The 144,179-nt window shown below is 37.8% G+C and overlaps 2 protein-coding genes across 2 annotated transcripts; one reads left to right on the top strand and one right to left on the bottom strand.

Moving 5' to 3' along the window:
• Window positions 1-24,884: 24,884 nt before the first annotated feature.
• Window positions 24,885-111,023, bottom strand: LOC130637047 (uncharacterized). The gene is made up of 2 exons (XM_057446900.1): window positions 110,894-111,023; window positions 24,885-26,165 (listed from the first exon to the last, which is right to left on the bottom strand). Exon 2 carries the CDS (start codon window positions 25,692-25,694, stop codon window positions 24,885-24,887), a length of 810 nt encoding a protein of 269 aa, XP_057302883.1. The 5' UTR covers window positions 25,695-26,165; window positions 110,894-111,023.
• LOC130637048 (uncharacterized) lies at window positions 110,710-111,579 on the top strand. The gene is made up of 2 exons (XM_057446901.1): window positions 110,710-111,169; window positions 111,464-111,579. Exons 1-2 carry the CDS (start codon window positions 110,710-110,712, stop codon window positions 111,577-111,579), a joined length of 576 nt encoding a protein of 191 aa, XP_057302884.1.
• The last annotated feature ends 32,600 nt before the right edge of the window (window positions 111,580-144,179 follow it).

Consider the following 144,179-nt stretch of genomic DNA (forward strand, 5'->3'; position numbering starts at 1 on the left):
ACAGTCCAGAATCAGTTCAAATAAGTCCCACAGTCAATCGTTTCACTTTTAAAAGCGATACAACTTAGTAATATCGGAAAAAAATCACTAAATACATGTTGGTACGAATATGTGACGACACCGTTGTAACTCAAACGGATTGACACCGTTAGAAAGTCAATGAAATGTAGTTTTTGAAACTGTCTCTATTTCTTCAGCGCGCGCTAACGGCTAGGACTGGTCCCACAGTAAAAAATGACTGATTTATCTTAATTTTTAAATAAAGCGCTACCACAGCGCCCAGTGTAATCGCTGAGTTCCAACAATCATGTCAAATTAAGAAGAATATTATTTCTTGTAGTCAAAATTGCTCATTTATCTTATTATAAGATCAAAATCCAAAATCAGTTCAATTAAGTCCCACAGTCAATCGTTTCACTGTTGAAAGCGATACAACTTAGTAATACCGGAAGAAAATCAATAAATACATGTTGGTGCGAATATGTGACGACACCGTTGCAACTCAAACGGATTAAAACTGTTAGAAAGTCAATGAAATGTAGTTTTTGAAACTGTCTCTATTTCTTCAGCGCGAACTAACGACTAGGATTCGTCCCCCAGTAAAAAATGACTTATTTATCTTAATTTTTAAATAAAGCGCAACCACAGCGCCCAGTGTAATCGCTGAGTTCCAGCAATCATGTAAAATTAAGAAGAATGTCATTTCTTAGAGTCCAATTTTCTCACTTATCACATTTATAAGGTCACAGGCCAAAGCTAGCTCAATTAAGCTCCACAGTCAATCATTTCATTGTTAAAAGCGATATAACTTAGTAATGTCGGAAAAAAATCACTAAATACATGTTGGTACGAATGTGTGACGCAACCGTTGTAACTCAAACGGATTGACACCGTTAGAAAGTCAATGAAATGGAGTTTTCGAAACTGTCTCTATATCTTTAGCGCGCGCTAACGGCTATTATTGGTCCCACAGTAAAATTGACTTATTTATCTAAATATTTAAATGAATCACTACCACAGGGTCCAGTGTAATCGCTGAGTTCCTACAATCATGTCAACCTAAGAAGAATGTCATTTTTTGGAGAACAATTAGCTCATTCATCACATTTATAAGGTCACAGTCCAGAATCAGTTGAAATAAGTCCCACAGTCAATCGATTCACTTTTAAAAGCGATACAACTTAGTAATATCGGAAAAAAATCACTAAATACATGTTGGTACGAATATGTGACGACACCGTTGTAACTCAAACGGATTGACACCGTTAGAAAGTCAATGAAATGTAGTTTTTGAAACTGTCTCTATTTCTTCAGCGCGCGCTAACGGCTAGGACTGGTCCCACAGTAAAAAATGACTGATTTATCTTAATTTTTAAATAAAGCGCTACCACAGCGCCCAGTGTAATCGCTGAGTTCCAACAATCATGTCAAAATAAGAAGAATGTTTTTTCTTGCAGTCCAGTTGGCTCACTTATCACATTTATAAGGTCACAGGCCAAAGCTAGCTCAATTAAGCTCCACAGTCAATCATTTCATTGTTAAAAGCGATATAACTTAGTAATGTCGGAAAAAAATCACTAAATACATGTTGGTGCGAATGTGTGACGCAACCGTTGTAACTCAAACGGATTGACACCGTTGGAAAGTCAATGAAATGGAGTTTTCGAAACTGTCTCTATATCTTTAGCGCGCGCTAACGGCTATTATTGGTCCCACAGTAAAATTGACTTATTTATCTAAATATTTAAATGAATCACTACCACAGGGTCCAGTGTAATCGCTGAGTTCCTACAATCATGTCAAATTAAGAAGAATGTCATTTCTTGGAGAACAATTAGCTCATTCATCACATTTATAAGGTCACAGTCCAGAATCAGTTCAAATAAGTCCCACAGTCAATCGTTTCACTGTTGAAAGCGATACAACTTAGTAATACCGGAAGAAAATCAATAAATACATGTTGGTACGAATATGTGACGACACCGTTGTAACTCAAACGGATTGACACCGTTAGAAAGTCAATGAAATGTAGTTTTTGAAACTGTCTCTATTTCTTCAGCGCGCGCTAACGGCTAGGACTGGTCCCACAGTAAAAAATGACTGATTTATCTTAATTTTTAAATAAAGCGCTACCACAGCGCCCAGTGTAATCGCTGAGTTCCAACAATCATGTCAAATTAAGAAGAATATTATTTCTTGTAGTCAAAATTGCTCATTTATCTTATTATAAGATCAAAATCCAAAATCAGTTCAATTAAGTCCCACAGTCAATCGTTTCACTGTTGAAAGCGATACAACTTAGTAATACCGGAAGAAAATCAATAAATACATGTTGGTGCGAATATGTGACGACACCGTTGCAACTCAAACGGATTAAAACTGTTAGAAAGTCAATGAAATGTAGTTTTTGAAACTGTCTCTATTTCTTCAGCGCGAACTAACGACTAGGATTCGTCCCCCAGTAAAAAATGACTTATTTATCTTAATTTTTAAATAAAGCGCAACCACAGCGCCCAGTGTAATCGCTGAGTTCCAGCAATCATGTAAAATTAAGAAGAATGTCATTTCTTAGAGTCCAATTTTCTCACTTATCACATTTATAAGGTCACAGGCCAAAGCTAGCTCAATTAAGCTCCACAGTCAATCATTTCATTGTTAAAAGCGATATAACTTAGTAATGTCGGAAAAAAATCACTAAATACATGTTGGTGCGAATGTGTGACGCAACCGTTGTAACTCAAACGGATTGACACCGTTGGAAAGTCAATGAAATGGAGTTTTCGAAACTGTCTCTATATCTTTAGCGCGCGCTAACGGCTATTATTGGTCCCACAGTAAAATTGACTTATTTATCTAAATATTTAAATGAATCACTACCACAGGGTCCAGTGTAATCGCTGAGTTCCTACAATCATGTCAAATTAAGAAGAATGTCATTTCTTGGAGAACAATTAGCTCATTCATCACATTTATAAGGTCACAGTCCAGAATCAGTTCAAATAGGTCCCACAGTCAATCGTTTCACTTTTAAAAGCGATACAACTTAGTAATATCGGAAAAAAATCACTAAATACATGTTGGTACGAATATGTGACGACACCGTTGTAACTCAAACGGATTGACACCGTTAGAAAGTCAATGAAATGTAGTTTTTGAAACTGTCTCTATTTCTTCAGCGCGCGCTAACGGCTAGGACTGGTCCCACAGTAAAAAATGACTGATTTATCTTAATTTTTAAATAAAGCGCTACCACAGCGCCCAGTGTAATCGCTGAGTTCCAACAATCATGTCAAATTAAGAAGAATATTATTTCTTGTAGTCAAAATTGCTCATTTATCTTATTATAAGATCAAAATCCAAAATCAGTTCAATTAAGTCCCACAGTCAATCGTTTCACTGTTGAAAGCGATACAACTTAGTAATACCGGAAGAAAATCAATAAATACATGTTGGTGCGAATATGTGACGACACCGTTGCAACTCAAACGGATTAAAACTGTTAGAAAGTCAATGAAATGTAGTTTTTGAAACTGTCTCTATTTCTTCAGCGCGAACTAACGACTAGGATTCGTCCCCCAGTAAAAAATGACTTATTTATCTTAATTTTTAAATAAAGCGCAACCACAGCGCCCAGTGTAATCGCTGAGTTCCAGCAATCATGTAAAATTAAGAAGAATGTCATTTCTTAGAGTCCAATTTTCTCACTTATCACATTTATAAGGTCACAGGCCAAAGCTAGCTCAATTAAGCTCCACAGTCAATCATTTCATTGTTAAAAGCGATATAACTTAGTAATGTCGGAAAAAAATCACTAAATACATGTTGGTACGAATGTGTGACGCAACCGTTGTAACTCAAACGGATTGACACCGTTAGAAAGTCAATGAAATGGAGTTTTCGAAACTGTCTCTATATCTTTAGCGCGCGCTAACGGCTATTATTGGTCCCACAGTAAAATTGACTTATTTATCTAAATATTTAAATGAATCACTACCACAGGGTCCAGTGTAATCGCTGAGTTCCTACAATCATGTCAACCTAAGAAGAATGTCATTTTTTGGAGAACAATTAGCTCATTCATCACATTTATAAGGTCACAGTCCAGAATCAGTTGAAATAAGTCCCACAGTCAATCGATTCACTTTTAAAAGCGATACAACTTAGTAATATCGGAAAAAAATCACTAAATACATGTTGGTACGAATATGTGACGACACCGTTGTAACTCAAACGGATTGACACCGTTAGAAAGTCAATGAAATGTAGTTTTTGAAACTGTCTCTATTTCTTCAGCGCGCGCTAACGGCTAGGACTGGTCCCACAGTAAAAAATGACTGATTTATCTTAATTTTTAAATAAAGCGCTACCACAGCGCCCAGTGTAATCGCTGAGTTCCAACAATCATGTCAAATTAAGAAGAATATTATTTCTTGTAGTCAAAAATGCTCATTTATCTTATTATAAGGTCAAAATCCAAAATCAGTTCAATTAAGTCCCACAGTCAATCGTTTCACTGTTGAAAGCGATACAACTTAGTAATACCGGAAGAAAATCAATAAATACATGTTGGTGCGAATATGTGACGACACCGTTGCAACTCAAACGGATTAAAACTGTTAGAAAGTCAATGAAATGTAGTTTTTGAAACTGTCTCTATTTCTTCAGCGCGAACTAACGACTGGGATTCGTCCCCCAGTAAAAAATGACTTATTTATCTTAATTTTTAAATAAAGCGCAACCACAGCGCCCAGTGTAATCGCTGAGTTCCAGCAATCATGTAAAATTAAGAAGAATGTCATTTCTTAGAGTCCAATTTTCTCACTTATAACATTTATAAGGTCACAGTCCAAAATCAGTTCAATTAAGTCCCACAGTCAATCCTTTCACTGTTAAAAGCGATGCTAACTAGTAATATGAGAAAAATCTCGCTAAATACATGTTGGTACAAGTATGTGTCCCAACCGTTGTAACTCAAACGGACTGACACCGTTAGAACGTCATTGAAATGTAGTCTTTGAAACTGTCGCTATTTTTTCAGCGCGCGACAACGGCTACGATTGGTCCCACAGTAAAGAATGACTTATTTATCTAAATTTTTAAATGAAGCGCTACCACAGCGCCCAATGTGATCGCTAAGTTCCGGCATTCACGTCAAATTAAGAAGAATGTGATTTCTTGGAGTCCAATTGTCTCATTTATCACATTTATCAGGTCATAGTTCAAAGTTAGTTGAATTAATTCCCACAGTCAATCGTTTCACTGTTAAAACCAATACAACTTAGTAATATCGGAAGAAAATCACTAGATACATGTTGGTACGAATATGTGACGCAACCGTTGTAACTCAAACGGACTGATACAGTTAGAACGTCATTGAAATGTAGTTTTTGAAACTGTCGCAATTTTTCAGCGCGCGATAACGGCTAGGATTGGTCCCACAGTAAAAAGTGACTTATTTATCTAAGTTTTTAAATGAAGCGCTTCCACTGCGCCAAGTGTAATCGCTGAGTTCCAACAATCATGTCAAAATAAGAAGAATGTTATTTCTTGGAGTCCAGTTGGCTCACTTATCACATTTATAAGGTCACAGGCCAAAGCTAGCTCAATTAAGCTCCACAGTCAATCATTTCATTGTTAAAAGCGATATAACTTAGTAACATCGGAAAAAAATCACTAAATACATGTTGGTACGAATGTGTGACGAAACCGTTGTAACTCAAACGGATTGACACCGTTAGAAAATCAATGAAATTAAGTTTTTGAAACTGTCTCTATATCTTTAGCGCGCGCTAACGGCTATTATTGGTCCCACAGTAAAATTGACTTATTTATCTAAATTTTTAAATCAATCACTACCACAGGGTCCAGTGTAATCGCTGAGTTCCTACAATCATGTCAAATTAAGAAGAATGTCATTTCTTGTAGTCAAAATGACTCATTTATCACATTTATAAGGTCAAAGTCCAAAATCAGTTCAATTAAGTCCCACAGTCAATCGTTTCACTGTTGAAAGCGATACAACTTAGTAATATCGGAAAAAAATCACTAAATACATGTTGGTACAAGTATGTGACCCAACCGTTCTAACTCAAACGGACTGACACCGTTAGCACGTCATTGAAATGTAGGTTTTGAAACTGTCGCTAATTTTTCAGCGCGCGACAACGGCTAGGATTGGTCCCACAGTAAAGAATGACTTATTTATCTAAATTTTTAAATGAAGCGCTACCACAACGCCCAATGTAATCGCTAAGTTCCGGCATTCACGTCAAATTAAGAAGAATGTTATTTCTTGGAGTCCAATTGTCTCATTTATCACATTTATCAAGTCACAGTCCAAAGTTAGTTGAATTAATTCCCACAGTCAATCGTTTCACTGTTAAAACCAATACAACTTAGTAATATCGGAAGAAAATCACTAGATACATGTTGGTACGAATATGTGACGCAACCGTTGTAACTCAAACGGACTGATACAGTTAGAACGTCATTGAAATGTAGTTTTTGAAACTGTCACAATTTTTCAGCGCGCGATAACGGCTAGGATTGGTCGCACAGTAAAAAATGACTTATTTATCTAAGTTTTTAAATGAAGCGCTTCCACTGCGCCAAGTGTAATCACTGAGTTCCAACAATCATGTCAAAATAAGAAGAATGTTATTTTTCGGGGTCCAGTTGGCCCACTTATCACATTTATAAGGTCACAGGCCAAAGCTAGCTCAATTAAGCTCCACAGTCAATCATTTCATTGTTAAAAGCGATATAACTTAGTAATATCGGAGAAATGTCACTAAATACATGTTGTACGAATATGTGACGCAACCGTTGTAACTCAAACGGATTAATACCGCCAAAAAACCAATTAAATGTAGTTTTTGAGAATGCCTCTATTTCTTCAGCGCGCGCTAACGGCTAGGATTGGTCCCACAGTAAAAAATGACTTATTTATCTGAATTTTTAAATAAAGCGCTACCACAGCGCCCAGTGTAATCGCTGAGTTCCAGCAATCATGTCAAATTAAGAAGAATGTTATTTCTTGTAGTCAAAATTGCTCATTTATCACATTTATAAGGTCAAAGTCCAAAATCAGTTCAATTAAGTCCCACAGTCAATCATTTCACTGTTGAAAGCGATACAACTTAGTAATACCGGAAGAAAATCACTAAATACTTGTTGGTACGGATATGTGACGCAACCGTTGTAACTCAAACGGAATGATACTGTTAGAACGTCATTGAATTGTAGTTTGTGAAACAGTCGCTATTTTTTCAGCGCGCGACAACGGCTACGATTGGTCTCACAGTAAAGAATGACTTATTTATCTAAATTTTTAAATGAAGCGCTACCACAGCGCCCAATGTAATCGCTAAGTTCCGGCATTCACGTCAAATTAGGAAGAATGTTATTTCTTGGAGTCCAATTGTCTTATTTATCACATTTATCAAGTCACAGTCCAAAGTTAGTTGAATTAATTCCCACAGTCAATCGTTTCACTGTTAAAACCGATATAACTTAGTAATATCGGAGAAATGTCACTAAATACATGTTGTACGAATATGTGACGCAACCGTTGTAACTCAAACGGATTAATACCGCCAAAAAACCAAATAAATGTAGTTTTTGAGAATGCCTCTATTTCTTCAGCGCGCGCTAACGGCTAGGATTGGTCCCACAGTAAAAAATGACTTATTTATCTGAATTTTTAAATAAAGCGCTACCACAGCGCCCAGTGTAATCGCTGAGTTCCAGCAATCATGTCAAATTAAGAAGAATGTTATTTCTTGTAGTCAAAATTGCTCATTTATCACATTTATAAGGTCAAAGTCTAAAATCAGTTCAATTAAGTCCCACAGTCAATCGTTTCACTGTTGAAAGCGATACAACTTAGTAATACCGGAAGAAAATCACTAAATACATGTTGGTGCGAATATGTGACGCAACCGTTGCAACTCAAACGGATTAAAACTGTTAGAAGGTCAATGAAATGTAGTTTTTGAAACTGTCTCTATTTCTTCAGCGCGAACTAACGACTAGGATTCGTCCCACAGTAAAAAATGACTTATTTATCTTAATTTTTAAATAAAGCGCAACCACAGCGCCCAGTGTAACCGCTGAGTTCCAGCAATCATGTAAAATTAAGAAGAATGTCATTTCTTAGAGTCCAATTTTCTCACTTATAACATTTATAAGGTCACAATCCAAAATCAGTTCAATTAAGTCCCACAGTCAATCGTTTCACTGTTAAAAGCGATGCTAACTAGTAATATGAGAAAAATATCGCTAAATACATGTTGGTACAAATATGTGTCCCAACCGTTGTAACTCAAACGGACTGACACCGTTAGAACGTCATTGAAATGTAGTTTTTGAAACTGTCGCTATTTTTTCAGCGCGCGACAACGGCTACGATTGGTCCCACAGTAAAGAATGACTTATTTATCTAAATTTTTAAATGAAGCGCTACCACAGCGCCCAGGGTAATCGCTGAGTTCCAGCAATTATTTCAAATTAAAAAGAATGTTATTTCTTGTATTTAAAATTGCTCATTCATCACATTTATGATGTCAAAGTCCAAAATCAGTTCATATAAGTCCCACAGTCAATCATTTCACTGTTGAAAGCGATACAACTTAGTAATATCGGAAAAAAATCACTAAATACATGTTGGTACGAATATGTGACGACACCGTTGTAACTCAAACGGATTGACACCGTTAGAAAGTCAATGAAATGTAGTTTTTGAAACTGTCTCTATTTCTTCAGCGCGCGCTAACGGCTAGGACTGGTCCCACAGTAAAAAATGACTGATTTATCTTAATTTTTAAATAAAGCGCTACCACAGCGCCCAGTGTAATCGCTGAGTTCCAACAATCATGTCAAATTAAGAAGAATATTATTTCTTGTAGTCAAAATTGCTCATTTATCTTATTATAAGATCAAAATCCAAAATCAGTTCAATTAAGTCCCACAGTCAATCGTTTCACTGTTGAAAGCGATACAACTTAGTAATACCGGAAGAAAATCAATAAATACATGTTGGTGCGAATATGTGACGACACCGTTGCAACTCAAACGGATTAAAACTGTTAGAAAGTCAATGAAATGTAGTTTTTGAAACTGTCTCTATTTCTTCAGCGCGAACTAACGACTAGGATTCGTCCCCCAGTAAAAAATGACTTATTTATCTTAATTTTTAAATAAAGCGCAACCACAGCGCCCAGTGTAATCGCTGAGTTCCAGCAATCATGTAAAATTAAGAAGAATGTCATTTCTTAGAGTCCAATTTTCTCACTTATCACATTTATAAGGTCACAGGCCAAAGCTAGCTCAATTAAGCTCCACAGTCAATCATTTCATTGTTAAAAGCGATATAACTTAGTAATGTCGGAAAAAAATCACTAAATACATGTTGGTACGAATGTGTGACGCAACCGTTGTAACTCAAACGGATTGACACCGTTAGAAAGTCAATGAAATGGAGTTTTCGAAACTGTCTCTATATCTTTAGCGCGCGCTAACGGCTATTATTGGTCCCACAGTAAAATTGACTTATTTATCTAAATATTTAAATGAATAACTACCACAGGGTCCAGTGTAATCGCTGAGTTCCTACAATCATGTCAAATTAAGAAGAATGTCATTTCTTGGAGAACAATTAGCTCATTCATCACATTTATAAGGTCACAGTCCAGAATCAGTTCAAATAAGTCCCACAGTCAATCGATTCACTTTTAAAAGCGATACAACTTAGTAATATCGGAAAAAAATCACTAAATACATGTTGGTACGAATATGTGACGACACCGTTGTAACTCAAACGGATTGACACCGTTAGAAAGTCAATGAAATGTAGTTTTTGAAACTGTCTCTATTTCTTCAGCGCGCGCTAACGGCTAGGACTGGTCCCACAGTAAAAAATGACTGATTTATCTTAATTTTTAAATAAAGCGCTACCACAGCGCCCAGTGTAATCGCTGAGTTCCAACAATCATGTCAAATTAAGAAGAATATTATTTCTTGTAGTCAAAAATGCTCATTTATCTTATTATAAGGTCAAAATCCAAAATCAGTTCAATTAAGTCCCACAGTCAATCGTTTCACTGTTGAAAGCGATACAACTTAGTAATACCGGAAGAAAATCAATAAATACATGTTGGTGCGAATATGTGACGACACCGTTGCAACTCAAACGGATTAAAACTGTTAGAAAGTCAATGAAATGTAGTTTTTGAAACTGTCTCTATTTCTTCAGCGCGAACTAACGACTGGGATTCGTCCCCCAGTAAAAAATGACTTATTTATCTTAATTTTTAAATAAAGCGCAACCACAGCGCCCAGTGTAATCGCTGAGTTCCAGCAATCATGTAAAATTAAGAAGAATGTCATTTCTTAGAGTCCAATTTTCTCACTTATAACATTTATAAGGTCACAGTCCAAAATCAGTTCAATTAAGTCCCACAGTCAATCCTTTCACTGTTAAAAGCGATGCTAACTATTAATATGAGAAAAATCTCGCTAAATACATGTTGGTACAAATATGTGTCCCAACCGTTGTAACTCAAACGGACTGACACCGTTAGAACGTCATTGAAATGTAGTCTTTGAAACTGTCGCTATTTTTTCAGCGCGCAACAACGGCTACGATTGGTCCCACAGTAAAGAATGACTTATTTATCTAAATTTTTAAATGAAGCGCTACCACAGCGCCCAATGTGATCGCTAAGTTCCGGCATTCACGTCAAATTAAGAAGAATGTGATTTCTTGGACTCCAATTGTCTCATTTATCACATTTATCAGGTCATAGTTCAAAGTTAGTTGAATTAATTCCCACAGTCAATCGTTTCACTGTTAAAACCAATACAACTTAGTAATATCGGAAGAAAATCACTAGATACATGTTGGTACGAATATGTGACGCAACCGTTGTAACTCAAACGGACTGATACAGTTAGAACGTCATTGAAATGTAGTTTTTGAAACTGTCGCAATTTTTCAGCGCGCGATAACGGCTAGGATTGGTCCCACAGTAAAAAGTGACTTATTTATCTAAGTTTTTAAATGAAGCGCTTCCACTGCGCCAAGTGTAATCGCTGAGTTCCAACAATCATGTCAAAATAAGAAGAATGTTATTTCTTGGAGTCCAGTTGGCTCACTTATCACATTTATAAGGTCACAGGCCAAAGCTAGCTCAATTAAGCTCCACAGTCAATCATTTCATTGTTAAAAGCGATATAACTTAGTAACATCGGAAAAAAATCACTAAATACATGTTGGTACGAATGTGTGACGAAACCGTTGTAACTCAAACGGATTGACACCGTTAGAAAATCAATGAAATTAAGTTTTTGAAACTGTCTCTATATCTTTAGCGCGCGCTAACGGCTATTATTGGTCCCACAGTAAAATTGACTTATTTATCTAAATTTTTAAATGAATCACTACCACAGGGTCCAGTGTAATCGCTGAGTTCCTACAATCATGTCAAATTAAGAAGAATGTCATTTCTTGTAGTCAAAATGACTCATTTATCACATTTATAAGGTCAAAGTCCAAAATCAGTTCAATTAAGTCCCACAGTCAATCGTTTCACTGTTGAAAGCGATACAACTTAGTAATATCGGAAAAAAATCACTAAATACATGTTGGTACAAGTATGTGACCCAACCGTTCTAACTCAAACGGACTGACACCGTTAGAACGTCATTGAAATGTAGGTTTTGAAACTGTCGCTATTTTTTCAGCGCGCGACAACGGCTAGGATTGGTCCCACAGTAAAGAATGACTTATTTATCTAAATTTTTAAATGAAGCGCTACCACAGCGCCCAATGTAATCGCTAAGTTCCGGCATTCACGTCAAATTAAGAAGAATGTTATTTCTTGGAGTCCAATTGTCTCATTTATCACATTTATCAGGTCATAGTTCAAAGTTAGTTGAATTAATTCCCACAGTCAATCGTTTCACTGTTAAAACCAATACAACTTAGTAATATCGGAAGAAAATCACTAGATACATGTTGGTACGAATATGTGACGCAACCGTTGTAACTCAAACGGACTGATACAGTTAGAACGTCATTGAAATGTAGTTTTTGAAACTGTCGCAATTTTTCAGCGCGCGATAACGGCTAGGATTGGTCCCACAGTAAAAAGTGACTTATTTATCTAAGTTTTTAAATGAAGCGCTTCCACTGCGCCAAGTGTAATCGCTGAGTTCCAACAATCATGTCAAAATAAGAAGAATGTTATTTCTTGGAGTCCAGTTGGCTCACTTATCACATTTATAAGGTCACAGGCCAAAGCTAGCTCAATTAAGCTCCACAGTCAATCATTTCATTGTTAAAAGCGATATAACTTAGTAACATCGGAAAAAAATCACTAAATACATGTTGGTACGAATGTGTGACGAAACCGTTGTAACTCAAACGGATTGACACCGTTAGAAAATCAATGAAATTAAGTTTTTGAAACTGTCTCTATATCTTTAGCGCGCGCTAACGGCTATTATTGGTCCCACAGTAAAATTGACTTATTTATCTAAATTTTTAAATGAATCACTACCACAGGGTCCAGTGTAATCGCTGAGTTCCTACAATCATGTCAAATTAAGAAGAATGTCATTTCTTGTAGTCAAAATGACTCATTTATCACATTTATAAGGTCAAAGTCCAAAATCAGTTCAATTAAGTCCCACAGTCAATCGTTTCACTGTTGAAAGCGATACAACTTAGTAATATCGGAAAAAAATCACTAAATACATGTTGGTACAAGTATGTGACCCAACCGTTCTAACTCAAACGGACTGACACCGTTAGAACGTCATTGAAATGTAGGTTTTGAAACTGTCGCTATTTTTTCAGCGCGCGACAACGGCTAGGATTGGTCCCACAGTAAAGAATGACTTATTTATCTAAATTTTTAAATGAAGCGCTACCACAGCGCCCAATGTAATCGCTAAGTTCCGGCATTCACGTCAAATTAAGAAGAATGTTATTTCTTGGAGTCCAATTGTCTCATTTATCACATTTATCAAGTCACAATCCAAAGTTAGTTGAATTAATTCCCACAGTCAATCGTTTCACTGTTAAAACCAATACAACTTAGTAATATCGGAAGAAAATCACTAGATACATGTTGGTACGAATATGTGACGCAACCGTTGTAACTCAAACGGACTGATACAGTTAGAACGTCATTGAAATGTAGTTTTTGAAACTGTCACAATTTTTCAGCGCGCGATAACGGCTAGGATTGGTCGCACAGTAAAAAATGACTTATTTATCTAAGTTTTTAAATGAAGCGCTTCCACTGCGCCAAGTGTAATCGCTGAGTTCCAACAATCATGTCAAAATAAGAAGAATGTTATTTTTTGGGGTCCAGTTGGCCCACTTATCACATTTATAAGGTCACAGGCCAAAGCTAGCTCAATTAAGCTCCACAGTCAATCATTTCATTGTTAAAAGCGATATAACTTAGTAATATCGGAGAAATGTCACTAAATACATGTTGTACGAATATGTGACGCAACCGTTGTAACTCAAACGGATTAATACCGCCAAAAAACCAATTAAATGTAGTTTTTGAGAATGCCTCTATTTCTTCAGCGCGCGCTAACAGCTAGGATTGGTCCCACAGTAAAAAATGACTTATTTATCTGAATTTTTAAATAAAGCGCTACCACAGCGCCCAGTGTAATCGCTGAGTTCCAGCAATCATGTCAAATTAAGAAGAATGTTATTTCTTGTAGTCAAAATTGCTCATTTATCACATTTATAAGGTCAAAGTCCAAAATCAGTTCAATTAAGTCCCACAGTCAATCATTTCACTGTTGAAAGCGATACAACTTAGTAATACCGGAAGAAAATCACTAAATACTTGTTGGTACGGATATGTGACGCAACCGTTGTAACTCAAACGGAATGATACTGTTAGAACGTCATTGAATTGTAGTTTGTGAAACAGTCGCTATTTTTTCAGCGCGCGACAACGGCTACGATTGGTCTCACAGTAAAGAATGACTTATTTATCTAAATTTTTAAATGAAGCGCTACCACAGCGCCCAATGTAATCGCTAAGTTCCGGCATTCACGTCAAATTAGGAAGAATGTTATTTCTTGGAGTCCAATTGTCTTATTTATCGCATTTATCAAGTCACAGTCCAAAGTTAGTTGAATTAATTCCCACAGTCAATCGTTTCACTGTTAAAACCAATATAACTTAGTAATATCGGAGAAATGTCACTAAATACATGTTGTACGAATATGTGACGCAACCGTTGTAACTCAAACGGATTAATACCGCCAAAAAACCAAATAAATGTAGTTTTTGAGAATGCCTCTATTTCTTCAGCGCGCGCTAACGGCTAGGATTGGTCCCACAGTAAAAAATGACTTATTTATCTGAATTTTTAAATAAAGCGCTACCACAGCGCCCAGTGTAATCGCTGAGTTCCAGCAATCATGTCAAATTAAGAAGAATGTTATTTCTTGTAGTCAAAATTGCTCATTTATCACATTTATAAGGTCAAAGTCTAAAATCAGTTCTATTAAGTCCCACAGTCAATCGTTTCACTGTTGAAAGCGATACAACTTAGTAATACCGGAAGAAAATCACTAAATACATGTTGGTGCGAATATGTGACGCAACCGTTGCAACTCAAACTGATTAAAACTGTTAGAAGGTCAATGAAATGTAGTTTTTGAAACTGTCTCTATTTCTTCAGCGCGAACTAACGACTAGGATTCGTCCCACAGTAAAAAATGACTTATTTATCTTAATTTTTAAATAAAGCGCAACCACAGCGCCCAGTGTAACCGCTGAGTTCCAGCAATCATGTAAAATTAAGAAGAATGTCATTTCTTAGAGTCCAATTTTCTCACTTATAACATTTATAAGGTCACAATCCAAAATCAGTTCAATTAAGTCCCACAGTCAATCATTTCACTGTTGAAAGCGATACAACTTAGTAATACCGGAAGAAAATCACTAAATACTTGTTGGTACGGATATGTGACGCAACCGTTGTAACTCAAACGGACTGATACTGTTAGAACGTCATTGAATTGTAGTTTGTGAAACAGTCGCTATTTTTTCAGCGCGCGACAACGGCTACGATTGGTCTCACAGTAAAGAATGACTTATTTATCTAAATTTTTAAATGAAGCGCTACCACAGCGCCCAATGTAATCGCTAAGTTCCGGCATTCACGTCAAATTAAGAAGAATGTTATTTCTTGGAGTCCAATTGTCTCATTTATCACATTTATCAAGTCACAGTCCAAAGTTAGTTGAATTAATTCCCACAGTCAATCGCTTCACTGTTAAAACCAATACAACTTAGTAATATCGGAAGAAAATCACTAGATACATGTTGGTACGAATATGTGACGCGACCGTTGTAACTCAAACGGACTGATACAGTTAGAACGTCATTGAAATGTAGTTTTTGAAACTGTCACAATTTTTCAGCGCGCGATAACGGCTAGGATTGGTCGAGAGATAGGAAAATGCCGATGTTAGGACAGACCCCGTTGGCACTTTACCATTTCACGTCAAATTATAGGCCATCCCCGTCAAATAAACGATAGAAGAGTCCATAAAATCCGTTAGCACCTACGAATGTCCGGATCCGCCCCAACCCCCACCGTGTCCCCTCCCTCCCCTCCCCATGGGTCCCTCCCCACCCTCATCTGTCGTGTCCCACAATTATAGTGTTATGTGTGTCTATCTTTACCAGAAACAAGTAAAGATGATTGCAACATTGCAAGGTTTAGCGCCACATAATGTCATAACTGAAGAATTGATTTTGATGATTATTTTGAGATTGTTTGAGACCATTTGATCTGACAAAGGCATCACCCTTGAAACTATAATCCTTCAATTCATCACAAAGTTTTGCAGGCAACCATGTCTTATATTTATTTCCCATTCTATCTTGAACCTCCGCATACATAGATTTTTCAGAAAGAGCACCAGGTCTTGATATTTCCATCTCTTTCACATATTTAACAAGGTAAATATCGTTTTTAGGCAGCTCTCTCCACTTTATGATTGGAGCAACTTGTTCTATGTTTTGTTCAAATTCTTCAACTGTTGGAAAAGCCATTGTGTTTATATTCACGATTACATCTCTTTATACCACTTTATAAATAACAACACGCAAGCAGTTTTTGTTATCTACCATCTGTCAATCAAACGCTTATAACAATAGGATTTTACATATTTTACATACCAGAAAGTTGTTTACATAAGAAAAAAGTCAAAACGAAAGTAGCCGTTGCTAAGGATATTTGGTATGTAAGGAATGCATTGTTTCTCTATTGTTATTCTGGCTTGATTGACATTTAATTGACGTCATTCTTTATCTAAACAAATACCATATGAAATAACCTGTTGTCATAACAATCACAAGAGCGATCTTCTCATCTTCGTGTGTAGGAGGAGTATCTTTGTGGTAAGGTGCAGTAATGTGTTTATCTGTAGTATCCACGTGGTGTACGGTAATGTGTTTATCAGGATGGATATCAGGATGATCGGGTGTTACTGGCTTCTTTTTAGTTATCTTATGTGATTCGGTAACATTGACCTTTCGATTGATACCAATGGTAAGATCCTCACCCGATATCAAAATCTTGTTGTTGTAACCCACCACACCGGTCTTAATTCTGAGATTCATGTCACTAGGTAACATATAAATACCTTGTCCAACCGAATAATCAACCTTACTTGAAGCGTAGTTTAACGTATCCTGATAACGTTTAATGTCCTCCTGAATATCGACCCTACGGTTAACAATGTCCTCAAGGTTATTCATAAAAACTTTTTGGGCGGTCAGAGCACTTGAATCATTACCGAGGATGGAGGATCGCGCTGAGGCTAGAGAACTAAGAACAAGATAGGCATAGGCCCTGACACTGCTCGAGATCTTCACAAGGCCCGTTTTTGTAAATCCATCGGATTTTTCCACAATCCACCGCGTCATGGAGTCGTTTGTGAAATAACTTAACCCCGGAGTCGGATATTCTTTACGTCTTTTTTGATATGAGCTGAAAAAGTTCTGACCCCTGTATTTCATGGAGTTGGGATCAACTCCATAATCGCCGCAGATTTTTAAAAACTCCTCATTTGAATAGGGATTGTCGTATCGATTGAAGCTATCCTCAAAGGGTAGAGGTGTCTGTAGGCGCTTAATGATTCGCCTAATGTGATAATACACATGAAAACGATATATTGACCTGACCATAGATCTACCATCCTTCAGGTGTTCTGAACTTACCCCACAGGCACTTGAAGCGCACCAAGTGGCGAAATTTAGCTGGGTTTGCCATAATCTAAAAGGTTGCTCATTCCAAATTCTCATACGTTGCGCGTTATGACTAAGTTCATAATTGGTAAAAATATTAGGAAAGGAAGCGGGGAAAGAGCCACTTTCAGACACAATAATGGCCTGTTTGTACAGATCCCTAGCGCCCAATATTTGAAGATCCAGCCCCCCATTTGGCTTATATGCCGCATTCGGGTTATATCTGAAAATGTCATCCATTCTTTGATTTAAATATATTCACAATCTCTAATATAATAATGTATATCACAATAAAGGACGTAAATAGCGAGAAGAAAATCTATTTGTATCAACCGATAGACAACTCACATGGTACAAAGGAGGTTGCGATCGTGGAGACGTTTTCAGATAATGTCACATATGTAGCTACAGCTCCAATAGATATACCCTTGGCCGATGGAGTTACCACGGTTAGGTTACAACAGGGTCAGCACTACACGGGTAGGGAGTTGAATTCAATCGTGAGAGGTGATGTAAAATCAACACAACTAGCTAGAAACTCTAAGTTGAGTAAAATATTTAATATGGAGGGTGTAACGGAACTACATTTTAATCTTAATGAATTGGATGACCTGATGACATATCATATATCCGAGTATGGTGGTGATTTTACATATATTGAACCGAAAAATCCGCAATATAAGAAACTAAAGAAAGGTTTACTTCAATCACTTACCATGAGAGTCACAGGTCAGGATGGTAAGGTGTTATGGGGTGGTATGAAGACAGCAGTTACACTACACATAAGAGATACGGCGGACAGATGATACCGTAGCATTAACCGAATTAAAGTAAAATAAAATAAAAGTAATATGGAATAGAATGGAATACGGGAAAAAGTTAAACCCAGAGCGTTCACTTAGGATCGCACATGGCGTAAAAGGAACGCATCAAAAAGTAATTGTCACTCACAACCCAAGTGAGATTGATCAGAACCAGTTACTCCTGATTAGGTTCCCTAATTTAGGTAACGATGATGTCATTGTTCCTGGTACTTCGAAAATAAGTTTCGACGTTGAACTCGAGTCAAAAGTCGACACGAAGAGAACATTGGTCTCTAACATAGGGAGGGCAATTGTTAAAAAGCTAGCTATCAAGTTCGAGGGTACCGAGATTCTGAGCATTGATGACTTTGATCTTTTCGGGTGCTACAGAGATTTATGGCTAACCAAGTCCGAGAAAAGAAATGCAATAAGACAAGGTATCATCTTTGATGAAGGGTGTACAGAAAACTGTATGAAACTGAGAGTTGGAGCCGCGGATAAAGACGCATCAGAGGTAGCGGACAAAGCTATTTATGATGCATACAAAAACAAGTTCACCATACCACTAGATTTTGAAATGTTAGATAGCACGATCCCATATTATCAGGCTGGATTAGGTAATAGGCTGCGTTATGAGATAACATTCAACAATTATGACAGGGTAGTATTATCAACACCAACCAAACCTTCCGGTGCCACATCGGCACCCGCGCCGGATGCTAAATACAAAATCTCCAACATATCTCTCGAATATGAGATTGTGACACAACCCACACTCGCCAGATTCATTTCAAATGAATACCAAAACATGGCCGTACTATATGACAGATTTCTGAGACATAGACAAATTAGGGTGGATAAGTCGGACACAACGTGGAATTGGTCATTCAATACACCGTGCAAGTCCCTGAAGGGTATATTGGTTCTGTTTGAGGAAGAGAAAGCTTACAAACGAGATACCGGTAGGTTCTACAATCCTAAGATCAAAAAGGTATCCGCCATAGTTGAGGGTAAGCCTAACCAACTTTTCGCTCAGGGGATGCAACCGTTTGAGCATTATGGTGAAATATGCAAGTATTTCGCAGAGGGCAAGCAAAAGGACAGCAACGCCGGTGAAATACAGAAACATCTGCAACTACATGATGTGAAGGTCGCGGACTACCTAACCACGAAATATGCTCTATGGCTGGATTTTAGAACCATAGATGAAAACTCACTGCGCGGGACCGGCCGACGGATTGAAAATGCGAGCGAGGGGATCACACTACAAGTTGAAAAGACGGCCGAAACCGCGGGATCCTTAAACGCCTACATATATCTAATCATGGATGCTCAATTAAATATTCAAAACGGTGAAATTATGGATGTACTATATTAAGATGGACTACATGAAAGATCCTCACACGGCACTATTCGTCGGTCCAACTGGCTGCGGAAAATCCAAACGCGTAGTAACACTGCTGGAGAGTGAATACTTTGATCACTTCGATTTCATTGTGATTATATGTCCAACATTAAGATGGAACAAGACATATATGGGGAGTAACTGGTTCTGGAGGGATAGATATGTGATTCTAATTGAGCCCAGAGGTATGTTATATGAATGGATTCAAAAGATGACGGATTTCTGTGCCGGGTACAAAACATTATTCCTGATCGACGACATCATCGCAGATGAGAAACTGGACAAAAAGAGGCAACCGCTTCTGGAGCTGGCCATCAGCGGTCGGCATCGAAACCACACCATGTGGCTACTCACACAATCATACACCGCGATACCGAAGAACTTACGAAGGCAGGCAAAAATGTTATATGTGTGGTATCCGAAGGACAGACATGATCTCGCAACCATCCACGAAGAGAATGATGTCATTGAATCGTCGGAGATCCAGAAGGTTAAGGAAAGGCTGAAAGATGGCAAATATACACATTTAGTCATGAGGATGGAACATCCAAGAACTCACGTGATTTGCTAGAATGGACATTTTTTTGTTACAAGAGTCTTGTAACAAATCTATAGGAAAACTACAGTACTATCCTATAATGATAGAATATATAAATTTCATATTACTGGTGATAGCTGTAGTGCTATTGCTGGTATTGGTTAGTTTCTGTCTTTTTTGTATTAAAAAATACCTATGGCTATTGAAAATGGCCGAAACGGTAATTGACAACCTAATTTTTATCGATGAACGGGATGATGGGAAGAGACAGAAATTGCTCGAGTGCGTGCTGACTGGGAATAGTAAGTTATATCTTGGTAAGATGTATACGGAGGCGGAGATCCAGAAGCTCAAGAATGATGAGGTGGATAAACTGTTCACCATATACGAGGCTAAACTATCCGGTCAAATGGTAAAGTCTTTGGGACAGTCAATAATCCACATGTACTCCATGGGCGCCTGTACAGCTCTCGGTATAAAAAATCAAAAAGCTCTGAGTGATGACCTGGAGAATGATCCATTCCTAAACTCGGCACTCCAAAGGTTCACATGTGATCTATATTATAAGTTTGGATCACTACTATCACCAATCAGTGTGGGTCTAATTACAGGTAGGCATTATATCGCTGGAAGAAATTTAAACGCAAATAATAATAATATAGATATAGATAATAAAGATGTCAGAGGAACAGACTCCTATTCAGGTGACAACGAAGAACCCTAAAAAGGTTGAGGCTGGTAAGAGGGTGGCCGAATTCAACCGCAAACAGAGGGAAGACTATAAAAGACTGCTCATGGCGCAGGCAGAGACGCAGGCGAAGACGGAATCGACACCAACGCGGTCGACACCTCAGACACTGTTGGAGGATCCTAAGGATATTGTAATTGAGGATTCCGTGACAGATGTTCCCAAGGGTGGGGTTAACAACTACGCAATAATGGGCGGCGGTGTGATTGTGATGCTAATAATCGGAGCGTTTGTGGTGATGAGGAACAACACCTCACAGAGTAAGGTGAAGGATCCCCCACCGAGAGCTCCATCGGACACTAGAAAAACCAGGAGTAAACTTGAAATGGAATAAAGGGATAATATCGCGATATTATAATCTAGAAGTAAATATAAGACATGGATAAGAAAAGTATAGTAAACGATATTTATAAGGCATCAGTCGTATGCGTTTTCGCCGTAGGCTATTCAATGCTCGGGAAAAAGGTATTAAAAATGACACCACCCTCAATTCAGAAATTTGACCTGGAAGATACCGGAAAGCTTGTAGCCATAGTCGCCGCAAGTGAAATGACAAGAGAATATCTAGTTAAGCAAAAAATTATACCTGAAACTATAAATATATAATGTTGCGAATACTGGAATGGTTGGTCTGGGTTTTATGCCAGCGCAAGAAAGTTGAGAGGATTTTACCCAAGGTGGAATACATCGATACCGAGGTCATAGACGACTCTGATGTCATAGACTCCGAGGCTATCGTATTAAAATAACGCCACTATATTATACCGGATTATATAAACATGGCTTCAATTGCAATGATGTTGGGAGGTGCCTTTGCGAACGCTTTGGCCTTCACCGGATCAAGCTACCTCTTTTCAAGTTTATCAAAGGATAGGATAGATAAGGAACGGAAGCGGCATGATCTGGCCATAGAGCAGCTGCAAAAGGCTCAGGTTATATGGCAACGTAAAAGACAGGAGAGGGTTGACTTTATCAATAAGCAGCTCAGACTTGAGAAGAAGGCCGAGGGTAAATTTACGGAGCTGGATGACGCGATGCGGGAATATAAAAAAGTATTTGGAGGTTCACCTCTCACAGATATTCCGCGCAAGCCCGTATTGAGCGACTTTTATAAACCCAGCAATGGCCAGCATGAGAGGGAATTGGCATTTATCGCGCTAAGCATGATCTGTGTCGGTGGTGCCGTGTGGTATTTCGAAAAATAGTACCATGCCGCGGGTATTATGTTACATGTGTCATGTAACATAGTAGTAGTAGTATCACTAACGCTTTGTTACCATGTAGGTGTATATCAGACCTCCGATTCCGACTATCAAAGCCCACAGGTTTTGACTCAACCAACCGACGACCTCCTTTGCTCTATTTAGGATCCATGATACGATGGATCCAATTATACCGGGCAGTGATGCGGCTGCGGCACCGGCTAATCTACCCAGGAGAGATCCCAGCGCGTTCAGCTTGTTCTTTATCCATTCCCTCGCACCACCTTCGGTTTTTTCATGATTTTTTGTATTACCGGTGGATGACCCCCCACCCCCTGGTGTCAAAGTTTCAACTAGAAGGCCGATAACCATACCAAATGCCGTTAGTACACTGACGATGGTGATACCCTGCTCACGGAATAGTGTTCGTATCTTTTCACCCAATGTAGTTTCTTTGTCAAGTACTTTGGTAATCGTCTCCCTGATGCTTTTTATTTGACTGTTAAGTTTACCTTTGAGAATATCGATAATCTCTTGCCGGCCTTTCAACTCATTTTGCAAACCTTTCAACCTTTCTTTCGCTTCATTTTGTTGTCCCTCGGTCATATTTGGTGTGTTTTCCATCTCTTCCAACTTGTTTTTTTCTCTGTCAATATGCTGTTCGAGCTGAACCTTTTTTGCAACTTCATCCTGAAGACTTCCTCTTATGTTTCTCAATGATCTATCCAATCCTAGCAATTCACGCATAGGATATTCAAATAGATCACCGGTCTGGGTTGCTTCATGGTCTACAGATTGTTGTTTGACCAATGAAATTAAATCTTCCGCACTGTTCACAACACCTCCAGACATGGTTTCTAATTCTATATCCGTCGCATTCTCTATTTTATCCGGTGATGGTAGTCTCTCTTCTATTTTGTTTAGCATAGCGGCCTGTCGGGGGGTAATACTACCTTTCGGTATATCAAACCCCAAACTGCGCAGCCTTTTCTTGCCCAGTATATCCGCAATGGTGCCGACGGTCCTTAGAGATCCACCATTTGTCAGAGGTCTGTTATCACCCTTGTAGTATAATTCACGACCACGAGACTCAAACAGATCGGTATGTATCACGCTCGGGTTCTCGTTTGGATATATAGTTAGTAGCTTCTCATAGAGCGATTTAACCAGCTCACTGGTAACTCTGGAGCGCAGAGAGGTTTCTCCACCGAATGATGTCTCCTCATCGGTAGTATGTATCTGTACTCGTGTGCGTTCCCTCGGTACCAGAGGTGTGGAGTCATCGGTACCCTCGTCGGGTTGGTCGTGGTCACCAAACGGATCAATATCAATGTCCGCCATTATTTTATTTAAAGGATAGTTTTTTTCCTAATATAATAGAAATGGCAGAGAGTTCTAGTACCAGAGAAGAAACTTTTAAAACGGATATATCCAATTCCCAACTTGAGGAGCTGGTGAAATTACGAGGCAAGTTACAAGACAGGACACACGAACACGGAGGATCTCTGATCATATGGTCGATTCTGGAGGGATTATCCGGAACCGCAGCAATTACCGGCTCGATAGCGACCGCGGTGACCATTATTAGAAATTTGGGCGGTACCCATGGAAATTACATGTGGAATTCGGGTATGTGTCTATTGGGCTCGGCTTCCTATGCGGTTACCGCCCAATATGTTAGGACATATCGGGAGAAACTTATCAAATTAAGAGCCGCATATCGCGTTGTACAAAATGCCATCGATGTTTTCGATAAAACGCTACTCTGGCACACTCGGATCTGTAGAGCCGATTTTGAGAATTTGTGTGATACGTATCATAGAACTCTCAAGGATCTGGATAAACTGGATATAGGTTATTTAGAGTAAAGTTTTTTTCTTTGTAGTAACCAAATGGCAGAGATTTATCCGAAGCTACCAACGGCTCCTGAGTATTCGAGCGAGCAGGACAAGTTTAATACTAATACTGTGAACTCTCAACTTGGGGAGCTTAGAAAATTACGTGATAAGTTCAATACAAAATATGAGAAATATAACAAGACGCTGCACAGACTGGTGCTTTTAAATGCCAGCACCACGGCCATAACCGCCGCTTCGGGCATAGGTTCGGTGGTGACCGGTGCCACGCTCATCGGAATCCCCGCTTCGGTAGGATTGGGAGCCGTGGCACTGTCGGGAACCATTTTCACGGGCTCCGTCATGGCTCTGATTAAAAGATATCGAAGCAAGCTCGACAAGGTCATGAAATTATATGATGTTGCGACATCCGCCATCGCCGTGTTTGAAAACTCCGTCTCGCGGGCTCTGAATAATGATGACATTAGTCACATCGAATTTCAAACCCTGAGCGGTATATACTACGAAGCTCTGAAAAAGATGATGAAAACCGACAGAAAGATGGAGAGCGAAACTCGCAACCAGTTTGAAAAAAGTCTAATGGACGAGGTTCAAAGCCTCAGAAGGACCGTAAATCAAGGTTAGTGATGTGCGCATGTACACCGCTCGCATATTTCGTGTGGTACGATAAAAGTGCTTAAAGTTTTTAGCCGTACATGTATATGCCATAATATGTCGGACATGAATACCGCACCGGACTACAAATTAATGAAACTGCGAGAGTTGCGAGAGATTGCCAAAGCTCGTGGGGTGAAGTATATTTGCGCGATGAAAAAGATCAGGCTGATTGATGTGATTGAGAAGAATGATCTGGATCCGACATACACCATCGATCCGGATACCAAACGACAACGGTACGGATACTATTCAAGGTGGAGGACGAAAAACAGGGAGGCATATCTAAAAGCTCAAAAACGTTATAACGACAAAAGATCCAAGTGATTGTGCGCATTTTTGTTACTCGGACGGGTAACAAATATCGGGAATTCATGTTTAATATTGTCTAATGACAAAATCTATTGGTGCCCGACATATGGGACATTTATCCCTCCTATTCTCCAATATAGATGCGCACGATAAACAGCAGCAGCAATGTCCCATTCTACCATGAACAAAGGTTGCGCTCTTTCTTTTAGAAAGACAAATTATGCATTTGTCCTCGTCCTCTAGGTCATCATCGTCATCACTAAAAAAATCACGATCAATCAGCGCTCTTGTCCTCGTCGTCCTCTTCTCATCGTCGTCCTCATCTTCATCAATGTCAAGCTGTGCTGGTACCGATCCAGGTGCCGGTATCTGTTGAAATGGAGGTGGTCTGGTGGGTCCGGGCTCATTATAATGAGTATGATCTATTGATAATAATAATTGGATAAGCTCGTCCCTTCTTAGATGCGAGTATCTAGATGCGCCGAGGAAACCCGCTCGGTTTCGTAAATCACGGACCGTGAAAAGACTAAAGTCATCAATATATTCTCTACTGTAGGTGGGTGGTGTCGGTCTAGGTGTCGGAACACTCTCGATTGCTATCCGGCGGGAATAATGCGATAGATCTATTGATAATAATAATCTGATAAGCTCAGCCCTTCTGAGCCGCGAGTATCCATGTAGGCCAAGGTACCTCGCTCTGGCTCTTAAATCAGGGAGTGTGAAAAGACTAAAGTCATCAATATATTCTCTGCTGTAGGTGAGGGAGCGTACGATCGGTGAAGACATGGTTGGATATGATATGATATGATATACGATATAGGAATCTTTAATCCAATTTTTATAGATCGTATTTGAGGTTGGCGATTCGCACGCCATGGATATCTCCGCGAATTCCTGGCCTTTGTTACTCGGACGGGTAACAAAAAATCCCGTGGTGTCGATGGATACTCACCCACGGTGGATCGGCACTCTGTGTGTTTTAGCGTGTTTTACTACAATTTTAGCACGGTGTGGCAACCACAAACTAGGACACTCATGACCCTCCAACACGGTTTACGATTTTTTAAAAAAAGGGTTAAAGATTCTGTATTGGTATATCATACGCAAGCATGACTTCGAGAAATACCTTTTCTGAATTAAGAAAACTCGCTAAGGAACGCGGTCTACATGGCTACGCAAAGCTCAGAAAGGCCGAGATTATCGAATTATTGGGACCAACTACCGTTTCAGCACCGGTTAGACCGGTACCCATGCCGAGACCCTCGAGACCCGTACCGGTGTCGAGACCTAGACCGAGACCGAGACCGAGACCGGCACCTAGACCGGTGTCGAGACCGATACCGGCACCTAGATACACCGGACCGCCTAGACTCTACAGCCCTTTACCAACATCTAGACCCACCATACATGTACCACCTACATCAATCAAATCTCTGGGGAGTTTTCTAGGATCCGATGGATCTGTACCCATACCAACACCGAGACCGAGACCTAGACCATTTGGATCTGGCTCTGACATGGATATTTTTGAGCAGGAAGAAATGGCTAAAACCAGACCTATAGTGAAAAGCAAGTTGATTGAATGGAGAGACTGGTTGACGAAACATGTACCTAAGGCTATTAAGGATAAAACAACAAAAGCTTTCAAAACCATGAAGGATAAGATCATGGGTTTGTATAAAAAGGGCAGTGGAGAGGAAGAGGTGGAAGAGGTGAAAGAGGTGGAAGAGGTGAAAGAGGAAAACCCCTTTACCCCCATTGAGGAGGCGTTTGACCGTTCATACAAACGTTTCAAGATAAACTCGGATGGTAAGAAGAGGAATGTCAAGGTTCTTTCTCAAACAGCTTAAGCCTATCGTTAAGAGGTTGATGAAGGAAGTGCTCAGGCAGAAGAAGTCGCTGAAGACTCAGGCTACACTGTGGGTGAAATGGGTAAAGGAGGACACCGGCTCGACCGATGCCCCACGTGTATATGTTGACAAAGCGTTCAATAGCTATATTGAGGTATTACATTCCAACGATGACATTTCTAATGTTTTTGATCGGATCCGTAATAAGATAATCGAGCAGATTGACAACCCTGCTCTACCCGCCAGTGGGTTCACAATCGATAAAATCTTGCATATGCATGTGGACTTTCATAAGCTAAAATTAACGAGAGGTAGTTCTTACTTACCGCTACCCAAGAATTTCAGTGGAAAGCGATCTGTGATTAACCCACATAACGAGGATGAAGAATGCTTCAAATGGGCCGTTATCGCTGCTCTCAATCATGATAAGATTGATAATCATCCTGAACGAATCTCAAACCTTAAGAAGTTTGAAGACAAGTGCAATTGGGGTGGCCTAACTTTCCCAATGGCTCTAAACAAGATAGATTTATTTGAGAGAAGGAACCCTGATATCGCCGTGCATGTTTTGACAAAAGATGACATAGAGGGTGTCTATATGTGTCGAAAGTCGAAGCATCTTGACCGGGATGAGACGGTTGTTTTGTTTTTACTGTGTGAAGGGGATAAGAGGCATTATATCGCTGTTAAGAACCTGAGCGGTGTCCTGAGCAAGGCCAACTCAAAGCATGAACATAAAGAGCATTATTGCTTGAATTGTCTCTCTGGTTTTCCAAGCGAACGGAAAAGGGATGAGCACTTTGAGTATTGTAAGAATAACGATGCCGTTAATATTCAACTCCCTAAGGAGGGTAGCACCTTAACCTTCACCCACGGTCAGTACCAGCTCAAAGCCCCATTCATCATGTATGCTGATTTTGAAGCTTTTACAAAACCTGAAGAGATAGAGTGTGGATCGTCCACCGAGAAAGTTGGTAAACATATCCCCACCGGATTCTGTTGTTATAGTAAATATGCTCATGGTGAAGTTTTGGACCCTCTGAAGCTTTACCGTGGTGATGACTGTGTTCCGCGCTTTGTGGATCATGTGGTTTCCGAGGCGAAAAGGTTATACAACATGTTTCCACAACTTGGTATGCAAGATCTAACCGATGAAGAACTTGATGGATATGAAAATTCCATCAAGTGCCACATCTGTATGAGAGAATTTGGTGATGATGACATCAAGGTCAGGGATCACTGTCATTTTACCGGAAAGTTTCGTGGATCGGCACACATGGAATGTAATCTCCGTTACAAGGTGCCTAATTATATTCCGGTTGTCTTCCATAATCTGAGCGGATATGATGCGCATCTATTTATCAAAGAGCTTGCGAAGAAGTATGGAGAAGGTGGTATGAGTGTAATCGCTGAAAATAAAGAGAAATATATCTCTTTCTCGACCGATGTTAAGGTTGGTGAATACACCAACAAAAATGGTGAGACCAAAGACAAAAAGATAAAGCTGAGATTCATCGATTCATTTAGATTTATGTCAAGAGGATTAGGTTCCTTGGTTGACAATCTATCCGATGATCAGTGTAAAAACCTTAGAAAATTCTTCAATGATGAGCAATTCAACATAATGAGAAGGAAGGGTGTATACCCATATGAGTATGTTGATTTATTCGATAGGTTTAATGAAACCAGGCTTCCTTCGAAAGATGACTTTTATAGCAAGTTGAACATGAATGGTATCAGCGATGCTGATTATGCGCATGCCCAGAAGGTGTGGAAGGACATGAAAGTTGAAAATATGGGCGTTTATCATGATATCTATCTCAAGACGGATGTTCTGCTTATGAGTGATGTGTTTGAGACATTCAGAGAGACATGTTTGAAAAACTATAAACTAGATCCCGCTCATTTTTACACGGCCCCCGGATTAGCTTGGCAGGCATGCCTGAAAAAGACAGATGTTAAGCTGGATTTGTTGTCAGATATGGATATGTTACTGTTTGTGGAGATGGGTATTAGGGGCGGTCTCTGTCAGGCCGTTCACAGACACGCGAAGGCAAATAATCCATATATGGGTGAAATGTATAATACTTCGGAAGATACAACCTATCTACAGTATCTTGATGCTAACAATCTGTATGGATGGGCTATGATACAGAAGATGCCCACCGGGGGGTTTGAGTGGGATGGTTCCGGTAAATTTACACCCGAACTCATTTCAGAGTTGGCTGTGGAAAACGGTGAAAAGGGGTACATGCTTGAGGTTGATGTTAGATATCCACATAATCTTCATGACACACATAACGATCTTCCTTTCATGCCTGAGAGGAAGGTTATCAATGGTGTCGAGAAGCTGACACCATGTCTTTCAGACAAGAGGAACTATGTGATTCATATCCGTGCGCTTGCTCAAGCTTTGAATCACGGTCTTGTTCTGGATAAGGTTCATAGGGTACTGAGGTTTGATCAGAGCGCATGGTTGAAACCTTACATCGACTTCAATACACAGCTGCGCACGGAGTCAAAGAATGACTTTGAAAAGGATTTCTTCAAGCTGATGAACAATTCCGTCTTTGGTAAGACAATGGAGAATCAGCGAAGACAGAAGGATATACGTTTGGCCACCAACCAAAAAAATTATGAGAAAATGGTGATGAAGCCAAACTTCAGGGGTGCAATCCGTTTCTCGGAAACACTGATGGGGATAGAGATGTCCAAGATCAAGATCAAAATGAACAAACCGATCTACCTCGGCCCCACAATCCTCCATCTATCCAAGATGATTATGTATGAGTTCCACCATGATTACATGAGACCGAAATATGGTGATGATGTGAAGCTTTGCTACATGGATACGGATTCATTCGTTTACCATATAAAAACAGACGACTTCTACAAAGATATCGCGAACGATGTGCCTGCGAGATTTGACACTTCTGGGTATGATAGTAAAGATGACAGACCTCTACCATTAGGTTTGAATAAAAAGATCATTGGGCTGATGAAGGACGAGTTGGGTGGTAAGGTGATGACTGAGTTTGTAGCCCTAAGAGCTAAGACCTACGCATACAAACAGCTATGTGGTAGGGAGGGTAAGAGATGTAAGGGGGTGAAGAAATGCGTGGTGAGGGAGACCATAGGTTTCGATGACTATAAGAGATGCCTGTTTGAGGGTGAGAACATTTACAGAACCCAAATGACCTTTCAATCGATTAAGCATGATGTTCACACGGTGAAAACAAACAAACTGGCGCTCAATGCCGATGATGATAAACGCATAATTTTGGAAGATGGTATTACCACACTGGCAAGAGGACATTATAGACACACATAACACTATAATTGTGGGACACGACAGATGAGGGTGGGGAGGGACCCATGGGGAGGGGAGGGAGGGGACACGGTGGGGGTTGGGGCGGATCCGGACATTCGTAGGTGCTAACGGATTTTATGGACTCTTCTATCGTTGATTTGACGGGGATGGCCTATAATTTGACGTGGAATGGTAAAGTGCCAACGGGGTCTGTCCTAACATCGGTATTTTCCTATCTCTGGTCGCACAGTAAAAAATGACTTATTTATCTAAGTTTTTAAATGAAGCTCTTCCACTGCGCCAAGTGTAATCGCTGAGTTCCAACAATCATGTCAAAATAAGAAGAATGTTATTTTTTGGGGTCCAGTTGGCCCACTTATCACATTTATAAGGTCACAGGCCAAAGCTACCTCAATTAAGCTCCACAGTCAATAATTTCATTGTTAAAAGCGATATAACTTAGTAATATCGGAGAAATGTCACTAAATACATGTTGTACGAATATGTGACGCAACCGTTGTAACTCAAACGGATTAATACCGCCAAAAAACCAATTAAATGTAGTTTTTGAGAATGCCTCTTTTTCTTCAGCGCGCGCTAACGGCTAGGATTGGTCCCACAGTAAAAAATGACTTATTTATCTGAATTTTTAAATAAAGCGCTACCACAGCGCCCAGTGTAATCGCTGAGTTCCAGCAATCATGTCAAATTAAGAAGAATGTTATTTCTTGTAGTCAAAATTGCTCATTTATCACATTTATAAGGTCAAAGTCTAAAATCAGTTCAATTAAGTCCCACAGTCAATCGTTTCACTGTTGAAAGCGATACAATTTAGTAATACCGGAAGAAAATCACTAAATACATGTTGGTACAAATATGTGTCCCAACCGTTGTAACTCAAACGGACTGACACCGTTAGAACGTCATTCAAATGTAGTTTTTGAAACTGTCGCTATTTTTTCAGCGCGCGACAACGGCTACGATTGGTCCCACAGTAAAAAATGACTTATTTATCTAAATTTTTAAATGAAGCGCTACCACAGCGCCCAGTGTAATCGCTGAGTTCCGGCAATCATGTCAAATTAAGAAGAATGTTAGTTCTTGTAGTCAAACTGGCTCATTTATCACATTTATAAGGTCAAAGTCCAAAATCAGTTCAATTAAGTCCCACAGTCAATCATTTCACTGTTGAAAGCGATACAACTTAGTAATACCGGAAGAAAATCACTAAATACTTGTTGGTACGGATATGTGACGCAACTGTTGTAACTCAAACGGACTGATACCGTTAGAAAGTCATTCAAATGTAGTTTTTGAAACTGTCTCTATTTCTTCAGCGCGCGCTAACGGCTAGGATTGGTCCCACAGTAAAAAATGACTTATTAATCTTAATTCTTAAATAAAGCGCTACCACAGCACCCAGTGTAATCGCTGAGTTCCAGCAATCATGTCAAATTAAGAACACTGTTATTTCTTGTAGTCCAGTTGGCTCACTTTTCACATTTATAACGTTACAGTCCAGAATGAGATCAATTAAGTCCCACAGTCAATCGTTTCACTGTTAAAAGCGATACAACTTAGTAATATCGTTAAAAAATGTCTAAACACATATTGGTACGAATATGTGACGCAACCATTGTAACTCAAACGGATTGACACCGTTAGAAAGTTAATGAAATGTAGTTATGGAAACTATCTCTACTTCTTCAGCGCAAACTAACAGCTAGGATTGGTCACACAGTAAAAAGTGACTTATTTATCTTAATTTTTAAATAAATCGCTACAACAGCGCCCAGTGTAATCGCTGAGTTCCAGCACTCATGTCAAGTTAAAGACAACGTTATTTCTTGTAGTCAAACTGGCATACTTATCACATTTATAAGGTCAAAGTCCACAATCAGTTCAATAAAGTCCCACAGTCAATTGTTTCACTGTTAAAAGCGATGCAACCGAGTAATATGAGAAAAATATGGCTAAATACAAGTTGGTACGAATATGTCAGGCAACCGTTGTAACTGAAGCGGATTGATACCGTTAGAAAATCAATGAAATGTGGTTTTTGAAACTGTCGCTATTTCTTCAGCGCGAACTAACGGCTAGGACTGGTCCCACATTAGAAAATGACTTATTTATCTTGATTTTTAAATAAAGCGCTACCACAGCACCCAGTGTAATCGCTGAGTTCCAGCAATCATGTCAACTTAAGAACACTGTTATTTCTTGTAGTCCAGTTGGCTCACTTTTCAGACTTATAAGGTCACAGTCCAGAATGAGATCAATTAAGTCCCACAGTCAATCGTTTCACTGTTAAAAGCGATACAGTCTAGTAATATCTGAACACTATCGCTAAATACATGTTGGTACGAATATGTGACGCAGCCGTAGTAACTCAAACGGATTTATACCGCTAGAAAGTCAATGAAATGTAGTCTTTGAAACTGTTCCTATTCATTCAGCGCGCGCGAACGGCCAGGATTGGTCCCACAGTAAAAAAAGACTTTTTCATCTAAATTTTTAAATAAAGCGCTACCACAGAGCTTAATGTAATCGCGGTATTCCAGCAATCATGTCAAATTAAAAAGAATGTTATTCCTTTGAGACCATTTGGCTCATTTATCACATTTATAAGGTCACAGTCCAGAATCAGTTCAGTTAAGTCCCACAGTCAATCGTTTCACTGTTAAAAGCGATAGAACTTAGTAATATTGGAAAAAAATCACTAACTACATGTTGGTACGCATATGTGCCGAAACTGTTGTAACTCAAACGGACTGATACCGTTAGAAAGTCATTGAAATTTGGTTTTTGAAACTGTCGCTATTTCTTCAGCGCGCGATAACGGCTAGGACTCGTCCCACAGTAAAAAATGACTGATTTATTTAAATTTTATAATGAAGTGCTACCACAGGGCCCAGTGTAATCGCTGAGTTCCGGCAATTATGTCAAATTAAGAAGAATGTTATTTCTTGGATCCAGTTGACTCACTTATCACATTTATAAGGTCACAGGCCAAACTTATTTCAATTAAGTTCCACAGGCAATCGTTTCACTGTTAAAAGCGAAGCAACCTAGTAATATGAGAAAAATATGGCAAAATACAAGTTGGTACGAATATGTCACGCAATCGTTGTAACTGAAGCGGATTGATACCGTTAGAAAATCAATAAAATGTGTTTTTTGAAACTGTCGCTATTTCTTCACCGCGAACTAACGGTTAGGACTGGTCCCACATTAGAAAATGACTTATTTATCTAAATTTTTAAAGAAGGCGCTACCAGAGATCCTAGTGTAATCGCTGAATTCCAGCAATCAAGTTGAATTAAGAAGAATGTTAATCCTTGGAGTCCAATTGGCTCATTTATCACATTTACAAGGTCGCAGTCCAAAGTTACTTCAATTAAGTCCCAGAGTCAATCGTTTCACTGTTAAAAGCGATATAACTTAGTAATATCCGAAAAAAATCACTAAATACATGTTGGTACGACTATGTGACACAACTGTTGTAACTCAAACGGATTGATATCACCAAGAAGTCAATGAAATGTAGTCTTTTAGAATGTCTCCACTTCATCAGCGCGAACTAACGGCTAGGAATGGTCCCACATTAGAAAATGACTTATTTATCTTAATTTTTTAATAAAGCGCTACTACAGCACCCAGTGTAATTGCTGAGTTCCAGCAATTATGTCAAATTAAGAACACTGTTATTTCTTGTAGTCAAACTGGCTCATTTATCACATTTATAAGGTCAAAGTCCAAAATCAGTTCAATTAAGTCCCAGAGTCAATCGTTTCACTGTTAAAAGCAATGTAACCTAGTAATATCAGAAAAATATCCCTAAATACATGTGGGGACGAATATGTCACGCAACCGTTGTAACTGAAGCGGATTGATACCGTTAGAAAATCAATAAAATGTGGTTTTTGAAACTGTCGCTATTTTTTCACCGCGAACTAACGGTTAGGACTGGTCCCACATTAGAAAATGACTTATTTATCTAAATTTTTAAAGAAGGCGCTACCAGAGATCCTAGTGTAATTCCTGAAATCCAGCAATCATGTCGAATTAAGAAGAATGTTATTCCTTGGAGTCCAATTGGCTCATCTATCACATTTATAAGTTCACAGTCCAGAATCAGTTCAATTAAGTCCCAGAGTCAATCGTTTCACTGTTAAAAGCGATATAACTTAGTAACATCCGAAAAATATCACTAAATACATGTTGGTACGAATATGTGACGCAACCGTTGTAACTCAAACGGATTGATACCAGCAAGAACTCAATGAAATGTAGTTTTTGAGAAACTCTCTATTTCTTCAGCGAGTGCTAACGGCCAGAATTGGTCCCACAGTAAAAAAAGACTTATTTATCTAAATTTTTAAATAAAGCGCTACCACAGAGCCTAGTGTAATTCCTGAAATCCAGCAATCATGTCGAATTAAGAAGAATGTTATTCCTTGGAGTCCAATTGGCTCATCTATCACATTTATAAGGTCACAGTCCAGAATCAGTTCAATTAAGTCGCACAGTCAATCGTTTCACTGTTTAAAGCGATACAACTTAGTAATATCGGAAAAAAGTCACTAAATACAGGTTGGTACGAATATGTGACGCATCCGTTGTAACTCAAACGGATTGACAACGTTAGAAAGTCCATGAAATGTAGTTTTTGAAACTGTCTCTATTTCTTCAGCGCGAACTAACCGCTAGGATTAGTCCCACAGTAAAAAATGATTTACTTATCTTAATTTTTTAATAAAGCGCTACCACAGCACCCAGTGTAATTGCTGAGTTCCAGCAATTATGTCAAATTAAGAACACTGTTATTTCTTGTAGTCAAACTGGCTCATTTATCACATTTATAAGGTCAAAGTCCAAAATCAGTTCAATTAAGTCCCAGAGTCAATCGCTTCACTGTTAAAAGCAATGTAACCTAATAATAGCGAAAAAATATCGCTAAATACATGTTGGTACAAGTATGTGACCCAACAGTTGTAACTCAAACGGATTGATACCGCCAAGAAGTAAATGAAATGTAGTCTTTTAGAATGTCTCTATTTTTTCAGCGCTTGCTGACGGCCAGGCTTGGTCCCACAGTAAAAAAAGACTTATTTATCTAAATTTTTAAAGAAAGCGCTACCACAGATCCTAATGTAATCGCTGAATTCCAGCAATCATGTCGAATTAAGAAGAATGTTATGCCTTGGAGTCCAATTGGCTCATTTATCACATTTATAAGGTCGCAGTCCAAAGTTACTTCAATGAAGTCCCAGAGTCAATTGTTTCACTGTTAAAAGCGATATAACTTAGTAATATCGGAAAAAAGTCACTAAATACATGTTGGTACGAATATGTGACGCAACCATTGTAACTCAAACGGATTGACAACGTTATAAAGTCCATGAAATGTAGTTTTTGAAACTGTCTCTATTTCTTCAGCGCGGACTAACAGCTAGGATTGGTCCCACAGTAAAAAATGACTTATTTATCTTAATTTTTAAATAATGCGCTACCACAGCGCCCAGTGTAATCTCTGAGTTCCAGCAATCATGTCAAATTAAGAACACTGTTATTTCTTGTAGTCAAACTGGGTCATTTATAATGTCAAAGTCCAAAATCCGTTCAATTAGGTCCCACAGTGAAACGTTTCACTGTTAAAATCGATGCAGCCTAGTAATATCCGAACACTATCGCTAAATACATGTTGGTACGAATATGTGACGCAACCGTAGTAACTCAAACGGATTTATACCGCTAGAAAGTCAATGAAATGTAGTCTTTGAAACTGTTCCTATTCATTCAGCGCGTGCTAACGGCCAGGATTGGTCCCACAGTAAAAAAAGACTTTTTCATCTAAATTTTTAAATAAAGCGCTACCACAGAGCTTAATGTAATCGCAGAATTCCAGCAATCATGTCAAATTAAAAGAATGTTATTCCTTGGAGACAAATTGGCTCATTTATCACATTTATAAGGTCACAGTCCAGAATCGGTTCAATTAAGTCCCACAGTCAATCGTTTCACTGTTAAAAGCGATACAACTTAGTAATATCGGATAAAAATCACTAAATACATGTGGGGACGGATATGTGACCCAACCGTTGTAACTCAAACGGGCTGATACCGTAAGAATTTTAGTTTTTGAAACTGTCGCTATTTCTTCAGCGCGCGATAACGGCTGGGATTCGTCCCACAGTAAAAAATGACTTATTTACCTAAATATTTAAATGAACCGCCACCACAGCGCCCAGTGTAATCGCTGAGTTCCAACAATCACGTCAAATTAAGAATGTTATTTCTTGGGGCCCAATTGTCTCACTTATCACATTCTTAAGGTCACAGTCTAGAATCAGTTCAACTAAGTCCCACAGGCAATCGTTTCACTGTTAAAAGTGATACAACCTAGTAATATCAGAAAAATATCCCTAAATACATGTGGGGAAGAATATGTGACGCAACCGTTGTAACTCAAACGGACTGATACTGTTAGAAATTCATTGAAATGTAGTTCTGGAAACTGTCTCAATTTCTTCAGCGCGCGATAACAGCTACGATTGGTCCTACAGTAAAAAATGACTGATTTATGTAAATTTTATAATGAAGTGCTACCACAGCGCCCAGTGTAATCGCTGAGTTCCGGCAATCATGTCGAATTTAGAAGAATGTTATTCCTTGGAGTCCAATTGGCTCATCTATCACATTTATAAGTTCACAGTCCAGAATCAGTTCAATTAAGTCCCAGAGTCAATCGTTTCACTGTTAAAAGCGATATAACTTAGTAACATCCGAAAAATATCACTAAATACATGTTGGTACGAATATGTGACGCAACCGTTCTAACTCAAACGGATTGATACCAGCAAGAAGTCAATGAAATGTAGTTTTTGAGAATCTCTCTATTTCTTCAGCGCGTGCTAACGGCCAGGATTGGTCCCACAGTAAAAAAAGACTTATTTATCTAAATTTTTAAATAAAGCGCTACCACAGCGCCCAGTGTAATCTCTGAGTTCCAGCAATCATGTCAAATTAAGAACACTGTTATTTCTTGTAGTCAAACTGGGTCATTTATAATGTCAAAGTCCAAAATCCGTTCAATTAGATCCCACAGTGAAACATTTCACTGTTAAAAGCGATGCAGCCTAGTAATATCCGAACACTATCGCTAAATACATGTTGGTACGAATATGTGACGCAACCGTAGTAACTCAAACGGATTTATACCTCTAGAAAGTCAATGAAATGTAGTCTTTGAAACTGTTCCTATTCATTCAGCGCGTGCTAATGGCCAGGATTGGTCCCACAGTAAAAAAAGACTTTTTCATCTAAATTTTTAAATAAAGCGCTACCACAGAGCTTAATGTAATCGCAGAATTCCAGCAATCATGTCAAATTAAAAGAATGTTATTCCTTGGAGACAAATTGGCTCATTTATCACATTTATAAGGTCACAATCCAGAATCGGTTCAATTAAGTCCCACAGTCAATCGTTTCACTGTTAAAAGCGATACAACTTAGTAATATCGGATAAAAATCACTAAATACATGTGGGGACGGATATGTGACCCAACCGTTGTAACTCAAACGGGCTGATACCGTAAGAAATTTAATTTTTGAAACTGTCGCTATTTCTTCAGCGCGCGATAACGGCTGGGATTCGTCCCACAGTAAAAAATGACTTATTTACCTAAATATTTAAATGAACCGCCACCACAGCGCCCAGTGTAATCGCTGAGTTCCGGCAATCACGTCAAATTAAGAATGTTATTTCTTGGGGTCCAATTGTCTCACTTATCACATTCTTAAGGTCACAGTCTAGAATCAGTTAAACTAAGTCCCACAGGCAATCGTTTCACTGTTAAAAGTGATACAACCTAGTAATATCAGAAAAATATCCCTAAATACATGTGGGGAAGAATATGTGACGCAACCGTTGTTACTCAAACGGACTGATACTGTTAGAAATTCATTGAAATGTAGTTCTGGAAACTGTCTCAATTTCTTCAGCGCGCGATAACAGCTACAATTGGTCCTACAGTAAAAAAATGACTGATTTATGTAAATTTTATAATGAAGTGCTACCACAGCGCCCAGTGTAATCGCTGAGTTCCGGCAATCATGTCAAATTAAGAAGAATGTTATTTCTTGGATCCAGTTGACTTACATATCACATTTATAACGTCACAGGCCAAACTTATTTCAATCAAGTTCCACAGGCAATCGTTTCACTGTTAAAAGTGATATAACTTAGTAATATCAGAAAAATAACACTAAATACACTTTGGTACGACTATGTGACACAACCGTTGTAACTCAAACGGATTGATACCGCCAAGAAGTCAATGAAATGTAGTCTTTTAGAATGTCTCTATTTCTTCAGCGCGTGCTAACGGCCAGGATTGGTCCCACAGTAAAAAAGACTTATTTATCTAAATTTTTAAATAAAGCGCTACCACAGAGCCTAGTGTAATTCCTGAAATCCAGCAATCATGTCGAATTTAGAAGAATGTTATTCCTTGGAGTCCAATTGGCTCATCTATCACATTTATAAGTTCACAGTCCAGAATCAGTTCAATTAAGTCCCAGAGTCAATCGTTTCACTGTTAAAAGCGATATAACTTAGTAACATCCGAAAAATATCACTAAATACATGTTGGTACGAATATGTGACGCAACCGTTGTAACTCAAACGGATTGATACCAGCAAGAAGTCAATGAAATGTAGTTTTTGAGAATCTCTCTATTTCTTCAGCGCGTGCTAACGGCCAGGATTGGTCCCACAGTAAAAAAGACTTATTTATCTAAATTTTTAAATAAAGCGCTACCACAGAGCCTAGTGTAATTCCTGAAATCCAACAATCATGTCGAATTAAGAAGAATGTTATTCCTTGGAATCCAATTGGCTCATTTATCATATTTATAAGGTCGCTAACCAAAGTTACTTCATATTAAGACCCAGAGTCAATCGTTTCACAGTTAAAAGCGATATAACTTAGTAATATCCAAAAAATATCACTAAATACATGTTGGTACGAATATGTGACACAATTGTTGTAACTCAAACGGATTAACACCGTTAGGAAGTCAATGAAACGTAGTTTTTGAAACTGTCGCTATTTCTTCAGCGCGAACTAACGGCTAGGACTGGTCCCACATTAGAAAAGGGCTTATTAATCTTAATTCTTAAATAAAGCGCTACCACAGCACCCAGTGTAATCGCTGAGTTCCAGCAATCATGTCAAATTAAGAACACTGTTATTTCTTGTGGTCAAACTGGCTCATTTATCACATTTATAAGGTCAAATTCCAAAATCAGTTCAATTAAGTCCCACAGTGAAACGTTTCACTGTTTAAAGCGTTGCAGCCTAGTAATATCCGAACACTATCGCTAAATACATGTTGGTACGAATATGTGACGCAACTGTTGTAACTCAAACGAACTGATACCGTTAGAAAGTCATTGAAATGTAGTTTTTGAAACTGCCGCTATTTCTTCAGCGCGCGATAACGGCTGGGATTCGTCCCACAGTAAAAAATGACTTATTTACCTAAATATTTAAATGAACCGCCACCACAGCGCCCAGTGTAATCGCTGAGTTCCGGCAATCACGTCAAATTAAGAATGTTATTTCTTGGGGTCCAATTGTCTCACTTATCACATTCTTAAGGTCACAGTCTAGAATCAGTTCAACTAAGTCCCACAGGCAATCGTTTCACTGTTAAAAGTGATACAACCTAGTAATATCAGAAAAATATCCCTAAATACATGTGGGGAAGAATATGTGACGCAACCGTTGTAACTCAAACGGACTGATACTGTTAGAAATTCATTGAAATGTAGTTCTGGAAACTGTCTCAATTTCTTCAGCGCGCGATAACAGCTACGATTGGTCCTACAGTAAAAAATGACTGATTTATGTAAATTTTATAATGAAGTGCTACCACAGCGCCCAGTGTAATCGCTGAGTTCCGGCAATCATGTCAAATTAAGAAGAATGTTATTTCTTGGATCCAGTTGACTTACTTATCACATTTATAACGTCACAGGCCAAACTTATTTCAATCAAGTTCCACAGGCAATCGTTTCACTGTTAAAAGTGATATAACTTAGTAATATCAGAAAAATAACACTAAATACATGTTGGTACGACTATGTGACACAACCGTTGTAACTCAAACGGATTGATACCGCCAAGGAGTCAATGAAATGTAGTCTTTTAGAATGTCTCTATTTCTTCAGCGCGTGCTAACGGCCAGGATTGGTCCCACAGTAAAAAAAGACTTATTTATCTAAATTTTTAAATAAAGTGCTACCGCAGAGCCTAGTGTAATTCCTGAAATCCAGCAATCATGTCGAATTTAGAAGAATGTTATTCCTTGGAGTCCAATTGGCTCATCTATCACATTTATAAGTTCACAGTCTAGAATCAGTTCAATTAAGTCCCAGAGTCAATCGTTTCACTGTTAAAGGCGATATAACTTAGTAACATCCGAAAAATATCACTAAATACATGTTGGTACGAATATGTGACGCAACCGTTGTAACTCAAACGGATTGATACCAGCAAGAAGTCAATGAAATGTAGTTTTTGAGAATCTCTCTATTTCTTCAGCGCGTGCTAACGGCCAGGATTGGTCCCACAGTAAAAAAAGACTTATTTATCTAAATTTTTAAATAAAGCGCTACCACAGAGCCTAGTGTAATTCCTGAAATCCAGCAATCATGTCGAATTAAGAAGAGTGTTATTCCTTGGAGTCCAATTGGCTCATTTATCACATTTATAAGGTCACGGTCCAGAATCAGTTCAATTAAGTCGCACAGTCAATGGTTTCACTGTTTAAAGCGATACAACTTAGTAATATCGGAAAAAAGTCACTAAATACATGTTGGTACGAATATGTGACGCAACCGTTGTAACTCAAACGGATTGACAACGTTAGAAAGTCCATGAAATGTAGTTTTTGAAACTGTCTCTATTTCTTCAGCGCGAACTAACCGCTAGGATTAGTCCCACAGTAAAAAATGACTTACTTATCTTAATTTTTAAATAAAGCGTTACCACAGCGACCAGTGTAATCTCTGAATTCCAGCAATCATGTCAAATTAAGAACACTGTTATTTCTTGTGGTCAAACTGGCTCATTTATCACATTTATAAGGTCAAATTCCAAAATCAGTTTAATTAAGTCCCACAGTGAAACGTTTCACTGTTAAAAGCGATGCAGCCTAGTAATATCCGAACACTATCGCTAAATACATGTTGCTACGAATATGTGACGCAACCGTTGTAACTCAAACGGATTTATACCGCTAGAAAGTCCATGAAATGTAGTTTTTGAAACTGTCTCTATTTCTTCAGCGCGAACTAACCGCTAGGATTGGTCCCACAGTAAAAAAAGACTTAATTATCTAAATCTTTAAAGAAAGCGCTACCACAGATCCTAGTGTAATCGCTGAATTCCAGCAATCATGTCGAATTAAGAAGAATGTTATTCCTTGGAATCCAATTGGCTCATTTATCATATTTATAAGGTCGCTAACCAAAGTTACTTCATATTAAGACCCAGAGTCAATCGTTTCACAGTTAAAAGCGATATAACTTAGTAATATCCAAAAAATATCACTAAATACATGTTGGTACGAATATGTGATGCAACCGTTGTAACTCAAACGGATTAACAGCGTTAGGAAGTCAATGAAACGTAGTTTTTGAAACTGTCGCTATTTCTTCAGCGCGAAGTAACGGCTAGGACTGGTCCCACATTAGAAAAGGACTTATTAATCTTAATTCTTAAATAAAGCGCTACCACAGCACCCAATGTAATCGCTGAGTTCCAGCAATCATGTCAAATTAAGAACACTGTTATTTCTTGGATCCAGTTGACTCACTTATCACATTTATAAGGTCACAGGCGAAACTTATTTCAATTAAGTCCCACAGTCAATCGTTTCACTGTTAAAAGCGATACAACTTAGTAATATCGAAAAAAAATCACTAAATACATGTTGGTACGAATATGTGATGCAACCGTTGTAGCTCAAACGGATTGACAACGTTAGAAAGTCAATGAAATGTAATTTTTGAAACTGTCTCTATTTCATCAGCGCGAAGTAGTGGCTAGGAATGGTCCCACATTAGAAAATGACTTATTTATCTTAATTTTTTAATAAAGCGCTACCACAGCACCCAGTGTAATTGCTGAGTTCCAGCAATTATGTCAAATTAAGAACACTGTTATTTCTTGTAGTCAAACTGGCTCATTTATCACATTTATAAGGTCAAAGTCCAAAATCAGTTCAATTAAGTCCCACAGTGAAACATTTCACTGTTAAAAGCGATGAAGCCTAGTAATATCCGAACACTAACCCTAAATACATGTTGGTACGAATATGAGACGCAATCGTAGTAACTCAAACGGATTTATACCGCTAGAAAGTCAATGAAATGTAGTCTTTGAAACTGCTCCTATTCATTCAGCGCGTGCTAACGGCCAGGATTGGTCCCACAGTAAAAAAAGACTTTTTCATCTACATTTTATAATGAAGTGCTACCACAGCGCCCAGTGTAATCGCTGAGTTCCGGCAATTATGTCAAATTAAGAAGAATGTTATTTCTTGGATCCAGTTGACTCACTTATCACATTTATAAGGTCACAGGCCAAACTTATTTCAATTAAGTTCCACAGGCAATCGTTTCACTGTTAAAAGTGATATAACTTAGCAATATCAGAAAAATAACACTAAGTACATGTTGGTACGACTATGTGACACAACTGTTGTAACTCAAACGGATTGATACCGCCAAGAAGTCAATGAAATGTAGTCTTTTAGAATGTCTCTATTTCTTCTGCGCGTGCTAACGGCCAGGATTGGTCCCACAGTAAAAAAAGACTTATTTATCTAAATTTTTAAAGAAGGCGCTACCAGAGATCCTAGTGTAATCGCTGAATTCCAGCAATCATGTCGAATTAAGAAGAATGTTATTCCTTGGAGTCCAATTGGCTCATTTGTCACATTTACAAGGTCGCAGTCCGGAATCAGTTCAATGAAGTCCCACAGTCAATCGTTTCACTGTTAAAAGCGATACAACTTAGTAATATCGAAAAAAAATCACTAAATACATGTTGGTACGAATATGTGATGCAACCGTTGTAACTCAAACGGATTGACAACTTGAGAAAGTCAATGAAATGTAATTTTTGAAACTGTCTCTATTTCATCAGCGCGAACTAGCGGCTAGGAATGGTCCCACATTAGAAAATGACTTATTTATATTAATTTTTTAATAAAGCGCTACCACAGCGCCCAGTGTAATCGCTGAGTTCCGGCAATTATGTCAAATTAAGAAGAATGTTATTTCTTGGATCCAGTTGACTCACTTATCACATTTATAAGGTCACAGGCCAAACTTATTTCAATTAAGTTCCACAGGCAATCGTTTCACTGTTAAAAGTGATATAACTTAGCAATATCAGAAAAATAACACTAAGTACATGTTGGTACGACTATGTGACACAACTGTTGTAACTCAAACGGATTGATACCGCCAAGAAGTCAATGAAATGTAGTCTTTTAGAATGTCTCTATTTCTTCTGCGCGTGCTAACGGCCAGGATTGGTCCCACAGTAAAAAAAGACTTATTTATCTAAATTTTTAAAGAAGGCGCTACCAGAGATCCTAGTGTAATCGCTGAATTCCAGCAATCATGTCGAATTAAGAAGAATGTTATTCCTTGGAGTCCAATTGGCTCATTTGTCACATTTACAAGGTCGCAGTCCGGAATCAGTTCAATGAAGTCCCACAGTCAATCGTTTCACTGTTAAAAGCGATACAACTTAGTAATATCGAAAAAAAATCACAAAATACATGTTGGTACGAATATGTGATGCAACCGTTGTAACTCAAACGGATTGACAACTTGAGAAAGTCAATGAAATGTAATTTTTGAAACTGTCTCTATTTCATCAGCGCGAACTAGCGGCTAGGAATGGTCCCACATTAGAAAATGACTTATTTATATTAATTTTTTAATAAAGCGCTACCACAGCACCCAGTGTAATTGCTGAGTTCCAGCAATTATGTCACATTAAGAACACTGTTATTTCTTGTAGTCAAACTGGCTCATTTATCACATTTATAAGGTCAAAGTCCAAAATCAGTTCAATTAAGTCCCACAGTGAAACATTTCACTGTTAAAAGCGATGCAGCCTAGTAATATCCGAACACTAACCCTAAATACATGTTGGTACGAATATGTGACGCAACCGTAGTAACTCAAACGGATTTATACCGCTAGAAAGTCAATGAAATGTAGTCTTTGAAACTGCTCCTATTCATTCAGCGCGTGCTAACGGCCAGGATTGGTCCCACAGTAAAAAAAGACTTTTTCATCTACATTTTATAATGAAGTGCTACCACAGCGCCCAGTGTAATCGCTGAGTTCCGGCAATTATGTCAAATTAAGAAGAATGTTATTTCTTGGATCCAGTTGACTCACTTATCACATTTATAAGGTCACAGGCCAAACTTATTTCAATTAAGTTCCACAGGCAATCGTTTCACTGTTAAAAGTGATATAACTTAGCAATATCAGAAAAATAACACTAAGTACATGTTGGTACGACTATGTGACACAACTGTTGTAACTCAAACGGATTGATACCGCCAAGAAGTCAATGAAATGTAGTCTTTTAGAATGTCTCTATTTCTTCTGCGCGTGCTAACGGCCAGGATTGGTCCCACAGTACAAAAACACATAATTATCTAAATTTTTAAATAAAATGCTACCACAGAGCCTAGTGTAATTCCTGAAATCCAGCAAACATGTCGAATTAAGAAGAATTTTATTCCTTGGAGTCCAATTGGCTCATCTATCACATTTATAAGGTCACAGTCCGGAATCAGTTCAATTAAGTCCCACAGTCAATCGTTTCACTGTTAAAAGCGATACAACTTAGTAATATCGAAAAAAAATCACTAAATACATGTTGGTACGAATATATGATGCAACCGTTGTAACTCAAACGGATTGACACCGTTAGAAAGTCAATGAAATGTAATTTTTGAAACTGTCTCTACTTCATCAGCGCGAACTAACGGCTAGGAATGGTCCCACATTAGAAAATGACTTATTTATCTTAATTTTTTAATAAAGCGCTACCACAGCACCCAGTGTAATTGCAGAGTTCCAGCAATTATGTCAAATTAAGAAGACTGTTATTTCTTGTAGTCAAACTGGCTCATTTATCACATTTATAAGGTCAAATTCCAAAATCAGTTCAATTAAGTCCCACAGTGAAACGTTTCACTGTTAAAAGCGATGCAGCCTAGTAATATCCGAACACCATCCCTAAATACATACCATGTGTTTTGACTTATCTTAAGTGTAGGATTTTACAGTATTTTATTAATTGTATTATATGTATAAATTTATCATAACTTACTTGTAAATAACTTTTAACCTTTTCTCTTTTTTTTTTTTTTATGTAGAAGAACCATTTGTAAATAATGGAACCAAATACATGATGATGATGAAATACATGTTGGTACGAATATGTGACGCAACCGTAGTAACTCAAACGGATTTATACCGCTAGAAAGTCAATGAAATGTAGTTTTTGAAACTGTTCCTATTCATTCAGCGCGTGCTAACGGCCAGGGTTGGTCCCACAGTAAAAAAAGACTTTTTCATCTAAATTTTTAAATAAAGCGCTACCACAGAGCAGAGTAATCGCGGAATTCCAGCAATCATGTCAAATTAAAAAGAATGTTATTCCTTGGAGACCAATTGGCTCATTTATCACATTTATAAGGTAACAGTCCAGAATCAGTTCAATTAAGTCCCACACTCAATCGTTTCACTGCTAAAAGCGATACAACTTAGTAATATCGGATAAAAATCACTAAATACATGTGGGGACGAATATGTGACCCAACCGTTGTAACTCAAACGGACTGATACCGTTATAAAGTCATTGAAATATAGTTTTTGAAACTGTCGCTATTTCTTCAGCGCGCGATAATGGCTAGGATTGGTCCCAGAGTAAGAAATTACTTATTTATCTAAATATTTAAATGAAGCGCTACTACAGCGCCCAGTGTAATCGCTGAGTTCCGGCAATCACGTCAAACTAAGAAGAATGTTATTTCTTGGGGTCCAATTGGCTCACTTATCACATTCTTAAGGTCACAGTCTAGAATCAGTTCAATTAAGTCCCACAGTCAATCGTTGCACTGTTTAAAGCGATACAACTTAGTAATATCGGAAAAAAGTCACTAAATACATGTTGGTACGAATATGTGACGCAACCGTTATATCTCAAACGGATTGACACCGTTAGAAAGTCAATGAAATTTTGTTTTGGAAACTGTCTCTACTTCTTCAGCGCAGACTAACGGCTAGGATTGGTCCCACAGTAAAAAGTGACTTATTTATCTTAATTTTTAAATAAATCGCTACAACAGCGCCCAGTGTAATCGCTGAGTTCCAGCAATCATGTCAAGTTAAGCACAACGTTATTTCTTGTAGTCAAACTGGCATACTTATCACATTTATAAGGTCAAAGTCCACAATCAGTTCAATAAAGTCCCACAGTCAAACGTTTCACTGTTAAAAGCGATGCAACCTAGTAATATGAGAAAAATATGGCTAAATACATGTTAGTACGAATATGTGACCCAACCGTTATAACTCAAACGGACTGATACCGTTAGAAAATCAATGAAATGTGGTTTTTGAAACTGTCGCTATTTCTTCAGCGCGCGATAACGGCTAGGATTCGTCCCACTGTAAAGAATGACTTATTTATCTAAATTTTTAAATGAAGCGCTGCCACAGCGCCCAGTGCAATCACTGAGTTCCGGCAAACACGTCAAATTATGAAGAATGTTATTTCTTGGGGTCCAATTGTCTCATTTATCACATTTATCAGGTCACAGTCCAAAGTTAGTTCATTACGTCCCACAGCCAATCGTTTCACTGTTAAAAGCGATGCAACCTAGTAATATCAGAAAAATATCGCTAAATACATGTTGGTACGAATATGTGACGCAACCGTTGTAACTCAATTGGATTGATACCGCTAGAAATTCAATAAAATGTAGTTTTTGAAACAGTCTCTATTTCTTCAGCGCAAACTAACGGCTAGGATTGGTCCCACAGTAAAAAATAACGTATTTATCTTAATTTTTAAATAAAGCACTACCACAGAGCCCAGTGTAATCGCTGAGTTCCGGCAATCACGTCAAACTAAGAAGAATGTTATTTCTTGGGGTCCAATTGGCTAACTTATCACATTCTTAAGTTCACAGTCTAGAATCAGTTCAATTAAGTCCCACAGTCAATCGTTGCACTGTTTAAAGCGATACAACTTAGTAATATCGGAAAAAGGTCACTAAATTCATGTTGGTACGAATATGTGACGCAACCGTTGTATCTCAAACGGATTGACAACGTTAGAAATTCCATGAAATGTAGTTTTTGAAACTGTCTCTATTTCTTCAGCGCGAACTAACCGCTAGGATTGGTCCCACAGTAAAAAATGACTTATTTATCTAAATTTTTAAAGAAAGCGCTACCAGAGATCCTAGTGTAATCGCTGAGTTCCGGCAATCATGTCAAATTAAGAAGAATATTATTTCTTGGATGAAGTTGACTCACTTATCACATTTATAAGGTCACAGGCCAAACTTATTTCAATTAAGTTCCACAGGCAATCGTTTCACTGTTAAAAGCGATTTAACTTAGTATTATCCGAAAAATATCACTAAATACATGTTGGTACGAATATGTGACGCAACCGTTGTAACTCAAACGGATTGATACCGGCAAGAAGTCAATGAAATGTAGTTTTTGAGAATCTCTCTATTTCTTTAGCGCGTGCTAACGGCCAGAATTGGTCCCACAGTATAAAAAGACTTATATATCTAAATTTTTAAATAAAGTGCTACCATAGAGCCTAGTGTAATTCCTGAAATCCATCAATCATGTCGAATTAAGAAGAATGGTATTCCTTGGGGTCCAGTTGGCTTACTTATCACATTGATAAGGTCACAGTCCAGAATGAGTTCAATTAAGTCCCACAGTCAATCGTTTCACTGTTAAAAGCGATACAAATTAGTAATATCGGATAAAAATCATTAAATACCTGTGGGGACGAATATGTGACCCAACCATTGTAACTCAAACGGACTGACACCGTTAGGAAGTCAATGAAACGTAGTTTTTGAAACTGTCGCTATTTCTTCAGCGCGCGATAACGGCTAGGATCGGTCCCACAGTAGAGAATGACTTATCTATCTAAATGTTTTTAATGAAGCACTTTCACAACGCCCAGTGTAATCGCTGAGTTCCAGCAATCATGTCAAATTAAGAACAATGTTATTTCTTGGGGTCCAGTTGACTCATTTATCACATTTATAAGGTCACAGTCCAGAATGAGTTCAATTAAGTCCCACAGTCAATCGTTTCACTGTTAAAAGCGATACAACTTAGTAATATCGGAAAAAAATACCTAAAAACATATTGGTACGAATATGTGACGCAACCGTTGTAACTCAATCGGATTGATACCGCTAGAAATTCAATGAAATGTAGTTTTTGAAACAGTCTCTATTTCTTCCGCGCAAACTAACGGCTAGGATTGGTCCCACAGTAAAAAATAACGTATTTATCTTAATTTTTAAATAAAGCGCTACCACAGCGCTCAGTGTAATCGCTGAGTTCCAGCAATCATGTCAAATTAAGAACAACGTTATTTCTTGTAGTCAAACTGGCTTATTTATCACATTTATAAGGTCAAAGTCCACAATCAGTTCAATTAAGTCCCACAGTCAAACGTTTCACTGTTAAAAGCGATGCAACCTAGTAATATCAAAACACTATCGCTAAATACATGTTGGTACGAATATGTGACGCAACAGTTGTAACTCAAACGGATTTATACCGCTAGAAAGTCAATAAAATGTAGTTTTGGAAACTGTTCCTATTTATTCGGCGCGTGTTAACGGCCAGGATTCTTCCCACAGTAAAAAATGACTTATTTATCTCAATTTTTAAATAAAGCGCTACCACAGCGCTCAGTGTAATCGCTGAGTTCCAGCAATCATGTCAAATTAAGAACAATGTTATTTCTTGGGGTCCAGTTGGCTCACTTATCACATTTATAAGGTCACAGTCCAGAATGAGTTCAATTAAGTCCCACAGTCAATCGTTTCATTGTTAAAAGCGATACAACTTAGTAATATCGGAAAAAAATATCTAAACACATGTTGGCACGAATATGTGACGCAACCGCTGTAACTTAAACGGATTGACACCGTTAGAAAATCAATGAAATGTGGTTTTTGAAACTGTCGCTATTTCTTCAGCGCGCGATAACGGCTAGGATTCGTCCCACTGTAAAGAATGACTTATTTATATAAATTTTTAAATGAAGCGCTACCACAGCGCCCAGTGCAATCACTGAGTTCCGGCAAACACGTCAAATTATGAAGAATGTTATTTCTCGGGGTCCAACTGTCTTATTTATCACATTTATCACGTCACAGTCCAAAGTTAGTTCATTACGTCCCACAGCCAATCGTTTCACTGTTAAAAGCGATGCAACCTAGTAATATCATAAAAATATCGCTAAATACATGTTGGTACGAATATGTGACGCAATCGTTGTAACTCAATTGGATTGATACCGCTAGAAATTCAATGAAATGTAGTTTTTGAAACAGTCTCTATTTCTTCAGCGCGAACTAACGGCTAGGATTGGTCCCACAGTAAAAAATAACGTATTTATCTTAATTTTTAAATAAAGCGCTACCACAGAGCCCAGTGTAATCGCTGAGTTCCAGCAATCATGTCAAATTAAAAAGAATGTTCTTTCTTGGGGTCCAATTGGCTAACTTATTACATTCTTAAGTTCACAGTCTAGAATCAGTTCAATTAAGTCCCACAGTCAATCGTTGCACTGTTTAAAGCGATACAACTTAGTAATATCGGAAAAAAGTCACTAAATACATGTTGGTACGAATATGTGACGCAACCGTTGTATCTCAAACCGATTGACAACGTTAGAAATTCCATGAAATGTAGTTTTTGAAACTGTCTCTATTTCTTCAGCGCGAACTAACCGCTAGGATTGGTCCCACAGTAAAAAATGACTTATTTATCTTAATTTTTAAATAAAGCGCTACCACAGCGCCCAGTGTAATCGCTGAGTTCCAGCAATCATGTCAAATTAAAAAGAATGTTATTTCTTGGGGTCCAGTTGACTCACTTATCACATTTATAAGGTCACAGTCCAGAAACAATTCAATTAAGTCCCACAGTCAATCGTTTCACTGTTAAAAGCGATACAACTTAGTAATATCGGAAAAAAGTCACTAAATACATGTTGGTACGAATATGTGACGCAACCGTTGTAACTCAAACGGACTGATACCGTTAGAAAGTCAATGAAATGTAGTCTTTTAGAATGTCTCTATTTCTTCAGTGCGTGCTAACGGCCAGGATTGGTGCCACAGTAAAAAAAGACTCATTTATCTAAATTTTTAAAGAAAGCGCTACCAGAGATCCTAGTGTAATCGCTGAGTTCCGGCAATCATGTCAAATTAAGAAGAATATTATTTCTTGGATCCAGTTGACTCACTTATCACATTTATAAGGTCACAGGCCAAACTTATTTCAATTAAGTTCCACAGGCAATCGTTTCACTGTTAAAAGCGATTTAACTTAGTATTATCCGAAAAATATCACTAAATATATGTTGGTACGAATATGTGACGCAACCGTTGTAACTCAAACGGATTGATACCTGCAAGAAGTCAATGAAATGTAGTTTTTGAGAATCTCTCTATTTCTTTAGCGCGTGCCAACGTCCAGAATTGGTCCCACAGTATAAAAAGACTTATATATCTAAATTTTTAAATAAAGTGCTACCATAGAGCCTAGTGTAATTCCTGAAATCCATCAATCATGTCGAATTAAGAAGAATGTTATTTGTTGGGGTCAAATTGGCATACTTATCACATTTATAAGGTCAAAGTCCACAATCAGTTCAATAAAGTCCCACAGTCAAACGTTTCACTGTTAAAAGCGATGCAACCTAGTAATATCAGAAAAATATCGCTAAATACATGTTGGTACGAATATGTGACGCAACCGTTGTAACTCAATTGGATTGATACCGTTAGAAAGTCAATGAAATTTTGTTTTGGAAACTGTCTCTACTTCTTCAGCGCAAACTAACGGCTAGGATTGGTCCCACAGTAAAAAGTGACTTATTTATCTTAATTTTTAAATAAATCGCTACAACAGCGCCCAGTGTAATCGCTGAGTTCCAGCAATCATGTCAAACTAAGAAGAATGTTATTTGTTGGGGTCAAACTGGCATACTTATCACATTTATAAGGTCAAAGTCCACAATCAGTTCAATAAAGTCCCACAGTCAAACGTTTCACTGTTAAAAGCGATGCAACCTAGTAATATCAGAAAAATATCGCTAAATACATGTTGGTACGAATATGTGACGCAACCGTTGTAACTCAATTGGATTGATACCGCTAGAAATTCAATGAAATGTAGTTTTTGAAACAGTCTCTATTTCTTCAGCGCGAACTAACGGCTAGGATTGGTCCCACAGTAAAAAATAACGTATTTATCTTAATTTTTAAATAAAGCGCTACCACAGAGCCAAGTGTAATCGCTGAGTTCCGGCAATCACGTCAAACTAAGAAGAATGTTATTTCTTGGGGTCCAATTGGCTAACTTATCACATTCTTAAGTTCACAGTCTGGAATCAGTTCAATTAAGTCCCACAGTCAATCGTTGCACTGTTTAAAGCGATACAACTTAGTAATATCGGAAAAATATCGCTAAATACATGTTGGTACGAATATGTGACGCAACCGTTGTAACTCAATTGGATTGATACCGCTAGAAATTCAATGAAATGTAGTTTTTGAAACAGTCTCTATTTCTTCAGCGCGAACTAACGGCTAGGATTGGTCCCACAGTAAAAAATAACGTATTTATCTTAATTTTTAAATAAAGCGCTACCACAGAGCCCAGTGTAATCGCTGAGTTCCGGCAATCACGTCAAACTAAAAAGAATGTTATTTCTTGGGGTCCAATTGGCTAACTTATCACATTCTTAAGTTCACAGTCTAGAATCAGTTCAATTAAGTCCCACAGTCAATCGCTGTTTAAAGCGATACAACTTAGTAATATCGGAAAAAAGTCACTAAATACATGTTGGTACGAATATGTGACGCAACCGTTGTATCTCAAACGGATTGACAACGTTAGAAATTCCATGAAATGTAGTTTTTGAAACTGTCTCTATTTCTTCAGCGCGAACAAACCGCTAGGATTGGTCCCACAGTAAAAAATGACTTATTTATCTTAATTTTTAAATAAAGCGCTACCACAGCGCCCAGTGTAATAGCTGAGTTCCAGCAATCATGTCAAATTAAAAAGAATGTTATTTCTTGGGGTCCAGTTGACTCACTTATCACATTTATAAAAATATCGGATAAAAATCATTAAATACGTGTGGGGACGAATATGTGACGCAACTGTTGTAACTCAAACGGACTGATACCGTTAGAAAGTCAATGAAATGTAGTCTTTTAGAATGTCTCTATTTCTTCAGTGCGTGCTAACGGCCAGGATTGGTGCCACAGTAAAAAAAGACTCATTTATCTAAATTTTTAAAGAAAGCGCTACCAGAGATCCTAGTGTAATCGCTGAGTTCCGGCAATCATGTCAAATTAAGAAGAATATTATTTCTTGGATCCAGTTGACTCACTTATCACATTTATAAGGTCACAGGCCAAACTTATTTCAATTAAGTTCCACAGGCAATCGTTTCACTGTTAAAAGCGATTTAACTTAGTATTATCCGAAAAATATCACTAAATACATGTTGGTACGAATATGTGACGCAACCGTTGTAACTCAAACGGATTGATACCTGCAAGAAGTCAATGAAATGTAGTTTTTGAGAATCTCTCTATTTCTTTAGCGCGTGCCAACGTCCAGAATTGGTCCCACAGTATAAAAAGACTTATATATCTAAATTTTTAAATAAAGTGCTACCATAGAGCCTAGTGTAATTCCTGAAATCCATCAATCATGTCGAATTAAGAAGAATGTTATTCCTTGGGGTCCAGTTGGCTCACTTATCACATTGATAAGGTCACAGTCCAGAATGAGTTCAATTAAGTCCCACAGTCAATCGTTTCACTGTTAAAATCCATACAACTTAGTAATATCGGAAAAAAATACATAAACACATATTGGTACGAATATGTGACGCAACCGTTGTAACTCAAACGGATTGACACCGTTAGAAAGTCAATGAAATTTTGTTTTGGAAACTGTCTCTACTTCTTCAGCGCAAACTAACGGCTAGGATTGGTCCCACAGTAAAAAGTGACTTATTTATCTTAATTTTTAAATAAATCGCTACCACAGCGCCCAGTGTAATCGCTGAGTTCCAGCAATCATGTCAAACTAAGAAGAATGTTATTTCTTGGGGTCAAACTGGCATACTTATCACATTTATAAGGTCAAAGTCCACAATCAGTTCAATAAAGTCCCACAGTCAAACGTTTCACTGTTAAAAGCGATGCAACCTAGTAATATCAGAAAAATATCGCTAAATACATGTTGGTACGAATATGTGACGCAACCGTTGTAACTCAATTGGATTGATACCGCTAGAAATTCAATGAAATGTAGTTTTTGAAACAGTCTCTATTTCTTCAGCGCGAACTAACGGCTAGGATTGGTCCCACAGTAAAAAATAACGTATTTATCTTAATTTTTAAATAAAGCGCTACCACAGAGCCAAGTGTAATTGCTAAGTTCCGGCAATCACGTCAAACTAAGAAGAATGTTATTTCTTGGGGTCCAATTGGCTAACTTATCACATTCTTAGGTTCACAGTCTGGAATCAGTTCAATTAAGTCCCACAGTCAATCGTTGCACTGTTTAAAGCGATAAAACTTAGTAATATCGGAAAAAAGTCACTAAATACATGTTGGTACGAAAATGTGACGCAACCGTTGTATCTCAAACGGATTGACAACGTTAGAAATTCCATAAAATGTAGTTTTTGAAACTGTCTCTATTTCTTCAGCGGGAACTAACCGCTAGGATTGGTCCCACAGTAAAAAATGACTTATTTATCTTAATTTTTAAATAAAGCGCTACCACAGCGCCCAGTGTAATCGCTGAGTTCCAGCAATCATGTCAAATTAAAAAGAATGTTATTTCTTGGGGTCCAGTTGACTCACTTATCACATTGATAAGGTCACAGTCCAGAAACAATTCAATTAAGTCCCACAGTCAATCGTTTCACTGTTAAAAGCGATACAACTTAGTAATATCGGATAAAAATCATTAAATACCTGTGGGGACGAATATGTGACCCAACCATTGTAACTCAAACGGACTGACACCGTTAGGAAGTCAATGAAACGTAGTTTTTGAAACTGTCGCTATTTCTTCAGCGCGCGATAACGGCTAGGATCGGTCCCACAGTAGAGAATGACTTATCTATCTAAATGTTTTTAATGAAGCACTTTCACAACGCCCAATGTAATCGCTGAGTTCCAGCAATCATGTCAAATTATGAACAATGTTATTTCTTGGGGTCCAGTTGACTCATTTATCACATTGATAAGGTCACAGTCCAGAATGAGTTCAATTAAGTCCCACAGTCAATCGTTTCACTGTTAAAAGCGATACAACTTAGTAATATCGGAAAGAAATACCTAAACACATATTGGTACGAATATGTGACGCAACCGTTGTAACTCAATCGGATTGATACCGCTAGAAATTCAATGAAATGTAGTTTTTGAAACACTCTCTATTTCTTCCGCGCGAACTAACGGCTAGGATTGGTCCCACAGTAAAAAATAACGTATTTATCTTAATTTTTAAATAAAGCGCTACCACAGCGCTCAGTGTAATCGCTGAGTTCCAGCAATCATGTCAAATTAAGAACAACGTTATTTCTTGTAGTCAAACTGGCTTATTTATCACATTTATAAGGTCAAATTCCACAATCAGTTCAATTAAGTCCCACAGTCAAACGTTTCACTGTTAAAAGCGATTCAACCTAGTAATATCAAAACACTATCGCTAAATACATGTTGGTACGAATATGTGACGCAACAGTTGTAACTCAAACGGATTTATACCGCTAGGAAGTCAATAAAATGTAGTTTTGGAAACTGTTCCTATTTATTCGGCGCGTGTTAACGGCCAGGATTGTTCCCACAGTAAAAAATGACTTATTTATCTCAATTTTTAAATAAAGCGCTACCACAGCGCTCAGTGTAATCGCTGAGTTCCAGCAATCATGTCAAATTAAGAACAATGTTATTTCTTGGGGTCCAGTTGGCTCACTTATCACATTTATAAGGTCACAGTCCAGAATGAGTTCAATTAAGTCCCACAGTCAATCGTTTCATTGTTAAAAGCGATACAACTTAGTAATATCGGAAAAAAATATCTAAACACATGTTGGCACGAATATGTGACGCAACCGCTGTAACTTAAACGGATTGACACCGTTAGAAAATCAATGAAATGTGGTTTTTGAAACTGTCGCTATTTCTTCAGCGCGCGATAACGGCTAGGATTCGTCCCACTGTAAAGAATGACTTATTCATATAAATTTTAAATGAAGCGCTAACACAGCGCCCAGTGCAATCACTGAGTTCCGGCAAACACGTCAAATTATGAAGAATGTTATTTCTTGGGGTCCAATTGTCTTATTTATCACATTTATCAGGTCACAGTCCAAAGTTAGTTCATTACGTCCCACAGCCAATCGTTTCACTGTTAAAAGCGATGCAACCTAGTAATATCAGAAAAATATCGCTAAATACATGTTGGTACGAATATGTGACGCAACCGTTGTAACTCAATTGGATTGATACCGTTAGAAATTCAATGAAATGTAGTTTTTGAAACAGTCTCTATTTCTTCAGCGCGAACTAACGGCTAGGATTGGTCCCACAGTAAAAAATAACGTATTTATCTTAATTTTTAAATAAAGCGCTACCACAGAGCCCAGTGTAATCGCTGAGTTCCGGCAATCACGTCAAACTAAGAAGAATGTTATTTCTTGGGGTCCAATTGGCTAACTTATCACATTCTTAGGTTCACAGTCTGGAATCAGTTCAATTAAGTCCTACAGTCAATCGTTGCACTGTTTAAAGCGATACAACTTAGTAATATCGGAAAAAAGTCACTAAATACATGTTGGTACGAAAATGTGACGCAACCGTTGTATCTCAAACGGATTGACAACGTTAGAAATTCCATAAAATGTAGTTTTTGAAACTGTCTCTATTTCTTCAGCGGGAACTAACCGCTAGGATTGGTCCCACAGTAAAAAATGACTTATTTATCTTAATTTTTAAATAAAGCGCTACCACAGCGCCCAGTGTAATCGCTGAGTTCCAGCAATCATGTCAAATTAAAAAGAATGTTATTTCTTGGGGTCCAGTTGACTCACTTATCACATTTATAAGGTCACAGTCCAGAAACAATTCAATTAAGTCCCACAGTCAATCGTTTCACTGTTAAAAGCGATACAACTTAGTAATATCGGATAAAAATCATTAAATACCTGTGGGGACGAATATGTGACCCAACCATTGTAACTCAAACGGACTGACACCGTTAGGAAGTCAATGAAACGTAGTTTTTGAAACTGTCGCTATTTCTTCAGCGCGCGATAACGGCTAGGATCGGTCCCACAGTAGAGAATGACTTATCTATCTAAATTTTTTTAATGAAGCACTTTCACAACGCCCAGTGTAATCGCTGAGTTCCAGCAATCATGTCAAATTAAAAACAATGTTATTTCTTGGGGTCCAGTTGACTCACTTATCACATTGATAAGGTCACAGTCCAGAAACAATTCAATTAAATCCCACAGTCAATCGTTTCACTGTTAAAAGCGATACAACTTAGTAATATCGGAAAGAAATACCTAAACACATATTGGTACGAATATGTGACGCAACCGTTGTAACTCAATCGGATTGATACCGCTAGAAATTCAATGAAATGTAGTTTTTGAAACACTCTCTATTTCTTCCGCGCGAACTAACGGCTAGGATTGCTCCCACAGTAAAAAATAACGTATTTATCTTCATTTTTAAATAAAGCGCTACCACAGCGCTCAGTGTAATCGCTGAGTTCCAGCAATCATGTCAAATTAAGAACAACGTTATTTCTTGTAGTCAAACTGGCTTATTTATCACATTTATAAGGTCAAATTCCACAATCAGTTCAATTAAGTCCCACAGTCAAACGTTTCACTGTTAAAAGCGATTCAACCTAGTAATATCAAAACACTATCGCTAAATACATGTTGGTACGAATATGTGACGCAACAGTTGTAACTCAAACGGATTTATACCGCTAAGAAGTCAATAAAATGTAGTTTTGGAAACTGTTCCTATTTATTCGGCGCGTGTTAACGGCCAGGATTGTTCCCACAGTAAAAAATAACGTATTTATCTTCATTTTTAAATAAAGCGCTACCACAGCGCTCAGTGTAATCGCTGAGTTCCAGCAATCATGTCAAATTAAGAACAATGTTATTTCTTGGGGTCCAGTTGGCTCACTTATCACATTTATAAGGTCACAGTCCAGAATGAGTTCAATTAAGTCCCACAGTCAATCGTTTCATTGTTAAAAGCGATACAACTTAGTAATATCGGAAAAAAATATCTAAACACATGTTGGCACGAATATGTGACGCAACCGCTGTAACTTAAACGGATTGACACCGTTAGAAAATCAATGAAATGTGGTTTTTGAAACTGTCGCTATTTCTTCAGCGCGCGATAACGGCTAGGATTCGTCCCACTGTAAAGAATGACTTATTCATATAAATTTTAAATGAAGCGCTAACACAGCGCCCAGTGCAATCACTGAGTTCCGGCAAACACGTCAAATTATGAAGAATGTTATTTCTTGGGGTCCAATTGTCTTATTTATCACATTTATCAGGTCACAGTCCAAAGTTAGTTCATTACGTCCCACAGCCAATCGTTTCACTGTTAAAAGCGATGCAACCTAGTAATATCAGAAAAATATCGCTAAATACATGTTGGTACGAATATGTGACGCAACCGTTGTAACTCAATTGGATTGATACCGTTAGAAATTCAATGAAATGTAGTTTTTGAAACAGTCTCTATTTCTTCAGCGCGAACTAACGGCTAGGATTGGTCCCACAGTAAAAAATAACGTATTTATCTTAATTTTTAAATAAAGCGCTACCACAGAGCCCAGTGTAATCGCTGAGTTCCGGCAATCACGTCAAACTAAGAAGAATGTTATTTCTTGGGGTCCAATTGACTAACTTATCACATTCTTAGGTTCACAGTCTGGAATCAGTTCAATTAAGTCCTACAGTCAATCGTTGCACTGTTTAAAGCGATACAACTTAGTAATATCGGAAAAAAGTCACTAAATACATGTTGGTACGAAAATGTGACGCAACCGTTGTATCTCAAACGGATTGACAACGTTAGAAATTCCATAAAATGTAGTTTTTGAAACTGTCTCTATTTCTTCAGCGGGAACTAACCGCTAGGATTGGTCCCACAGTAAAAAATGACTTATTTATCTTAATTTTTAAATAAAGCGCTACCACAGCGCCCAGTGTAATCGCTGAGTTCCAGCAATCATGTCAAATTAAAAAGAATGTTATTTCTTGGGGTCCAGTTGACTCACTTATCACATTTATAAGGTCACAGTCCAGAAACAATTCAATTAAGTCCCACAGTCAATCGTTTCACTGTTAAAAGCGATACAACTTAGTAATATCGGATAAAAATCATTAAATACCTGTGGGGACGAATATGTGACCCAACCATTGTAACTCAAACGGACTGACACCGTTAGGAAGTCAATGAAACGTAGTTTTTGAAACTGTCGCTATTTCTTCAGCGCGCGATAACGGCTAGGATCGGTCCCACAGTAGAGAATGACTTATCTATCTAAATTTTTTTAATGAAGCACTTTCACAACGCCCAGTGTAATCGCTGAGTTCCAGCAATCATGTCAAATTAAAAACAATGTTATTTCTTGGGGTCCAGTTGACTCACTTATCACATTGATAAGGTCACAGTCCAGAAACAATTCAATTAAATCCCACAGTCAATCGTTTCACTGTTAAAAGCGATACAACTTAGTAATATCGGAAAGAAATACCTAAACACATATTGGTACGAATATGTGACGCAACCGTTGTAACTCAATCGGATTGATACCGCTAGAAATTCAATGAAATGTAGTTTTTGAAACACTCTCTATTTCTTCCGCGCGAACTAACGGCTAGGATTGGTCCCACAGTAAAAAATAACGTATTTATCTTCATTTTTAAATAAAGCGCTACCACAGCGCTCAGTGTAATCGCTGAGTTCCAGCAATCATGTCAAATTAAGAACAACGTTATTTCTTGTAGTCAAACTGGCTTATTTATCACATTTATAAGGTCAAATTCCACAATCAGTTCAATTAAGTCCCACAGTCAAACGTTTCACTGTTAAAAGCGATTCAACCTAGTAATATCAAAACACTATCGCTAAATACATGTTGGTACGAATATGTGACGCAACAGTTGTAACTCAAACGGATTTATACCGCTAAGAAGTCAATAAAATGTAGTTTTGGAAACTGTTCCTATTTATTCGGCGCGTGTTAACGGCCAGGATTGTTCCCACAGTAAAAAATGACTTATCTATCTAAATTTTTTTAATGAAGCACTTTCACAACGCCCAGTGTAATCGCTGAGTTCCAGCAATCATGTCAAATTAAAAACAATGTTATTTCTTGGGGTCCAGTTGACTCACTTATCACATTGATAAGGTCACAGTCCAGAAACAATTCAATTAAATCCCACAGTCAATCGTTTCACTGTTAAAAGCGATACAACTTAGTAATATCGGAAAGAAATACCTAAACACATATTGGTACGAATATGTGACGCAACCGTTGTAACTCAATCGGATTGATACCGCTAGAAATTCAATGATATGTAGTTTTTGAAACACTCTCTATTTCTTCCGCGCGAACTAACGGCTAGGATTGGTCCCACAGTAAAAAATAACGTATTTATCTTCATTTTTAAATAAAGCGCTACCACAGCGCTCAGTGTAATCGCTGAGTTCCAGCAATCATGTCAAATTAAGAACAACGTTATTTCTTGTAGTCAAACTGGCTTATTTATCACATTTATAAGGTCAAATTCCACAATCAGTTCAATTAAGTCCCACAGTCAAACGTTTCACTGTTAAAAGCGATTCAACCTAGTAATATCAAAACACTATCGCTAAATACATGTTGGTACGAATATGTGACGCAACAGTTGTAACTCAAACGGATTTATACCGCTAGGAAGTCAATAAAATGTAGTTTTGGAAACTGTTCCTATTTATTCGGCGCGTGTTAACGGCCAGGATTGTTCCCACAGTAAAAAATGACTTATTTATCTCAATTTTTAAATAAAGCGCTACCACAGCGCTCAGTGTAATCGCTGAGTTCCAGCAATCATGTCAAATTAAGAACAATGTTATTTCTTGGGGTCCAGTTGGCTTACTTATCACATTTATAAGGTCACAGTCCAGAATGAGTTCAATTAAGTCCCACAGTCAATCGTTTCATTGTTAAAAGCGATACAACTTAGTAATATCGGAAAAAAATATCTAAACACATGTTGGCACGAATATGTGACGCAACCGCTGTAACTTAAACGGATTGACACCGTTAGAAAATCAATGAAATGTGGCTTTTGAAACTGTCGCTATTTCTTCAGCGCGCGATAACGGCTAGGATTCGTCCCACTGTAAAGAATGACTTATTTATATAAAATTTAAATGAAGCGCTAACACAGCGCCCACTGCAATCACTGAGTTCCGGCAAACACGTCAAATTATGAAGAATGTTATTTCTTGGGGTCCAATTGTCTTATTTATCACATTTATCAGGTCACAGTCCAAAGTTAGTTCATTACGTCCCACAGCCAATCGTTTCACTGTTAAAAGCGATTCAACCTAGTAATATCAAAACACTATCGCTAAATACATGTTGGTACGAATATGTGACGCAACAGTTGTAACTCAAACGGATTTATACCGCTAGGAAGTCAATAAAATGTAGTTTTGGAAACTGTTCCTATTTATTCGGCGCGTGTTAACGGCCAGGATTGTTCCCACAGTAAAAAATGACTTATTTATCTCAATTTTTAAATAAAGCGCTACCACAGCGCTCAGTGTAATCGCTGAGTTCCAGCAATCATGTCAAATTAAGAACAACGTTATTTCTTGTAGTCAAACTGGCTTATTTATCACATTTATAAGGTCAAATTCCACAATCAGTTCAATTAAGTCCCACAGTCAAACGTTTCACTGTTAAAAGCGATTCAACCTAGTAATATCAAAACACTATCGCTAAATACATGTTGGTACGAATATGTGACGCAACAGTTGTAACTCAAACGGATTTATACCGCTAAGAAGTCAATAAAATGTAGTTTTGGAAACTGTTCCTATTTATTCGGCGCGTGTTAACGGCCAGGATTGTTCCCACAGTAAAAAATGACTTATCTATCTAAATTTTTTTAATGAAGCACTTTCACAACGCCCAGTGTAATCGCTGAGTTCCAGCAATCATGTCAAATTAAAAACAATGTTATTTCTTGGGGTCCAGTTGACTCACTTATCACATTGATAAGGTCACAGTCCAGAAACAATTCAATTAAATCCCACAGTCAATCGTTTCACTGTTAAAAGCGATACAACTTAGTAATATCGGAAAGAAATACCTAAACACATATTGGTACGAATATGTGACGCAACCGTTGTAACTCAATCGGATTGATACCGCTAGAAATTCAATGATATGTAGTTTTTGAAACACTCTCTATTTCTTCCGCGCGAACTAACGGCTAGGATTGGTCCCACAGTAAAAAATAACGTATTTATCTTCATTTTTAAATAAAGCGCTACCACAGCGCTCAGTGTAATCGCTGAGTTCCAGCAATCATGTCAAATTAAGAACAACGTTATTTCTTGTAGTCAAACTGGCTTATTTATCACATTTATAAGGTCAAATTCCACAATCAGTTCAATTAAGTCCCACAGTCAAACGTTTCACTGTTAAAAGCGATTCAACCTAGTAATATCAAAACACTATCGCTAAATACATGTTGGTACGAATATGTGACGCAACAGTTGTAACTCAAACGGATTTATACCGCTAGGAAGTCAATAAAATGTAGTTTTGGAAACTGTTCCTATTTATTCGGCGCGTGTTAACGGCCAGGATTGTTCCCACAGTAAAAAATGACTTATTTATCTCAATTTTTAAATAAAGCGCTACCACAGCGCTCAGTGTAATCGCTGAGTTCCAGCAATCATGTCAAATTAAGAACAATGTTATTTCTTGGGGTCCAGTTGGCTTACTTATCACATTTATAAGGTCACAGTCCAGAATGAGTTCAATTAAGTCCCACAGTCAATCGTTTCATTGTTAAAAGCGATACAACTTAGTAATATCGGAAAAAAATATCTAAACACATGTTGGCACGAATATGTGACGCAACCGCTGTAACTTAAACGGATTGACACCGTTAGAAAATCAATGAAATGTGGCTTTTGAAACTGTCGCTATTTCTTCAGCGCGCGATAACGGCTAGGATTCGTCCCACTGTAAAGAATGACTTATTTATATAAAATTTAAATGAAGCGCTAACACAGCGCCCACTGCAATCACTGAGTTCCGGCAAACACGTCAAATTATGAAGAATGTTATTTCTTGGGGTCCAATTGTCTTATTTATCACATTTATCAGGTCACAGTCCAAAGTTAGTTCATTACGTCCCACAGCCAATCGTTTCACTGTTAAAAGCGATGCAACCTAGTAATATTAGAAAAATATCGCTAAATACATGTTGGTACGAATATGTGACGCAACCGTTGTAACTCAATTGGATTGATACCGTTAGAAATTCAATGAAATGTAGTTTTTGAAACAGTCTCTATTTCTTCAGCGCGAACTAACGGCTAGGATTGGTCCCACAGTAAAAAATAACGTATTTATCTTAATTTTTAAATAAAGCGCTACCACAGAGCCCAGTGTAATCGCTGAGTTCCGGCAATCACGTCAAACTAAAAAGAATGTTATTTCTTGGGGTCCAATTGGCTAACTTATCACATTCTTAAGTTCACAGTCTAGAATCAGTTCAATTAAGTCCCACAGTCAATCGTTGCACTGTTTAAAGCGATACAACTTAGTAATATCGGAAAAAAGTCACTAAATGCATGTGGGTACGAATATGTGACGCAACCGTTGTATCTCAAACGAATTGACAACGTTAGAAATTCCATGAAATGTAGTTTTTGAAACTGTCTCTATTTCTTCAGCGCGAACTAACCGCTAGGATTGGTCCCACAGTAAAAAATGACTTATTTATCTTAATTTTTAAATAAAGCGCTACCAAAGCGCCCAGTGCAATCGCTGAGTTCCAGCAATCATGTCAAATTAAAAAGAATGTTATTTCTTGGGGTCCAGTTGACTCACTTATCACATTTATAAGGTCACAGTCCAGAAACAATTCAATTAAGTCCCACAGTCAATCGTTTCACTGTTAAAAGCGATACAACTTAGTAATATCGGATAAAAATCATTAAATACCTGTGGGGACGAATATGTGACGCAACTGTTGTAACTCAAACGGACAGATACCGTTAGAAAGTCAATGAAATGTAGTCTTTTAGAATGTCTCTATTTCTTCAGTGCATGCTAACGGCCAGGATTGGTGCCACAGTAAAAAAAGACACATTTATCTAAATTTTTAAAGAAAGCGCTACCAGAAATCCTAGTGTAATCGCTGAGTTCCGGCAATCATGTTAAATTAAGAAGAATATTATTTCTTGGATCCAGTTGACTCACTTATCACATTTATAAGGTCACAGGCCAAACTTATTTCAATTAAGTTCCACAGGTAATCGTTTCACTGTTAAAAGCGATTTAACTTAGCATTATCCGAAAAATATCACTAAATACATGTTGGTACGAATATGTGACGCAACCGTTGTAACTCAAACGGATTGATACCTGCAAGAAGTCAATGAAATGTAGTTTTTGAGAATCTCTCTATTTCTTTAGCGCATGCCAACGGCCAGAATTGGTCCCACAGTATAAAAAGACTTATATATCTAAATTTTTAAATAAAGTGCTACCATAGAGCCTAGTGTAATTCCTGAAATCCATCAATCATGTCGAATTAAGAAGAATGTTATTCCTTGGGGTCCAGTTGGCTCACTTATCACATTGATAAGGTCACAGTCCAGAATCAGTTCAATTTAGTCCCACAGTCAATCGTTTCACTGTAAAAAGCGATACAACTTAGTAATATCGGAAAAAAATACCTAAACACATATTGGTACGAATATGTGATGCAACCGTTGTAACTCAAACGGATTGACACCGTTAGAAAGTCAATGAAATTTTGTTTTGGAAACTGTCTCTACTTCTTCAGCGCAAACTAACGGCTAGGATTGGTCCCACAGTAAAAAGTGACTTATTTATCTTAATTTTTAAATAAATCGCTACAACAGCGCCCAGTATAATCGCTGAGTTCCAGCAATCATGTCAAACTAAGAAGAATATTATTTCTTGGGGTCAAACTGGCATACTTATCACATTTATAAGGTCAAAATCCCCAATCAGTTCAATAAAGTCCCACAGTCAAACGTTTCACTGTTAAAAGCGATGCAACCTAGTAATATCAGAAAAATATCGCTAAATACATGTTGGTACGAATATGTGACGCAACCGTTGTAACTCAATTGGATTGATACCGCTAGAAATTCAATGAAATGTAGTTTTTGAAACAGTCTCTATTTCGTCAGTGCGAACTAACGGCTAGGATTGGTCCCACAGTAAAAAATAACGTATTTATCTTAATTTTTAAATAAAGCGCTACCACAGAGCCAAGTGTAATCGCTGAGTTCCGGCAATCACGTCAAACTAAGAAGAATGTTATTTCTTGGGGTCCAATTGGCTAACTTATCACATTCTTAAGTTCACAGTCTGGAATCAGTTCAATTAAGTCCCACAGTCAATGGTTGCACTGTTTAAAGCGATACAACTTAGTAATATCGGAAAAAAGTCACTAAATACATGTTGGTACGAATATGTGACGCAACCGTTGTATCTCAAACGGATTGACAACGTTAGAAATCCCATAAAATGTAGTTTTTGAAACTGTCTCTATTTCTTCAGCGCGAACTAACCGCTAGGATTGGTCCCACAGTAAAAAACGACTTATTTATCTTAATTTTTAAATAAAGCGCTACCACAGCGCCCAGTGTAATCGCTGAGTTCCAGAAATCATGTCAAATTAAGAACAATGTTATTTCTTGGGGTCCAGTTGACTCACTTATCACATTGATAAGGTCACAGTCCAGAATGAGTTCAATTAAGTCCCACAGTCAATCGTTTCACTGTTAAAAGCGATAGAACTTAGTAATATCGGAAAAAAATACCTAAACACATATTGGTACGAATATGTGACGCAACCGTTGTAACTCAATCGGATTGATACCGCTAGAAATTCAATGAAATGTAGTTTTTGAAACAGTCTCTATTTCTTCAGCGCGAACTAACGGCTAGGATTGGTCCCACAGTAAAAAATAACGTATTTATCTTAATTTTTAAATAAAGCGCTACCACAGCGCTCAGTGTAATCGCTGAGTTCCAGCAATCATGTCAAATTAAGAACAACGTTATTTCTTGTAGTCAAACTGGCTTATTTATCACATTTATAAGGTCAAATTCCACAATCAGTTCAATTAAGTCCCACAGTCAAACGTTTCACTGTTAAAAGCGATGCAACCTAGTAATATCAAAACACTATCGCTAAATACATGTTGGTACGAATATGTGACGCAACAGTTGTAACTCAAACGGATTTATACCGCTAGGAAGTCAATAAAATGTAGTTTTGGAAACTGTTCCTATTTATTCGGCGCGTGTTAACGGCCAGGATTGTTCCCACAGTAAAAAATGACTTATTTATCTCAATTTTTAAATAAAGCGCTACCACAGCGCTCAGTGTAATCGCTGAGTTCCAGCAATCATGTCAAATTAAGAACAATGTTATTTCTTGGGGTCCAGTTGGCTCACTTATCACATTTATAAGGTCACAGTCCAGAATGGGTTCAATTAAGTCCCACAGTCAATCGTTTCATTGTTAAAAGCGATACAACTTAGTAATATCGGAAAAAAATATCTAAACACATGTTGGCACGAATATGTGACGCAACCGCTGTAACTTAAACGGATTGACACCGTTAGAAAATCAATGAAATGTGGTTTTTGAAACTGTCGCTATTTCTTCAGCGCGCGATAACGGCTAGGATTCGTCCCACTGTAAAGAATGACTTATTTATATAAATTTTAAATGAAGCGCTAACACAGCGCCCAGTGCAATCACTGAGTTCCGTCAAACACGTCAAATTATGAAGAATGTTATTTCTTGGGGTCCAATTGTCTTATTTATCACATTTATCAGGTCACAGTCCAAAGTTAGTTCATTACGTCCCACAGCCAATCGTTTCACTGTTAAAAGCGATGCAACCTAGTAATATCAGAAAAATATCGCTAAATACATGTTGGTACGAATATGTGACGCAACCGTTGTAACTCAATTGGATTGATACCGTTAGAAATTCAATGAAATGTAGTTTTTGAAACAGTCTCTATTTCTTCAGCGCGAACTAACGGCTAGGATTGGTCCCACAGTAAAAAATAACGTATTTATCTTAATTTTTAAATAAAGCGCTACCACAGAGCCCAGTGTAATCGCTGAGTTCCGGCAATCACGTCAAACTAAAAAGAATGTTATTTCTTGGGGTCCAATTGGCTAACTTATCACATTCTTAAGTTCACAGTCTAGAATCAGTTCAATTAAGTCCCACAGTCAATCGTTGCACTGTTTAAAGCGATACAACTTAGTAATATCGGAAAAAAGTCACTAAATACATGTGGGTACGAATATGTGACGCAACCGTTGTATCTCAAACGAATTGACAACGTTAGAAATTCCATGAAATGTAGTTTTTGAAACTGTCTCTATTTCTTCAGCGCGAACTAACCGCTAGGATTGGTCCCACAGTAAAAAATAACGTATTTATCTTAATTTTTAAATAAAGCGCTACCACAGCGCTCAGTGTAATCGCTGAGTTCCAGCAATCATGTCAAATTAAGAACAACGTTATTTCTTGTAGTCAAACTGGCTTATTTATCACATTTATAAGGTCAAATTCCACAATCAGTTCAATTAAGTCCCACAGTCAAACGTTTCACATTTAAAAGCGATTCAACCTAGTAATATCAAAACACTATCGCTAAATACATGTTGGTACGAATATGTGACGCAACAGTTGTAACTCAGACGGATTTATACCGCTAGGAAGTCAATAAAATGTAGTTTTGGAAACTGTTCCTATTTATTCGGCGCGTGTTAACGGCCAGGATTGTTCCCACAGTAAAAAATGACTTATTTATCTCAATTTTTAAATAAAGCGCTACCACAGCGCTCAGTGTAATCGCTGAGTTCCAGCAATCATGTCAAATTAAGAACAATGTTATTTCTTGGGGTCCAGTTGGCTCACTTATCACATTTATAAGGTCACAGTCAAGAATGAGTTCAATTAAGTCCCACAGTCAATCGTTTCATTGTTAAAAGCGATACAACTTAGTAATATCGGAAAAAAATATCTAAACACATGTTGGCACGAATATGTGACGCAACCGCTGTAACTTAAACGGATTGACACCGTTAGAAAATCAATGAAATGTGGTTTTTGAAACTGTCGCTATTTCTTCAGCGCGCGATAACGGCTAGGATTCGTCCCACTGTAAAGAATGACTTATTTATATAAATTTTAAATGAAGCGCTAACACAGCGCCCAGTGCAATCACTGAGTTCCGGCAAACACGTCAAATTATGAAGAATGTTATTTCTTGGGGTCCAATTGTCTTATTTATCACATTTATCAGGTCACAGTCCAAAGTTAGTTCATTACGTCCCACAGCCAATCGTTTCACTGTTAAAAGCGATGCAACCTAGTAATATCAGAAAAATATCGCTAAATACATGTTGGTACGAATATGTGACGCAACCGTTGTAACTCAATTGGATTGATACCGTTAGAAATTCAATGAAATGTAGTTTTTGAAACAGTCTCTATTTCTTCAGCGCGAACTAACGGCTAGGATTGGTCCCACAGTAAAAAATAACGTATTTATCTTAATTTTTAAATAAAGCGCTACCACAGAGCCCAGTGTAATCGCTGAGTTCCGGCAATCACGTCAAACTAAAAAGAATGTTATTTCTTGGGGTCCAATTGGCTAACTTATCACATTCTTAAGTTCACAGTCTAGAATCAGTTCAATTAAGTCCCACAGTCAATCGTTGCACTGTTTAAAGCGATACAACTTAGTAATATCGGAAAAAAGTCACTAAATACATGTGGGTACGAATATGTGACGCAACCGTTGTATCTCAAACGAATTGACAACGTTAGAAATTCCATGAAATGTAGTTTTTGAAACTGTCTCTATTTCTTCAGCGCGAACTAACCGCTAGGATTGGTCCCACAGTAAAAAATGACTTATTTATCTTAATTTTCAAATAAAGCGCTACCAAAGCGCCCAGTGCAATCGCTGAGTTCCAGCAATCATGTCAAATTAAAAAGAATGTTATTTCTTGGGGTCCAGTTGACTCACTTGTCACATTTATAAGGTCACAGTCCAGAAACAATTCAATTAAGTTCCACAGTCAATCGTTTCACTGTTAAAAGCGATACAACTTAGTAATATCGGATAAAAATCATTAAATACCTGTGGGGACGAATATGTGACGCAACTGTTGTAACTCAAACGGACAGATACCGTTAGAAAGTCAATGAAATGTAGTCTTTTAGAATGTCTCTATTTCTTCAGTGCATGCTAACGGCCAGGATTGGTGCCACAGTAAAAAAAGACACATTTATCTAAATTTTTAAAGAAAGCGCTACCAGAGATCCTAGTGTAATCGCTGAGTTCCGGCAATCATGTTAAATTAAGAAGAATATTATTTCTTGGATCCAGTTGACTCACTTATCACATTTATAAGGTCACAGGCCAAACTTATTTCAATTAAGTTCCACAGGCAATCGTTTCACTGTTAAAAGCGATTTAACTTAGTATTATCCGAAAAATATCACTAAATACATGTTGGTACGAATATGTGACGCAACCGTTGTAACTCAAACGGATTGATACCTGCAAGAAGTCAATGAAATGTAGTTTTTGAGAATCTCTCTATTTCTTTAGCGCGTGCCAACGGCCAGAATTGGTCCCACAGTATAAAAAGACTTATATATCTAAATTTTTAAATAAAATGCTACCATAGAGCCTAGTGTAATTCCTGAAATCCATCAATCATGTCGAATTAAGAAGAATGTTATTCCTTGGGGTCCAGTTGGCTCACTTTTCACATTGATAAGGTCACAGTCCAGAATGAGTTCAATTTAGTCCCACAGTCAATCGTTTCACTGTAAGAAGCGATACAACTTAGTAATATCGGAAAAAAATACCTAAACACATATTGGTACGAATATGTGATGCAACCGTTGTAACTCAAACGGATTGACACCGTTAGAAAGTCAATGAAATTTTGTTTTGGAAACTGTCTCTACTTCTTCAGCGCAAACTAACGGCTAGGATTGGTCCCACAGTAAAAAGTGACTTATTTATCTTAATTTTTAAATAAATCGCTACAACAGCGCCCAGTGTAATCGCTGAGTTCCAGCAATCATGTCAAACTAAGAAGAATGTTATTTCTTGGGGTCAAACTGGCATACTTATCACATTTATAAGGTCAAAATCCACAATCAGTTCAATAAAGTCCCACAGTCAAACGTTTCACTGTTAAAAGCGATGCAACCTAGTAATATCAGAAAAATATCGCTAAATACATGTTGGTACGAATATATGACGCAACCGTTGTAACTCAATTGGATTGATACCGCTAGAAATTCAATGAAATGTAGTTTTTGAAACAGTCTCTATTTCTTCAGCGCGAACTAAAGGCTAGGATTGGTCCCACAGTAAAAAATAACGTATTTATCTTAATTTTTAAATAAAGCGCTACCACAGAGCCAAGTGTAATCGCTGAGTTCCGGCAATCACGTCAAACTAAGAAGAATGTTATTTCTTGGGGTCCAATTGGCTAACTTATCACATTCTTAAGTTCACAGTCTGGAATCAGTTCAATTAAGTCCCACAGTCAATGGTTGCACTGTTTAAAGCGATACAACTTAGTAATATCGGAAAAAAGTCACTAAATACATGTTGGTACGAATATGTGACGCAACCGTTGTATCTCAAACGGATTGACAACGTTAGAAATTCCATAAAATGTAGTTTTTGAAACTGTCTCTATTTCTTCAGCGCGAACTAACCGCTAGGATTGGTCCCACAGTAAAAAACGACTTATTTATCTTAATTTTTAAATAAAGCGCTACCACAGCGCCCAGTGTAATCGCTGAGTTCCAGCAACCATGTCAAATTAAAAAGAATGTTATTTCTTGGGGTCCAGTTGACTCACTTATCACATTTATAAGGTCACAGTCCAGAAACAATTCAATTAAGTCCCACAGTCAATCGTTTCACTGTTAAAAGCGATACAACTTAGTAATATCGGATAAAAATCATTAAATACCTGTGGGGACGAATATGTGACCCAACCATTGTAACTAAAACGGACTGACACCGTTAGGAAGTCAATGAAACGTAGTTTTTGAAACTGTCGCTATTTCTTCAGCGCGCGATAACGGCTAGGATCGGTCCCACAGTAGAGAATGACTAATCTATCTAAATTTTTTTAATGAAGCACTTTCACAACGCCCAGTGTAATCGCTGAGTTCCAGAAATCATGTCAAATTAAGAACAATGTTATTTCTTGGGGTCCAGTTGACTCACTTATCACATTGATAAGGTCACAGTCCAGAATGAGTTCAATTAAGTCCCACAGTCAATCGTTTCACTGTTAAAAGCGATAGAACTTAGTAATATCGGAAAAAAATACCTAAACACATATTGGTACGAATATGTGACGCAACCGTTGTATCTCAAACGGATTGACAACGTTAGAAATTCCATAAAATGTAGTTTTTGAAACTGTCTCTATTTCTTCAGCGCGAACTAACCGCTAGGATTGGTCCCACAGTAAAAAACGACTTATTTATCTTAATTTTTAAATAAAGCGCTACCACAGCGCCCAGTGTAATCGCTGAGTTCCAGCAATCATGTCAAATTAAAAAGAATGTTATTTCTTGGGGTCCAGTTGACTCACTTATCACATTTATAAGGTCACAGTCCAGAAACAATTCAATTAAGTCCCACAGTCAATCGTTTCACTGTTAAAAGCGATACAACTTAGTAATATCGGATAAAAATCATTAAATACCTGTGGGGACGAATATGTGACCCAACCATTGTAACTAAAACGGACTGACACCGTTAGGAAGTCAATGAAACGTAGTTTTTGAAACTGTCGCTATTTCTTCAGCGCGCGATAACGGCTAGGATCGGTCCCACAGTAGAGAATGACTTATCTATCTAAATTTTTTTAATGAAGCACTTTCACAACGCCCAGTGTAATCGCTGAGTTCCAGAAATCATGTCAAATTAAGAACAATGTTATTTCTTGGGGTCCAGTTGACTCACTTATCACATTGATAAGGTCACAGTCCAGAATGAGTTCAATTAAGTCCCACAGTCAATCGTTTCACTGTTAAAAGCGGTAGAACTTAGTAATATCGGAAAAAAATACCTAAACACATATTGGTACAAATATGTGACGAACCGTTGTAACTCAATCGGATTAACACCGTTAGAAAATCAAGAAAATGTAGTTTTTGAAACAGTCTCTATTTCTTCCGCGCAAACTAACGGCTAGGATTGGTCCCACAGTAAAAAATAACGTATTTATCTTAATTTTTAAATAAAGCGCTACCACAGAGCCCAGTGTAATCGCTGAGTTCCGGCAATCACGTCAAACTAAAAAGAATGTTATTTCTTGGGGTCCAATTGGCTAACTTATCACATTCTTAAGTTCACAGTCTAGAATCAGTTCAATTAAGTCCCACAGTCAATCGTTGCACTGTTTAAAGCGATACAACTTAGTAATATCGGAAAAAAGTCACTAAATACATGTGGGTACGAATATGTGACGCAACCGTTGTATCTCAAACGAATTGACAACGTTAGAAATTCCATGAAATGTAGTTTTTGAAACTGTCTCTATTTCTTCAGCGCGAACTAACCGCTAGGATTGGTCCCACAGTAAAAAATAACGTATTTATCTTAATTTTTAAATAAAGCACAGCGCTCAGTGTAATCGCTGAGTTCCAGCAATCATGTCAAATTAAGAACAATGTTATTTCTTGTAGTCAAACTGGCTTATTTATCACATTTATAAGGTCAAATTCCACAATCAGTTCAATTAAGTCCCACAGTCAAACGTTTCACATTTAAAAGCGATTCAACCTAGTAATATCAAAACACTATCGCTAAATACATGTTGGTACGAATATGTGACGCAACAGTTGTAACTCAAACGGATTTATACCGCTAGAAAGTCAATAAAATGTAGTTTTGGAAACTGTTCCTATTTATTCGGCGCGTGTTAACGGCCAGGATTGTTCCCACAGTAAAAATGACTTATTTATCTCTATTTTTAAATAAAGCGCTACCACAGAGCCCAGTGTAATCGCTGAGTTCCGGCAATCACGTCAAACTAAGAAGAATGTTATTTCTTGGGGTCCAATTGGCTAACTTATCACATTGATAAGGTCACAGTCCTGAATGAGTTCAATTAAGTCCCACAGTCAATCGTTTCACTGTTAAAAGCGATAGAACTTAGTAATATCGAAAAAAAATATTTAAACACATGTTGGCACGAATATGTGACGCAACCGCTGTAACTTAAACGGATTGACACCGTTAGAAAATCAATGAAATGTGGTTTTTGAAACTGTCGCTATTTCTTCAGCGCGCGATAACGGCTAGGATTCGTCCCACTGTAAAGAATGACTTATTTATATAAATTTTTAAATGAAGCGCTACCACAGCGCCCAGTGCAATCACTGAGTTCCGGCAAACACGTCAAATTATGAAGAATGTTATTTCTTGGGGTCCAATTGTCTCATTTATCACATTTATCAGGTCACAGTCCAAAGTTAGTTCATTACGTCCCACAGCCAATCGTTTCACTGTTAAAAGCGATGCAACCTAGTAATATCAGAAAAATATCGCTAAATACATGTTGGTACGAATATGTGACGCAACCGTTGTAACTCAATTGGATTGATACCGCTAGAAATTCAATGAAATGTAGTTTTTGAAACAGTTTCTATTTCTTCAGCGCGAACTAACGGCTAGGATTGGTCCCACAGTAAAAAATGACGTATTTATCTTAATTTTTAAATAAAGCGCTACCACAGAGCCCAGTGTAATCGCTGAGTTCCAGCAATCATGTCAAATTAAAAAGAATGTTATTTCTTGGGGTCCAGTTGACTCACTTATCACATTTATAAGGTCACAGTCCAGAAACAATTCAATTAAGTCCCACAGTCAATTGTTTCACTGTTAAAAGCGATACAACTTAGTAATATCGGATAAAAATCATTAAATACCTGTGGGGACGAATATGTGACCCAACCATTGTAACTCAAACGGATTGACACCGTTAGTAAGTCAATGAAATGTAGCCTTTGGAACTGTTCCTATTTATTCAGCACGTGCTAACGGCCAGGATTGTTCCCCCAGTAAGAAAAAACTTATTTATCTAAGTTTTTAAATAAAGCGCTACCTCAGATCCTAATGTAATCGCTGAATTCCAGCAATCATGTCAAAATAAGAAGAATGTTATTTCTTGTAGTCAAAATGGGTAACTTATCACATTTATAAGGTCAAAGACCAAAATCAGTTCAGTTAAGTCCCACAGTCAATCGTTTTACTGTTGAAAGCGATACAACTTAGTAATATCGGAGAAAAATCACTAAATACGTGTTGGTACGAATGTGTGACGCAACCGTTGTAACTCAAACGGATTGACACCGTTAGAAAGTCAATGAAATGGGGTTTTCGAAACTGTCTCTATATCTTCAGCGCGCGACAACGGCTAGGATTGGTCCCACAGTAAAATATGACTTATTTATCTAAGTTTTTAAATGAAGCGCTTCCACTGCGCCAAGTGTAATTGCTGAGTTCCAACAATCATGTCAAAATAAGAAGAATGTTATTTCTTGGAGTCCAGTTGGCTCACTTATCACATTTATAAGGTCACAGGCCAAAGTTAGTTCAAATAAGCTCCACAGTCAATCATTTTATTGTTAAAAGCGGTATAACTTAGTAATATCGGAAAAATGTCACTAAATACATGTTGTACGAATATGTGACGCAACCGTTGTAACTCAAACGGATTGATACCGCCAAAAAACCAATTAAATGTAGTTTTTGAGAATGCCTCTATTTTTTCGCCGCGTGCTAACGGCCAGGATTCGTCCCGCAGTAAAAAAAGACTTATTTGTCCTAATTTTTTAATAAAGCGCCACCACAGCGCTTAGCGTAATCGCTGAGTTCCAGCTATCATGTCAAATTAAGAAGAATGTTATTTGTTGTAGTCAAACTTGCTCATTTATCACATTTATAAGGTCAAAGACTAAAATCAGTTCAATTAAGTCCCACAGTCAAACGTTTCACTGTTAAAAGCGATGCAACCTAGTAATATCCAAATACTATCGCTAAGTACAACTGTTGTAACTCCACCGGATTGACACCGTTAGAAAGTCAATGAAATGTAGTTTTTGAAACTGTCTCTATATCTTCAGCGCGCGCCAACGGCTAGGATTGGTCCCACAGTAAAATATGACTTATTTATCTAAGCTTTTAAATGAAGCGCTTCCACTGCGCCAAGTGTAATCGCTGAGTTCCAACAATCATGTCAAAATAAGAAGAATGTTATTTCTTGGAGTCCAGTTGGCTCACTTATCACATTTATAAGGTCACAGGCCAAAGTTAGTTCAAATAAGCTCCACAGTCAATCATTTTATTGTTAAAAGCGGTATAACTTAGTAATATCGGAAAAATGTCACTAAATACATGTTGTACGAATATGTGACGCAATCGTTGTAACTCAAACGGATTGATACCGCCAAAAAACCAATTAAATGTAGTTTTTGAGAATGCCTCTATTTTTTCGCCGCGTGCTAACGGCCAGGATTCGTCCCGCAGTAAAAAAAGACTTATTTGTCCTAATTCTTTAATAAAGCGCTACCGCAGCGCTTAGCGTAATCGCTGAGTTCCAGCTATCATGTCAAATTAAGAAGAATGTTATTTGTTGTAGTCAAACTTGCTCATTTATCACATTTATAAGGTCAAAGACTAAAATCAGTTCAATTAAGTCCCACAGTCAAACGTTTCACTGTTAAAAGCGATGCAACCTAGTAATATCCAAATACTATCGCTAAGTACAACTGTTGTAACTCAAACGGATTTATGCCGTTAGAAAGTCAATGAAATGTAGTCTTTGGAACTGTTCGTATTTATTCAGCGCGTGCTAACGGCCAGGATTGGTCCCACAGTAACAAAAGACTTATTTATCTAAGTTTTTAAATAAAGCGCTCCCACAGAGCCTAATGTAATCCCTGAATTCAAGCAATCATTTCAAATTAATAAGAATGTTTTCCTTGGAGATCAATTGGCTCATTTATCACATTTATTAGGTCACATTCCAGAATCAGCTCAATTAGTTCCCACAGTCAATCGTTTCACTGTTAAAAAAAATACAACTTAGTAATATCAGAAGAAAATCACTAAATACATGTTGGTGCGAATATGTGACGCAACCGTTGTAACTCAAACGGATTGACACCGTTAGTAAATCAATGAAATGTAGCCTTTGGAACTGTTCCTATTTATTCAGCACGTGCTAACGGCCAGGATTGTTCCCCCAGTAAGAAAAAACTTATTTATCTAAGTTTTTAAATAAAACGCTACCACAGAGCCTAATGTAATCGCTGAATTCCAGCAATCATGTCAAATTAAGAAGAATGTTATTCCTTGGAGAACAATTAGCTCATTCATCACATTTATAAGGTCACAGTCCAGAATAAGTTCCATTAATTCCCACAGTCAATCGTTTCACTGTTAAAAAAAATACAACTTAGAATTATCGGAAGAAAATCATTAAATACATGTTGGTGCGAATTTGTGACGCAACCGTTGTAACTCCACCGGATTGACACCGTTAGAAAGTCAATGAAATGTAGTTTTTGAAACTCTCTCTATTTCTTCAATGCGCGATAACGGCTAGGACTGGTCCCACACTTAAAAATAACTTATTTTCTTAATTTTTTAATAAAGCGCTACCACAGCGCCCAGCGTAATCGCTGAGTTCCATCAATCATGTCAAATTAAGAAGAATGTTATTTCTTGTAGTCAAAATCGCTCATTTATCACATTTATAAGGTCGAAGTCCAAAATCAGTTCAATTAACTCCCACAGTCAATCGTTTCACTGTTGAAAGCGATACAACTTAGTAATACGGGAAGAAAATTACTAAATCCATGTTGGTGCGAATATGTGTCGCAACCGTTGCAACTCAAACGGATTAAAACTGTTAGAAAGTCAATGAAATGTAGTTTTTGAAACTGTCTCTATTTCTTCAGCGCGAACAAACGACTAGGATTCGTCCCACAGTAAAAAATGACTTATTTATCTTAATTTTTAAATAAAGCGCAACCACAGCGCCCAGTGTAATAGCTGAGTTCCAGCAATCATGTAAAATTAAGAAGGATGTTATTTCTTGTAGTCAAAATGGCTCCCTTATCACATTTATCAGGTCAAAGTCCAAAATCAGTTCAATTAAGTCCCACAGTCAATCGTTTCACTGTTGAAAGCGATACAACTTAGTAATACGGGAAGAAAATCACTAAATACATGTTGGTACGAATGTGTGACGCAACCGTTGTAACTCAAACGGATTGACCCCGTTAGAAAGTCAATGAAATGGAGTTTTCGAAACTGTCTCTATATCTTCAGCGCGCTAACGGCTAGGATTGGTCCTACAGTAAAATTGACTTATTTATCTAAATTTTTGAAATGAATCACTACTACAGGGTCCAGTGTAATCGCTGAGTTCCTACAATCATGTCAAATTAAGAAGAATGTCATTTCTTAGAGTCCTATTTTCTCACTTATAACATTTATAAGGTCACAGTCCAAAATCAGTTCAATTAAGTCCCACAGTCAATCGTTTCACTGTTAAAAGCGATGCAAACTAGTAATATGAGAAAAATATCGCTAAATACATGTTGGTACAAATATGTGACCCAACCGTTGTAACTCAAGCGGACTGACACCGTTAGAACGTCATTGAAATGTAGTTTTTGAAACTGTCGCTATTTTTTCAGCGCGCGACAACGGCTACGATTGGTCCCACAGTAAAGAATGACTTATTTATCTAAATTTTTAAATGAATCACTACCACAGGGTCCAGTGTAATCGCTGAGTTCCTACAATCATGTCAAATTCAGAAGAATCTTATTCCTTGGAGACCAATTAGCTCCTTCATCACATTTGTAAGGTCACAGTCCAGAATCATTTAATTAACTCCCACAGTCAATCGTTGCACTGTTAAAAAAAACACAACTTAGTAATATCGGAAGGAAATCACTAAATACATGTTGGTGCGAATATGTGAGGCAACCGTTGTAACTCCACCGGATTGACACCGTTAGAAAGTCAATAAAATGTAGTTTTTGAAACTGTCTCTATTTCTTCAATGCGCGATAACGGCTAGTATTAGTCCCACACTAAAAAATAACTTATTTTCTTAATTTTTAAATAAAGCGCTACCACAGCGCCCAGTGTAATCGGTGAGTTCCATCAATCATGTCAAATTAAGAAGAATGTTATTTCTTGTAGTCAAAATCGCTCATTTATCACATTTATAAGGTCGAAGTCCAAAATCAGTTCAATTAAGTCCCACAGTCAATCGTTTCACTGTTGAAAGCGATACAACTTAGTAATACGGGAAGAAAATCACTAAATACATGTTGGTGCGAATATGTGACGCAACCGTTGCAACTGAAACGGATTAAAACTGTTAGAAAGTCAATGAAATGTAGTTTTTGAAACTGTCTCTATTTCTTCAGCGCGAACTAACGACTAGGATTCGTCCCACAGTAAAAAATGACTTATTTATCTTAATTTTTAAATAAAGCGCAACCACAGCGCCCAGTGTAATCGCTGAGTTCCAGCAATAATGTAAAATTAAAAAGAATGTTATTTCTTGTAGTCAAAATGGCTCACTTATCACATTTATAAGGTCGAAGTACAAAATCAGTTCAATTAAGTCCCACAGTCAATCGTTTCACTGTTAAAAGCGATGCAAACTAGTAATATGAGAAAAATATCGCTAAATACATGTTGGCACAAATATGTGACCCAACCGTTGTAACTCAAGCGGACTGACACCGTTAGAACGTCATTGAAATGTAGTTTTTGAAACTGTCGCTATTTTTTCAGCGCGCGACAACGGCTACGATTGGTCCCACAGTAAAGAATGACTTATTTATCTAAATTTTTAAATGAATCACTACCACAGGGTCCAGTGTAATCGCTGAGTTCCTACAATCATGTCAAATTAAAAAGAATGTCATTTCTTGGAGACCAATTAGCTCATTCATCACATTTATAAGGTCACAGTCCAGAATAAGTTCAATTAATTCCCACAGTCAATCGTTTCACTGTTAAAAAAATACAACTTAGAACTATCGGAAGAAAATCATTAAATACATGTTGGTGCGAATTTGTGACGCAACCGTTGTAACTCCACCGGATTGACACCGTTAGAAAGTCAATGAAATGTAGTTTTTGAAACTCTCTCTATTTCTTCAATGCGCGATAACGGCTAGGATTGGTCCCACAATTAAAAATAACTTATTTTCTTAATTTTTAAATAAAGCGATACCACAGCGCCCAGCGTAATCGCTGAGTTCCAGCAATCATGTCAAATTAAGAAGAATGTTATTTGTTGTAGTCAAACTGGCCCATTTATCACAATTATAAGGTCAAAGACTAAAATCAGTTCAATTAAGTCCCACAGTCAATCGTTTCACTGTTGAAAGCGATACAACTTAGTAATACAGGAATAAAATCACTAAATACATGTTGGTGCGAATATGTCACGCAACCGTTGCAACTCAAACGGATTAAAACTGTTAGAAAGTCAATGAAATGTAGTTTTTGAAACTGTCTCTATTTCTTCAGCGCGCGCTAACGGCTAGGATTGGTCCCACAGTAAAATTGACTTATTTATCTAAATTTTTGAAATAAATCACTACCACAGGGTCCAGTGTAATCGCTGAGTTCCTACAATCATGTCACATCAAGAAGAATGTCATTTCTTAGAGTCCAATTTTCTCACTTATAACATTTATAAGGTCACAGTCCAAAATCAGTTCAATTAAGTACCACAATCAATCGTTTCACTGTTAAAAGCGATGCAAACTAGTAATATGAGAAAAATATCGCTAAATACATGTTGGTACAAATATGTGACCCAACCGTTGTAACTCAAGGGGACTGACACTGTTAGAACGTCATTGAAATGTAGTTTTTGAAACTGTCGCTATTTTTTCAGCGCGCAACAACGGCTACGATTGGTCCCACAGTAAAGAATGACTTATTTATCTAAATTTTTAAATGAACCACTACCACAGGGTCCAGTGTAATCGCTGAGTTCCTACAATCATGTCAAATTAAAAAGAATGTTATTCTTGGAGTCCAATTGGCTCATTTATCGCATTCATAAGTGTACAGTCCAGAATCAGTTCAATTAAGTCCCACAGTCAATCGTTTCACTGTTAAAAGCAATACAACTTAGTAATATCGGAAAAAAATCACTAAATACATGTTGGTACGAATATGTGACGACAATGTTGTAACTTAAACGGATTGAAACCGTTAGAAAGTCAATGAAATGGAGTTTTCGAAACTGTCTCTATATCTTCTGCGCGCGATAACGGCTAGGATTGGTCCCACAGTAAAAAATGACTTATTTATCTTAATTTTTAAATAAAGCGCTACCACAGCGCCCAGTGTAATCGCTGAGTTCCAGCAATCATGTCAAATTAAGAATAATGTTATTTCTTGTGGTCAACATCGCTCATTTATCACATTTATAAGGTCGAAGTCCAAAATCAGTTCAATTAAGTCCCACAGTCAATCGTTTCACTGTTGAAAGCGATACAACTTAGTAATATTGGAAAAAAATCACTAAATACATGTTGGTACGAATATGTGACGACAATGTTGTAACTTATACGGATGGACACCGTTAGAAAATCAATGAAATGTAGTTTTTGAAACTGTCTTTATTTCTTCAGCCCGAACTAACGGCTAGGACTAGTCCCACAGTAAAAAATGACTTATTAGTCTTAATTTTTTAATAAAGCGCTACCACAGCGCCCAGCGTAATCGCTGAGTTCCAGCAATCATGTCAAATTAAGAAGAATGTTATTTGTTGTAGTCAAACTGGCTCATTTATCACAATTATAAGGTCAAAGACTAAAATCAGTTCAATTAAGTCCCACAGTCAAACGTTTCACTGTTAAAAGCGATGCAACCTAGTAATATCCGAATACTATAGCTATATACAACCGCTGTAACTCAAACGGATTTATACCGTTAGTAAGTCAATGAAATATAGCCTTTGGAACTGTTCCTAATTATTCAGCACGTGCTAACGGCCAGGATTGGTCCCCCAGTAAGAAAAAACTTATTTATCTAAGTTTTTAAATAAAGCGCTACCACAGAGCCTAATGTAATCGCTGAATTCCAGCAATCATGTCAAATTAAGATGAATGTTATTCCTTGGAGACCAATTAGCTCCTTCATCAAATTTGTAAGGTCACAGTCCAGAATGATTCAATTAACTCCCACAGTCAATCGTTTCACTGTTAAAAAAAACACAACTTAGTAATATCGGAAGAAAATCACTAAATACATGTTGGTGCGAATATGTGACGCAACCGTTGTAACTCCACCGGATTGACACCGTTCGAAAGTCAATAAAATGTAGTTTTTGAAACTGTCTCTCTTTCTTCAATGCGCGATAACGGCTAGGATTGGTCCCACAGTAAAAAATGACTTATTTATCTTAATTTTTAAATAAAGCGCTACCACAGCGCCCAGTGTAATCGCTGAGTTCCAGCAATCATGTCAAATTAAGAAGAATGTTATTTCTTGTGGTCAACATCGCTCATTTATCACATTTATGAGGTCGAAGTCCAAAATCAGTTCAATTAAGTCCCACAGTCAATCGTTTCACTGTTGAAAGCGATACAACTTAGTAATATTGGAAAAAAATCACTAAATACATGTTGGTACGAATATGTGACGACAATGTTGTAACTTAAACGGATGGACACCGTTAGAAAATCAATGAAATGTAGTTTTTGAAACTGTCTTTATTTCTTCAGCCCGAACTAACGGCTAGGACTAGTCCCACAGTAAAAAATGACTTATTTGTCTTAATTTTTTAATAAAGCGCTACCACAGCGCCCAGCGTAATCGCTGAGTTCCAGCAATCATGTCAAATTAAGAAGAATGTTATTTGTTGTAGTCAAACTGGCTCATTTATCACAATTATAAGGTCAAAGACTAAAATCAGTTCAATTAAGTCCCACAGTCAAACGTTTCACTGTTAAAAGCGATGTAACCTAGTAATATCCGAATACTATCGCTATATACAACCGCTGTAACTGAAACGGATTTATACCGTTAGTAAGTCAATGAAATATAGCCTTTGGAACTGTTCCTAATTATTCAGCACGTGCTAACGGCCAGGATTGGTCCCCCAGTAAGAAAAAACTTATTTATCTAAGTTTTTAAATAAAGCGCTACCACAGAGCCTAATGTAATCGCTGAATTCCAGCAATCATGTCAAATTAAGATGAATGTTATTCCATGGAGACCAATTAGCTCCTTCATCACATTTGTAAGGTCACAGTCCAGAATCATTCAATTAACTCCCACAGTCAATCGTTTCACTGTTAAAAAAACACAACTTAGTAATATCGGAAGAAAATCACTAAAGACATGTTGGTGCGAATATGTGACGCAACCGTTGTAACTCCACCGGATTGACACCGTTAGAAAGTCAATAAAATGTAGTTTTTGAAACTGTCTCTATTTCTTCAATGCGCGATAACGGCTAGGATTGGTCCCACACTAAAAAATAACTTATTTTCTTAATTTTTAAATAAAGTGCTACCACAGCGCCCAGTGTAATCGCTGAGTTCCAGCAATCATGTCAAATTAAGAAGAATGTTATTTCTTGTAGTCAAAATTGCTCATTTATCACATTTATAAGGTCAAAGACCAAAATCAGTTCAATTAAGTCCCACAGTCAATCGTTTCAATGTTGAAAGCGATACAACTTAGTAATATCGGAAAAAAATCATTAAATACTTGTTGGTACGAATGTGTGACGCAACCGTTGTAACTCAAACGGATTGACACCGTTAGAAAGTCAATGAAATGTAGTTTTTGAAACTGTCTCTATTTCTTTAGCGCGCTGTAACGGCTAGGATTGGTTCCACAGTTAAAAATGACTTATTTATATTAATTTTTAAATGAAGCGCTACCACAGCGCCCAGTGTAATCGCTGAGTTCCAGCAATCATGTCAAATTAAGAAGAATGTTATTTCTTGTAGTCAAAATTGCTCATTTATCACATTTATAAGGTCAAAGTCCAAAATCAGTTCAATTAAGTCCCACAGTCAATCGTTTTACTGTTGAAAGCGATACAACTTAGTAATATCGGCAAAAATCACTAAATACATGTTGGTACGAATATGTGTCGCAACCGTTGTAACTCAAACGGATTGACACCGTTAGAAAGTCAATGAAGTGAAGTTTTCGAAACTGTCTCTATATCTTCAGCCCGCGCTAACGGCTAGGATTGGTCCCACAGTAAAATTGACTTATTTATCTAAATTTTTAAATGAATCACTACCACAGGGTCCAGTGTAATCGCTGAGTTCCTACAACCATGTCAAATTAAGAAGAATGTCATTTCTTAGAGTCCAATTTTCTCACTTATAACATTTATAAAGTCACAGTCCAAAATCAGTTCAATTAAGTCCTACAGTCAATCGTTTCACTGTTAAAAGCGATGCAAACTAGTAATATGAGAAAAATATCGCTAAATACATGTTGGTACAAATATGTGACCCAACCGTTTTAACTCAAACGGACTGACACCGTTAGAACGTCATTGAAATGTAGTTTTTGAAACTGTCGCTATTTTTTCAGCGCGCGACAACGGCTACGATTGGTCCTACAGTAAAGAATGACTTATTTATCTAAATTTTTAAATGAAGCGCTACGACAGCGCCCAATGTAATCGCTAAGTTCCGGCATTCACGTCAAATTAAGAAGAATGTTATTTCTTGGAGTCCAATTGTCTCAATTATCACATTTATCAGGTCACAGTCCAAAGTTAGTTGAAATAATTCCCACAGTCAATCGTTTCACTGTTAAAACCAATACAACTTAGTAATATCGGAAGAAAATCACTAGATACATGTTGGTACGAATATGTGACGCAACCGTTGTAACTCAAACGGACTGATACAGTTAGAACGTCATTGAAATGTAGTTTTTGAAACTGTCGCAATTTTTTAGCGCGCGATAACGGCTAGGATTGGTCCCACAGTAAAAAATGACTTATTTATCTAAGTTTTTAAATGAAGCGCTTTCACTGCGCCAAGTGTAATTGCTGAGTTCCAACAATCATGTCAAAACAAGAAGAATGTTTTTTCTTGGAGTCCAATTTTCACACTTATAACATTTATAAGGTCACAGTCCAAAGCTAGCTCAATTAAGCTCCACAGTCAATCATTTCATTGTTAAAAGCGATATAACTTAGTAATGTCGGAAAAAAATCACTAAATACATGTTGGTACGAATGTGTGACGCAACCGTTGTAACTCAAACGGATTGACACCGTTAGAAAGTCAATGAAATGGAGTTTTCGAAACTGTCTCTATATCTTTAGCGCGCGCTAACGGCTATTATTGGTCCGACAGTAAAATTGACTTATTTATCTAAATATTTAAATGAATCACTACCACAGGGTCCAGTGTAATCGCTGAGTTCCTACAATCATGTCAAATTAAGAAGAATGTCATTTCTTGGAGAACAATTAGCTCATTCATCACATTAATAAGGTCACAGTCCAGAATAAGTTCAATTAATTCCCACAGTCAATCGTTTCACTGTTAAAACCAATACAACTTAGTAATATCGGAAGAAAATCACTAGATACATGTTGGTACGAATATGTGACGCAACCGTTGTAACTCAAACGGACTGATACAGTTAGAACGTCATTGAAATGTAGTTTTTGAAACTGTCGCAATTTTTTAGCGCGCGATAACGGCTAGGATTGGTCCCACAGTAAAAAATGACTTATTTATCTAAGTTTTTAAATGAAGCGCTTTCACTGCGCCAAGTGTAATCGCTGAGTTCCAACAATCATGTCAAAATAAGAAGAATGTTTTTTCTTGCAGTCCAGTTGGCTCACTTATCACATTTATAAGGTCACAGGCCAAAGCTAGCTCAATTAAGCTCCACAGTCAATCATTTCATTGTTAAAAGCGATATAACTTAGTAATGTCGGAAAAAAATCACTAAATACATGTTGGTGCGAATGTGTGACGCAACCGTTGTAACTCAAACGGATTGACACCGTTGGAAAGTCAATGAAATGGAGTTTTCGAAACTGTCTCTATATCTTTAGCGCGCGCTAACGGCTATTATTGGTCCCACAGTAAAATTGACTTATTTATCTAAATATTTAAATGAATCACTACCACAGGGTCCAGTGTAATCGCTGAGTTCCTACAATCATGTCAAATTAAGAAGAATGTCATTTCTTGGAGAACAATTAGCTCATTCATCACATTTATAAGGTCACAGTCCAGAATCAGTTCAAATAAGTCCCACAGTCAATCGTTTCACTTTTAAAAGCGATACAACTTAGTAATATCGGAAAAAAATCACTAAATACATGTTGGTACGAATATGTGACGACACCGTTGTAACTCAAACGGATTGACACCGTTAGAAAGTCAATGAAATGTAGTTTTTGAAACTGTCTCTATTTCTTCAGCGCGCGCTAACGGCTAGGACTGGTCCCACAGTAAAAAATGACTGATTTATCTTAATTTTTAAATAAAGCGCTACCACAGCGCCCAGTGTAATCGCTGAGTTCCAACAATCATGTCAAATTAAGAAGAATATTATTTCTTGTAGTCAAAATTGCTCATTTATCTTATTATAAGATCAAAATCCAAAATCAGTTCAATTAAGTCCCACAGTCAATCGTTTCACTGTTGAAAGCGATACAACTTAGTAATACCGGAAGAAAATCAATAAATACATGTTGGTGCGAATATGTGACGACACCGTTGCAACTCAAACGGATTAAAACTGTTAGAAAGTCAATGAAATGTAGTTTTTGAAACTGTCTCTATTTCTTCAGCGCGAACTAACGACTAGGATTCGTCCCCCAGTAAAAAATGACTTATTTATCTTAATTTTTAAATAAAGCGCAACCACAGCGCCCAGTGTAATCGCTGAGTTCCAGCAATCATGTAAAATTAAGAAGAATGTCATTTCTTAGAGTCCAATTTTCTCACTTATCACATTTATAAGGTCACAGGCCAAAGCTAGCTCAATTAAGCTCCACAGTCAATCATTTCATTGTTAAAAGCGATATAACTTAGTAATGTCGGAAAAAAATCACTAAATACATGTTGGTACGAATGTGTGACGCAACCGTTGTAACTCAAACGGATTGACACCGTTAGAAAGTCAATGAAATGGAGTTTTCGAAACTGTCTCTATATCTTTAGCGCGCGCTAACGGCTATTATTGGTCCCACAGTAAAATTGACTTATTTATCTAAATATTTAAATGAATCACTACCACAGGGTCCAGTGTAATCGCTGAGTTCCTACAATCATGTCAACCTAAGAAGAATGTCATTTTTTGGAGAACAATTAGCTCATTCATCACATTTATAAGGTCACAGTCCAGAATCAGTTGAAATAAGTCCCACAGTCAATCGATTCACTTTTAAAAGCGATACAACTTAGTAATATCGGAAAAAAATCACTAAATACATGTTGGTACGAATATGTGACGACACCGTTGTAACTCAAACGGATTGACACCGTTAGAAAGTCAATGAAATGTAGTTTTTGAAACTGTCTCTATTTCTTCAGCGCGCGCTAACGGCTAGGACTGGTCCCACAGTAAAAAATGACTGATTTATCTTAATTTTTAAATAAAGCGCTACCACAGCGCCCAGTGTAATCGCTGAGTTCCAACAATCGTGTCAAATTAAGAAGAATATTATTTCTTGTAGTCAAAAATGCTCATTTATCTTATTATAAGGTCAAAATCCAAAATCAGTTCAATTAAGTCCCACAGTCAATCGTTTCACTGTTGAAAGCGATACAACTTAGTAATACCGGAAGAAAATCAATAAATACATGTTGGTGCGAATATGTGACGACACCGTTGCAACTCAAACGGATTAAAACTGTTAGAAAGTCAATGAAATGTAGTTTTTGAAACTGTCTCTATTTCTTCAGCGCGAACTAACGACTGGGATTCGTCCCCCAGTAAAAAATGACTTATTTATCTTAATTTTTAAATAAAGCGCAACCACAGCGCCCAGTGTAATCGCTGAGTTCCAGCAATCATGTAAAATTAAGAAGAATGTCATTTCTTAGAGTCCAATTTTCTCACTTATAACATTTATAAGGTCACAGTCCAAAATCAGTTCAATTAAGTCCCACAGTCAATCCTTTCACTGTTAAAAGCGATGCTAACTAGTAATATGAGAAAAATCTCGCTAAATACATGTTGGTACAAGTATGTGTCCCAACCGTTGTAACTCAAACGGACTGACACCGTTAGAACGTCATTGAAATGTAGTCTTTGAAACTGTCGCTATTTTTTCAGCGCGCGACAACGGCTACGATTGGTCCCACAGTAAAGAATGACTTATTTATCTAAATTTTTAAATGAAGCGCTACCACAGCGCCCAATGTGATCGCTAAGTTCCGGCATTCACGTCAAATTAAGAAGAATGTGATTTCTTGGAGTCCAATTGTCTCATTTATCACATTTATCAGGTCATAGTTCAAAGTTAGTTGAATTAATTCCCACAGTCAATCGTTTCACTGTTAAAACCAATACAACTTAGTAATATCGGAAGAAAATCACTAGATACATGTTGGTACGAATATGTGACGCAACCGTTGTAACTCAAACGGACTGATACAGTTAGAACGTCATTGAAATGTAGTTTTTGAAACTGTCGCAATTTTTCAGCGCGCGATAACGGCTAGGATTGGTCCCACAGTAAAAAGTGACTTATTTATCTAAGTTTTTAAATGAAGCGCTTCCACTGCGCCAAGTGTAATCGCTGAGTTCCAACAATCATGTCAAAATAAGAAGAATGTTATTTCTTGGAGTCCAGTTGGCTCACTTATCACATTTATAAGGTCACAGGCCAAAGCTAGCTCAATTAAGCTCCACAGTCAATCATTTCATTGTTAAAAGCGATATAACTTAGTAACATCGGAAAAAAATCACTAAATACATGTTGGTACGAATGTGTGACGAAACCGTTGTAACTCAAACGGATTGACACCGTTAGAAAATCAATGAAATTAAGTTTTTGAAACTGTCTCTATATCTTTAGCGCGCGCTAACGGCTATTATTGGTCCCACAGTAAAAAATGACTGATTTATCTTAATTTTTAAATAAAGCGCTACCACAGCGCCCAGTGTAATCGCTGAGTTCCAACAATCATGTCAAATTAAGAAGAATATTATTTCTTGTAGTCAAAATTGCTCATTTATCTTATTATAAGATCAAAATCCAAAATCAGTTCAATTAAGTCCCACAGTCAATCGTTTCACTGTTGAAAGCGATACAACTTAGTAATACCGGAAGAAAATCAATAAATACATGTTGGTGCGAATATGTGACGACACCGTTGCAACTCAAACGGATTAAAACTGTTAGAAAGTCAATGAAATGTAGTTTTTGAAACTGTCTCTATTTCTTCAGCGCGAACTAACGACTAGGATTCGTCCCCCAGTAAAAAATGACTTATTTATCTTAATTTTTAAATAAAGCGCAACCACAGCGCCCAGTGTAATCGCTGAGTTCCAGCAATCATGTAAAATTAAGAAGAATGTCATTTCTTAGAGTCCAATTTTCTCACTTATCACATTTATAAGGTCACAGGCCAAAGCTAGCTCAATTAAGCTCCACAGTCAATCATTTCATTGTTAAAAGCGATATAACTTAGTAATGTCGGAAAAAAATCACTAAATACATGTTGGTACGAATGTGTGACGCAACCGTTGTAACTCAAACGGATTGACACCGTTAGAAAGTCAATGAAATGGAGTTTTCGAAACTGTCTCTATATCTTTAGCGCGCGCTAACGGCTATTATTGGTCCCACAGTAAAATTGACTTATTTATCTAAATATTTAAATGAATCACTACCACAGGGTCCAGTGTAATCGCTGAGTTCCTACAATCATGTCAACCTAAGAAGAATGTCATTTTTTGGAGAACAATTAGCTCATTCATCACATTTATAAGGTCACAGTCCAGAATCAGTTGAAATAAGTCCCACAGTCAATCGATTCACTTTTAAAAGCGATACAACTTAGTAATATCGGAAAAAAATCACTAAATACATGTTGGTACGAATATGTGACGACACCGTTGTAACTCAAACGGATTGACACCGTTAGAAAGTCAATGAAATGTAGTTTTTGAAACTGTCTCTATTTCTTCAGCGCGCGCTAACGGCTAGGACTGGTCCCACAGTAAAAAATGACTGATTTATCTTAATTTTTAAATAAAGCGCTACCACAGCGCCCAGTGTAATCGCTGAGTTCCAACAATCGTGTCAAATTAAGAAGAATATTATTTCTTGTAGTCAAAAATGCTCATTTATCTTATTATAAGGTCAAAATCCAAAATCAGTTCAATTAAGTCCCACAGTCAATCGTTTCACTGTTGAAAGCGATACAACTTAGTAATACCGGAAGAAAATCAATAAATACATGTTGGTGCGAATATGTGACGACACCGTTGCAACTCAAACGGATTAAAACTGTTAGAAAGTCAATGAAATGTAGTTTTTGAAACTGTCTCTATTTCTTCAGCGCGAACTAACGACTGGGATTCGTCCCCCAGTAAAAAATGACTTATTTATCTTAATTTTTAAATAAAGCGCAACCACAGCGCCCAGTGTAATCGCTGAGTTCCAGCAATCATGTAAAATTAAGAAGAATGTCATTTCTTAGAGTCCAATTTTCTCACTTATAACATTTATAAGGTCACAGTCCAAAATCAGTTCAATTAAGTCCCACAGTCAATCCTTTCACTGTTAAAAGCGATGCTAACTAGTAATATGAGAAAAATCTCGCTAAATACATGTTGGTACAAGTATGTGTCCCAACCGTTGTAACTCAAACGGACTGACACCGTTAGAACGTCATTGAAATGTAGTCTTTGAAACTGTCGCTATTTTTTCAGCGCGCGACAACGGCTACGATTGGTCCCACAGTAAAGAATGACTTATTTATCTAAATTTTTAAATGAAGCGCTACCACAGCGCCCAATGTGATCGCTAAGTTCCGGCATTCACGTCAAATTAAGAAGAATGTGATTTCTTGGAGTCCAATTGTCTCATTTATCACATTTATCAGGTCATAGTTCAAAGTTAGTTGAATTAATTCCCACAGTCAATCGTTTCACTGTTAAAACCAATACAACTTAGTAATATCGGAAGAAAATCACTAGATACATGTTGGTACGAATATGTGACGCAACCGTTGTAACTCAAACGGACTGATACAGTTAGAACGTCATTGAAATGTAGTTTTTGAAACTGTCGCAATTTTTCAGCGCGCGATAACGGCTAGGATTGGTCCCACAGTAAAAAGTGACTTATTTATCTAAGTTTTTAAATGAAGCGCTTCCACTGCGCCAAGTGTAATCGCTGAGTTCCAACAATCATGTCAAAATAAGAAGAATGTTATTTCTTGGAGTCCAGTTGGCTCACTTATCACATTTATAAGGTCACAGGCCAAAGCTAGCTCAATTAAGCTCCACAGTCAATCATTTCATTGTTAAAAGCGATATAACTTAGTAACATCGGAAAAAAATCACTAAATACATGTTGGTACGAATGTGTGACGAAACCGTTGTAACTCAAACGGATTGACACCGTTAGAAAATCAATGAAATTAAGTTTTTGAAACTGTCTCTATATCTTTAGCGCGCGCTAACGGCTATTATTGGTCCCACAGTAAAATTGACTTATTTATCTAAATTTTTAAATCAATCACTACCACAGGGTCCAGTGTAATCGCTGAGTTCCTACAATCATGTCAAATTAAGAAGAATGTCATTTCTTGTAGTCAAAATGACTCATTTATCACATTTATAAGGTCAAAGTCCAAAATCAGTTCAATTAAGTCCCACAGTCAATCGTTTCACTGTTGAAAGCGATACAACTTAGTAATATCGGAAAAAAATCACTAAATACATGTTGGTACAAGTATGTGACCCAACCGTTCTAACTCAAACGGACTGACACCGTTAGCACGTCATTGAAATGTAGGTTTTGAAACTGTCGCTAATTTTTCAGCGCGCGACAACGGCTAGGATTGGTCCCACAGTAAAGAATGACTTATTTATCTAAATTTTTAAATGAAGCGCTACCACAGCGCCCAATGTAATCGCTAAGTTCCGGCATTCACGTCAAATTAAGAAGAATGTTATTTCTTGGAGTCCAATTGTCTCATTTATCACATTTATCAAGTCACAGTCCAAAGTTAGTTGAATTAATTCCCACAGTCAATCGTTTCACTGTTAAAACCAATACAACTTAGTAATATCGGAAGAAAATCACTAGATACATGTTGGTACGAATATGTGACGCAACCGTTGTAACTCAAACGGACTGATACAGTTAGAACGTCATTGAAATGTAGTTTTTGAAACTGTCACAATTTTTCAGCGCGCGATAACGGCTAGGATTGGTCGCACAGTAAAAAATGACTTATTTATCTAAGTTTTTAAATGAAGCGCTTCCACTGCGCCAAGTGTAATCACTGAGTTCCAACAATCATGTCAAAATAAGAAGAATGTTATTTTTCGGGGTCCAGTTGGCCCACTTATCACATTTATAAGGTCACAGGCCAAAGCTAGCTCAATTAAGCTCCACAGTCAATCATTTCATTGTTAAAAGCGATATAACTTAGTAATATCGGAGAAATGTCACTAAATACATGTTGTACGAATATGTGACGCAACCGTTGTAACTCAAACGGATTAATACCGCCAAAAAACCAATTAAATGTAGTTTTTGAGAATGCCTCTATTTCTTCAGCCCGCGCTAACGGCTAGGATTGGTCCCACAGTAAAAAATGACTTATTTATCTGAATTTTTAAATAAAGCGCTACCACAGCGCCCAGTGTAATCGCTGAGTTCCAGCAATCATGTCAAATTAAGAAGAATGTTATTTCTTGTAGTCAAAATTGCTCATTTATCACATTTATAAGGTCAAAGTCCAAAATCAGTTCAATTAAGTCCCACAGTCAATCATTTCACTGTTGAAAGCGATACAACTTAGTAATACCGGAAGAAAATCACTAAATACTTGTTGGTACGGATATGTGACGCAACCGTTGTAACTCAAACGGAATGATACTGTTAGAACGTCATTGAATTGTAGTTTGTGAAACAGTCGCTATTTTTTCAGCGCGCGACAACGGCTACGATTGGTCTCACAGTAAAGAATGACTTATTTATCTAAATTTTTAAATGAAGCGCTACCACAGCGCCCAATGTAATCGCTAAGTTCCGGCATTCACGTCAAATTAGGAAGAATGTTATTTCTTGGAGTCCAATTGTCTTATTTATCACATTTATCAAGTCACAGTCCAAAGTTAGTTGAATTAATTCCCACAGTCAATCGTTTCACTGTTAAAACCGATATAACTTAGTAATATCGGAGAAATGTCACTAAATACATGTTGTACGAATATGTGACGCAACCGTTGTAACTCAAACGGATTAATACCGCCAAAAAACCAAATAAATGTAGTTTTTGAGAATGCCTCTATTTCTTCAGCGCGCGCTAACGGCTAGGATTGGTCCCACAGTAAAAAATGACTTATTTATCTGAATTTTTAAATAAAGCGCTACCACAGCGCCCAGTGTAATCGCTGAGTTCCAGCAATCATGTCAAATTAAGAAGAATGTTATTTCTTGTAGTCAAAATTGCTCATTTATCACATTTATAAGGTCAAAGTCTAAAATCAGTTCAATTAAGTCCCACAGTCAATCGTTTCACTGTTGAAAGCGATACAACTTAGTAATACCGGAAGAAAATCACTAAATACATGTTGGTGCGAATATGTGACGCAACCGTTGCAACTCAAACGGATTAAAACTGTTAGAAGGTCAATGAAATGTAGTTTTTGAAACTGTCTCTATTTCTTCAGCGCGAACTAAGGACTAGGATTCGTCCCACAGTAAAAAATGACTTATTTATCTTAATTTTTAAATAAAGCGCAACCACAGCGCCCAGTGTAACCGCTGAGTTCCAGCAATCATGTAAAATTAAGAAGAATGTCATTTCTTAGAGTCCAATTTTCTCACTTATAACATTTATAAGGTCACAATCCAAAATCAGTTCAATTAAGTCCCACAGTCAATCGTTTCACTGTTAAAAGCGATGCTAACTAGTAATATGAGAAAAATATTGCTAAATACATGTTGGTACAAATATGTGTCCTAACCGTTGTAACTCAAACGGACTGACACCGTTAGAACGTCATTGAAATGTAGTTTTTGAAACTGTCGCTATTTTTTCAGCGCGCGACAACGGCTACGATTGGTCCCACAGTAAAGAATGACTTATTTATCTAAATTTTTAAATGAAGCGCTACCACAGCGCCCAGGGTAATCGCTGAGTTCCAGCAATTATTTCAAATTAAAAAGAATGTTATTTCTTGTATTTAAAATTGCTCATTCATCACATTTATGATGTCAAAGTCCAAAATCAGTTCAATTAAGTCCCACAGTCAATCATTTCACTGTTGAAAGCGATACAACTTAGTAATATCGGAAAAAAATCACTAAATACATGTTGGTACGAATATGTGACGACACCGTTGTAACTCAAACGGATTGACACCGTTAGAAAGTCAATGAAATGTAGTTTTTGAAACTGTCTCTATTTCTTCAGCGCGCGCTAACGGCTAGGACTGGTCCCACAGTAAAAAATGACTGATTTATCTTAATTTTTAAATAAAGCGCTACCACAGCGCCCAGTGTAATCGCTGAGTTCCAACAATCATGTCAAATTAAGAAGAATATTATTTCTTGTAGTCAAAATTGCTCATTTATCTTATTATAAGATCAAAATCCAAAATCAGTTCAATTAAGTCCCACAGTCAATCGTTTCACTGTTGAAAGCGATACAACTTAGTAATACCGGAAGAAAATCAATAAATACATGTTGGTGCGAATATGTGACGACACCGTTGCAACTCAAACGGATTAAAACTGTTAAAAATTCAATGAAATGTAGTTTTTGAAACTGTCTCTATTTCTTCAGCGCGAACTAACGACTAGGATTCGTCCCCCAGTAAAAAATGACTTATTTATCTTAATTTTTAAATAAAGCGCAACCACAGCGCCCAGTGTAATCGCTGAGTTCCAGCAATCATGTAAAATTAAGAAGAATGTCATTTCTTAGAGTCCAATTTTCTCACTTATCACATTTATAAGGTCACAGGCCAAAGCTAGCTCAATTAAGCTCCACAGTCAATCATTTCATTGTTAAAAGCGATATAACTTAGTAATGTCGGAAAAAAATCACTAAATACATGTTGGTACGAATGTGTGACGCAACCGTTGTAACTCAAACGGATTGACACCGTTAGAAAGTCAATGAAATGGAGTTTTCGAAACTGTCTCTATATCTTTAGCGCGCGCTAACGGCTATTATTGGTCCCACAGTAAAATTGACTTATTTATCTAAATATTTAAATGAATAACTACCACAGGGTCCAGTGTAATCGCTGAGTTCCTACAATCATGTCAAATTAAGAAGAATGTCATTTCTTGGAGAACAATTAGCTCATTCATCACATTTATAAGGTCACAGTCCAGAATCAGTTCAAATAAGTCCCACAGTCAATCGATTCACTTTTAAAAGCGATACAACTTAGTAATATCGGAAAAAAATCACTAAATACATGTTGGTACGAATATGTGACGACACCGTTGTAACTCAAACGGATTGACACCGTTAGAAAGTCAATGAAATGTAGTTTTTGAAACTGTCTCTATTTCTTCAGCGCGCGCTAACGGCTAGGACTGGTCCCACAGTAAAAAATGACTGATTTATCTTAATTTTTAAATAAAGCGCTACCACAGAGCCCAGTGTAATCGCTGAGTTCCAACAATCATGTCAAAATAAGAAGAATATTATTTCTTGTAGTCAAAAATGCTCATTTATCTTATTATAAGGTCAAAATCCAAAATCAGTTCAATTAAGTCCCACAGTCAATCGTTTCACTGTTGAAAGCGATACAACTTAGTAATACCGGAAGAAAATCAATAAATACATGTTGGTGCGAATATGTGACGACACCGTTGCAACTCAAACGGATTAAAACTGTTAGAAAGTCAATGAAATGTAGTTTTTGAAACTGTCTCTATTTCTTCAGCGCGAACTAACGACTGGGATTCGTCCCCCAGTAAAAAATGACTTATTTATCTTAATTTTTAAATAAAGCGCAACCACAGCGCCCAGTGTAATCGCTGAGTTCCAGCAATCATGTAAAATTAAGAAGAATGTCATTTCTTAGAGTCCAATTTTCTCACTTATAACATTTATAAGGTCACAGTCCAAAATCAGTTCAATTAAGTCCCACAGGCAATCCTTTCACTGTTAAAAGCGATGCTAACTAGTAATATGAGAAAAATCTCGCTAAATACATGTTGGTACAAATATGTGTCCCAACCGTTGTAACTCAAACGGACTGACACCGTTAGAACGTCATTGAAATGTAGTCTTTGAAACTGTCGCTATTTTTTCAGCGCGCGACAACGGCTACGATTGGTCCCACAGTAAAGAATGACTTATTTATCTAAATTTTTAAATGAAGCGCTACCACAGCGCCCAATGTGATCGCTAAGTTCCGGCATTCACGTCAAATTAAGAAGAATGTGATTTCTTGGACTCCAATTGTCTCATTTATCACATTTATCAGGTCATAGTTCAAAGTTAGTTGAATTAATTCCCACAGTCAATCGTTTCACTGTTAAAACCAATACAACTTAGTAATATCGGAAGAAAATCACTAGATACATGTTGGTACGAATATGTGACGCAACCGTTGTAACTCAAACGGACTGATACAGTTAGAACGTCATTGAAATGTAGTTTTTGAAACTGTCGCAATTTTTCAGCGCGCGATAACGGCTAGGATTGGTCCCACAGTAAAAAGTGACTTATTTATCTAAGTTTTTAAATGAAGCGCTTCCACTGCGCCAAGTGTAATCGCTGAGTTCCAACAATCATGTCAAAATAAGAAGAATGTTATTTCTTGGAGTCCAGTTGGCTCACTTATCACATTTATAAGGTCACAGGCCAAAGCTAGCTCAATTAAGCTCCACAGTCAATCATTTCATTGTTAAAAGCGATATAACTTAGTAACATCGGAAAAAAATCACTAAATACATGTTGGTACGAATGTGTGACGAAACCGTTGTAACTCAAACGGATTGACACCGTTAGAAAATCAATGAAATTAAGTTTTTGAAACTGTCTCTATATCTTTAGCGCGCGCTAACGGCTATTATTGGTCCCACAGTAAAATTGACTTATTTATCTAAATTTTTAAATGAATCACTACCACAGGGTCCAGTGTAATCGCTGAGTTCCTACAATCATGTCAAATTAAGAAGAATGTCATTTCTTGTAGTCAAAATGACTCATTTATCACATTTATAAGGTCAAAGTCCAAAATCAGTTCAATTAAGTCCCACAGTCAATCGTTTCACTGTTGAAAGCGATACAACTTAGTAATATCGGAAAAAAATCACTAAATACATGTTGGTACAAGTATGTGACCCAACCGTTCTAACTCAAACGGACTGACACCGTTAGAACGTCATTGAAATGTAGGTTTTGAAACTGTCGCTATTTTTTCAGCGCGCGACAACGGCTAGGATTGGTCCCACAGTAAAGAATGACTTATTTATCTAAATTTTTAAATGAAGCGCTACCACAGCGCCCAATGTAATCGCTAAGTTCCGGCATTCACGTCAAATTAAGAAGAATGTTATTTCTTGGAGTCCAATTGTCTCATTTATCACATTTATCAGGTCATAGTTCAAAGTTAGTTGAATTAATTCCCACAGTCAATCGTTTCACTGTTAAAACCAATACAACTTAGTAATATCGGAAGAAAATCACTAGATACATGTTGGTACGAATATGTGACGCAACCGTTGTAACTCAAACGGACTGATACAGTTAGAACGTCATTGAAATGTAGTTTTTGAAACTGTCGCAATTTTTCAGCGCGCGATAACGGCTAGGATTGGTCCCACAGTAAAAAGTGACTTATTTATCTAAGTTTTTAAATGAAGCGCTTCCACTGCGCCAAGTGTAATCGCTGAGTTCCAACAATCATGTCAAAATAAGAAGAATGTTATTTCTTGGAGTCCAGTTGGCTCACTTATCACATTTATAAGGTCACAGGCCAAAGCTAGCTCAATTAAGCTCCACAGTCAATCATTTCATTGTTAAAAGCGATATAACTTAGTAACATCGGAAAAAAATCACTAAATACATGTTGGTACGAATGTGTGACGAAACCGTTGTAACTCAAACGGATTGACACCGTTAGAAAATCAATGAAATTAGGTTTTTGAAACTGTCTCTATATCTTTAGCGCGCGCTAACGGCTATTATTGGTCCCACAGTAAAATTGACTTATTTATCTAAATTTTTAAATGAATCACTACCACAGGGTCCAGTGTAATCGCTGAGTTCCTACAATCATGTCAAATTAAGAAGAATGTCATTTCTTGTAGTCAAAATGACTCATTTATCACATTTATAAGGTCAAAGTCCAAAATCAGTTCAATTAAGTCCCACAGTCAATCGTTTCACTGTTGAAAGCGATACAACTTAGTAATATCGGAAAAAAATCACTAAATACATGTTGGTACAAGTATGTGACCCAACCGTTCTAACTCAAACGGACTGACACCGTTAGAACGTCATTGAAATGTAGGTTTTGAAACTGTCGCTATTTTTTCAGCGCGCGACAACGGCTAGGATTGGTCCCACAGTAAAGAATGACTTATTTATCTAAATTTTTAAATGAAGCGCTACCACAGCGCCCAATGTAATCGCTAAGTTCCGGCATTCACGTCAAATTAAGAAGAATGTTATTTCTTGGAGTCCAATTGTCTCATTTATCACATTTATCAAGTCACAGTCCAAAGTTAGTTGAATTAATTCCCACAGTCAATCGTTTCACTGTTAAAACCAATACAACTTAGTAATATCGGAAGAAAATCACTAGATACATGTTGGTACGAATATGTGACGCAACCGTTGTAACTCAAACGGACTGATACAGTTAGAACGTCATTGAAATGTAGTTTTTGAAACTGTCACAATTTTTCAGCGCGCGATAACGGCTAGGATTGGTCGCACAGTAAAAAATGACTTATTTATCTAAGTTTTTAAATGAAGCGCTTCCACTGCGCCAAGTGTAATCGCTGAGTTCCAACAATCATGTCAAAATAAGAAGAATGTTATTTTTTGGGGTCCAGTTGGCCCACTTATCACATTTATAAGGTCACAGGCCAAAGCTAGCTCAATTAAGCTCCACAGTCAATCATTTCATTGTTAAAAGCGATATAACTTAGTAATATCGGAGAAATGTCACTAAATACATGTTGTACGAATATGTGACGCAACCGTTGTAACTCAAACGGATTAATACCGCCAAAAAACCAATTAAATGTAGTTTTTGAGAATGCCTCTATTTCTTCAGCGCGCGCTAACGGCTAGGATTGGTCCCACAGTAAAAAATGACTTATTTATCTGAATTTTTAAATAAAGCGCTACCACAGCGCCCAGTGTAATCGCTGAGTTCCAGCAATCATGTCAAATTAAGAAGAATGTTATTTCTTGTAGTCAAAATTGCTCATTTATCACATTTATAAGGTCAAAGTCCAAAATCAGTTCAATTAAGTCCCACAGTCAATCATTTCACTGTTGAAAGCGATACAACTTAGTAATACCGGAAGAAAATCACTAAATACTTGTTGGTACGGATATGTGACGCAACCGTTGTAACTCAAACGGAATGATACTGTTAGAACGTCATTGAATTGTAGTTTGTGAAACAGTCGCTATTTTTTCAGCGCGCGACAACGGCTACGATTGGTCTCACAGTAAAGAATGACTTATTTATCTAAATTTTTAAATGAAGCGCTACCACAGCGCCCAATGTAATCGCTAAGTTCCGGCATTCACGTCAAATTAGGAAGAATGTTATTTCTTGGAGTCCAATTGTCTTATTTATCACATTTATCAAGTCACAGTCCAAAGTTAGTTGAATTAATTCCCACAGTCAATCGTTTCACTGTTAAAACCAATATAACTTAGTAATATCGGAGAAATGTCACTAAATACATGTTGTACGAATATGTGACGCAACCGTTGTAACTCAAACGGATTAATACCGCCAAAAAACCAAATAAATGTAGTTTTTGAGAATGCCTCTATTTCTTCAGCGCGCGCTAACGGCTAGGATTGGTCCCACAGTAAAAAATGACTTATTTATCTGAATTTTTAAATAAAGCGCTACCACAGCGCCCAGTGTAATCGCTGAGTTCCAGCAATCATGTCAAATTAAGAAGAATGTTATTTCTTGTAGTCAAAATTGCTCATTTATCACATTTATAAGGTCAAAGTCTAAAATCAGTTCTATTAAGTCCCACAGTCAATCGTTTAACTGTTGAAAGCGATACAACTTAGTAATACCGGAAGAAAATCACTAAATACATGTTGGTGCGAATATGTGACGCAACCGTTGCAACTCAAACTGATTAAAACTGTTAGAAGGTCAATGAAATGTAGTTTTTGAAACTGTCTCTATTTCTTCAGCGCGAACTAACGACTAGGATTCGTCCCACAGTAAAAAATGACTTATTTATCTTAATTTTTAAATAAAGCGCAACCACAGCGCCCAGTGTAACCGCTGAGTTCCGGCAATCATGTAAAATTAAGAAGAATGTCATTTCTTAGAGTCCAATTTTCTCACTTATAACATTTATAAGGTCACAATCCAAAATCAGTTCAATTAAGTCCCACAGTCAATCATTTCACTGTTGAAAGCGATACAACTTAGTAATACCGGAAGAAAATCACTAAATACTTGTTGGTACGGATATGTGACGCAACCGTTGTAACTCAAACGGACTGATACTGTTAGAACGTCATTGAATTGTAGTTTGTGAAACAGTCGCTATTTTTTCAGCGCGCGACAACGGCTACGATTGGTCTCACAGTAAAGAATGACTTATTTATCTAAATTTTTAAATGAAGCGCTACCACAGCGCCCAATGTAATCGCTAAGTTCCGGCATTCACGTCAAATTAAGAAGAATGTTATTTCTTGGAGTCCAATTGTCTCATTTATCACATTTATCAAGTCACAGTCCAAAGTTAGTTGAATTAATTCCCACAGTCAATCGCTTCACTGTTAAAACCAATACAACTTAGTAATATCGGAAGAAAATCACTAGATACATGTTGGTACGAATATGTGACGCGACCGTTGTAACTCAAACGGACTGATACAGTTAGAACGTCATTGAAATGTAGTTTTTGAAACTGTCACAATTTTTCAGCGCGCGATAACGGCTAGGATTGGTCGAGAGATAGGAAAATGCCGATGTTAGGACAGACCCCGTTGGCACTTTACCATTTCACGTCAAATTATAGGCCATCCCCGTCAAATAAACGATAGAAGAGTCCATAAAATCCGTTAGCACCTACGAATGTCCGGATCCGCCCCAACCCCCACCGTGTCCCCTCCCTCCCCTCCCCATGGGTCCCTCCCCACCCTCATCTGTCGTGTCCCACAATTATAGTGTTATGTGTGTCTATCTTTACCAGAAACAAGTAAAGATGATTGCAACATTGCAAGGTTTAGCGCCACATAATGTCATAACTGAAGAATTGATTTTGATGATTATTTTGAGATTGTTTGAGACCATTTGATCTGACAAAGGCATCACCCTTGAAACTATAATCCTTCAATTCATCACAAAGTTTTGCAGGCAACCATGTCTTATATTTATTTCCCATTCTATCTTGAACCTCCGCATACATAGATTTTTCAGAAAGAGCACCAGGTCTTGATATTTCCATCTCTTTCACATATTTAACAAGGTAAATATCGTTTTTAGGCAGCTCTCTCCACTTTATGATTGGAGCAACTTGTTCTATGTTTTGTTCAAATTCTTCAACTGTTGGAAAAGCCATTGTGTTTATATTCACGATTACATCTCTTTATACCACTTTATAAATAACAACACGCAAGCAGTTTTTGTTATCTACCATCTGTCAATCAAACGCTTATAACAATAGGATTTTACATATTTTACATACCAGAAAGTTGTTTACATAAGAAAAAAGTCAAAACGAAAGTAGCCGTTGCTAAGGATATTTGGTATGTAAGGAATGCATTGTTTCTCTATTGTTATTCTGGCTTGATTGACATTTAATTGACGTCATTCTTTATCTAAACAAATACCATATGAAATAACCTGTTGTCATAACAATCACAAGAGCGATCTTCTCATCTTCGTGTGTAGGAGGAGTATCTTTGTGGTAAGGTGCAGTGTTGTGTTTATCTGTAGTATCCACGTGGTGTACGGTAATGTGTTTATCAGGATGGATATCAGGATGATCGGGTGTTACTGGCTTCTTTTTAGTTATCTTATGTGATTCGGTAACATTGACCTTTCGATTGATACCAATGGTAAGATCCTCACCCGATATCAAAATCTTGTTGTTGTAACCCACCACACCGGTCTTAATTCTGAGATTCATGTCACTAGGTAACATATAAATACCTTGTCCAACCGAATAATCAACCTTACTTGAAGCGTAGTTTAACGTATCCTGATAACGTTTAATGTCCTCCTGAATATCGACCCTACGGTTAACAATGTCCTCAAGGTTATTCATAAAAACTTTTTGGGCGGTCAGAGCACTTGAATCATTACCGAGGATGGAGGATCGCGCTGAGGCTAGAGAACTAAGAACAAGATAGGCATAGGCCCTGACACTGCTCGAGATCTTCACAAGGCCCGTTTTTGTAAATCCATCGGATTTTTCCACAATCCACCGCGTCATGGAGTCGTTTGTGAAATAACTTAACCCCGGAGTCGGATATTCTTTACGTCTTTTTTGATATGAGCTGAAAAAGTTCTGACCCCTGTATTTCATGGAGTTGGGATCAACTCCATAATCGCCGCAGATTTTTAAAAACTCCTCATTTGAATAGGGATTGTCGTATCGATTGAAGCTATCCTCAAAGGGTAGAGGTGTCTGTAGGCGCTTAATGATTCGCCTAATGTGATAATACACATGAAAACGATATATTGACCTGACCATAGATCTACCATCCTTGAGGTGTTCTGAACTTACCCCACAGGCACTTGAAGCGCACCAAGTGGCGAAATTTAGCTGGGTTTGCCATAATCTAAAAGGTTGCTCATTCCAAATTCTCATACGTTGCGCGTTATGACTAAGTTCATAATTGGTAAAAATATTAGGAAAGGAAGCGGGGAAAGAGCCACTTTCAGACACAATAATGGCCTGTTTGTACAGATCCCTAGCGCCCAATATTTGAAGATCCAGCCCCCCATTTGGCTTATATGCCGCATTCGGGTTATATCTGAAAATGTCATCCATTCTTTGATTTAAATATATTCACAATCTCTAATATAATAATGTATATCACAATAAAGGACGTAAATAGCGAGAAGAAAATCTATTTGTATCAACCGATAGACAACTCACATGGTACAAAGGAGGTTGCGATCGTGGAGACGTTTTCAGATAATGTCACATATGTAGCTACAGCTCCAATAGATATACCCTTGGCCGATGGAGTTACCACGGTTAGGTTACAACAGGGTCAGCACTACACGGGTAGGGAGTTGAATTCAATCGTGAGAGGTGATGTAAAATCAACACAACTAGCTAGAAACTCTAAGTTGAGTAAAATATTTAATATGGAGGGTGTAACGGAACTACATTTTAATCTTAATGAATTGGATAACTCGTTAAATCTTAAAGATGGTGAATATAGCAACAACCTGATGACATATCATATATCCGAGTATGGTGGTGATTTTACATATATTGAACCGAAAAATCCGCAATATAAGAAACTAAAGAAAGGTTTACTTCAATCACTTACCATGAGAGTCACAGGTCAGGATGGTAAGGTGTTATGGGGTGGTATGAAGACAGCAGTTACACTACACATAAGAGATACGGCGGACAGATGATACCGTAGCATTAACCGAATTAAAGTAAAATAAAATAAAAGTAATATGGAATAGAATGGAATACGGGAAAAAGTTAAACCCAGAGCGTTCACTTAGGATCGCACATGGCGTAAAAGGAACGCATCAAAAAGTAATTGTCACTCACAACCCAAGTGAGATTGATCAGAACCAGTTACTCCTGATTAGGTTCCCTAATTTAGGTAACGATGATGTCATTGTTCCTGGTACTTCGAAAATAAGTTTCGACGTTGAACTCGAGTCAAAAGTCGACACGAAGAGAACATTGGTCTCTAACATAGGGAGGGCAATTGTTAAAAAGCTAGCTATCAAGTTCGAGGGTACCGAGATTCTGAGCATTGATGACTTTGATCTTTTCGGGTGCTACAGAGATTTATGGCTAACCAAGTCTGAGAAAAGAAATGCAATAAGACAAGGTATCATCTTTGATGAAGGGTGTACAGAAAACTGTATGAAACTGAGAGTTGGAGCCGCGGATAAAGACGCATCAGAGGTAGCGGACAAAGCTATTTATGATGCATACAAAAACAAGTTCACCATACCACTAGATTTTGAAATGTTAGATAGCACGATCCCATATTATCAGGCTGGATTAGGTAATAGGCTGTGTTATGAGATAACATTCAACAATTATGACAGGGTAGTATTATCAACACCAACCAAACCTTCCGGTGCCACATCGGCACCCGCGCCGGATGCTAAATACAAAATCTCCAACATATCTCTCGAATATGAGATTGTGACACAACCCACACTCGCCAGATTCATTTCAAATGAATACCAAAACATGGCCGTACTATATGACAGATTTCTGAGACATAGACAAATTAGGGTGGATAAGTCGGACACAACGTGGAATTGGTCATTCAATACACCGTGCAAGTCCCTGAAGGGTATATTGGTTCTGTTTGAGGAAGAGAAAGCTTACAAACGAGATACCGGTAGGTTCTACAATCCTAAGATCAAAAAGGTATCCGCCATAGTTGAGGGTAAGCCTAACCAACTTTTCGCTCAGGGGATGCAACCGTTTGAGCATTATGGTGAAATATGCAAGTATTTCGCAGAGGGCAAGCAAAAGGACAGCAACGCCGGTGAAATACAGAAACATCTGCAACTACATGATGTGAAGGTCGCGGACTACCTAACCACGAAATATGCTCTATGGCTGGATTTTAGAACCATAGATGAAAACTCACTGCGCGGGACCGGCCGACGGATTGAAAATGCGAGCGAGGGGATCACACTACAAGTTGAAAAGACGGCCGAAACCGCGGGATCCTTAAACGCCTACATATATCTAATCATGGATGCTCAATTAAATATTCAAAACGGTGAAATTATGGATGTACTATATTAAGATGGACTACATGAAAGATCCTCACACGGCACTATTCGTCGGTCCAACTGGCTGCGGAAAATCCAAACGCGTAGTAACACTGCTGGAGAGTGAATACTTTGATCACTTCGATTTCATTGTGATTATATGTCCAACATTAAGATGGAACAAGACATATATGGGGAGTAACTGGTTCTGGAGGGATAGATATGTGATTCTAATTGAGCCCAGAGGTATGTTATATGAATGGATTCAAAAGATGACGGATTTCTGTGCCGGGTACAAAACATTATTCCTGATCGACGACATCATCGCAGATGAGAAACTGGACAAAAAGAGGCAACCGCTTCTGGAGCTGGCCATCAGCGGTCGGCATCGAAACCACACCATGTGGCTACTCACACAATCATACACCGCGATACCGAAGAACTTACGAAGGCAGGCAAAAATGTTATATGTGTGGTATCCGAAGGACAGACATGATCTCGCAACCATCCACGAAGAGAATGATGTCATTGAATCGTCGGAGATCCAGAAGGTTAAGGAAAGGCTGAAAGATGGCAAATATACACATTTAGTCATGAGGATGGAACATCCAAGAACTCACGTGATTTGCTAGAATGGACATTTTTTTGTTACAAGAGTCTTGTAACAAATCTATAGGAAAACTACAGTACTATCCTATAATGATAGAATATATAAATTTCATATTACTGGTGATAGCTGTAGTGCTATTGCTGGTATTGGTTAGTTTCTGTCTTTTTTGTATTAAAAAATACCTATGGCTATTGAAAATGGCCGAAACGGTAATTGACAACCTAATTTTTATCGATGAACGGGATGATGGGAAGAGACAGAAATTGCTCGAGTGCGTGCTGACCGGGAATAGTAAGTTATATCTTGGTAAGATGTATACGGAGGCGGAGATCCAGAAGCTCAAGAATGATGAGGTGGATAAACTGTTCACCATATACGAGGCTAAACTATCCGGTCAAATGGTAAAGTCTTTGGGACAGTCAATAATCCACATGTACTCCATGGGCGCCTGTACAGCTCTCGGTATAAAAAATCAAAAAGCTCTGAGTGATGACCTGGAGAATGATCCATTCCTAAACTCGGCACTCCAAAGGTTCACATGTGATCTATATTATAAGTTTGGATCACTACTATCACCAATCAGTGTGGGTCTAATTAAAGGTAGGCATTATATCGCTGGAAGAAATTTAAACGCAAATAATAATAATATAGATATAGATAATAAAGATGTCAGAGGAACAGACTCCTATTCAGGTGACAACGAAGAACCCTAAAAAGGTTGAGGCTGGTAAGAGGATGGCCGAATTCAACCGCAAACAGAGGGAAGACTATAAAAGACTGCTCATGGCGCAGGCAGAGACGCAGGCGAAGACGGAATCGACACCAACGCGGTCGACACCTCAGACACTGTTGGAGGATCCTAAGGATATTGTAATTGAGGATTCCGTGACAGATGTTCCCAAGGGTGGGGTTAACAACTACGCAATAATGGGCGGCGGTGTGATTGTGATGCTAATAATCGGAGCGTTTGTGGTGATGAGGAACAACACCTCACAGAGTAAGGTGAAGGATCCCCCACCGAGAGCTCCATCGGACACTAGAAAAACCAGGAGTAAACTTGAAATGGAATAAAGGGATAATATCGCGATATTATAATCTAGAAGTAAATATAAGACATGGATAAGAAAAGTATAGTAAACGATATTTATAAGGCATCAGTCGTATGCGTTTTCGCCGTAGGCTATTCAATGCTCGGGAAAAAGGTATTAAAAATGACACCACCCTCAATTCAGAAATTTGACCTGGAAGATACCGGAAAGCTTGTAGCCATAGTCGCCGCAAGTGAAATGACAAGAGAATATCTAGTTAAGCAAAAAATTATACCTGAAACTATAAATATATAATGTTGCGAATACTGGAATGGTTGGTCTGGGTTTTATGCCAGCGCAAGAAAGTTGAGAGGATTTTACCCAAGGTGGAATACATCGATACCGAGGTCATAGACGACTCTGATGTCATAGACTCCGAGGCTATCGTATTAAAATAACGCCACTATATTATACCGGATTATATAAACATGGCTTCAATTGCAATGATGTTGGGAGGTGCCTTTGCGAACGCTTTGGCCTTCACCGGATCAAGCTACCTCTTTTCAAGTTTATCAAAGGATAGGATAGATAAGGAACGGAAGCGGCATGATCTGGCCATAGAGCAGCTGCAAAAGGCTCAGGTTATATGGCAACGTAAAAGACAGGAGAGGGTTGACTTTATCAATAAGCAGCTCAGACTTGAGAAGAAGGCCGAGGGTAAATTTACGGAGCTGGATGACGCGATGCGGGAATATAAAAAAGTATTTGGAGGTTCACCTCTCACAGATATTCCGCGCAAGCCCGTATTGAGCGACTTTTATAAACCCAGCAATGGCCAGCATGAGAGGGAATTGGCATTTATCGCGCTAAGCATGATCTGTGTCGGTGGTGCCGTGTGGTATTTCGAAAAATAGTACCATGCCGCGGGTATTATGTTACATGTGTCATGTAACATAGTAGTAGTAGTATCACTAACGCTTTGTTACCATGTAGGTGTATATCAGACCTCCGATTCCGACTATCAAAGCCCACAGGTTTTGACTCAACCAACCGACGACCTCCTTTGCTCTATTTAGGATCCATGATACGATGGATCCAATTATACCGGGCAGTGATGCGGCTGCGGCACCGGCTAATCTACCCAGGAGAGATCCCAGCGCGTTCAGCTTGTTCTTTATCCATTCCCTCGCACCACCTTCGGTTTTTTCATGATTTTTTGTATTACCGGTGGATGACCCCCCACCCCCTGGTGTCAAAGTTTCAACTAGAAGGCCGATAACCATACCAAATGCCGTTAGTACACTGAGGATGGTGATACCCTGCTCACGGAATAGTGTTCGTATCTTTTCACCCAATGTAGTTTCTTTGTCAAGTACTTTGGTAATCGTCTCCCTGATGCTTTTTATTTGACTGTTAAGTTTACCTTTGAGAATATCGATAATCTCTTGCCGGCCTTTCAACTCATTTTGCAAACCTTTCAACCTTTCTTTCGCTTCATTTTGTTGTCCCTCGGTCATATTTGGTGTGTTTTCCATCTCTTCCAACTTGTTTTTTTCTCTGTCAATATGCTGTTCGAGCTGAACCTTTTTTGCAACTTCATCCTGAAGACTTCCTCTTATGTTTCTCAATGATCTATCCAATCCTAGCAATTCACGCATAGGATATTCAAATAGATCACCGGTCTGGGTTGCTTCATGGTCTACAGATTGTTGTTTGACCAATGAAATTAAATCTTCCGCACTGTTCACAACATCTCCAGACATGGTTTCTAATTCTATATCCGTCGCATTCTCTATTTTATCCGGTGATGGTAGTCTCTCTTCTATTTTGTTTAGCATAGCGGCCTGTCGGGGGGTAATACTACCTTTCGGTATATCAAACCCCAAACTGCGCAGCCTTTTCTTGCCCAGTATATCCGCAATGGTGCCGACGGTCCTTAGAGATCCACCATTTGTCAGAGGTCTGTTATCACCCTTGTAGTATAATTCACGACCACGAGACTCAAACAGATCGGTATGTATCACGCTCGGGTTCTCGTTTGGATATATAGTTAGTAGCTTCTCATAGAGCGATTTAACCAGCTCACTGGTAACTCTGGAGCGCAGAGAGGTTTCTCCACCGAATGATGTCTCCTCATCGGTAGTATGTATCTGTACTCGTGTGCGTTCCCTCGGTACCAGAGGTGTGGAGTCATCGGTACCCTCGTCGGGTTGGTCGTGGTCACCAAACGGATCAATATCAATGTCCGCCATTATTTTATTTAAAGGATAGTTTTTTTCCTAATATAATAGAAATGGCAGAGAGTTCTAGTACCAGAGAAGAAACTTTTAAAACGGATATATCCAATTCCCAACTTGAGGAGCTGGTGAAATTACGAGGCAAGTTACAAGACAGGACACACGAACACGGAGGATCTCTGATCATATGGTCGATTCTGGAGGGATTATCCGGAACCGCAGCAATTACCGGCTCGATAGCGACCGCGGTGACCATTATTAGAAATTTGGGCGGTACCCATGGAAATTACATGTGGAATTCGGGTATGTGTCTATTGGGCTCGGCTTCCTATGCGGTTACCGCCCAATATGTTAGGACATATCGGGAGAAACTTATCAAATTAAGAGCCGCATATCGCGTTGTACAAAATGCCATCGATGTTTTCGATAAAACGCTACTCTGGCACACTCGGATCTGTAGAGCCGATTTTGAGAATTTGTGTGATACGTATCATAGAAGTCTCAAGGATCTGGATAAACTGGATATAGGTTATTTAGAGTAAAGTTTTTTTCTTTGTAGTAACCAAATGGCAGAGATTTATCCGAAGCTACCAACGGCTCCTGAGTATTCGAGCGAGCAGGACAAGTTTAATACTAATACTGTGAACTCTCAACTTGGGGAGCTTAGAAAATTACGTGATAAGTTCAATACAAAATATGAGAAATATAACAAGACGCTGCACAGACTGGTGCTTTTAAATGCCAGCACCACGGCCATAACCGCCGCTTCGGGCATAGGTTCGGTGGTGACCGGTGCCACGCTCATCGGAATCCCCGCTTCGGTAGGATTGGGAGCCGTGGCACTGTCGGGAACCATTTTCACGGGCTCCGTCATGGCTCTGATTAAAAGATATCGAAGCAAGCTCGACAAGGTCATGAAATTATATGATGTTGCGACATCCGCCATCGCCGTGTTTGAAAACTCCGTCTCGCGGGCTCTGAATAATGATGACATTAGTCACATCGAATTTCAAACCCTGAGCGGTATATACTACGAAGCTCTGAAAAAGATGATGAAAACCGACAGAAAGATGGAGAGCGAAACTCGCAACCAGTTTGAAAAAAGTCTAATGGACGAGGTTCAAAGCCTCAGAAGGACCGTAAATCAAGGTTAGTGATGTGCGCATGTACACCGCTCGCATATTTCGTGTGGTACGATAAAAGTGCTTAAAGTTTTTAGCCGTACATGTATATGCCATAATATGTCGGACATGAATACCGCACCGGACTACAAATTAATGAAACTGCGAGAGTTGCGAGAGATTGCCAAAGCTCGTGGGGTGAAGTATATTTGCGCGATGAAAAAGATCAGGCTGATTGATGTGATTGAGAAGAATGATCTGGATCCGACATACACCATCGATCCGGATACCAAACGACAACGGTACGGATACTATTCAAGGTGGAGGACGAAAAACAGGGAGGCATATCTAAAAGCTCAAAAACGTTATAACGACAAAAGATCCAAGTGATTGTGCGCATTTTTGTTACTCGGACGGGTAACAAATATCGGGAATTCATGTTTAATATTGTCTAATGACAAAATCTATTGGTGCCCGACATATGGGACATTTATCCCTCCTATTCTCCAATATAGATGCGCACGATAAACAGCAGCAGCAATGTCCCATTCTACCATGAACAAAGGTTGCGCTCTTTCTTTTAGAAAGACAAATTATGCATTTGTCCTCGTCCTCTAGGTCATCATCGTCATCACTAAAAAAATCACGATCAATCAGCGCTCTTGTCCTCGTCGTCCTCTTCTCATCGTCGTCCTCATCTTCATCAATGTCAAGCTGTGCTGGTACCGATCCAGGTGCCGGTATCTGTTGAAATGGAGGTGGTCTGGTGGGTCCGGGCTCATTATAATGAGTATGATCTATTGATAATAATAATTGGATAAGCTCGTCCCTTCTTAGATGCGAGTATCTAGATGCGCCGAGGAAACCCGCTCGGTTTCGTAAATCACGGACCGTGAAAAGACTAAAGTCATCAATATATTCTCTACTGTAGGTGGGTGGTGTCGGTCTAGGTGTCGGAACACTCTCGATTGCTATCCGGCGGGAATAATGCGATAGATCTATTGATAATAATAATCTGATAAGCTCAGCCCTTCTGAGCCGCGAGTATCCATGTAGGCCAAGGTACCTCGCTCTGGCTCTTAAATCAGGGAGTGTGAAAAGACTAAAGTCATCAATATATTCTCTGCTGTAGGTGAGGGAGCGTACGATCGGTGAAGACATGGTTGGATATGATATGATATGATATACGATATAGGAATCTTTAATCCAATTTTTATAGATCGTATTTGAGGTTGGCGATTCGCACGCCATGGATATCTCCGCGAATTCCTGGCCTTTGTTACTCGGACGGGTAACAAAAAATCCCGTGGTGTCGATGGATACTCACCCACGGTGGATCGGCACTCTGTGTGTTTTAGCGTGTTTTACTACAATTTTAGCACGGTATGGCAACCACAAACTAGGACACTCATGACCCTCCAACACGGTTTACGATTTTTTAAAAAAAGGGTTAAAGATTCTGTATTGGTATATCATACGCAATCATGACTTCGAGAAATACCTTTGCTGAATTAAGAAAACTCGCTAAGGAACGCGGTCTACATGGCTACGCAAAGCTCAGAAAGGCCGAGATTATCGAATTATTGGGACCAACTACCGTTTCAGCACCGGTTGGACCGGTACCCATGCCGAGACCCTCGAGACCCGTACCGGTGTCGAGACCTAGACCGAGACCGAGACCGAGACCGGCACCTAGACCGGTGTCGAGACCGATACCGGCACCTAGATACACCGGACCGCCTAGACTCTACAGCCCTTTACCAACATCTAGACCCACCATACATGTACCACCTACATCAATCAAATCTCTGGGGAGTTTTCTAGGATCCGATGGATCTGTACCCATACCAACACCGAGACCGAGACCTAGACCATTTGGATCTGGCTCTGACATGGATATTTTTGAGCAGGAAGAAATGGCTAAAACCAGACCTATAGTGAAAAGCAAGTTGATTGAATGGAGAGACTGGTTGACGAAACATGTACCTAAGGCTATTAAGGATAAAACAACAAAAGCTTTCAAAACCATGAAGGATAAGATCATGGGTTTGTATAAAAAGGGCAGTGGAGAGGAAGAGGTGGAAGAGGTGAAAGAGGTGGAAGAGGTGAAAGAGGAAAACCCCTTTACCCCCATTGAGGAGGCGTTTGACCGTTCATACAAACGTTTCAAGATAAACTCGGATGGTAAGAAGAGGAATGTCAAGGTTCTTTCTCAAACAGCTTAAGCCTATCGTTAAGAGGTTGATGAAGGAAGTGCTCAGGCAGAAGAAGTCGCTGAAGACTCAGGCTACACTGTGGGTGAAATGGGTAAAGGAGGACACCGGCTCGACCGATGCCCCACGTGTATATGTTGACAAAGCGTTCAATAGCTATATTGAGGTATTACATTCCAACGATGACATTTCTAATGTTTTTGATCGGATCCGTAATAAGATAATCGAGCAGATTGACAACCCTGCTCTACCCGCCAGTGGGTTCACAATCGATAAAATCTTGCATATGCATGTGGACTTTCATAAGCTAAAATTAACGAGAGGTAGTTCTTACTTACCGCTACCCAAGAATTTCAGTGGAAAGCGATCTGTGATTAACCCACATAACGAGGATGAAGAATGCTTCAAATGGGCCGTTATCGCTGCTCTCAATCATGATAAGATTGATAATCATCCTGAACGAATCTCAAACCTTAAGAAGTTTGAAGACAAGTGCAATTGGGGTGGCCTAACTTTCCCAATGGCTCTAAACAAGATAGATTTATTTGAGAGAAGGAACCCTGATATCGCCGTGCATGTTTTGACAAAAGATGACATAGAGGGTGTCTATATGTGTCGAAAGTCGAAGCATCTTGACCGGGATGAGACGGTTGTTTTGTTTTTACTGTGTGAAGGGGATAAGAGGCATTATATCGCTGTTAAGAACCTGAGCGGTGTCCTGAGCAAGGCCAACTCAAAGCATGAACATAAAGAGCATTATTGCTTGAATTGTCTCTCTGGTTTTCCAAGCGAACGGAAAAGGGATGAGCACTTTGAGTATTGTAAGAATAACGATGCCGTTAATATTCAACTCCCTAAGGAGGGTAGCACCTTAACCTTCACCCACGGTCAGTACCAGCTCAAAGCCCCATTCATCATGTATGCTGATTTTGAAGCTTTTACAAAACCTGAAGAGATAGAGTGTGGATCGTCCACCGAGAAAGTTGGTAAACATATCCCCACCGGATTCTGTTGTTATAGTAAATATGCTCATGGTGAAGTTTTGGACCCTCTGAAGCTTTACCGTGGTGATGACTGTGTTCCGCGCTTTGTGGATCATGTGGTTTCCGAGGCGAAAAGGTTATACAACATGTTTCCACAACTTGGTATGCAAGATCTAACCGATGAAGAACTTGATGGATATGAAAATTCCATCAAGTGCCACATCTGTATGAGAGAATTTGGTGATGATGACATCAAGGTCAGGGATCACTGTCATTTTACCGGAAAGTTTCGTGGATCGGCACACATGGAATGTAATCTCCGTTACAAGGTGCCTAATTATATTCCGGTTGTCTTCCATAATCTGAGCGGATATGATGCGCATCTATTTATCAAAGAGCTTGCGAAGAAGTATGGAGAAGGTGGTATGAGTGTAATCGCTGAAAATAAAGAGAAATATATCTCTTTCTCCACCGATGTTAAGGTTGGTGAATACACCAACAAAAATGGTGAGACCAAAGACAAAAAGATAAAGCTGAGATTCATCGATTCATTTAGATTTATGTCAAGAGGATTAGGTTCCTTGGTTGACAATCTATCCGATGATCAGTGTAAAAACCTTAGAAAATTCTTCAATGATGAGCAATTCAACATAATGAGAAGGAAGGGTGTATACCCATATGAGTATGTTGATTTATTCGATAGGTTTAATGAAACCAGGCTTCCTTCGAAAGATGACTTTTATAGCAAGTTGAACATGAATGGTATCAGCGATGCTGATTATGCGCATGCCCAGAAGGTGTGGAAGGACATGAAAGTTGAAAATATGGGCGTTTATCATGATATCTATCTCAAGACGGATGTTCTGCTTATGAGTGATGTGTTTGAGACATTCAGAGAGACATGTTTGAAAAACTATAAACTAGATCCCGCTCATTTTTACACGGCCCCCGGATTAGCTTGGCAGGCATGCCTGAAAAAGACAGATGTTAAGCTGGATTTGTTGTCAGATATGGATATGTTACTGTTTGTGGAGATGGGTATTAGGGGCGGTCTCTGTCAGGCCGTTCACAGACACGCGAAGGCAAATAATCCATATATGGGTGAAATGTATAATACTTCGGAAGATACAACCTATCTACAGTATCTTGATGCTAACAATCTGTATGGATGGGCTATGATACAGAAGATGCCCACCGGGGGGTTTGAGTGGGATGGTTCCGGTAAATTTACACCCGAACTCATTTCAGAGTTGGCTGTGGAAAACGGTGAAAAGGGGTACATGCTTGAGGTTGATGTTAGATATCCACATAATCTTCATGACACACATAACGATCTTCCTTTCATGCCTGAGAGGAAGGTTATCAATGGTGTCGAGAAGCTGACACCATGTCTTTCAGACAAGAGGAACTATGTGATTCATATCCGTGCGCTTGCTCAAGCTTTGAATCACGGTCTTGTTCTGGATAAGGTTCATAGGGTACTGAGGTTTGATCAGAGCGCATGGTTGAAACCTTACATCGACTTCAATACACAGCTGCGCACGGAGTCAAAGAATGACTTTGAAAAGGATTTCTTCAAGCTGATGAACAATTCCGTCTTTGGTAAGACAATGGAGAATCAGCGAAGACAGAAGGATATACGTTTGGCCACCAACCAAAAAAATTATGAGAAAATGGTGATGAAGCCAAACTTCAGGGGTGCAATCCGTTTCTCGGAAACACTGATGGGGATAGAGATGTCCAAGATCAAGATCAAAATGAACAAACCGATCTACCTCGGCCCCACAATCCTCCATCTATCCAAGATGATTATGTATGAGTTCCACCATGATTACATGAGACCGAAATATGGTGATGATGTGAAGCTTTGCTACATGGATACGGATTCATTCGTTTACCATATAAAAACAGACGACTTCTACAAAGATATCGCGAACGATGTGCCTGCGAGATTTGACACTTCTGGGTATGATAGTAAAGATGACAGACCTCTACCATTAGGTTTGAATAAAAAGATCATTGGGCTGATGAAGGACGAGTTGGGTGGTAAGGTGATGACTGAGTTTGTAGCCCTAAGAGCTAAGACCTACGCATACAAACAGCTATGTGGTAGGGAGGGTAAGAGATGTAAGGGGGTGAAGAAATGCGTGGTGAGGGAGACCATAGGTTTCGATGACTATAAGAGATGCCTGTTTGAGGGTGAGAACATTTACAGAACCCAAATGACCTTTCAATCGATTAAGCATGATGTTCACACGGTGAAAACAAACAAACTGGCGCTCAATGCCGATGATGATAAACGCATAATTTTGGAAGATGGTATTACCACACTGGCAAGAGGACATTATAGACACACATAACACTATAATTGTGGGACACGACAGATGAGGGTGGGGAGGGACCCATGGGGAGGGGAGGGAGGGGACACGGTGGGGGTTGGGGCGGATCCGGACATTCGTAGGTGCTAACGGATTTTATGGACTCTTCTATCGTTGATTTGACGGGGATGGCCTATAATTTGACGTGGAATGGTAAAGTGCCAACGGGGTCTGTCCTAACATCGGTATTTTCCTATCTCTGGTCGCACAGTAAAAAATGACTTATTTATCTAAGTTTTTAAATGAAGCTCTTCCACTGCGCCAAGTGTAATCGCTGAGTTCCAACAATCATGTCAAAATAAGAAGAATGTTATTTTTTGGGGTCCAGTTGGCCCACTTATCACATTTATAAGGTCACAGGCCAAAGCTACCTCAATTAAGCTCCACAGTCAATAATTTCATTGTTAAAAGCGATATAACTTAGTAATATCGGAGAAATGTCACTAAATACATGTTGTACGAATATGTGACGCAACCGTTGTAACTCAAACGGATTAATACCGCCAAAAAACCAATTAAATGTAGTTTTTGAGAATGCCTCTTTTTCTTCAGCGCGCGCTAACGGCTAGGATTGGTCCCACAGTAAAAAATGACTTATTTATCTGAATTTTTAAATAAAGCGCTACCACAGCGCCCAGTGTAATCGCTGAGTTCCAGCAATCATGTCAAATTAAGAAGAATGTTATTTCTTGTAGTCAAAATTGCTCATTTATCACATTTATAAGGTCAAAGTCTAAAATCAGTTCAATTAAGTCCCACAGTCAATCGTTTCACTGTTGAAAGCGATACAATTTAGTAATACCGGAAGAAAATCACTAAATACATGTTGGTGCGAATATATGACGCAACCGTTGCAACTCAAACGGATTAAAACTGTTAGAAGGTCAATGAAATGTAGTTTTTGAAACTGTCACAATTTTTCAGCGCGCGATAACGGCTAGGATTGGTCGCACAGTAAAAAATGACTTATTTATCTAAGTTTTTAAATGAAGCGCTTCCACTGCGCCAAGTGTAATCGCTGAGTTCCAACAATCATGTCAAAATAAGAAGAATGTTATTCTTTGGGGTCCAGTTGGCCCACTTATCACATTTATAAGGTCACAGGCCAAAGCTAGCTCACTTAAACTCCACAGTCAATCATTTCATTGTTAAAAGCGATATAACTTAGTAATAACCGAGAAATGTCACTAAATACATGTTGTACGAATATGTGACGCAACCGTTGTAACTCAAACGGATTAATACCGCCAAAAAACCAATTAAATGTAGTTTTTGAGAATGCCTCTTCTTCTTCAGCGCGCGCTAACGGCTAGGATTGGTCCCACAGTAAAATATGACTTATTTATCTGAATTTTTAAATAAAGCGCTACCACAGCGCCCAGTGTAATCGCTGAGTTCCAGCAATCATGTCAAATTAAGAAGAATGTTATTTCTTTTAGTCAAAATTGCTCATTTATCACATTTATAAGGTCAAAGTCTAAAATCAGTTCAATTAAGTCCCACAGTCAATCGTTTCACTGTTGAAAGGGATACAATTTAGTAATACCGGAAGAAAATCACTAAATACATGTTGGTACAAATATGTGTCCCAACCGTTGTAACTCAAACGGACTGACACCGTTAGAACGTCATTCAAATGTAGTTTTTGAAACTGTCGCTATTTTTTCAGCGCGCGACAACGGCTACGATTGGTCCCACAGTAAAGAATGACTTATTTATCTAAATTTTTAAATGAAGCGCTACCACAGCGCCCAGTGTAATCGCTGAGTTCCGGCAATCATGTCAATTTAAGAAGAATGTTAGTTCTTGTAGTCAAACTGGCTCATTTATCACATTTATAAGGTCAAAGTCCAAAATCAGTTCAATTAAGTCCCACAGTCAATCATTTCACTGTTGAAAGCGATACAACTTAGTAATACCGGAAGAAAATCACTAAATACTTGTTGGTACGGATATGTGACGCAACTGTTGTAACTCAAACGGACTGATACCGTTAGAAAGTCATTCAAATGTAGTTTTTGAAACTGTCTCTATTTCTTCAGCGCGCGCTAACGGCTAGGATTGGTCCCACAGTAAAAAATGACTTATTAATCTTAATTCTTAAATAAAGCGCTACCACAGCACCCAGTGTAATCGCTGAGTTCCAGCAATCATGTCAAATTAAGAACACTGTTATTTCTTGTAGTCCAGTTGGCTCACTTTTCACATTTATAAGGTTACAGTCCAGAATGAGATCAATTAAGTCCCACAGTCAATCGTTTCACTGTTAAAAGCGATACAACTTAGTAATATCGTTAAAAAATATCTAAACACATATTGGTACGAATATGTGACGCAACCATTGTAACTCAAACGGATTGACACCGTTAGAAAGTTAATGAAATGTAGTTATGGAAACTATCTCTACTTCTTCAGCGCAAACTAACAGCTAGGGTTGGTCACACAGTAAAAAGTGACTTATTTATCTTAATTTTTAAATAAATCGCTACAACAGCGCCCAGTGTAATCGCTGAGTTCCAGCACTCATGTCAAGTTAAAGACAACGTTATTTCTTGTAGTCAAACTGGCATACTTATCACATTTATAAGGTCAAAGTCCACAATCAGTTCAATAAAGTCCCACAGTCAATTGTTTCACTGTTAAAAGCGATGCAACCGAGTAATATGAGAAAAATATGGCTAAATACAAGTTGGTACGAATATGTCAGGCAACCGTTGTAACTGAAGCGGATTGATACCGTTAGAAAATCAATGAAATGTGGTTTTTGAAACTGTCGCTATTTCTTCAGCGCGAACTAACGGCTAGGACTGGTCCCACATTAGAAAATGACTTATTTATCTTGATTTTTAAATAAAGCGCTACCACAGCACCCAGTGTAATCGCTGAGTTCCAGCAATCATGTCAACTTAAGAACACTGTTATTTCTTGTAGTCCAGTTGGCTCACTTTTCAGACTTATAAGGTCACAGTCCAGAATGAGATCAATTAAGTCCCACAGTCAATCGTTTCACTGTTAAAAGCGATACAGTCTAGTAATATCTGAACACTATCGCTAAATACATGTTGGTACGAATATGTGACGCAGCCGTAGTAACTCAAACGGATTTATACCGCTAGAAAGTCAATGAAATGTAGTCTTTGAAACTGTTCCTATTCATTCAGCGCGCGCTAACGGCCAGGATTGGTCCCACAGTAAAAAAAGACTTTTTCATCTAAATTTTTAAATAAAGCGCTACCACAGAGCTTAATGTAATCGCGGTATTCCAGCAATCATGTCAAATTAAAAAGAATGTTATTCCTTTGAGACCATTTGGCTCATTTATCACATTTATAAGGTCACAGTCCAGAATCAGTTCAGTTAAGTCCCACAGTCAATCGTTTCACTGTTAAAAGCGATAGAACTTAGTAATATTGGAAAAAAATCACTAACTACATGTTGGTACGCATATGTGCCGAAACTGTTGTAACTCAAACGGACTGATACCGTTAGAAAGTCATTGAAATTTGGTTTTTGAAACTGTCGCTATTTCTTCAGCGCGCGATAACGGCTAGGACTCGTCCCACAGTAAAAAATGACTGATTTATTTAAATTTTATAATGAAGTGCTACCACAGGGCCCAGTGTAATCGCTGAGTTCCGGCAATTATGTCAAATTAAGAAGAATGTTATTTCTTGGATCCAGTTGACTCACTTATCACATTTATAAGGTCACAGGCCAAACTTATTTCAATTAAGTTCCACAGGCAATCGTTTCACTGTTAAAAGCGAAGCAACCTAGTAATATGAGAAAAATATGGCAAAATACAAGTTGGTACGAATATGTCACGCAACCGTTGTAACTGAAGCGGATTGATACCGTTAGAAAATCAATAAAATGTGTTTTTTGAAACTGTCGCTATTTCTTCACCGCGAAAAGAAAATGACTTATTTATCTAAATTTTTAAAGAAGGCGCTACCAGAGATCCTAGTGTAATCGCTGAATTCCAGCAATCAAGTTGAATTAAGAAGAATGTTATTCCTTGGAGTCCAATTGGCTCATTTATCACATTTACAAGGTCGCAGTCCAAAGTTACTTCAATTAAGTCCCAGAGTCAATCGTTTCACTGTTAAAAGCGATATAACTTAGTAATATCCGAAAAAAATCACTAAATACATGTTGGTACGACTATGTGACACAACTGTTGTAACTCAAACGGATTGATATCACCAAGAAGTCAATGAAATGTAGTCTTTTAGAATGTCTCCACTTCATCAGCGCGAACTAACGGCTAGGAATGGTCCCACATTAGAAAATGACTTATTTATCTTAATTTTTTAATAAAGCGCTACTACAGCACCCAGTGTAATTGCTGAGTTCCAGCAATTATGTCAAATTAAGAACACTGTTATTTCTTGTAGTCAAACTGGCTCATTTATCACATTTATAAGGTCAAAGTCCAAAATCAGTTCAATTAAGTCCCAGAGTCAATCGTTTCACTGTTAAAAGCAATGTAACCTAGTAATATCAGAAAAATATCCCTAAATACATGTGGGGACGAATATGTCACGCAACCGTTGTAACTGAAGCGGATTGATACCGTTAGAAAATCAATAAAATGTGGTTTTTGAAACTGTCGCTATTTTTTCACCGCGAACTAACGGTTAGGACTGGTCCCACATTAGAAAATGACTTATTTATCTAAATTTTTAAAGAAGGCGCTACCAGAGATCCTAGTGTAATTCCTGAAATCCAGCAATCATGTCGAATTAAGAAGAATGTTATTCCTTGGAGTCCAATTGGCTCATCTATCACATTTATAAGTTCACAGTCCAGAATCAGTTCAATTAAGTCCCAGAGTCAATCGTTTCACTGTTAAAAGCGATATAACTTAGTAACATCCGAAAAATATCACTAAATACATGTTGGTACGAATATGTGACGCAACCGTTGTAACTCAAACGGATTGATACCAGCAAGAACTCAATGAAATGTAGTTTTTGAGAAACTCTCTATTTCTTCAGCGAGTGCTAACGGCCAGAATTGGTCCCACAGTAAAAAAAGACTTATTTATCTAAATTTTTAAATAAAGCGCTACCACAGAGCCTTGTGTAATTCCTGAAATCCAGCAATCATGTCGAATTAAGAAGAATGTTATTCCTTGGAGTCCAATTGGCTCATCTATCACATTTATAAGGTCACAGTCCAGAATCAGTTCAATTAAGTCGCACAGTCAATCGTTTCACTGTTTAAAGCGATACAACTTAGTAATATCGGAAAAAAGTCACTAAATACAGGTTGGTACGTGTGACGCATCCGTTGTAACTCAAACGGATTGACAACGTTAGAAAGTCCATGAAATGTAGTTTTTGAAACTGTCTCTATTTCTTCAGCGCGAACTAACCGCTAGGATTAGTCCCACAGTAAAAAATGATTTACTTATCTTAATTTTTTAATAAAGCGCTACCACAGCACCCAGTGTAATTGCTGAGTTCCAGCAATTATGTCAAATTAAGAACACTGTTATTTCTTGTAGTCAAACTGGCTCATTTATCACATTTATAAGGTCAAAGTCCAAAATCAGTTCAATTAAGTCCCAGAGTCAATCGCTTCACTGTTAAAAGCAATGTAACCTAATAATAGCGAAAAAATATCGCTAAATACATGTTGGTACAAGTATGTGACCCAACAGTTGTAACTCAAACGGATTGATACCGCCAAGAAGTAAATGAAATGTAGTCTTTTAGAATGTCTCTATTTTTTCAGCGCTTGCTGACGGCCAGGCTTGGTCCCACAGTAAAAAAAGACTTATTTATCTAAATTTTTAAAGAAAGCGCTACCACAGATCCTAATGTAATCGCTGAATTCCAGCAATCATGTCGAATTAAGAAGAATGTTATGCCTTGGAGTCCAATTGGCTCATTTATCACATTTATAAGGTCGCAGTCCAAAGTTACTTCAATGAAGTCCCAGAGTCAATTGTTTCACTGTTAAAAGCGATATAACTTAGTAATATCGGAAAAAAGTCACTAAATACATGTTGGTACGAATATGTGACGCAACCATTGTAACTCAAACGGATTGACAACGTTATAAAGTCCATGAAATGTAGTTTTTGAAACTGTCTCTATTTCTTCAGCGCGGACTAACAGCTAGGATTGGTCCCACAGTAAAAAATGACTTATTTATCTTAATTTTTAAATAATGCGCTACCACAGCGCCCAGTGTAATCTCTGAGTTCCAGCAATCATGTCAAATTAAGAACACTGTTATTTCTTGTAGTCAAACTGGGTCATTTATAATGTCAAAGTCCAAAATCCGTTCAATTAGGTCCCACAGTGAAACGTTTCACTGTTAAAATCGATGCAGCCTAGTAATATCCGAACACTATCGCTAAATACATGTTGGTACGAATATGTGACGCAACCGTAGTAACTCAAACGGATTTATACCGCTAGAAAGTCAATGAAATGTAGTCTTTGAAACTGTTCCTATTCATTCAGCGCGTGCTAACGGCCAGGATTGGTCCCACAGTAAAAAAAGACTTTTTCATCTAAATTTTTAAATAAAGCGCTACCACAGAGCTTAATGTAATCGCAGAATTCCAGCAATCATGTCAAATTAAAAGAATGTTATTCCTTGGAGACAAATTGGCTCATTTATCACATTTATAAGGTCACAGTACAGAATCGGTTCAATTAAGTCCCACAGTCAATCGTTTCACTGTTAAAAGCGATACAACTTAGTAATATCGGATAAAAATCACTAAATACATGTGGGGACGGATATGTGACCCAACCGTTGTAACTCAAACGGGCTGATACCGTAAGAATTTTAGTTTTTGAAACTGTCGCTATTTCTTCAGCGCGCGATAACGGCTGGGATTCGTCCCACAGTAAAAAATGACTTATTTACCTAAATATTTAAATGAACCGCCACCACAGCGCCCAGTGTAATCGCTGAGTTCCAACAATCACGTCAAATTAAGAATGTTATTTCTTGAGGCCCAATTGTCTCACTTATCACATTCTTAAGGTCACAGTCTAGAATCAGTTCAACTAAGTCCCACAGGCAATCGTTTCACTGTTAAAAGTGATACAACCTAGTAATATCAGAAAAATATCCCTAAATACATGTGGGGAAGAATATGTGACGCAACCGTTGTAACTCAAACGGACTGATACTGTTAGAAATTCATTGAAATGTAGTTCTGGAAACTGTCTCAATTTCTTCAGCGCGCGATAACAGCTACGATTGGTCCTACAGTAAAAAATGACTGATTTATGTAAATTTTATAATGAAGTGCTACCACAGCGCCCAGTGTAATCGCTGAGTTCCGGCAATCATGTCGAATTTAGAAGAATGTTATTCCTTGGAGTCCAATTGGCTCATCTATCACATTTATAAGTTCACAGTCCAGAATCAGTTCAATTAAGTCCCAGAGTCAATCGTTTCACTGTTAAAAGCGATATAACTTAGTAACATCCGAAAAATATCACTAAATACATGTTGGTACGAATATGTGACGCAACCGTTGTAACTCAAACGGATTGATACCAGCAAGAAGTCAATGAAATCTAGTTTTTGAGAATCTCTCTATTTCTTCAGCGCGTGCTAACGGCCAGGATTGGTCCCACAGTAAAAAAAGACTTATTTATCTAAATTTTTAAATAAAGCGCTACCACAGCGCCCAGTGTAATCTCTGAGTTCCAGCAATCATGTCAAATTAAGAACACTGTTATTTCTTGTAGTCAAACTGGGTCATTTATAATGTCAAAGTCCAAAATCCGTTCAATTAGGTCCCACAGTGAAACATTTCACTGTTAAAAGCGATGCAGCCTAGTAATATCCGAACACTATCGCTAAATACATGTTGGTACGAATATGTGACGCAACCGTAGTAACTCAAACGGATTTATACCTCTAGAAAGTCAATGAAATGTAGTCTTTGAAACTGTTCCTATTCATTCAGCGCGTGCTAACGGCCAGGATTGGTCCCACAGTAAAAAAAGACTTTTTCATCTAAATTTTTAAATAAAGCGCTACCACAGAGCTTAATGTAATCGCAGAATTCCAGCAATCATGTCAAATTAAAAGAATGTTATTCCTTGGAGACAAATTGGCTCATTTATCACATTTATAAGGTCACAATCCAGAATCGGTTCAATTAAGTCCCACAGTCAATCGTTTCACTGTTAAAAGCGATACAACTTAGTAATATCGGATAAAAATCACTAAATACATGTGGGGACGGATATGTGACCCAACCGTTGTAACTCAAACGGGCTGATACCGTAAGAAATTTAATTTTTGAAACTGTCGCTATTTCTTCAGCGCGCGATAACGGCTGGGATTCGTCCCACAGTAAAAAATGACTTATTTACCTAAATATTTAAATGAACCGCCACCACAGCGCCCAGTGTAATCGCTGAGTTCCGGCAATCACGTCAAATTAAGAATGTTATTTCTTGGGGTCCAATTGTCTCACTTATCACATTCTTAAGGTCACAGTCTAGAATCAGTTAAACTAAGTCCCACAGGCAATCGTTTCACTGTTAAAAGTGATACAACCTAGTAATATCAGAAAAATATCCCTAAATACATGTGGGGAAGAATATGTGACGCAACCGTTGTTACTCAAACGGACTGATACTGTTAGAAATTCATTGAAATGTAGTTCTGGAAACTGTCTCAATTTCTTCAGCGCGCGATAACAGCTACAATTGGTCCTACAGTAAAAAATGACTGATTTATGTAAATTTTATAATGAAGTGCTACCACAGCGCCCAGTGTAATCGCTGAGTTCCGGCAATCATGTCAAATTAAGAAGAATGTTATTTCTTGGATCCAGTTGACTTACATATCACATTTATAACGTCACAGGCCAAACTTATTTCAATCAAGTTCCACAGGCAATCGTTTCACTGTTAAAAGTGATATAACTTAGTAATATCAGAAAAATAACACTAAATACACTTTGGTACGACTATGTGACACAACCGTTGTAACTCAAACGGATTGATACCGCCAAGAAGTCAATGAAATGTAGTCTTTTAGAATGTCTCTATTTCTTCAGCGCGTGCTAACGGCCAGGATTGGTCCCACAGTAAAAAAAGACTTATTTATCTAAATTTTTAAATAAATTGCTACCACAGAGCCTAGTGTAATTCCTGAAATCCAGCAATCATGTCGAATTTAGAAGAATGTTATTCCTTGGAGTCCAATTGGCTCATCTATCACATTTATAAGTTCACAGTCCAGAATCAGTTCAATTAAGTCCCAGAGTCAATCGTTTCACTGTTAAAAGCGATATAACTTAGTAACATCCGAAAAATATCACTAAATACATGTTGGTACGAATATGTGACGCAACCGTTGTAACTCAAACGGATTGATACCAGCAAGAAGTCAATGAAATGTAGTTTTTGAGAATCTCTCTATTTCTTCAGCGCGTGCTAACGGCCAGGATTGGTCCCACAGTAAAAAAGACTTATTTATCTAAATTTTTAAATAAAGCGCTACCACAGAGCCTAGTGTAATTCCTGAAATCCAACAATCATGTCGAATTAAGAAGAATGTTATTCCTTGGAATCCAATTGGCTCATTTATCATATTTATAAGGTCGCTAACCAAAGTTACTTCATATTAAGACCCAGAGTCAATCGTTTCACAGTTAAAAGCGATATAACTTAGTAATATCCAAAAAATATCACTAAATACATGTTGGTACGAATATGTGACACAATTGTTGTAACTCAAACGGATTAACACCGTTAGGAAGTCAATGAAACGTAGTTTTTGAAACTGTCGCTATTTCTTCAGCGCGAACTAACGGCTAGGACTGGTCCCACATTAGAAAAGGGCTTAATAATCTTAATTCTTAAATAAAGCGCTACCACAGCACCCAGTGTAATCGCTGAGTTCCAGCAATCATGTCAAATTAAGAACACTGTTATTTCTTGTGATCAAACTGGCTTATTTATCACATTTATAAGGTCAAATTCCAAAATCAGTTCAATTAAGTCCCACAGTGAAACGTTTCACTGTTTAAAGCGTTGCAACCTAGTAATATCCGAACACTATCGCTAAATACATGTTGGTACGAATATGTGACGCAACTGTTGTAACTCAAACGAACTGATACCGTTAGAAAGTCATTGAAATGTAGTTTTTGAAACTGCCGCTATTTCTTCAGCGCGCGATAACGGCTGGGATTCGTCCCACAGTAAAAAATGACTTATTTACCTAAATATTTAAATGAACCGCCACCACAGCGCCCAGTGTAATCGCTGAGTTCCGGCAATCACGTCAAATTAAGAATGTTATTTCTTGGGGTCCAATTGTCTCACTTATCACATTCTTAAGGTCACAGTCTAGAATCAGTTCAACTAAGTCCCACAGGCAATCGTTTCACTGTTAAAAGTGATACAACCTAGTAATATCAGAAAAATATCCCTAAATACATGTGGGGAAGAATATGTGACGCAACCGTTGTAACTCAAACGGACTGATACTGTTAGAAATTCATTGAAATGTAGTTCTGGAAACTGTCTCAATTTCTTCAGCGCGCGATAACAGCTACGATTGGTCCTACAGTAAAAAATGACTGATTTATGTAAATTTTATAAGGAAGTGCTACCACAGCGCCCAGTGTAATCGCTGAGTTCCGGCAATCATGTCAAATTAAGAAGAATGTTATTTCTTGGATCCAGTTGACTTACTTATCACATTTATAACGTCACAGGCCAAACTTATTTCAATCAAGTTCCACAGGCAATCGTTTCACTGTTAAAAGTGATATAACTTAGTAATATCAGAAAAATAACACTAAATACATGTTGGTACGACTATGTGACACAACCGTTGTAACTCAAACGGATTGATACCGCCAAGGAGTCAATGAAATGTAGTCTTTTAGAATGTCTCTATTTCTTCAGCGCGTGCTAACGGCCAGGATTGGTCCCACAGTAAAAAAAGACTTATTTATCTAAATTTTTAAATAAAGTGCTACCGCAGAGCCTAGTGTAATTCCTGAAATCCAGCAATCATGTCGAATTTAGAAGAATGTTATTCCTTGGAGTCCAATTGGCTCATCTATCACATTTATAAGTTCACAGTCCAGAATCAGTTCAATTAAGTCCCAGAGTCAATCGTTTCACTGTTAAAGGCGATATAACTTAGTAACATCCGAAAAATATCACTAAATACATGTTGGTACGAATATGTGACGCAACCGTTGTAACTCAAACGGATTGATACCAGCAAGAAGTCAATGAAATGTAGTTTTTGAGAATCTCTCTATTTCTTCAGCGCGTGCTAACGGCCAGGATTGGTCCCACAGTAAAAAAAGACTTATTTATCTAAATTTTTAAATAAAGCGCTACCACAGAGCCTAGTGTAATTCCTGAAATCCAGCAATCATGTCGAATTAAGAAGAGTGTTATTCCTTGGAGTCCAATTGGCTCATTTATCACATTTATAAGGTCACGGTCCAGAATCAGTTCAATTAAGTCGCACAGTCAATGGTTTCACTGTTTAAAGCGATACAACTTAGTAATATCGGAAAAAAGTCACTAAATACATGTTGGTACGAATATGTGACGCAACCGTTGTAACTCAAACGGATTGACAACGTTAGAAAGTCCATGAAATGTAGTTTTTGAAACTGTCTCTATTTCTTCAGCGCGAACTAACCGCTAGGATTAGTCCCACAGTAAAAAATGACTTACTTATCTTAATTTTTAAATAAAGCGTTACCACAGCGACCAGTGTAATCTCTGAATTCCAGCAATCATGTCAAATTAAGAACACTGTTATTTCTTGTGGTCAAACTGGCTCATTTATCACATTTATAAGGTCAAATTCCAAAATCAGTTTAATTAAGTCCCACAGTGAAACGTTTCACTGTTAAAAGCGATGCAGCCTAGTAATATCCGAACACTATCGCTAAATACATGTTGCTACGAATATGTGACGCAACCGTTGTAACTCAAACGGATTTATACCGCTAGAAAGTCCATGAAATGTAGTTTTTGAAACTGTCTCTATTTCTTCAGCGCGAACTAACCGCTAGGATTGGTCCCACAGTAAAAAAAGACTTAATTATCTAAATCTTTAAAGAAAGCGCTACCACAGATCCTAGTGTAATCGCTGAATTCCAGCAATCATGTCGAATTAAGAAGAATGTTATTCCTTGGAATCCAATTGGCTCATTTATCATATTTATAAGGTCGCTAACCAAAGTTACTTCATATTAAGACCCAGAGTCAATCGTTTCACAGTTAAAAGCGATATAACTTAGTAATATCCAAAAAATATCACTAAATACATGTTGGTACGAATATGTGATGCAACCGTTGTAACTCAAACGGATTAACAGCGTTAGGAAGTCAATGAAACGTAGTTTTTGAAACTGTCGCTATTTCTTCAGCGCGAACTAACGGCTAGGACTGGTCCCACATTAGAAAAGGACTTATTAATCTTAATTCTTAAATAAAGCGCTACCACAGCACCCAATGTAATCGCTGAGTTCCAGCAATCATGTCAAATTAAGAACACTGTTATTTCTTGGATCCAGTTGACTCACTTATCACATTTATAAGGTCACAGGCGAAACTTATTTCAATTAAGTCCCACAGTCAATCGTTTCACTGTTAAAAGCGATACAACTTAGTAATATCGAAAAAAAATCACTAAATACATGTTGGTACGAATATGTGATGCAACCGTTGTAGCTCAAACGGATTGATACCGCCAAGAAGTCAATGAAATGTAGTCTTTTAGAATGTTTCTATTTCTTCTGCGCGTGCTAACGGCCAGGATTGGTCCCACAGTAAAAAAAGACTTATTTATCTAAATTTTTAAAGAAGGCGCTACCAGAGATCCTAGTGTAATCGCTGAATTCCAGCAATCATGTCGAATTAAGAAGAATGTTATTCCTTGAAGTCCAATTGGCTCATTTGTCACATTTACAAGGTCGCAGTCCGGAATCAGTTCAATGAAGTCCCACAGTCAATCGTTTCACTGTTAAAAGCGATACAACTTAGTAATATCGAAAAAAAATCACTAAATACATGTTGGTACGAATATGTGATGCAACCGTTGTAACTCAAACGGATTGACAACTTGAGAAAGTCAATGAAATGTAATTTTTGAAACTGTCTCTATTTCATCAGCGCGAACTAGCGGCTAGGAATGGTCCCACATTAGAAAATGACTTATTTATATTAATTTTTTAATAAAGCGCTACCACAGCGCCCAGTGTAATCGCTGAGTTCCGGCAATTATGTCAAATTAAGAAGAATGTTATTTCTTGGATCCAGTTGACTCACTTATCACATTTATAAGGTCACAGGCCAAACTTATTTCAATTAAGTTCCACAGGCAATCGTTTCACTGTTAAAAGTGATATAACTTAGCAATATCAGAAAAATAACACTAAGTACATGTTGGTACGACTATGTGACACAACTGTTGTAACTCAAACGGATTGATACCGCCAAGAAGTCAATGAAATGTAGTCTTTTAGAATGTCTCTATTTCTTCTGCGCGTGCTAACGGCCAGGATTGGTCCCACAGTAAAAAAAGACTTATTTATCTAAATTTTTAAAGAAGGCGCTACCAGAGATCCTAGTGTAATCGCTGAATTCCAGCAATCATGTCGAATTAAGAAGAATGTTATTCCTTGGAGTCCAATTGGCTCATTTGTCACATTTACAAGGTCGCAGTCCGGAATCAGTTCAATGAAGTCCCACAGTCAATCGTTTCACTGTTAAAAGCGATACAACTTAGTAATATCGAAAAAAAATCACAAAATACATGTTGGTACGAATATGTGATGCAACCGTTGTAACTCAAACGGATTGACAACTTGAGAAAGTCAATGAAATGTAATTTTTGAAACTGTCTCTATTTCATCAGCGCGAACTAGCGGCTAGGAATGGTCCCACATTAGAAAATGACTTATTTATATTAATTTTTTAATAAAGCGCTACCACAGCACCCAGTGTAATTGCTGAGTTCCAGCAATTATGTCACATTAAGAACACTGTTATTTCTTGTAGTCAAACTGGCTCATTTATCACATTTATAAGGTCAAAGTCCAAAATCAGTTCAATTAAGTCTCACAGTGAAACATTTCACTGTTAAAAGCGATGCAGCCTAGTAATATCCGAACACTAACCCTAAATACATGTTGGTACGAATATGTGACGCAACCGTAGTAACTCAAACGGATTTATACCGCTAGAAAGTCAATGAAATGTAGTCTTTGAAACTGCTCCTATTCATTCAGCGCGTGCTAACGGCCAGGATTGGTCCCACAGTAAAAAAAGACTTTTTCATCTACATTTTATAATGAAGTGCTACCACAGCGCCCAGTGTAATCGCTGAGTTCCGGCAATTATGTCAAATTAAGAAGAATGTTATTTCTTGGATCCAGTTGACTCACTTATCACATTTATAAGGTCACAGGCCAAACTTATTTCAATTAAGTTCCACAGGCAATCGTTTCACTGTTAAAAGTGATATAACTTAGCAATATCAGAAAAATAACACTAAGTACATGTTGGTACGACTATGTGACACAACTGTTGTAACTCAAACGGATTGATACCGCCAAGAAGTCAATGAAATGTAGTCTTTTAGAATGTCTCTATTTCTTCTGCGCGTGCTAACTGCCAGGATTGGTCCCACAGTACAAAAACACATAATTATCTAAATTTTTAAATAAAATGCTACCACAGAGCCTAGTGTAATTCCTGAAATCCAGCAAACATGTCGAATTAAGAAGAATTTTATTCCTTGGAGACCAATTGGCTCATCTATCACATTTATAAGGTCACAGTCCGGAATCAGTTCAATTAAGTCCCACAGTCAATCGTTTCACTGTTAAAAGCGATACAACTTAGTAATATCGAAAAAAAATCACTAAATACATGTTGGTACGAATATATGATGCAACCGTTGTAACTCAAACGGATTGACACCGTTAGAAAGTCAATGAAATGTAATTTTTGAAACTGTCTCTACTTCATCAGCGCGAACTAACGGCTAGGAATGGTCCCACATTAGAAAATGACTTATTTATCTTAATTTTTTAATAAAGCGCTACCACAGCACCCAGTGTAATTGCAGAGTTCCAGCAATTATGTCAAATTAAGAAGACTGTTATTTCTTGTAGTCAAACTGGCTCATTTATCACATTTATAAGGTCAAATTCCAAAATCAGTTCAATTAAGTCCCACAGTGAAACGTTTCACTGTTAAAAGCGATGCAGCCTAGTAATATCCGAACACCATCCCTAAATACATACCATGTGTCTTGACTTATCTTAAGTGTAGGATTTTACAGTATTTTATTAATTGTATTATATGTATAAATTTATCATAACTTACTTGTAAATAACTTTTAACCTTTTCTCTTTTTTTTTTTTTTATGGAGAAGAACCATTTGTAAATAATGGAACCAAATACATGATGATGATGAAATACATGTTGGTACGAATATGTGACCCAACCGTAGTAACTCAAACGGATTTATACCGCTAGAAAGTCAATGAAATGTAGTTTTTGAAACTGTTCCTATTCATTCAGCGCGTGCTAACGGCCAGGGTTGGTCCCACAGTAAAAAAAGACTTTTTCATCTAAATTTTTAAATAAAGCGCTACCACAGAGCAGAGTAATCGCGGAATTCCAGGAATCATGTCAAATTAAAAAGAATGTTATTCCTTGGAGACCAATTGGCTCATTTATCACATTTATAAGGTAACAGTCCAGAATCAGTTCAATTAAGTCCCACACTCAATCGTTTCACTGCTAAAAGCGATACAACTTAGTAATATCGGATAAAAATCACTAAATACATGTGGGGACGAATATGTGACCCAACCGTTGTAACTCAAACGGACTGACACCGTTAGGAAGTCAATGAAACGTAGTTTTTGAAACTGTCGCTACTTCTTCAGCGCGCGATAACGGCTAGGATCGGTCGCACAGTAAATAATGACTTATCTATCTAAATTTTTTAATGAAGCACTATCACAGCGCCCAGTGTAATCGCTGAGTTCCGGCAATCATGTCAAATTAAGAAGAATGTTATTTCTTGGAGTCCAGTTGACTCACTTATCACATTTATAAGGTCACAGACCAAAGTTAGTTCAATTAAGTTCCACAGGCAATCGTTTCACTGTTAAAAGCGATACAACTTAGTAATATCGGAAAAAAATCACTAACTACATGTTGGTGCGAATATGTGACGCAACTGTTGTAACTCAAACGGACTGATACCGTTATAAAGTCATTGAAATATAGTTTTTGAAACTGTCGCTATTTCTTCAGCGCGCGATAATGGCTAGGATTGGTCCCAGAGTAAGAAATTACTTATTTATCTAAATATTTAAATGAAGCGCTACTACAGCGCCCAGTGTAATCGCTGAGTTCCGGCAATCACGTCAAACTAAGAAGAATGTTATTTCTTGGGGTCCAATTGGCTCACTTATCACATTCTTAAGGTCACAGTCTAGAATCAGTTCAATTAAGTCCCACAGTCAATCGTTGCACTGTTTAAAGCGATACAACTTAGTAATATCGGAAAAAAGTCACTAAATACATGTTGGTACGAATATGTGACGCAACCGTTATATCTCAAACGGATTGACACCGTTAGAAAGTCAATGAAATTTTGTTTTGGAAACTGTCTCTACTTCTTCAGCGCAGACTAACGGCTAGGATTGGTCCCACAGTAAAAAGTGACTTATTTATCTTAATTTTTAAATAAATCGCTACAACAGCGCCCAGTGTAATCGCTGAGTTCCAGCAATCATGTCAAGTTAAGCACAACGTTATTTCTTGTAGTCAAACTGGCATACTTATCACATTTATAAGGTCAAAGTCCACAATCAGTTCAATAAAGTCCCACAGTCAAACGTTTCACTGTTAAAAGCGATGCAACCTAGTAATATGAGAAAAATATGGCTAAATACATGTTAGTACGAATATGTGACCCAACCGTTATAACTCAAACGGACTGATACCGTTAGAAAATCAATGAAATGTGGTTTTTGAAACTGTCGCTATTTCTTCAGCGCGCGATAACGGCTAGGATTCGTCCCACTGTAAAGAATGACTTATTTATCTAAATTTTTAAATGAAGCGCTGCCACAGCGCCCAGTGCAATCACTGAGTTCCGGCAAACACGTCAAATTATGAAGAATGTTATTTCTTGGGGTCCAATTGTCTCATTTATCACATTTATCAGGTCACAGTCCAAAGTTAGTTCATTACGTCCCACAGCCAATCGTTTCACTGTTAAAAGCGATGCAACCTAGTAATATCAGAAAAATATCGCTAAATACATGTTGGTACGAATATGTGACGCAACCGTTGTAACTCAATTGGATTGATACCGCTAGAAATTCAATAAAATGTAGTTTTTGAAACAGTCTCTATTTCTTCAGCGCAAACTAACGGCTAGGATTGGTCCCACAGTAAAAAATAACGTATTTATCTTAATTTTTAAATAAAGCACTACCACAAAGCCCAGTGTAATCGCTGAGTTCCGGCAATCACGTCAAACTAAGAAGAATGTTATTTCTTGGGGTCCAATTGGCTAACTTATCACATTCTTAAGTTCACAGTCTAGAATCAGTTCAATTAAGTCCCACAGTCAATCGTTGCACTGTTTAAAGCGATACAACTTAGTAATATCGGAAAAAGGTCACTAAATTCATGTTGGTACGAATATGTGACGCAACCATTGTATCTCAAACGGATTGACAACGTTAGAAATTCCATGAAATGTAGTTTTTGAAACTGTCTCTATTTCTTCAGCGCGAACTAACCGCTAGGATTGGTCCCACAGTAAAAAATGACTTATTTATCTAAATTTTTAAAGAAAGCGCTACCAGAGATCCTAGTGTAATCGCTGAGTTCCGGCAATCATGTCAAATTAAGAAGAATATTATTTCTTGGATGAAGTTGACTCACTTATCACATTTATAAGGTCACAGGCCAAACTTATTTCAATTAAGTTCCACAGGCAATCGTTTCACTGTTAAAAGCGATTTAACTTAGTATTATCCGTAAAATATCACTAAATACATGTTGGTACGAATATGTGACGCAACCGTTGTAACTCAAACGGATTGATACCGGCAAGAAGTCAATGAAATGTAGTTTTTGAGAATCTCTCTATTTCTTTAGCGCGTGCTAACGGCCAGAATTGGTCCCACAGTATAAAAAGACTTATATATCTAAATTTTTAAATAAAGTGCTACCATAGAGCCTAGTGTAATTCCTGAAATCCATCAATCATGTCGAATTAAGAAGAATGGTATTCCTTGGGGTCCAGTTGGCTTACTTATCACATTGATAAGGTCACAGTCCAGAATGAGTTCAATTAAGTCCCACAGTCAATCGTTTCACTGTTAAAAGCGATACAAATTAGTAATATCGGATAAAAATCATTAAATACCTGTGGGGACGAATATGTGACCCAACCATTGTAACTCAAACGGACTGACACCGTTAGGAAGTCAATGAAACGTAGTTTTTGAAACTGTCGCTATTTCTTCAGCGCGCGATAACGGCTAGGATCGGTCCCACAGTAGAGAATGACTTATCTATCTAAATGTTTTTAATGAAGCACTTTCACAACGCCCAGTGTAATCGCTGAGTTCCAGCAATCATGTCAAATTAAGAACAATGTTATTTCTTGGGGTCCAGTTGACTCATTTATCACATTTATAAGGTCACAGTCCAGAATGAGTTCAATTAAGTCCCACAGTCAATCGTTTCACTGTTAAAAGCGATACAACTTAGTAATATCGGAAAAAAATACCTAAAAACATATTGGTACGAATATGTGACGCAACAGTTGTAACTCAAACGGATTTATACCGCTAGAAAGTCAATAAAATGTAGTTTTGGAAACTGTTCCTATTTATTCGGCGCGTGTTAACGGCCAGGATTCTTCCCACAGTAAAAAATGACTTATTTATCTCAATTTTTAAATAAAGCGCTACCACAGCGCTCAGTGTAATCGCTGAGTTCCAGCAATCATGTCAAATTAAGAACAATGTTATTTCTTGGGGTCCAGTTGGCTCACTTATCACATTTATAAGGTCACAGTCCAGAATGAGTTCAATTAAGTCCCACAGTCAATCGTTTCATTGTTAAAAGCGATACAACTTAGTAATATCGGAAAAAAATATCTAAACACATGTTGGCACGAATATGTGACGCAACCGCTGTAACTTAAACGGATTGACACCGTTAGAAAATCAATGAAATGTGGTTTTTGAAACTGTCGCTATTTCTTCAGCGCGCGATAACGGCTAGGATTCGTCCCACTGTAAAAAATGACTTATTTATATAAATTTTTAAATGAAGCGCTACCACAGCGCCCAGTGCAATCACTGAGTTCCGGCAAACACGTCAAATTATGAAGAATGTTATTTCTCGGGGTCCAACTGTCTTATTTATCACATTTATCAGGTCACAGTCCAAAGTTAGTTCATTACGTCCCACAGCCAATCGTTTCACTGTTAAAAGCGATGCAACCTAGTAATATCATAAAAATATCGCTAAATACATGTTGGTACGAATATGTGACGCAACCGTTGTAACTCAATTGGATTGATACCGCTAGAAATTCAATGAAATGTAGTTTTTGAAACAGTCTCTATTTCTTCAGCGCGAACTAACGGCTAGGATTGGTCCCACAGTAAAAAATAACGTATTTATCTTAATTTTTAAATAAAGCGCTACCACAGAGCCCAGTGTAATCGCTGAGTTCCAGCAATCATGTCAAATTAAAAAGAATGTTATTTCTTGGGGTCCAATTGGCCAACTTATTACATTCTTAAGTTCACAGTCTAGAATCAGTTCAATTAAGTCCCACAGTCAATCGTTGCACTGTTTAAAGCGATACAACTTAGTAATATCGGAAAAAAGTCACTAAATACATGTTGGTACGAATATGTGACGCAACCGTTGTATCTCAAACTGATTGACAACGTTAGAAATTCCATGAAATGTAGTTTTTGAAACTGTCTCTATTTCTTCAGCGCGAACTAACCGCTAGGATTGGTCCCACAGTAAAAAATGACTTATTTATCTTAATTTTTAAATAAAGCGCTACCACAGCGCCCAGTTTAATCGCTGAGTTCCAGCAATCATGTCAAATTAAAAAGAATGTTATTTCTTGGGGTCCAGTTGACTCACTTATCACATTTATAAGGTCACAGTCCAGAAACAATTCAATTAAGTCCCACAGTCAATCGTTTCACTGTTAAAAGCGATACAACTTAGTAATATCGGAAAAAAGTCACTAAATACATGTTGGTACGAATATGTGACGCAACCGTTGTAACTCAAACGGACTGATACCGTTAGAAAGTCAATGAAATGTAGTCTTTTAGAATGTCTCTATTTCTTCAGTGCGTGCTAACGGCCAGGATTGGTGCCACAGTAAAAAAAGACTCATTTATCTAAATTTTTAAAGAAAGCGCTACCAGAGATCCTAGTGTAATCGCTGAGTTCCGGCAATCATGTCAAATTAAGAAGAATATTATTTCTTGGATCCAGTTGACTCACTTATCACATTTATAAGGTCACAGGCCAAACTTATTTCAATTAAGTTCCACAGGCAATCGTTTCACTGTTAAAAGCGATTTAACTTAGTATTATCCGAAAAATATCACTAAATACATGTTGGTACGAATATGTGACGAAACCGTTGTAACTCAAACGGATTGATACCTGCAAGAAGTCAATGAAATGTAGTTTTTGAGAATCTCTCTATTTCTTTAGCGCGTGCCAACGTCCAGAATTGGTCCCACAGTATAAAAAGACTTATATATCTAAATTTTTAAATAAAGTGCTACCATAGAGCCTAGTGTAATTCCTGAAATCCATCAATCATGTCGAATTAAGAAGAATGTTATTCCTTGGGGTCCAGTTGGCTCACTTATCACATTGATAAGGTCACAGTCCAGAATGAGTTCAATTAAGTCCCACAGTCAATCGTTTCACTGTTAAAAGCCATACAACTTAGTAATATCGGAAAAAATACCTAAACACATATTGGTACGAATATGTGACGCAACCGTTGTAACTCAAACGGATTGACACCGTTAGAAAGTCAATGAAATTTTGTTTTGGAAACTGTCTCTACTTCTTCAGCGCAAACTAACGGCTAGGATTGGTCCCACAGTAAAAAGTGACTTATTTATCTTAATTTTTAAATAAATCGCTACAACAGCGCCCAGTGTAATCGCTGAGTTCCAGCAATCATGTCAAACTAAGAAGAATGTTATTTCTTGGGGTCAAACTGGCATACTTATCACATTCTTAAGTTCACAGTCTGGAATCAGTTCAATTAAGTCCCACAGTCAATCGTTGCACTGTTTAAAGCGATACAACTTAGTAATATCGGAAAAATATCGCTAAATACATGTTGGTACGAATATGTGACGCAACCGTTGTAACTCAATTGGATTGATACCGCTAGAAATTCAATGAAAAGTAGTTTTTGAAACAGTCTCTATTTCTTCAGCGCGAACTAACGGCTAGGATTGGTCCCACAGTAAAAAATAACGTATTTATCTTAATTTTTAAATAAAGCGCTACCACAGAGCCCAGTGTAATCGCTGAGTTCCGGCAATCACGTCAAACTAAAAAGAATGTTATTTCTTGGGGTCCAATTGGCTAACTTATCACATTCTTAAGTTCACAGTCTAGAATCAGTTCAATTAAGTCCCACAGTCAATCGTTGCACTGTTTAAAGCGATACAACTTAGTAATATCGGAAAAAAGTCACTAAATACATGTTGGTACGAATATGTGACGCAACCGTTGTATCTCAAACGGATTGACAACGTTAGAAATTCCATGAAATGTAGTTTTTGAAACTGTCTCTATTTCTTCAGCGCGAACAAACCGCTAGGATTGGTCCCACAGTAAAAAATGACTTATTTATCTTAATTTTTAAATAAAGCGCTACCACAGCGCCCAGTGTAATAGCTGAGTTCCAGCAATCATGTCAAATTAAAAAGAATGTTATTTCTTGGGGTCCAGTTGACTCACTTATCACATTTATAAAAATATCGGATAAAAATCATTAAATACGTGTGGGGACGAATATGTGACGCAACTGTTGTAACTCAAACGGACTGATACCGTTAGAAAGTCAATGAAATGTAGTCTTTTAGAATGTCTCTATTTCTTCAGTGCGTGCTAACGGCCAGGATTGGTGCCACAGTAAAAAAAGACTCATTTATCTAAATTTTTAAAGAAAGCGCTACCAGAGATCCTAGTGTAATCGCTGAGTTCCGGCAATCATGTCAAATTAAGAAGAATATTATTTCTTGGATCCAGTTGACTCACTTATCACATTTATAAGGTCACAGGCCAAACTTATTTCAATTAAGTTCCACAGGCAATCGTTTCACTGTTAAAAGCGATTTAACTTAGTATTATCCGAAAAATATCACTAAATACATGTTGGTACGAATATGTGACGCAACCGTTGTAACTCAAACGGATTGATACCTGCAAGAAGTCAATGAAATGTAGTTTTTGAGAATCTCTCTATTTCTTTAGCGCGTGCCAACGTCCAGAATTGGTCCCACAGTATAAAAAGACTTATATATCTAAATTTTTAAATAAAGTGCTACCATAGAGCCTAGTGTAATTCCTGAAATCCATCAATCATTTCGAATTAAGAAGAATGTTATTCCTTGGGGTCCAGTTGGCTCACTTATCACATTGATAAGGTCACAGTCCAGAATGAGTTCAATTAAGTCCCACAGTCAATCGTTTCACTGTTAAAAGCCATACAACTTAGTAATATCGGAAAAAAATACATAAACACATATTGGTACGAATATGTGACGCAACCGTTGTAACTCAAACGGATTGACACCGTTAGAAAGTCAATGAAATTTTGTTTTGGAAACTGTCTCTACTTCTTCAGCGCAAACTAACGGCTAGGATTGGTCCCACAGTAAAAAGTGACTTATTTATCTTAATTTTTAAATAAATCGCTACCACAGCGCCCAGTGTAATCGCTGAGTTCCAGCAATCATGTCAAACTAAGAAGAATGTTATTTCTTGGGGTCAAACTGGCATACTTATCACATTTATAAGGTCAAAGTCCACAATCAGTTCAATAAAGTCCCACAGTCAAACGTTTCACTGTTAAAAGCGATGCAACCTAGTAATATCAGAAAAATATCGCTAAATACATGTTGGTACGAATATGTGACGCAACCGTTGTAACTCAATTGGATTGATACCGCTAGAAATTCAATGAAATGTAGTTTTTGAAACAGTCTCTATTTCTTCAGCGCGAACTAACGGCTAGGATTGGTCCCACAGTAAAAAATAACGTATTTATCTTAATTTTTAAATAAAGCGCTACCACAGAGCCAAGTGTAATCGCTAAGTTCCGGCAATCACGTCAAACTAAGAAGAATGTTATTTCTTGGGGTCCAATTGGCTAACTTATCACATTCTTAGGTTCACAGTCTGGAATCAGTTCAATTAAGTCCCACAGTCAATCGTTGCACTGTTTAAAGCGATAAAACTTAGTAATATCGGAAAAAAGTCACTAAATACATGTTGGTACGAAAATGTGACGCAACCGTTGTATCTCAAACGGATTGACAACGTTAGAAATTCCATAAAATGTAGTTTTTGAAACTGTCTCTATTTCTTCAGCGGGAACTAACCGCTAGGATTGGTCCCACAGTAAAAAATGACTTATTTATCTTAATTTTTAAATAAAGCGCTACCACAGCGCCCAGTGTAATCGCTGAGTTCCAGCAATCATGTCAAATTAAAAAGAATGTTATTTCTTGGGGTCCAGTTGACTCACTTATCACATTGATAAGGTCACAGTCCAGAAACAATTCAATTAAGTCCCACAGTCAATCGTTTCACTGTTAAAAGCGATACAACTTAGTAATATCGGATAAAAATCATTAAATACCTGTGGGGACGAATATGTGACCCAACCATTGTAACTCAAACGGACTGACACCGTTAGGAAGTCAATGAAACGTAGTTTTTGAAACTGTCGCTATTTCTTCAGCGCGCGATAACGGCTAGGATCGGTCCCACAGTAGAGAATGACTTATCTATCTAAATGTTTTTAATGAAGCACTTTCACAACGCCCAGTGTAATCGCTGAGTTCCAGCAATCATGTCAAATTATGAACAATGTTATTTCTTGGGGTCCAGTTGACTCATTTATCACATTGATAAGGTCACAGTCCAGAATGAGTTCAATTAAGTCCCACAGTCAATCGTTTCACTGTTAAAAGTGATACAACTTAGTAATATCGGAAAGAAATACCTAAACACATATTGGTACGAATATGTGACGCAACCGTTGTAACTCAATCGGATTGATACCGCTAGAAATTCAATGAAATGTAGTTTTTGAAACACTCTCTATTTCTTCCGCGCGAACTAACGGCTAGGATTGGTCCCACAGTAAAAAATAACGTATTTATCTTAATTTTTAAATAAAGCGCTACCACAGCGCTCAGTGTAATCGCTGAGTTCCAGCAATCATGTCAAATTAAGAACAACGTTATTTCTTGTAGTCAAACTGGCTTATTTATCACATTTATAAGGTCAAATTCCACAATCAGTTCAATTAAGTCCCACAGTCAAACGTTTCACTGTTAAAAGCGATTCAACCTAGTAATATCAAAACACTATCGCTAAATACATGTTGGTACGAATATGTGACGCAACAGTTGTAACTCAAACGGATTTATACCGCTAGGAAGTCAATAAAATGTAGTTTTGGAAACTGTTCCTATTTATTCGGCGCGTGTTAACGGCCAGGATTGTTCCCACAGTAAAAAATGACTTATTTATCTCAATTTTTAAATAAAGCGCTACCACAGCGCTCAGTGTAATTGCTGAGTTCCAGCAATCATGTCAAATTAAGAACAATGTTATTTCTTGGGGTCCAGTTGGCTCACTTATCACATTTATAAGGTCACAGTCCAGAATGAGTTCAATTAAGTCCCACAGTCAATCGTTTCATTGTTAAAAGCGATACAACTTAGTAATATCGGAAAAAAATATCTAAACACATGTTGGCACGAATATGTGACGCAACCGCTGTAACTTAAACGGATTGACACCGTTAGAAAATCAATGAAATGTGGTTTTTGAAACTGTCGCTATTTCTTCAGCGCGCGATAACGGCTAGGATTCGTCCCACTGTAAAGAATGACTTATTCATATAAATTTTAAATGAAGCGCTAACACAGCGCCCAGTGCAATCACTGAGTTCCGGCAAACACGTCAAATTATGAAGAATGTTATTTCTTGGGGTCCAATTGTCTTATTTATCACATTTATCAGGTCACAGTCCAAAGTTAGTTCATTACGTCCCACAGCCAATCGTTTCACTGTTAAAAGCGATGCAACCTAGTAATATCAGAAAAATATCGCTAAATACATGTTGGTACGAATATGTGACGCAACCGTTGTAACTCAATTGGATTGATACCGTTAGAAATTCAATGAAATGTAGTTTTTGAAACAGTCTCTATTTCTTCAGCGCGAACTAACGGCTAGGATTGGTCCCACAGTAAAAAATAACGTACTTATCTTAATTTTTAAATAAAGCGCTACCACAGAGCCCAGTGTAATCGCTGAGTTCCGGCAATCACGTCAAACTAAGAAGAATGTTATTTCTTGGGGTCCAATTGGCTAACTTATCACATTCTTAGGTTCACAGTCTGGAATCAGTTCAATTAAGTCCTACAGTCAATCGTTGCACTGTTTAAAGCGATACAACTTAGTAATATCGGAAAAAAGTCACTAAATACATGTTGGTACGAAAATGTGACGCAACCGTTGTATCTCAAACGGATTGACAACGTTAGAAATTCCATAAAATGTAGTTTTTGAAACTGTCTCTATTTCTTCAGCGGGAACTAACCGCTAGGATTGGTCCCACAGTAAAAAATGACTTATTTATCTTAATTTTTAAATAAAGCGCTACCACAGCGCCCAGTGTAATCGCTGAGTTCCAGCAATCATGTCAAATTAAAAAGAATGTTATTTCTTGGGGTCCAGTTGACTCACTTATCACATTTATAAGGTCACAGTCCAGAAACAATTCAATTAAGTCCCACAGTCAATCGTTTCACTGTTAAAAGCGATACAACTTAGTAATATCGGATAAAAATCATTAAATACCTGTGGGGACGAATATGTGACCCAACCATTGTAACTCAAACGGACTGACACCGTTAGGAAGTCAATGAAACGTAGTTTTTGAAACTGTCGCTATTTCTTCAGCGCGCGATAACGGCTAGGATCGGTCCCACAGTAGAGAATGACTTATCTATCTAAATTTTTTTAATGAAGCACTTTCACAACGCCCAGTGTAATCGCTGAGTTCCAGCAATCATGTCAAATTAAAAACAATGTTATTTCTTGGGGTCCAGTTGACTCACTTATCACATTGATAAGGTCACAGTCCAGAAACAATTCAATTAAATCCCACAGTCAATCGTTTCACTGTTAAAAGCGATACAACTTAGTAATATCGGAAAGAAATACCTAAACACATATTGGTACGAATATGTGACGCAACCGTTGTAACTCAATCGGATTGATACCGCTAGAAATTCAATGAAATGTAGTTTTTGAAACACTCTCTATTTCTTCCGCGCGAACTAACGGCTAGGATTGGTCCCACAGTAAAAAATAACGTATTTATCTTCATTTTTAAATAAAGCGCTACCACAGCGCTCAGTGTAATCGCTGAGTTCCAGCAATCATGTCAAATTAAGAACAACGTTATTTCTTGTAGTCAAACTGGCTTATTTATCACATTTATAAGGTCAAATTCCACAATCAGTTCAATTAAGTCCCACAGTCAAACGTTTCACTGTTAAAAGCGATTCAACCTAGTAATATCAAAACACTATCGCTAAATACATGTTGGTACGAATATGTGACGCAACAGTTGTAACTCAAACGGATTTATACCGCTAAGAAGTCAATAAAATGTAGTTTTGGAAACTGTTCCTATTTATTCGGCGCGTGTTAACGGCCAGGATTGTTCCCACAGTAAAAAATGACTTATTTATCTCAATTTTTAAATAAAGCGCTACCACAGCGCTCAGTGTAATCGCTGAGTTCCAGCAATCATGTCAAATTAAGAACAATGTTATTTCTTGGGGTCCAGTTGGCTTACTTATCACATTTATAAGGTCACAGTCCAGAATGAGTTCAATTAAGTCCCACAGTCAATCGTTTCATTGTTAAAAGCGATACAACTTAGTAATATCGGAAAAAAATATCTAAACACATGTTGGCACGAATATGTGACGCAACCGCTGTAACTTAAACGGATTGACACCGTTAGAAAATCAATGAAATGTGGCTTTTGAAACTGTCGCTATTTCTTCAGCGCGCGATAACGGCTAGGATTCGTCCCACTGTAAAGAATGACTTATTTATATAAAATTTAAATGAAGCGCTAACACAGCGCCCACTGCAATCACTGAGTTCCGGCAAACACGTCAAATTATGAAGAATGTTATTTCTTGGGGTCCAATTGTCTTATTTATCACATTTATCAGGTCACAGTCCAAAGTTAGTTCATTACGTCCCACAGCCAATCGTTTCACTGTTAAAAGCGATGCAACCTAGTAATATTAGAAAAATATCGCTAAATACATGTTGGTACGAATATGTGACGCAACCGTTGTAACTCAATTGGATTGATACCGTTAGAAATTCAATGAAATGTAGTTTTTGAAACAGTCTCTATTTCTTCAGCGCGAACTAACGGCTAGGATTGGTCCCACAGTAAAAAATAACGTATTTATCTTAATTTTTAAATAAAGCGCTACCACAGAGCCCAGTGTAATCGCTGAGTTCCGGCAATCACGTCAAACTAAAAAGAATGTTATTTCTTGGGGTCCAATTGGCTAACTTATCACATTCTTAAGTTCACAGTCTAGAATCAGTTCAATTAAGTCCCACAGTCAATCGTTGCACTGTTTAAAGCGATACAACTTAGTAATATCGGAAAAAAGTCACTAAATGCATGTGGGTAAGAATATGTGACGCAACCGTTGTATCTCAAACGAATTGACAACGTTAGAAATTCCATGAAATGTAGTTTTTGAAACTGTCTCTATTTCTTCAGCGCGAACTAACCGCTAGGATTGGTCCCACAGTAAAAAATGACTTATTTATCTTAATTTTTAAATAAAGCGCTACCAAAGCGCCCAGTGCAATCGCTGAGTTCCAGCAATCATGTCAAATTAAAAAGAATGTTATTTCTTGGGGTCCAGTTGACTCACTTATCACATTTATAAGGTCACAGTCCAGAAACAATTCAATTAAGTCCCACAGTCAATCGTTTCACTGTTAAAAGCGATACAACTTAGTAATATCGGATAAAAATCATTAAATACCTGTGGGGACGAATATGTGACGCAACTGTTGTAACTCAAACGGACAGATACCGTTAGAAAGTCAATGAAATGTAGTCTTTTAGAATGTCTCTATTTCTTCAGTGCATGCTAACGGCCAGGATTGGTGCCACAGTAAAAAAAGACACATTTATCTAAATTTTTAAAGAAAGCGCTACCAGAGATCCTAGTGTAATCGCTGAGTTCCGGCAATCATGTTAAATTAAGAAGAATATTATTTCTTGGATCCAGTTGACTCACTTATCACATTTATAAGGTCACAGGCCAAACTTATTTCAATTAAGTTCCACAGGTAATCGTTTCACTGTTAAAAGCGATTTAACTTAGCATTATCCGAAAAATATCACTAAATACATGTTGGTACGAATATGTGACGCAACCGTTGTAACTCAAACGGATTGATACCTGCAAGAAGTCAATGAAATGTAGTTTTTGAGAATCTCTCTATTTCTTTAGCGCATGCCAACGGCCAGAATTGGTCCCACAGTATAAAAAGACTTATATATCTAAATTTTTAAATAAAGTGCTACCATAGAGCCTAGTGTAATTCCTGAAATCCATCAATCATGTCGAATTAAGAAGAATGTTATTCCTTGGGGTCCAGTTGGCTCACTTATCACATTGATAAGGTCACAGTCCAGAATGAGTTCAATTTAGTCCCACAGTCAATCGTTTCACTGTAAAAAGCGATACAACTTAGTAATATCGGAAAAAAATACCTAAACACATATTGGTACGAATATGTGATGCAACCGTTGTAACTCAAACGGATTGACACCGTTAGAAAGTCAATGAAATTTTGTTTTGGAAACTGTCTCTACTTCTTCAGCGCAAACTAACGGCTAGGATTGGTCCCACAGTAAAAAGTGACTTATTTATCTTAATTTTTAAATAAATCGCTACAACAGCGCCCAGTGTAAT

Source organism: Hydractinia symbiolongicarpus, chromosome 3 (genome assembly GCF_029227915.1).
Source record: "Hydractinia symbiolongicarpus strain clone_291-10 chromosome 3, HSymV2.1, whole genome shotgun sequence".
Taxonomy (NCBI): domain Eukaryota; kingdom Metazoa; phylum Cnidaria; class Hydrozoa; order Anthoathecata; family Hydractiniidae; genus Hydractinia; species Hydractinia symbiolongicarpus.

Bases quoted from the DNA above. Each gene is read 5' to 3' on its own strand.
- LOC130637048 (XM_057446901.1), top strand. From the start codon at position 110,710: ATGACTTCGAGAAATACCTTTGCTGAATTAAGAAAACTCGCTAAGGAA. The intron at 111,170-111,463 runs GCAAGTTGATTG...CCTATCGTTAAG, and splicing joins AACCAGACCTATAGTGAAAA to AGGTTGATGAAGGAAGTGCT.
- LOC130637047 (XM_057446900.1), bottom strand. From the start codon at position 25,694: ATGGCGTGCGAATCGCCAACCTCAAATACGATCTATAAAAATTGGATT.